Genomic DNA, 144,179 nt, shown 5'->3' on the forward strand with positions numbered 1-144,179 from the left:
GTTTTTGGAACATATTCCACCACGCTGTTCCAATGCGGGTTGGTGGAATACACATGTGGCAGAATTTCTATGAAATTTGTCACATGCAGGTTTCCTCACGATGTTTTCCTTCACCGCTGAGCACGAGATGAATTATAAAGACAAATTAAGCACATGAATCAGCGGTGCTTGCCTGGGTTTGAACTCGCAATCATCGGTTGAGATGCACGCGTTCTAACCACTGGGCCATCTCGACTCCTAACAGTGTAAAAAAATATCATCGAATTATTAGTTACGAAGATTACATACAAACAAACCAATTCTACGTCTTTATTTATGTTATAGATAAAGGAACGCGTTTCAGAAAAGGTTTAAGCGTATTATATTATAATAGAGCTACATCCGCTTTAAATTAACGAGACAAGCGTGAAGCTCCGGTTCTAGTAACTACACAATCACAATATGACTTTATATTGAAAAACAATAACGTAGTTTCTCATTGCGAATTCGTCATGTCATTTCCAGCTCTACGCTATTGTTCTAAGGTACATTTTACTTTTAAGTAATTTAACGCATACGTTCAGTTATTTACGCTGAATTATCGTTGAAGCTCCTTTACATTTCTCGAAATGGCTATTTCTCGTTAGTATATTCACATAAAGATTTTAAGATGTAAATCGACGTGTCTGGTTGCAATGATTATGTTTATTCATAAAGTTTAAATTTAGGACATCAAAAAGGATCTGAAGCGATTCAATTGGATTTTGATTTTATTGCATACATTTTAATAGTTTATGTTCCTATGTATAAATGGGTAATTGTAAGGATCGTTTATAATAAATCTAGTTAGATAGTAAGCTGATAAATTATAAGCAGTAGTGTACTCATTTGTTTTTATACAAACCACGATTTGAGTCATATAAGCTAATATAACCTAAAAGATTACAAGCTGTCGAAATCAGTTCATTTAATCGTCCTATAAACAGTCCCGCCCCGTAAGAGCTGTATTTTTTTAAAACTCGCTGGCACGATTTCTCTCACGCATTACCTCCACACAATGCAGGGCGATATTTGAGACTTGCCAGTGACAAAAACGCTTGGTGCTACCGAACACATCGGATTACCGACCGGTGCCCAGACATTTCTTGGTTGGGCATAACTAGATCGCTTGCGCTACTACAAGTAAGTTCAAAGGATATTCCACCACTATTTCGCAGTGCGGGTCGGATTCAGATGTGGCCGAATTCGGTATTCTAAATAATCTCCTCAGCGGGAAGAATGAGCCTTTGCCCGGTTGCGGGGCGTAAACAGTTACTTTAATTTACATTTAAATACTTGACACAGTTTAATTGCTTTAAAACTGCGATAAATCTTGATATTTTTTTTTTGCACTTCTGTAGGTTGGCTTATTTCTTCACAACACGGTCCTATTTAACCGATGAATCGAAATTTCATTTAAAAATTAATTATTTTATTTCATCGTACATTATACTCAAGAAAATATAGTTTGTTCATATACGATTATGCTAAAAGTTTTGAAATGAGAGGTAAATAATTATCTGTAATGCCTCTTAACTATAATGGTGGCATTTTTGTACAAGAAACGCATCTTTTGTAAAGATCAAATTCGCTCTTGAAACTGTGTCAAATTAGTAGAAATAACAACTCTGTTTTGATAGACATTACAATTATTGCATATATAAGCTGTAATTAGTTAGTGATGCTTAGTATAATTTACAATAATAATAATGTAATAATATTATTATTTTCCTTATTTGTTTTGTTTATTAAATATTGTAATAACGATGAATTAAAATGTACCACGACAGAGTAAAGTAGGCAGAATATTTGTTTGACAAATATATTTCTTATTTACCAAAGTCATTTACGTTACTTATGCAATGACTTTATATTTATTCTTTTGATTTACACATGTTTTTTCGTTTACAGAAATTCTTCAATGCTTAAAATAAGTTTGGTTGGTAGTAAAATTGTTGTATCTATGTTATCATACTTATTTGCATTGCTCTGTACATATTTTCAGTGCTATATCATCGCTCATTATATATATGTATACTAGCAACCCACCTGGCTTCGCACAGATGCAATGCTGATACTAAATATAATACAGAATTTCTAACACCGTTTAAAGCTTTTTTGTCATTAGACAATACAAACCAAATTACAACATTTTTTCTTCATCTATATAATATATCGTAGGGTTCAGCCAGCGTTTAGCAAAGCCAACAATGTGTATTTACATCAATTTAGTAACCTCTAAAATAATCACTATATCTCTACTTTATCGAGTTTTATTTATTATACATATAAACCTTCCTCTTGAATCTAACTATATATTAAATAAACCGCATCAAAATCCAATGTCTTATTTTAAAGGCAAGCCTACATAGGGACAGACAGCGGTAAGCATTGACTTATACTGTGTAGAGATATATGTATAACAAACAACTAACTCAAAAAGTAAATGCCATAGTCACATGTTATTCTGCGAAAAAAATATATGTAGACTACTATCTAAGGCAATTAACACGGAATGTACTTCAAAAAACTGGTTAAGATGTTATTCCTGGAAAAAAACGTCACAATATAGAATTTTAAAACCAACAGTTATTAATTTGATATTGTATTACTTGATGGTAATGATGGTAATGATGATAATGATTATAGAAATATTCGATGAATTCGTAAAATGTTTTAAGTAATATATTTTTTTTATTCACCTTTCATCTGGATGTTTATCTTTGTTTTACGGCTTTGTCTGGTGTAATCGATATTTGTTACTATGCTTTTTTAATCTATGGACGGTGGTGACCACAAATCGTTAGGTGACTCATTTCCCCGTCCACTAATGAAAAACCTATTTAAAAAGAGCAACTATGCGAGTTTCTTGCCGTTTCTTCTCGCTAGAAGCTGCTTTCCGAAACGGTGGTAGTATTTAATTGTTTGAAATTGATTTGATTTGTTTTATATACATTCTAGCAGTCGCCGGCAGCTCCGCCCGCGTTTTAGTTTTTTCTTGGAGTTGATATTTGCTTCATACTAAAATTTTATGAAATTTATGAAGAGCGACAGCCAGGCAGAGTTACTTTCACATTTATAATATTAATAAAGATTATTCATTTATCTCAAAATATTTTAATTTCTTAACATGTATTATAGTGAAACTGTACAGCATAATGCTATATTATGTAATTATTTAAATGATACCTTTGCACGGCATTTGCATAATCTAAATGCTCGTTTATCACCAAACTCCACAAAACAAACTCTATACTTGTTCAGCAAACTTCTCATAAATTTTAATCGAACATGGTATAAATAAAACGATAAAATATTTTCTTATATTTTATTTAAAATAAGTTCGTTTATTCAATATTTTTTGATAAACATAGACATTCATGTAAATAATATATTTAGAAAGCTAAAAATATGTACAATACAATTGGCTCATTTATTTATAGCTGTAGTGTGTTTTCAATTTACATAATAGTTTGTGACATAAATAGGAAACATAATTAAACTTTGTTGTTTTTAAAAATTTCAACTAACATCGAGATATGTTTTATTTAAATATTTATACAATCGCGATTTTCTATTTTTCGTGTCGTGTTTTGTTTATCGAGTAAATTTCATTCGATAACCTTTTTTTGTTGAACTTGCACTGAATAATTCTATTTCGTAATCATACTTTATTTCAATACGAATTTACAATTTGGTACTGGACATAATCTGGCCTCAATTATTCAAAATTTATAATTCTTTTTTTGATATTAAAATTTAAAAAATATAATAAATATTAAATTGTATGGACACGTAAACAGGGAAACATATGCTTGTGCTGTTTGCGCAGTTAAATAGGTAATATAAGTTACATTGGTGGACATGAAACGTGTCCATTATGGGATTCGAGTAAAATATATTTGCTTTATTGTACGCAAGGTGGGAGACAGGAGCTGAATTTGAGTAGCCGAAGAAAGACCATAGTGGCGTGCACATGGAGAGGTCTATGTCCAGCAGTGGACTAAAACCGGCTGATGAAGATGATATATGATTTGAGAGCATTGCTTAAGAGACGAAGCTGCTCAGAAGATAGAAAGCCAAAGATCGAGAATTTCAATACCACGTGGCCTACTTAGTTTACATGGGCTATTTTTTTATATAATTATTGTTCAAAAACATCATGAGCAAACCCGAGACTGATTGATTGCCTGTAAGTCCACAAACCAAGTTCATCAGAGTACTGATATAAGTTAGAAACTTCCTCCGTAATATATTTGCTCAATTATAAGATGTTTGTTGCTTTATTTTTACATACATAAAATATTTAGTTAAGAATGTTAAATGAATTAATGAACGGTTCGTTCCAAAAACAAGTTCAGAATGTGTGAGCTACTTTACTCTGCACAATATGCTTTTAACTGCGCTAACAGCTACGTACTGAAATCACGATCACTATTGCAGGAGTAACCGTGTGATAAACTTTAAAAATGATGTTTTTTTTATTTGAAATTATTAAAAATAATACGATTTATTAATAAACATGAGAAATATACAGGGTTTTGTCTTTATCAAATAATTGATAGATCGTAATTGATTAAATAATAATACAGGAAATGTATATTATAAAAGAGAAATTTATTCCTTTTGTTTTGAATGTATTTTGTAGGATTATAGCTGTGTTTCATCCCTGTAATTGACGTCAACGACCCTTTATAGTCGATGGGTACACAAAGATTCTTTCAAAGTATTCAAACTCCGACATCCTCAGCGGGAAGTTCTTTAAAGATTTCAATGATCCGATTGTTGATGTCGAAATATTTTCAAAGAAATTTCAGAGTTGTAAGCTTCCTACATTGATTGTCACTTGTTACTTTAAAACGTAAAGTATAAGAATAATTTATAGACGTTGCCCAATAAAAAAATAGTTAAAGAACGCTTGTGTGCGAAAGGTTATACATACGTTCAATGAGTTTATAGCAAAGTACTTATACAATATAATTGAAAATAGAACGATCGCCTCTTTGCCATATCTTTTAGTGTTTAATTTAATAATTAATATATAAGTGTAATCCTTCTATATTGAATAACGGAATTTTATTTGATTTGATTAGATAATAACTTATGTAAAAATAAAAATAAATACTATTGACTCTTATAGGTAGATTTATTTAATTGGAACGGTATATATACATGAGAAATTATTCAGTATTACGACAGTCAAGTTTATATGTATAATAAAGGAGTTTGATCGTAATAGCTCAAAAAATACAATTTATATTTTATTTATATTGTAAACATTGTATAAACAATTAGGTATATATTCATAGTTTATTCGTGTCCAATTATTTCTATTTATTTAGTAATGTTTCCATATCGCGCATTAAACAAGCAAGGAGCGGTTTCAATATATCACTTAAAATTACACATACACAAATTTACAATTAAATATATTAATGTCTTTGACGTAATATATATTAATATTTACAAATGATTTCATCTTTGATTATAACTAGAGTACATTTAATATAACGTAAATCAATTATTTTACATCCATAACTTAACACTAGATGTCTTTTTATTTGAAATAAATAAATTGTAATATTTTCTTTTTCTTGTCATATTATCTTGAAGAACAGTCAGAGTAAAAAAAACATTCGTCAGTTTTCAAATTAATTCCTTTGTCAAGTCTTAAACTCTTAGTACCTTTTGAAGCTAAACATCGAATCATTGCGACACAATATGTCATTCGCGATCGGTAAAGCAGATTATCGCTCATACTGAGCACACGAAAATAGATCTTAAGGTGACGAACCTTTTCTCACCCCGACTGTACAAAAAGACTTATAATATTTGATACAATAATATGACGCTTTTTGATATCTTATCTATATTTAGATTTATCTATCTATGCATTTCTCGTTGACATCCGTGAGGAAATCACTGGAGTCCCTGACGGTCATGATCGTGACACCATCCGTGCTGTTCCTGGATATGATGTTATTCTTTTTCTTCGAGCTGCCGTAGTCGTAGTTCGATATAACGACACTTTCCGTCGGATTCCTGTTAAGATAATTATTTGTTTGTTAACTCAAGAACTAAACTCAAAAGTAGTTACTTCCTACTTACATTAAAGGAAATGCTAAGTTGCAAATTGAATTTAGACAACTTCTCCGTCCGTATTTATCTCTTGGAAATGTTTATTTGATAATTAGATTTTTTCTCTTACCTTTATGTATTGTGGTTGCTGTATTTGTTATCTATTTGTCATATGATTGATGAAATTTATATTTTTTTCAATTGTTAAGGAATCCTTCGTACCTATTACAGCAGTGCCGCTGTGGTTCTTCGATCGATGTCTCAAAAACAGCCTTTCTCGCCAGCCTAAAACTTGATGTTTCGAGAACGTCCTTCTCACAGCAGAGATAACGCAGAAAGTACTTCTTGTAGACGTCACTCATGGAGTACAAGGCGACCGGGTTGAAGCAGGAGTTCATAAATCTGGTAGAGATATAAAGATAATCAATTCATACCTATTACATCGATGGCGTTGAGTGCTTCTAAATGACGTCTCGCATATAGCCGTTCTGGACAATCTAGAACTGCAAGTTGGATGGAGGGCGCCTCGACGACAGCAGAGATATCGGTTGAAGTGCTGTCTGAAGACGCCACTCACGCAGTATAAGGCGACCGGATTAACGCAGGAGTTGAGAAAACTGTTTGTTTATAAAACAATGTTAATTTATTTTCCTTATTCATATAGTATATTGCAAAATTTGGACAAAATGTTGGCTTAAAGTAACATGTTGATTTTACCAGGTATAGTCAAAATGTAAACGACGAAAGGCATTTCAACGGGCTAACCGCAATACCATGACAGATAGACGAGACCACGATGAGGTCACCGTTAAGTGAATCGATTATTTTGTCTACGTTATCGATTGGAGAATGGCCATAAAGATTACAAATGTTTATAGGATTTTAATGAAAATATTTATTTATATTTTAAAGGATATACGGCTCATTTTCCCGTGCCAACTGATAACGATTATTTTTAATCAGAGTTTAATTAATAGCCTGATTATGTCGACCCGACTGATTTCAGCTATGGTGACCAATCAAGGTGCACAAGTATGTGCACAAAAACAAGAGCACTCTCAATTTCCTAACTCTCTTCATCCGTTGGGTCTAAATTCGATACAAATGAAAAAGTTAAAGGGCGGGACTAACGCCACCTGATATTTTAACGAGGCACAGGAGTTTACATCCTTCCAAATTTCAGACACAGGTCTGTAACTGGGATTTCAGTTCCAGAAATATCAAATAGTATCAAATATATCAGTCGGTTATGGGATTTGAACCCATAACATTCAGATTTGCAACACTATGCCTAGCTGCTAGACTAACGAGGCCTAAAGATTACTTTGAATCAAAGTTCCATAAATTAAGAGCATAGAAATAACAGGAAAACGGAAAACGTAAAATGTGACTTTAAATTTACTTATAGACTATATCCATGACCTACTTAAATCAGCATAGTTGAGGAAATAACATGTTACATGCTTATTTATATAAACAAGTACATTTCCAAAGAATATGAAGCGATATGATAAAACAAATGAAACGACCCATCCCTATTTTCTTAGATGATAATCGATTACTCGTATGATAATTATTCGTCTATCCCATTTTACAACGCTAGCTGATTTCGGCTCAGCGATTGATGCGAGTTTCCCAGCTATATGCGATGCAAATTACTCATAAAATTTTACCCTCATCTTTTTCAATCGTCAGCATAGTAGGAGACATCTATTTTACGAACCTCAGACAGAAAGCGATTATCCGGAGAGCGTGGGTCCAGTCATTATAGTCGCTCTGGGCTGTCGGCGACATGTAGAACCATACTTCCAGGGCGTGATACGGTAAGAAGCAAATGAAAAATACTGAAACAAAAACGGCTTTATAGTAAAATATATCTATTTGTTTTTTAAGCTGTGTGTTGAATATTTATTAATATGATGCATATTTTGATTAATTTGGAATTATGACATACATATTTTTTTTATCTAAATTTTCAATTGATTTATTAGTTCATGTAGTTTTACGAATGTTTATATGTATCTGTGTGTATTGTTGTAAATTATGTTAGTAGTGCGATAAACAAGTAAAGTTTACAGTAAAATTAAAGCTTCGATGTGTCCGCTATTGGACAAAGACCTTTTCTACGTTAAGAGTAGTTTAATGCAGCGTATTCCACCATGCTGTACTGGTTACTATGACTGTGATTATATGGCATATCTGGTGAATAGATAATATAACGTCATGTGACAGATGCAGGTTTCCACACAATGTTTTTCTTAAACCACCGTTTATGACATAATAAAGGAGAATGAAACAAAACTTTATTGTTTTTGCTTGTTTTAGAAAAGTCTATTATGGTTTCCTGTTTTTGAACTTGCATCTTTGTTACGAATTACTTACATTTATCTTAATTAGCCATCTCAATTGCTTTTATTATTTGATAATAATTATGCGCAGCAATATATTGATCGAATTTTCTACGAAACAAAGTGTTGAAAATTTAAAATTGAATTTGACAACAGTATAATGTAACAAAAAACTCGAATCTCACCGTAGAACACAATCGTGAAAAGAGCGTCAGAATGTGATATTTGACATATTATACACGATACAAGTATAAAAATAGGGTATTTCAGTAAGCCGTTTATCAAAATTTCAGTGAGAAGTGAATTGATGAATAAAAAATAAAAGAGATTATTTTGTAATGTAATCTTCTGTGTTATACTAACGAGGTAGGAACATTTCGGTGAAACGATCTTATTTTTTACATAATGATGATCTTACATTTTAAATTTTGCTAAGCTATCCATGTCGGTCGTAAGCTTTCAATATTGTAAGGCGGGTGAAAATCAGTGTTGAAAGTCGAGGGCCCGTCGATAGAGGCTTTTAGGCTACCGACTTAAGTGGCTCGAATATTTGTGACGGCGCATGACTATATACTTCATCTTTTTATGTTATATGTAACTTGTTTTGAAATTCAGACGTATATGTTCAAATGCAGAGTTATTTTATATAAACAGACAACTCACTTCTCACTGAATACTCACAGTGCCAATTAGATTTCTAAGAAATAATAGATTGTTTTCATTTATGATAAAAGTACGCGGTCTATTTATTGGAACCACTGCATTATTTAAATTTATACTTTTATTTAATATTCGAAAAATATTTCTTATCTGTATTACTGGATTTTCGGAAGAGTTGAAAATTACAACTCAAATTTCTAACCAAAAATATAATCTACAATTTCATCTTGTAAAAATATAATTACAAATATAATGTATTAAAAACGTCGTTTCAAGACGCGCAACCCCGCTGTGACTCGGGCGGGATTATAGCTTGGAAACTCAACTCAATTCTATAACCTTTGTAAATTATCATTTCTATTACGTTAGCATCTATTTATTTATAGAGGTATAGCACAGAGCTAAGATGGCACAGTGGTTAGAACGCGGGCATCTTAACCGATGATTTTGGGTTCAAATCCAGGCAAGCACCTCTATATTTATATAGCCTTAATTCGTTTCATACTCGGCGGTGAAGGAAAATCGTGAGGAAACCTACATGTGTATAATTTCATCAAAATTCTGCCACATGTGCATTCCACCAACCCGTATTGAATCAGTCACCAACTCTCCTTAATGCAAGAGGTGGCCTTAGCCCAGCAGTGGGAAATTTACAGGATGTTACTGTACTGTATGTATTTATAGTATCATTAAAGCATTAGGCATTTTTGCCCCAAATATAATAAGGTAAATTACTTCGCTACGTAAACGATATTATTTGATAATTTGACCAAAGAAATATAACAATAGCGTTTATTTCTCAAAAGGCTTCTTTCTCATATAATGTTACACTGAACAGTAATTGGCTATACCATTTTTGTTAACAATAGCAAAGTAATACTGATAATTCGTATTAAATGCGTCTTTTCAGCTATTTTTTTCTTTCATACTAATTTGGTATTACATAAAATTGAAATAAATTGATCTATAATAACATTATTCTCAAAATATAATAACCATAGAAATTTTCATATTAGGAATTCTCTAACTCTAATAAAAAAATCGTCTTGTAAAAAAATTATTTACTAAATATATTTCTTTGAAGTAAGAATAAAAGAAAACAGCCTCTGAATATACCAGAGCTAGAGTAAGGCCTTTTTTCCTCATGAGGATTTCTAGTTCCACCAGCTCCAATTTGGATTATTCTGAGACACTTATCTGAGCGGTACCTTATCTATCTTATATTCATTTAAATAAACGCACAAATTTAACGAAGCCTAAAATTTTATGAAACCAGTCTTGTGTGCTGTCAGTGCTTGTCTGGATTTGAACCCGCAATCTACGGTCAAGAGCCACATTAAACCTGTTTGATTGTAACTATAAGCATAATTCTGATTAAATATAATTTTCTATATTCTTAAATGACATAAAAATAAACCTTGAAAACTACAGTATTTGTAGTCGTTAGTTAAATATTTTTAAACGTAGGCGGTGGGAATCACAAATGCACTCTATATTCCCTTAGTCTCACAATTCCATGTGACGGCAAATCCTACATGAACGAAAAAACCTTTAACAAAAAAGAACAACCGAACAATTCTTCTACAGGCTTTCGATTAATGAAAGTATAGATAGTGCTTATTAGGCAGATAAATGCAAAAAGGTTTTAATAACTCTGTGGAGGTTTGAATTTAGAACTTCATGTTTAACTACCAACTGGTTAGTCATTATACTAAAAAGGTTCAAGTATTAGTTGAAGTATATTTAGTTTAAAAAATCAAAGTTGAAACAAAACCAACACTGCATTATTCAGTCATCGATAAAATAGTGAAGTAGGATTGGAAACGGATAAGATATCTTTGGAAGTGTTCTTCTAAAGCTTTTAAATGGATACCCTACTTATTTTCCATTAAACATTGAATTCCTATTTTAAATTCACAATGGGTGCTTCACATAATGCACTTATGTGAATGGTGTTTCTACATTGCGTTATAAAAACGATATCACTTACGTTAAGTAAATATTTTTGGCAAAAATTGAGGATTATCATCAACAGCCTGTAAATTTCTCACTGCTGGGCTAAAGCCTATTCCACCACACTGCTCCAATGCGAATTAGTGTACACATATATAATTTCCGAACGATGTTCCTTCACCACTGAGCACGAGATGAATTACAAAAACAAATTAGGCACATGATAATTCAGTAGTGCTGGGTTTGAACCCGTAATCATCGGTTAAGATGCACGTGTACCAAAAACTGGGCCATCTCGGCTCTAAAAAAATTAGAAATAAATTGAGAATAATATTAAGAAAATCCACACCACACCATAATACTCATATGCTCTACTAATAAACTATACATATATATAAGCTTTGATTTTTTAAATACGTTTTTAATTAAAATAACATGTAACTTGTGTCGTATTGTGGAACTCCCGTCACTTTCTCTCGTGGCGTGGTGTGTCGAGCTGGCACTGCCTGGCACGAGAAAAACAAAAGACGGTTGATTTGGAACGTGAAATAAATGGGGAACGGTGTTAGGAGGAGTGTGAAAAATTAGTTAATTAATATATAATAAGCGGATACTTAATATTTGTATCGATTCATAAATTAATATACTGTCATAATTAAATGTTATGTGAGTAGTTTTGTTACATAAGGATCCCATAAAAGTTGTGTGCTATGGATGTTAAAAGCAATAAAAAATAACTAATCCTATTTAGTTTCTTTCGCCATCCGCTTCTACATGTAATAAAACTGTCGATAAAGAAATAAATCTTGCATAGATTAAAATATTCAAAATAACATCTATTCCGTCAAACTGACGTCTCTTTATTTCTTCAGTTAATCAGAATTCGAAGTAAACATCGCCTTAACGAATGTATTAAGCAATAACAACGTACAAACACATTCTGCTAACCAATTTACATTTCGCATGAATATTAAAATTACGCAACGAAATTGTGTGATCACAAAATTGCTCTAAGTGAAGTGGAAAATTCGTTATAATGTTTAAGAATTCTATAATATATGACAAAGAACAAAAGCTTCGTATTGTATCTCATGGAAACCTGTTGTCCTGTAACTAATCATTTTTGTGGGCATAAGTAAGATACGACGACTTTTTTTTTCACTTTTACTCAGCCCTTATTACCAACGAATATTGTAGTTATATTCGTTAGTTATATTAGTTTTGTAACGCTATTATAAATCCGGTGACATCAAAATCAACGACAATCATCAAAATTATCTATTACTATGTACTCTAAAGTAATCTCTAGTCTATTCCAATGGAAGTAGGAAAAAGATAAACTAGCTTTGTCTTTGATTGAAGATTTGCTAATAAATCAGCTATCTTGTGCACTTATTAGAGGTTACGATTAATATTTCTTTGTTTATTTACACAACACAATTACACTTAACAACTTATTTCCAAAATTCCGAAAAAAGTTTCGTTCACGATCAAAACGTCATTTTCTTTTAAATCTGTAGTGAATATCATGGATTAATCAAGCTGTCAACCAATGATACCTCGTCAATTTGTCACAACGCGTCAATTGGCAAATGTTATTTATTTACTTTTTTCCTGTTATTTTATCGTTGGAATAAAGTATAAACGATAATAGTCGTAATCTATTTCCTTAGCACAGAACATATTCTCAAAAAATAATAAAGACAATATGATTAATGGGCTGAGATGGCCCAGTGGTTAGAACGCGTGCACCTTAATCGATGATTGCGGGTTCAAACCCAGGCAAGCACCACTATATATATGTGCTTAATTTGTGTTTATATTCATCTCGTGCTCGGCGGTGAAGGAAAACATCGTGAGGAAACCTGCATGTGTCTACTTTCATCAAAATTCTGCCACATGTGCATTCCACCCACCAATTGGAACAGCGTGGTTGAATATGTTCCAAAATGTTAATGGAAGAGGAGGCCTTATCCCAGCAGTGAGAAATTTACAGGTTGTTACTTTACTTTTACTTTTCTTTGAAGCATAAATTAAAATTCTAATTTTGACTAAAGGTACAACATTTAAGTATAATTGATATATGTGATTGTTTCTTTATCAATATTAGTAAAAGAAGTTCGCGTTAAGTACTCACCAATGACAAATATCAAGACCATACAAGCGACTGACTTTCTCGCTTTGGCCTGAGCCTCGCCTTGTCCGCCGTGTAGCGCACCCGGCATCTCCTTGGTACTCGCCAATAGGCGTTGCGCCATTAAGGAGTAGAAGAATGCAATCACTAGAAGCGGTAAGGCGTAGTAAACGATTGCCTTCGTTAGAGTCATCCATCTAGTAAAATAGAAATAGAAAATTATTTTTTTTTCAACTGATTTAAATATACTTAATACGAAAATGACATTATTAAGGAATTCTAATCTCATATAAAGACATTGATACATAAGGACTATTATATATAGAAGATTAGATTATTGGTAAAAAACGGGTGCTTATATTTGTTGAATCATAGGAAGGATGTATATAAATTGAATTATTTATTGCAATACTCAAAAAATTGAAATGGTGGAAAAGAATAACTACTGAGTATCTTGCTGGTTCTTTTTAGTGGAATTCACCCTTGTATAAAAATATATTAATATTAATTGATTTTTTTTAGAATCAAAAACTTGATTACAATTTTTCTGTATGTATGTACCTACACAGTCGCATATATTTAGTTAATTAAAAGAGGATCCTTATTTCTGTATATATTATTTAAAAACCAGCAAATTAGTTTGATAAATAAAGAAATATGAAAAAGATCGATCGTGAAAATAATAATTGCTTCAATAACACTACGTCTTGGTTGACAATTACGATTCAATTAACTAGACAAACTATTAGACGAGGCAAAATTGCTAATGGTTTTTTAAAGGCATATTGCATTATTGTAACATGTGTACAGAACCCAGTATAGAACATTTTAATTATTCTTAGAGTTCTATTAAGACTCGAATTGTTTATTAACTTGTCCTACTTTCAATAATAAAGTTATTTTCAAATGTTAAAAAAGAGGAACTACTGAGTTTCTTGCTGGTTCTTCTCGGTAGAATATACTTTCCGAACCGGTGGTAGCTAATTGTAAAATGACGATTCAAAAGTGTTTGTAAAAGCCTACTTGAATAAAGTTTATTTTGATTTGATTTGGTTGTATAACACACAACCAACTACATAGAGTCAGTAATTTTCTTGTGAAAAATCAATAATATCCGATTACCTATTTTACGAATACCTTTGTTAATAACTAGTTTCCGCCCGCTACTTCACTCGTATTTAAGGGATTGGTTGTCATTTGGCAAAAAAGTAGCCTATGACCTATGTACTTTCTTTGAGTATGATACATACCAAATTTCATCAAATTCGATTCGTTGGCTTGGTAGTGAAAGAGCGATAGATAGAAACAGAGTTACTTTCACATTTATGATATTAGTATAAACAAAATGAATATTAAAATGAAAAGAAAGGGACGGTAGTCTCAGCTAGATATCGAATAAAGACATTCGAATTTTAAATATTAGAAAAAAAAAAAAAAAAACTCACTTGGAATAATTATGCCAGTCGGCTGGATATGGAGAGCAATAAACAATAGAGACATTGCTGTCGATATCTTCTGTGATTATACTGGAAAAAAGCGCTGCCGGTGCTGCAAATATAAGTGCAGCGGCCCATATAATTGTCGCACACACCAAAGGCAGCTTGCGTAGCTAGAAAAAAAGGTAAAGTTTTATAGAATGAACGAGCGACATTATGAATATTTTATGAGATTTTATTTTAAAAAGAGGCGCACGTGTATTGTATTATATTAGAAAATGTGTATACATTTTATGTTATCTTTAGACAAATACTTTAACCGAGATGGCCCAGTGTTTAGAACGCCTACTTTTAACCAATGCTTGCGGGTTAAAACCCAGGCAAGCACCGCTGAATTTTCATCTGCTTAATTGGTGTTGTAATGCGGCGAAGGAAAACATCGTAAAGAAACCTGCATCCGTCTAATTTTGCCACATATTAATCCAACAACACGCATTGGAGCAGTGTGGTGGTATAGGCACCAAACCTTCTCCTCAAAGACAGAGGAGGCCTTAGCCTGTGATCAATTTACAGGCTGTTGTTGTTTAGACAAGTATTAGAGATATATTTTCAACTAAATTTTGCTACATGTGTATTTACCAATCCACATTCGAGCAGAAAAAGTTTTAGCCCAGCAGTGGAAATTGTACAATCTGTTACTCTTTTTAAATAAGTAAAGAATAGAAATTCAATGATTTTCCCCTTGGATTATAATCTGTGACTTTCAATTAAATTCGACGGATAATATTTAATTTAGTAATAAGGCTTTATTAGTATTGTTGAGTTCCAGTTTAAAGAGCAAATGAGCCAATGTAACCATAGACACAAGGGATATTATATCTTAGTTTAAAAAGTTAGTCACATTCGCGATATAAGCATTAATTAAAAAAAATCAGCGCAATATGTGTAGACACTTACTATGATGTCACTGAATTGGCCGTTGCCTAACCAAATTAAAAAAAAACTGTGACACATTAATAAAAATAATTTTAAGAATCTACTATTCCAATTTTAAAATTCATACTAATTATAACAGCCAGTGTAGAGCTCTTGTCCATTTGGATAAATAACGCGTCTTAATTACCACTAATTTTACCCCAACAATGATTTATATTCCACTGTTTCAGTTGAAATGGTAATAGAGCTAGTGTAATTACAGGTACAAAGGACTTACTAATTTAGATTCCAAGTCTGGTTGAACATTGGTAACAATGATCATATATTATTTACAATGACAATTACTATGAGCGAGAACGGTCAAGCCAAATGATACTAGCTATTAGAATGGACGAGAAGGCCCAGACATTAAATAGCTGAATCTTAACCGAAGATGGCGGGTTCAAATCTTGACTAACAAATGTTCATTTTTATATCCATAATAAGTCTTTTTATAATTCATAATATACGTTTCATTTGCCACATCTGTATCCCTACTCCTATTGGAATATCATGGTGGAATAAAAATATGTTCCAAGCCTTCTCTTAAAAAGTAAAGAAAGCCTGAAACCAGCTACGACACATCTATATGCTGTTACTATAGTATATTTTACATTAACCATTAAATTAATTACACGTTTGAGTTTTTTAATTTTATTTTTAAAAGATACCTTGTAAAATAAGGGGTGGGGGTAAATGAGCAGTCTAGTTTTAAATGTTCACCAACGCTTGAACATTGGTACTGCTATAAATTCACACCTAATGCCATCAATGTCACAACCGTTGTACTAAGATATGTAACTGGTGAGTGTAATTAAACACTGGCCCACTATCTAGGTACTCACGTACTTTTAAAAAGGAAACTGTAATAAACTGTTGATTCGTTGTAGTAACATTTCAAAGAATAAAAAAAATTCTTAGATAAAAAATGACACCAAATAAATAAGCTCATCTGGCCCATCATTGTTGTATTCTTGTTTGAATGATGAGTCAGCCAGTGTAAAATGGACAAAATATCTTTCCATGATTGCCAGTGTATTTTCGAATTAAGGAATAATGGATAAGGAAAGTGGTGATTTTTTGACATTTGCCATTATATCACCAATTTACCCGCCCAGTTACCAATGTTATAAAAAATCATTATATAAATAGGAGAGGTAAAAATATTCCATTGTATTCTAGCCATGTTACCCACATATGTATCTTTAACGTAATAAGCAATTATCCGATACGAGTCTCGCGCCTACTGATCCTTCACACGAGTTCCAACAACTGTCCAATGTCTCGAGCTAATCGCAACGAAGACTTAACAGAGGCAATTAATTAACTATACTTATTCTATTATTGAACGATAACTAAAACGTCATATAATAATTTATTTACTAGAAAATAATCAACAGCATTGCATTTTATTTAAATGTTTAATCATAAAAAGTTATATCATAATAATATCACAGAGTTTACACGTATGTCATTATGATTATAAATTAATCAATAGGCTATGTAGACAAACTAAAAATCTTACAATACATGATGTAAATTAATATGAACTATAATACAATATACTATTTAAAAAATAATGCTAAGTATATTAATGTGTGTGTACTATGAGCGTGTGTCTGTGTGAGGGTTTGTAAACATTACACAAAATTACAATATTATGAAATAGAGAACACATTTACTTATTACTGTTAACTGAAATGATACTTCTCAAAATAACAATGTTACAGTTTAAAGCAAAACGTAACATACTTAATGCTATTCAGTCCTCGACAATAAAGTTTCACTAACGAGCTGGCTGTTCACAACTTCCTAATTAAATGGCCGTTTAGTTTAAGACTAGTTATATAGTAATTAACAATTAAATTAACCGTCCTCTATAACAATGGGGACTCATTAGGAGAACGTGACGTATTATACACACGAGTATGTATTAATATGTCAAGCTGATATTTCTCGTGAATCCGAAGGCGTCATTCTAGAACGCCTACGCCTTCATTAAATATTAATAATTATTTCCTATTTTCAGTAAAACCTTCTTTTTAAAATAAATATTATTTTTTCTGGTAAAACGCTTTACGCGCTTCCCCCACTTGATCGAAACTAGGGGGGGGGGGGAGTAATCCCTGGTTTCCTGGACGCCGAGTGCGCCTAGGTCCACTGGGTTTAACCACTAAAAAACTAGCGGTACCCTCTCCGTCTTTCGGCGGGCGCCACGGGATCGCTTACGCATGCTACCGTGACGCCCTGACGGTCGGCCTACCTATGCGGGCCTCCAACCTGTAGGGGGGATTCCCGGGGTATCTATCCACCAACCTGCATAAGAAGTGTACTGGAAAAACAACTTTCTCCACAAAGGAAAAGTGATCCTAAACTAGCGGTAAAACATTTTATATATGATATCAGTTTAATATTCAATATAGGTTAATAGTTGTGTGTACAGTCTTAAAAGACGGTCCATAAATTTTGAAAAGATTTCTAAAGAAAAAAGTACAGCCATTAAGAACGTCGACGACTTTCAAAAGTTTTCTTTCAAGGTGCCGGGCGAACTAACGAATTTAATGAATAAGTACTAACTTTTTAATTCGTTAAAATTATACACAGTAATATCACGACACGAGAAAATTATAAATTACTGTTATTTAAATTCATTACATGTATGTACGTTTGCTTAAAATTAATCAAAAGTGTTAAATTTCATATATGTGAATCAACTGACCTCGTATTTTCGTTGCGAATGAATAATAAAATTAACAAGATAAGTTACTCAATTAACATACATAATTAATAACGAAAATACAAAGACACATTTTTATATGTGTGAACAGTATACCGAGATCATACGTGTAAGAGTTACAAAGTCTTGGTCACAAGTCTGACTTATAACCATGACACATGCAACTTTGTCAAAATAATAAAGATAAAATTTTAAAAATTATGATCGCGTCTCAATTCAGAATATTTTAAAATGGAAATTTCAAATATTAGAAAACAGTACTATTAAGTTTCTTGACGGTTCTCCTCGGTAAAATCTGCCTACCGAACCAGCTGTAGCTTCACTACATAGTATAAAACTAAGTCGCTTTCTCTATCCCTATATCCCTATGTATGCTTAAAAACTACGCAAAGCATTTTGATGCGGTTTTTTTTAATAGATAGAGTGAATCGAGAAGGTTTTTGCATATAATGCATGGACAGTTTAGTAAAGAAACACTGATCATTTTAGAAGTTTCCGGTGTCATGTCATTGCACCCGTGCTAAGCCTTTGGGGCGCTGGTTACGATTAATACAAAAATGACACTCAATTTTGTTTGTAATCATTTTGATTATTTTATTAAACTATTTCAAAAAAGTGTTACTTATACATGTACTTCGTTAGAGTCATACAAGCAAGCATCACTGATTCATGTGCTTAATTTGTCTTTTTAATTCATCTCGTACTCAGCGGTGAAGGAAAACATCGTGAGGAAACCTGCATGTAACAAATTTCAAAGAAATTCTGCCACATGTGTATTCCACCAACCCGCATTGGAACAGTGTGGTAGAATATGTTCCAAACCTTCTCCTCAAAGGTAGAGGAGGCCTTTAGCCCAGCAGTGGTAATTTACAGGCTGTTGTCGTTGTTGTACTTCGTTATATTAAAAAAGTATAATTTACACGTTAATTTCAAAGTGTACAACCAAGTTCTGTTTTCATAAAATCCATTTACGCGGTTTGACACGAGCTTGGCCCAATTTCATGATTATAGCGTAGGAGTAAAATATTCAACACGTCGGGGCTGAAATCGTATTGAAAATGCGTTAGCCTAACATGAATCTCGCCACATGGGATTATTGTTTCCGGACCAACTTCAAGCCGAAAATACTTTTACTTTACGTTTCCTTATAATACAAAAGAATTATAAATAAGAAGAATATTAACAAAAGAAATATTTAAAAAGATAAATTTTCTTCTTAATATACAATTTTCTATGTGGATATTCAATTAGTTTATTGAGCCGTTATTTTATTTATTTATTCTCATTATATATATGTGGTAATAAAGATAAAAAGATATACTAATATAAACAGTGAAAAATACGAATCTCAGGAAACACAAACATATATATATATATATATATATAAAAGCATTAACTACAGAACCGTTCAGATATAAATAACGCAAGTAACGAGTGTACCACAAATACCCAGACCCAAGACAACATAGAAAACTAATTAACTTTTTCAACATCGACATGGCCGGAAATCGAACCCGGGACCTCAGAGTGGCGTACCCATGAAAACCGGTGTACACACTACTATGGTCGTCAAAAATTATAACAGTATTCCTTGTCTTTAGGTGGTTTTCTGTACAATAAATATAATGGAAATTCCATTTATAAAGGTAATAACCATTAATTACAATATACACTAATGAACTGACTAGTGTATCTTGCATACGAATCTTCGGAGAATTCACTAATTATACCAAACACTGGAACAAACGCACCACATCAAAATACGAGCACGCACGGATTCACACAAATAAACAGTCTCTCGTGTGGGAGACTGTTTATTACACACTCATATTTACACTCAAACATAAACTCACGAGATGGTCCAGTGGTTAGAACGCGCATCTTAAACGAGGATTGCGGGTTCAAACCCTGAATAATCATGTGCTTAATTTGTGTTTATAATTCATCTCGTTCTCGGCGGTGAAGGAAAACATCGTGAGGGAACCTACATGTGTATAATTTCATAAAAAAATTACCATATGCGTATTCCACCAACCCGCATTGGAACAGCGTGGTGGAATATGTTCCAAACCATCTCCACAATGGGAGAGGAGGCCTTAGCCCAGAAGTGGGAAATTTACAGACTGTTGTTGTTGTTGCATAAATTTACAAACACACACAGTGCCTATTCTTAATTCTTATAATCAATAGTCCAACGCAAATTAACTCTACAAATTTTATAATTTAAGCAGTTATATGATAGAACAAATAATTTTGTATCAATTGAATGTTGAAGGCCTGACCTGATACAGGATTTAATTTTTAGGTACCAATCTCCGCCGCAAATAAATAAAACAATACAGGTATATTATATATCCAGAAGTAAATCATCAGTTAGGTAACTGATAAGCTACTTTTGAACTTCATAGAGCAATAAATAAATTTATTCATTTATTCAAAAAACTTTTGTTTAACATTAATTTAATTATAAATAAATCGCAGATGTTTCTTTAATTTAATCCACTCAACTTTTAACTTATTCTTGCCTAAAGAAAACCTAAAAGATTACAAATAATAGAGTTGTAGAGCTCTACAAGTGAATTCTACGAACGTCGTCGAATGCGTTGTGATAAATCTTTATGAATAAATATTTACGCCTGAGCTTGCTGTGTATCACTCAGAGAGATTTAATCTCATGCATACTACATAATGTTCTTACTAGAAAATGTTATCTTATACAATATTTTTTTCTTAATATGTAAGATTAAATTATTGTTAGTTTTATATTCAAATAGACAATCATAATTTTATTTAAGCTGTATTGTTTCTAGTGTCTGAAGTCACATTATTAGTACAAATAGTGGACAGAAAGTATCAAATAATCGTGCAGGCTGCACGAGAACTATTACTATTTACTATTAGTATTATTGTCATTAAAGGTAATGATTGTAATTGTATTACTTTTTGCCTACTGGTATCTTCCTATAAATATCCCATTAGAGGGTTAATTAAGTCTCTTTTACTTGTGAGAAAAAGGCTTTTATATTTTTTTCTCAAGAGGTTCATCACCGTGATTGAACTCATAATATTCGATTAATATTGAATCTAGTATGTTGCATTAGATAGTGTTCTTTTTTTAAATTTATACCGAAGAAAATTTCTTCTTCTAAAGAAAATCTTGCTGAAAATACGAAACTATAACAAAATATTACCTGAAGCTTTCTAAAGGGGTTGACAATGGCACAATATCGCTCCGCCGATAGCGCGGTGAGTGTGAACACAGATACCCCGATACTTATATCCTTCCCTGTCTCCGATATCCTGCAAATGGCTTCTCCCCATGGCCACGATTCAAGTGTATAAATGACGGACACAAAGGGCACGCAGATTAGAATGACGAGTAAATCTGCCAGCGCAAGGGAAAATATGTACCTGAAAACGAAGTATATATTAGTTTTGTCCTCTTTATGACGTCATAAAAACAGTACACATTTGAAAGTGTATCTTGAAACCTAGAATAGTGACATGACTTAAATGATGAGGCATTCTTGCCACCATTCCTCGTGATCAAGATTTATCCAGTGACAATTTTAATTAATATCTGTTATATGTTTAAGCATTTAATGTCATTAATTCTTATATTAATAAAGATGTTTTACTTAAACGATTTGTTCGCGCCTATGATTTTTATTTTAATAATATATATTATGTATACATCTAAATTAATTTAAATTGAATTAACATTTCATCATATATAAAACCTTCTTTTACAATATTTAAAAAGAAAAAAGTAATGTGTAAAATCGAATGTTCTATAACCTTCTTTTGTTTTTTTCTTCACTTATTAACTACTTATAACAACGAAACAATGTTTAATTATATTGCAATAACATTAAGATTAAACTAGTTTTAAATCAATTGAAGTCGGATTATTTGATTTCGGACTCCAGTGTTTAAGTAATATACAATTAAATACACGTTATGTGGTATTCGGTAATTTATTTGCCATTATATATCAAAACAGTATTTGGTTCTATAATTAAAATTACTATCGATGTTTAAATTTTTAATAATCCGCAAGTTTCCTAGTGAAATTGAATTATAAAACCAATAGAAAAAAGTAAAAGAAAAATCTGATTCATCAGCCGGTATGAAGCGAGTGCTCTTTAAAAAGATTTAAACTCTATCTAGTCCAGACAAAAGCCGTATATAGAAATTTGCAATTAAGCGATCTCTATAGACGTCAATTTTTAATTTCTCTTGCATTATATTCAACAAATTTCTAAGTAAGTTTATCCTTTAGAAGGAAATATTAAAGTACACAAGTGTGTGGAAACACAAGCGCACTTATTATTTATACACTGTAATAATGCTGTGGGACTGTCATCTGATGGTTAGAGAAAATTCAAGTGATTTAAGTCCTTTCTGACGTACTGAATTATGATACCTACTAACTTACTATCACAAGTTGCTACTGAGAACTTCTAGCTAAACTCATATGTCGAGATACACCCTTTTGGAACGACATTACTTTCACTATATATTATGTAATAACAATATTTGAAAATTAATTAATGACGGTATTTGTTAAATCAAAATCCGTCTGAATTGAAACAGTAACAAATATATATAAAAGAGAGAATTTTAATAATAGCAAAGGCAAAGAGTAAATGAGAGGAGAAGGCTAGAGGCAAATTAACGATAGGAAAACTTTACGTGACGTTTTTATGCTAGTACACTCTACTACGTTTTGTAGGCCATGTAAAAGAACTGCATGCCACAAAACCCAAAAAGTTTTTATTACCTCACTCAGGGTACAAACCCAGGAGCTCAGAATCTCGCTATTGAACCAATGAATCATTCATTTAATACTATAATACAATGTAATACTCACGTATTCGGTGCATTTCGCATTCCTCTATGCCTAACGTACACCACAACCAGTGTGCCATTACCGAGAACGCCTACGATGAAAATGATAGCAAATATGATCGGAACCAAATAGGTCTCGACGCGCTCTTTGTATGGCGTGTAATCGCTCTCCGACGAGTTGAAGTCTAACATCGACGTGCTTATATTTGACTGCGTATACATTTTGCCATCTGCAACAATGAGAAATAAAAATATTGTAGTCGGTTTATATAAATATGCTCGAACAGATTAGAATAAATAAGTCGTGATGGCCCAGTGGTCAGAACGCGTGCATCTTACCCGATGATTGCGGGTTCAAACCCAGGCAAGCACCGCTGATTCATGTGCTTAATTTGTCTTTATAATTTATCTCGTGCTCAGCGGTGAAGGAAAACATCGTGAGGAAACCTGCATGTGACAAAATTCATAGAAATTCTGCCACATGTGTATTCCACCAACCCGCATTGGAACAGCGTGGTGGAATATGTTCCAAACCTTCTCCTCAAAGGGAGAGGAGGCCTTTAGCCCAGCTGTGGGAATTTACAGGCTGTTGTTGTTGTAAGTCGCAGGGGAGAGGTGCGTTATACTGACATAATCCGTGTAGAAGAGAACCATCGCAGTGTTTTTAGTGGGTAGGAATACCATAATATATAACGTCCATATACCCGTCCTCCCAAATACCCAAGATTTGTAGAAAAAAAGATAAATATGTCGTATGATCCACAAAAATGTAATATATACACGTAATTATTAAATGTTTATAAATATATAAATAAGATATTGGCTTTGAGGTATTTGTGATATTTATGTTTACTAACACTTGTAATGATAATATTTCGATAATAATATAAAATTTAAACCCAGCGTACTTGGGCGCACTCGGCGTCCAGGGCTCCGGGGACTCCCCCCCCCCCCACTTTCCATCACGTGAGGGAAGCGCGTAATTCCTTTTTTCCAGCAAGAAAAAAAAAACGGTCTCAGTATTCCTGATGTCAAAGTTTTCACCGTGACGCTTTATTTTGTGTAAATAAGCCGTTCTTATAGTTACATAATATGTATAAAATAATATGTTGATTAGCATAACCTGCAATTTCAACATCGCGTAATTTATATTTATATTTATTTATGTGCCTTTAGCACACAAGCTGTCACCACAAATTTACCCCATCCCTACCCCATATATAAAAAATCATCAAAATCAGTTCAGTGGTTTAAGAATAAACGTAACAGACAGAATTACTTTTACTCAAACTCAAACTCAAACTCAAATTCCTTTATTCAATATAGAAGCATTACACTTACTTATTGATTGTCAAATAAACACTACCACCGGTTCGGAAAAAGGAACACCCTGACCTGAGAAGAACCGGCGAAAGAAACTCAGCGGGTCTTTTTTTTTATTTTTTATTTTTTTGTCAAATTAATAAAATACATAGTAGTATATGATTAGAAATAGCCAGGAGGCGATCGTTTCATTCCCAAGGTGTGCTATCAAACATAAACTCGCTAATTGTATAGTAACCTTTTGCACACAAGCGTTCCTTAACAATTTTTTTAAATTTGGCAACAGAAGCAATTTGAACGCTTTCTGGGATCCTGTTGTAGAAGCGTATACATTGCCCCACAAAAGAGTTACTGACTCTATGCAGTCGAGTAACAGGAGTAACAAGATTGTGTTTGTTCCTTGTACCAATGTTATGAGAATCACATTTTCTCATAAAAACATTATAATATTGAATAATTGTATTCACAATAAATTTTCATAATTATTTTATACACTACATTTGTATTCATTGATAGAATCAAAATAAAAATAAACTCGGAACGCCAATTTCGCCAATTCCGTATCGTCAGTACCAAAGCGAGGAATTTGATTCTACAATATAAAACCTGGAAACACAACGATTTACTCTAACTACATTTAAAGCTAATTTCAAGCTCCAATAATAGAAGACGTTATACAAGAGAAAGGATCGTGTAGATACGAGCTAGACGTATACATTTATACTCAATATATTTATACTAATATTATAAGTACGAAAGTATATCCATCTGATCATCATCACGCTTTAACGTCTAAATCAGCTATTTATATAATAATAAATGACATGATACCAGCTTGTCCGAGGAATGATTTTTAGCCGACTTCTATGAAAAGAAGGATAACAGCTCGACATGTATGTATGTAACATTGTTCAAATTGAATTATATTTGAGTATGATCGTCCATTTAGGCTTCCAAGCACGTGTGCTTAATTTTGTAAGTGTATGTATATTTGTATTTATGTTTGTCCACGAATTTCTTGAATCTAAAAGTGGTATTGAGATGATCATTTTTAATTTAAGTTAGGTACACTTTAACTTCTTGAATAGTGTAAGTTTCATTAAAATATGTCTAGTAGCTTCATAAATACTATATATTTTTATTTCACTGCCTGTTTCTAAGTTTGAAGTCGGTTTATTTCGTTTTATAAATTGTTTATTATTGACGTCTAAAATCTACCAACATAACAAGCGGTACAACAACTAGTTGTATATATGTGTATATATACATATATGTAGGGAAGCTCATTAATATGGGATTGCAATTGTCAATCAAACACAAGCGTGCAGTTGTTGCGCTTCAGCAATCCATACTTAGCTTAGTCAATGGTATTTTAAAATATATAAAGCATTTTCTAGTGTATTTATTTGGTTAACTTTTGATCACGTGACCTCACTGCATTTTCACAAAGGAGTTCTGGCAAAACCTACTGATGTTCGCGAAATATCGTTAAAATTACGAAAATGAATCTACCACATCAAATTGTGTTATAAGAAATGCGAAAAATGTATTTAGCCATCCACAATTACCACCCACCATTTTGTTGTTTATTAATTAGTTAAACGAAACCAGAATTTTGTTCTCATATATAATCCACATCAAAGATAACAATATGTGTATATGTGATGTGATGTCCTTTTAATAATGATGATGATGTATAATCATTAAAATGATATCACATCACATACACAAAAAGAATCATCAATTGGTTGACGCATTTTAGAGTTTCACCTATTTATCGCGCACATAAAAAAGTAAAAAAAGTAGCATCGCGCACATACATCATGCAAATTTAAGACTTATATCGTTGTCAAATGGATAAAATCATCAGAACTGGACTAAATTAAAATGGGACCACATGATAAGCACTAGCTTTCAAACAAAATCGAAAAAAAATAAAAAAATCATGAGGTAACAAACATAAAAAATACAGACGAATTGATAACTTTTTCCTTTTTGAAGTCGGTTGAAAAGATGATCATTCCGATATATATTTTTGATGTATACAATGAACAAAAAAATAATCAATATATACATTGTAAATACATAAACATATATTTAAAATTACATAATAGTATAACATAACATCTGCGGCATTTGCGTTTTATAAATAAGACCATTTAGAGATGTTGATACGGCTCACTTAGTACATTTCAATTACTTTGACATTATGACATACGGCATTATGTTTTGAAGTACCGACTGCGTTACTCCAAAACGATGTTTACTGTAAATAAAAATGGTAAATTCGTGTAACTTATAACCTAAGAGCTTTAGGCATACATTTAGAGAAATCAAGATATTAAATGTTGCTTCTTAATATATATATCGTAATATTATGTATGTAGGGAAAATATTAATGATTTTCTGAGAAAACTCATAACATGGCTATAAGGAATAAACACAAACTTATTAATCCTGTTATTCGTCTGCTTACAGCTAGTAACTCTATTATGCGGCAATGCTATCGATTTTAAGACGGATCAGAGAAAGCGTTTGCAATGTATCTGTTGCCAAATTAAAAAAAAAATAGTTAGAAATACGACTTCTGCAAAACTTGAGAAGTTGACTCACTCATGCAATTAGTAAGTCAACTTTAATACCCAAATGATATGATGCAATTATCTCCTGGATATTTATTTTTGACTATCAGTGCCCGCGACCTTATGCGCCTTTAAATTAAACAAAAAAAAATATTATTGCAGCCAAAGTTACTCCGTATTATATCAGTTATCTGCCAGTGAAAATCCCGTCAAAATCGGTTCAGCCGTTCCAGAGATTAGCCGGAACAAACAGACAAAAAGACAGACAGACAAAAATTGTAAAAAATGTTATTCTGGTATATTTACCGTGTATCATCAGATACTTCAATTTTATTATATGTATGTATATTAAATTACATATATATTTAAATCACAACTCAATCACAATTCTGCTAAAAACTGCCAAGTAATCGCTGATTCTTTTCGGATAGTTTTTTCCCGGTGGTACTTCAATTTGACATTCAATAAGTCAGATAAATGCTTCTCAATATATATTGTTGAACGAAAATCAAGTGACGTCACCGGACATACGACGAAGTGTGACTGAAGATATCTGACAGTCGGGCGGACAACGGCCATATTATTTGAGAGAGGAGCAACGATTGATTTATCAGTTGTGTGATGATTTTAATTATGTTATTCTGATTAAGAGATGGTAACACTGTTGCTGTCGTGGTTGGCTGGTTAAGAAAGCCGACATTGATCGGCTGACCAATTGGATGTCTGGATAGATTGTGAGGTGACAGGAGAAATAAAAAAATAAAAATAGAAGAGAGCGGTCGATAGTCAGAATCCCGGTTTTAACGGGTTTATCATGAAAATTAAGGGTGATTTATTGTACAACTTGGAATTATGCCGATTGAACCTATTATGATAAATAAATGTATTTATATCTAATAGAGCTGAGTTTTGTTTTATAAAAGTTGCATATTTTATGTGTTGCTTAATGTTCTTGTTTTTTTTTTCTTAAAATCACTAGAACTATGTTTGTGAATAGTTTTTCAGTATTTTGGTAAATTATAATATAAATAAGGGAATTGGTTTGAAAAATATATTACTAACGTAACAATGATTTTAAACACTAAAATAACAATATATTATGTATTCAAGTCGGCTTACCTTAACATTTTTTAAATTACAGTTAAAAATATTACGATCCCAAAAAAACGTAATGGAATAAGGTAATCTTGATTCCATTTCATTTCCATAAAAACATGAATAATTTAATACGAAGCAATTACACACATTTAAATGGAGGATTTTAAAATGTAATTTGGATTTCTCTGAAAAACCTCTTATAGTTATATAAGTTTTTTTTATGGTATAGTTCAGGAATAAGTATAGGTACGGCCAAGTGGTCGAGTAGGACAACCTCCGACGTCGAATAGTGTTTACACGGGTTTTCAGGGGCATGCCACTCCGAGGTCCCGGGTTCGATTCCCAGCCGAGTTGATAAACAAAAAGTTCATTAGTTTTCCACGTTGGCTAGGGTCTGGGTTTTTTGTGGTACCGTCGTTACTTTTGCTTTTCCATAACACAAATGCTTTAGCTATTTACAATGGAATCAGAGTAATGTATGTGAAGTTGTTCAATATTTAGGTATATACAAAAAATGTGCCAGCTACTTCAGGTATTAAGATTTTTGATCACTTATATTATATATAGTGTTAGACTAGCCACCCGCCCCGGCTTCGGACGGGTGTAATGCAGATCCTAAATACACTATAGATTTTTTCTTGTTTCTTTAATATATATAAAAATATCCTCTCAAATTATTCTATCTATTGAAAAAAAACCGCATCAAAGTCCGTTCTGAATTTTAAAGATCTAAGCACACATAGCGACAGACAGGTGTAAGCGACTTTGTTTGAAAATATGTAATGATGATGATCACTCCAGCATTTACGACTATCGACAAAGATAAAAGTTAACAAAGGATCATAATTACATTCTTTCGTCGACGAGACTAAATGGCCTAATGACTTACTGAAAAAAAGATCGCAAGCTTGGATAGTCAATTATTCAAAATTTTGCTCACATAAAAAGTAAAAAATTACTTAATTTCCTTTTGTTACTCTTCTTTATTTGATTTGATTCCGTGCTATTCGAGTTCACTTTAAAACTTCATTTAATAATCTTTATCCTGCTTGTTGAATATTATATAGTCTACATTGTATACTTCCCTAGGCAAACAAGCCCCTGATGGAAGGTACCAGCGCCCATGGACATCTGCAACACCCAGGGGCTTACAGTTGCGTTGCTGGCCTTTAAAGTTTAACTCTTAGTAAAGCATGTTTGATTGATTGATATATTATATTTGTTTGTGTTTTATAATTAATGATTAGAGTAATTGCCAATAATTTTTGATGGCTCATTGCTTGCAAACCTATTTTGCTCAAATAGATTTCCAAATGTCGGCTCAACCACTCAAACCACCTGTATCTTATTCCTCCGACATACATATATAAGTTAATTTTTCTTAAATTTTGACGATTTAACGAAATAACGTAAATCATTAAATATTAACTATACAATATAATTATGTAAATATTTGTATTAAAACTACGGATGAAATAATATTACGTAATTCTTGTCCGGAGTTTTATTAAATTTAAACAGTTTTATGCCCTCACACCAGCGCGCTTGAACGGTCGTTTATTTTCCTCTCAGAGCAGTATATAGTTTGAACCAAACCAGGGGTACGTGCGGTGCATATATTAAACGACTATCGCGTTTCAACTACACTTACTTATGTCGTGGTGTTGGAACTGTCAAATAAATTTTCCATTACATCCTATAGGCGCATACTTCGTTATTAAATTGTGTTTTGTATACAAAATGTACGTTTTTCCAGTTTATTATATGAATGCATCTAAAATTTATGTTGTTTTAATCTATACTAGCGACCCGCCCCGGTTTCGCACGGGTGTAGTGCTGATACTAAATGTAACATAGAATTTTTTGTTTCACGACATCACATTCGAAACTTCTAAAATTATTAGCGTTTATTTAATATTGTATATGTATGACATACAAAAATCTTTCTCTCAAATCATTGTATCTATTAATAAAACCGCATCAAAATCGGTTGCGTAGTTTATAAGGTTTAGGCAATACAAAGGGAGCAATTCAGAGAGAGCGACTTTGTTTTATACTCTCTTGGTGGTAGGGCTTTGTGCTAGCCCGTCTGGGTTGGTACCACCCACTCATTAGTTATTCTTCCGCCAAATAACAGTACTCAGTATTGTTGTGTCCCGTTTTGAAGGATGAGTGAGTCAGTGTAACTACAGGCACAAGGGACATAACATCTTAGTTCCCAAGGTTGGTGGCATATTGACGATGTAAGGAATAGTTAATATTTCTTACAGTGTCATTGTCTATGGGTGACTTTGACCACTTACCATCAGGTGACCTATATGCTCGTCCGCCAAATTATACCAAAAAAAAAGAATACTATGTAGAGACTAGTGATATCGTTTTATTGGGTAGACACCCACTATGGAAGGAATTTTGATAATGGTACTCGTATAATGGTTGGCAGTTTGCTTGTAAGTCCGTTATTTTTTAAGTTCGGAACATGTAAATTTATTTTTGTGATACAGATTAAAAATGAGCAGATACGTATTTAAGCGTATCTGTATATTCTGCCCTAAGGATCGCCCCTTAGGGTAGATATCCCACTCAATAGAAGACCCCACCAGTACGTACCAATATACGTAGTATTTTATGTTAATATGTATGTAAATGCATCCAATTTCCACGCTAGCAAAGTTGCGGGCAACAGCTAGTATTGTACAGGTATATTGTTATTGGTAGTTTAGCGACTGACTGGTATTATTTCGATGTTTGTTTACCAGATTACATGCCATTTTTATCATAAAATTCTTAGCGATATATGGGAGTTTGTCATGAACATACGCTTCTGAACACATATCACGCACGGATAATTTTGTTTCGATTATCAAATATTGCATACCGTCTGTTTAACGGCATTTATGAGTATAGCAATCAGAAGTTTAGAAATAAATTAAAATTAATTAGGATAAAAATAAAATATTGTGTCATTGTTTTTTTTACTATTATTATAGTAGTTAGCAGATAGGCAAATAGCCTGATTCAAAGATTCAACCATTCTTGACATCATCTAGACCCAGTAAAGTAACAGCCTGATAAATTTCCCACGGCTGGGCTAAGGCCTCCTCTCCCATTAAGGGTTTTGGAATATATTCCTGAACGCTGTTCCGATGCTTGTTGGTGGAATGCACATATGGCTGAATTTTGATGAAATTAGACACATGCAGCTTTCGTCACGATGTTTTCCTTCATCGCCGAGCACACATACACATCATATCAGCTCAGCATCAACAACATCTCAGCCCTTCAGACCCAGCCAAACTTGTAAATAAGATATTATATCTCTTATCTAAGCTAAGTAATGTTGATTGATATTTGAATGTGTGATGAACACCAGTACTAAAAGACCCTACCAGACAGGGCCCTACCACCAAGTACATTATAAATATTAAAAAAAAAACCTACCCAACTCTCTAATATTAGATAAAATCACGGAACATATTCCGATTTCAATATCGTAACTGGAAGGAATTTGAAACGAAATGTATCTGACGATAACATTATGTAAATGTCGTGATCGAAAGTCGATCATGCCTTTTACGAAAAGAAATAAAATATTCCAACTTCTGTTACTTCACATGGAACATGTTCTTATTTTAAAAACAGTAGTTTGTCAATGAATTATGTATAGAACGACACAAATTCGATGTAGCATCGACAGAAATCGTTAAACCGATCACAACCGAATTAAGTACGCTTTCCCAAAGTATCAATATTTATTTCATATGTGAATATGATATGTAATACCATATGACCATATATTCGTCAATTTGACACGTTGATTCGTTGATTCACTTGCGAACTGACGCGATAATCTATACCGACGAATAGCGTCAAATGGCGCGATAGGGACCTATTTTCATTGGTTGTGTAAATCGACAGTTATCAGTTTTATTGAATTTTCCGATGCTACATCTAAGTTGTGTCGTACTATATACACATTTATTTAAAAGTGTAGCAAACGCAGGACTATTCCATTTGCCCACAGTAACTTTATTTCATGCCGTAGAGCTATTTGAATGTGGCGTCGCAAAAGAATCGGTACTGATTTTGTAAAGCTGAACTTAGTAATTCCACATATGACGCTTTTAAAAACCAATCGAATTGTAAAGCTACGGCCACACCACATTGTTTTTAATTGCGGCTTAAAACCGCAAATAATTCACATCACATTTCTATCACAGTTATAATATAAAAAATAATTCGTATGGATAAGTACATATATTTATCTTAGTTGATTATAGAAACAAGAATCTTATAAATATTAAGGATCAAATCAGGGCAAGAACTACGAGTGCTTAATGTAGGTTAATGATGCATCTACCGTTTGACTAAGCAGTGGATTTAAAGTATTATATATGGACTTAATCTATATAAATAAAATGCTATTAAGTTTAGGTACTTTAACACATTTAATGCATGCATTTAAACTGCACTTAAGCAAAGACAATATAACGCGTTAAATGGGATCAAAAATACCGTTTTAGTTCTGCATAGCGATGTAATAACAATCCTTTGTTATGGCAAGAGATTAAGTTGTATTTAAAATCTGATGGATCGTATGAACTTAAGTGTCTATTCTTGATTCCTTTGATAATAGTTTGAAGGTCGTGATTTTTTATTTGTTATCATATAAATATTGCCCTTAAAACATTATTGTACATCATTTATTTTTTATAATGAATTAATCTATGATAGTAATATGACTCTTAATTATTAAAAACAATAATATATTATGAGGTATCAAAGAATGTTTGAAAAACATTGTAATCAAATAAAACTAAAATTATTAATTTAAAATTAAACTTCGTAATCTTATAATATAATCTTGTATTGAGTAATAAATACACAGTTTATTTACAAAGGTTTTTTACATAAATAATAAACAATATTTTTTATAGGGTAAATTGAAATCGTTGTGAAATCTTATTATATAAATAAATACCGTACCCGAAACAGGATGTTTTGACTCCGTGAACTTGGAAACTAGATGTTATAAGTTAACCTTTACCCTCGAGTTCCTACAATGATTTTCGCTGTTACTTACTTTTAATATTCTAATCTATTCTATTGTAAACATACATAATACTGTTGTAAACATATTTAAACTAAATAAAAACATTCCGAAGTGAGCCTCGAGCTACAAGATTATAAATAGATCGGGCGGCGCTTTTCGCAGAATTAAAATAGTTTATAAAATATTTATGTAGTGTTATCCTAAAGTATAATGTACATAATATTATAAAAACAACTTCCTACGTATAACACTGCTAAAACTACGTAATATTATTAAAAAAAATACAACTATAACTTAACAGTAATACATTATTTATTACGTACATTTTTTACATCATCTTATATAATTATAATATAATGAATGCCTTTTACAAAGGAAGTTAATTTACATATACCAAAAATAAGAAAGGACCCAAAATTCACCCTTGTGGGACCTTGACTTATTTTTCAGAGGACTTTATTCCATTAATAGACACCTGTTGCGTTATTTGATTTAATTATGTAGCAATTAAATTATGTTAATTTTTTGGCATGTCATGCTTAATCTCTTATTTTTTATGCAATCGGTGGCAAACGAGCAGGAGGCTCACCTGATGGAAAGTGACTACCACCGCCCATGGACATCTGCAACTTAAAGGTTCCCATGTATCGGTGTCGACTTGAAGGTGCTTAGCCGGCATTTTAAAAAAAGTTCCCAAGACATATTGGGTAGGAAAATTGCCGATAACAACTCCTCAGAGTGTTCTACAGAGTGATTGTGCGAGGCCGAAATCGCGATATTGTGAAGTCATTAATTTAAGAAATTAAATATTATGATATTTCTTTACTATTATTTTGAAGTAGAATATTCGCATATATTTTTCACAAATCTCGTTTCGCGTCGACCCAGAAGAATAGAAACATACAAAACTTAAAGCACGCCCACATCGATTCGAATACGAAACATGGCTGCACTAAGCAGAAAATATTGTAAAACTTGAAAGTAACGTTTGTTCTTTGTTAAAAAAGAACGTACTATTTTAATATATTCTTTTATCTTTCAAATATAGAAGCTATTTTATCTCTGCCTATGTTGTAGATGTGTCCTCAAACTAAATTAAAATTATATATAGGTATATTAAAACTTTTAAAAGAAATAATGTATCTGCCAAATTAACACTTAGTATATCTATAACCTGCTCCATGCTAGTAGATGCTAGTACGATTATACATTCCATACATTTTAGGTTTTTTAATTAGCCAATTGACAATTTACGATCAAATTTCGGTCTTCCTAAATTTATAAGAGACTTTAATTGATTTAAAGGATATAATATAATTTTACGTAAGATACATAAGACAACTTTAAATAATGTAAAGCATATTCACTTGGTAAGATTTTATGCAAAACTGTATCGATAAGTACCTATTATTCACTCACCACATACTATATTCTCCGCCAACTAGCAGTATTTAATACTTATGATCCAGTTTAAGGGATAAGTGAGCCGTTCTAACAATAGGCATAAGGTACATAAGATTTACGGAATAGTTGTTTCTATTGACTGTGACCACTAACCACTACGTGGTTTACTTGCGAGGCTATCATCTTACATCCTTATTCATAAATAAAAAATAATATTTGTATTTTACACTCTATGTGCTCCTTTTATATATTTTTTATTTTATGGTATAGGTTGGCGGACGAGCATATGGACCACCTTATAGTTAGTGTTCACCATCACTCATAGGCAATGATTCAACAACAATTCCTAACATCGTCAATGCCACCAACCTTGGAAACTAAGATGTTATCTCCCTTGTGCCTGTAGTTACACTGGCTCACTCACCCTCAAACCGGAACAGGACAATATTGAGTACTGTCATTTGGCGGTAGAATAACTGATGAGTGGGGTCTACCTAACCAGACAGGCTTGCGCAAAGCCCTACCACCAAGTATTAGCTCCTAAGCTAATCTTTCGATTATGATGAAACTTTGGTCAGATGCTAATGTAAATTATTTACTTATATATATATATATATATATATATATATATATATATATATATATATATATATATATATATATATATATATATATATATATATATATATATATATATATATATATATATAACAACCTTGAGGTCCATGGACGAGTATTAAATTAAAAACTCAACTTTCGAGCTGTGACCAAATATATAACGGCAAATACGATTACCGCATACATTTAATAGTATGTCAAAGCCAGTGGAATAGGTAACGAATATTTAACATGAATTTATCGCGGGTGAGTGCACACGTCAAAGGCATAATCAACAGAACCTTGCTTTTGATAAGTATGATCGATTAAAAAGGCCACTTGTTATTAAATATTTACTAACTCTTTTCTAACTATTCAATTTAACTTTGTTATTGTCGTTGATTCAAGATTCTGGGATCATATCCAGGGTAGAGCCAATAAAAATCTATTGATTATTTTTGTTGAATCAGTCTCAGTATCAACCTAGAAATTGGAATTCAGCAAAACATCATATTATTTTTATTAGATGGACATATATTTTCAGTCTAGATGTAGATCTCATTGGGTGCAAAAGAAAAGCCAGAAAAATAGATATAGCAAGGCTTAGAGAAGCCTACGCTGAAGAATAACAAAAATATATCACATATATATATCAAATTAAATGATTTTATTATATGTATAGTATAAAGCAATTCATTGAATAGAATTTCTGTTATATCAAAGTCATAATTTCTATTAAATATAGTTTCTAGTTAACTTCACCCATGTGTAAGGACGGGGATGGTATTAGATGGTTTCTATAGGTGGTAATAATAGTTAGTTGAGGTACGTCCTTTATTTTCAGTACATTTAACAACCTTTATGCAAATTTTTGACAAACAGTTACGTAGTTAAGTAGTGAAAGGCTTACAATAAAATTAAATATATATTAGAATGTTAGTTAGGATAAAAATTGTCGTATTTAAAAATGTTGTACTTTTTTAATATTTATAAATAAAGTAGGTATCAGAAATATATCAGAAAATCTATAAAAATCATAATTCATTTCATTCATTCGTATTCATATGCAATAAACGTATAAAATCTACTGGCGATGACCAAAAACTTGATATCGAAGATGGGGCTGAGCCAAAGAATGAAAATGTAATTTTAGGCGGACGTTTTAATATTTTCCGATCAAAATAACGTGACGGTACACCGTCAAATACGAAGCCGAATATCGAGGTGAATTGATTTTAGTCCAGAGACATAAAAAGGGAAAAATATATCTAAGTTTAGACTAGACTTAGTTGATATATTACTGACCACCTAGAGATGGTCCTCTGAATAGATGATTACAGGTTCAAACTCATAAAATCTCCATTGAATTTGTTTTTATTATTTTGCAACCAAAATGTGTTGAATTTGATTAAAATTCTGCCACATGATCAGCATGGTAAAATAAGCTCTACGATTTTCTCTCAATGGGAGAAAATGTCCAGTTGTGTGATGTTTACAGCTTGGTACTGTATAGCGTAAGCGTTGTATAGCTTCTTTAAATTTCTGAGAACGAAAACTTTGAAACAGCAACGGTAGGTTCCTTTTACAGAATATTTCTATTGTACGTTTTACGAAACCTTTATTATAGTAATTCAATATTAATCCCGTCTTGCTCTAATTATCAATTCCAATCCCTACATCGACTGTAAACAACTTTTTATAGACTCATCGAACACTAGAAAAATCTTCTTTTTTAAAACATCTTTTTCTGTTATGAGTCGAGATGGCCCAGTGGTTAGAACGCATGCATCTTAACCGACGATTACGGGTTCTAACCCAAGTACCGCTGACTCATGTGCTTAATTTGCCGTTATAATTCATCTCGTGCTCAACGGTGAAGGAAAACATCGTGAGGAAACCTGCATGTGACAAATTTCATAGAAATTTTGCCACATGTGTATTCCACCAACCCGCATTGGAACAGCGTGGTGGAATATGTTCCGAACCTTCTCCTCAAAGGGAGAGAAGGCCTTTAGCCCAGCAGTGGGAAAATACAGGCTGTTGTTGTTGTTGTTGTTTTTCTGTTAAGAATAAAAATAAAACTTTTTATTTTCGTTATTTGGTCCTCTCAATACACTTGTATCACGCTTTTTCAAATAAAAAGACAGTATCAATTATGATGATAAACAAAATAGTTTATCAATCATCTGCTCAGAGATATTGACATTCATTACAAAATCAACTGTAACTTATTCGGCTTAATTATTTCTTCGCCCAATAAAATGTACAAACAGTTAAAAAAAACGATTAAAACTGATATGATATCTCAGAGCTACACCGAACTTATGAAATCACCAAAATCTTTTCAATCAACTAAAACGTTTCACGAACGAATTTGAATTTATATTCACACTTTAACTTCCGTCTCACTCGAGAATAATTAGTAAACAAATAATTGAAGTACTTCGTTCAATTTACATTTTGAAAAGTTACACGGCATCTTCGACAACCCAGTTAACCCAGTTTTGCAAGCTGCAAGTAATGAAAGTGAATAATACAAATTAGGAAAATCTAAGGACAACAATCTGTGTGTAAAATATACAATATAATTTGACGCCTATCTCTTTCTATCATCAGCTAAATACCATTGGAAATAAGAAGACAAAACATCATGTAGATTGCTTTATAGTAAGATTATACCTGAAATTATTCTCTAAAATATCATATTCACATAATGTAGCGTAGTATTATAAAAATGAACACATCTCTAATGTAAAATTGGGCTACATCCTAATTAAATTTTTCTAAGAACAAATTAAAATTATTACATAATTAAAAATTACCAAGAACATAAATGCTACTTCATAAAATGTAGTAACATTTATATTGAACATCAAAAAAGAAATTAGAATTTTTCCTCGTTTTTAGCTGGAACGTAGTAAGAACGATCAAAATTCCAAAGATATTTTACTGTAATATTAATTTCTTGTGGATTGTTTTAAATGCTTGGATACAAATTAACTCAATATTGTAAGTGTATGTTGAATTCAATTTAAAAAATGGGCACCTAAGTAAACAAATTTTTTTAATGTTGAAAAAGAGTAACTACTGAGTTTCTTGCCGGTTCTTATCGGTAGAATTTACTAGATGATAAAAAAGCGTGGAGTTAATACCTGTTGACTTCCAAGCAGGATACATTAATTGAAATAATTGTATTTAATTAACATGACGTGGTATTTTTTAAATGTTAAAAAAGAGTAACTACTGAGTTTCTTGCCGGTTCTTCTCGGTAGAATCTACTTTCCGAACCGGTGGTAGCTTCACGTAATTGTAAAATGACGATTCAAAGTGCTTGTAAAAGCCTACTTGAATAAAATTGATTTTGATTTGATTTGAATACCACGATGTCTATCAACGATGTCTATCTAAAAGGTAACCCAATACTTTCGATCGATTAACAAACATTCTGGGCTATCTTAGCTCAAAATTTGTAATATGTAGAAATGACCAATTGCATATGTTACATACATATGTACATAAAATATGTATATCAATGCAATTGGTCAATTCTTGATATATAAAAATTCAAATAAAGAATGTCTGATTCTACTTTTTATTATTCTGATATCATGAAATAAATTAGCTCGCTATATGAATTAATCACGAGTTTTGACATGTCTTGTTATAATTTAATGCTTTAATTACCTATCAAAAATAGTAAGCAAATTTGGCAATATCCATCAATATTTTTAATTAGTTTTTTATCTATACGCTAGCGAATCGAGTGATATAATAATAAATAATATAAAAAAAATAGCCGTCAACATACACCTAGCAGATGTTAGTATAGAAATTGGTAGTTGAAATTTATAATAAAATAATAGAATACCAATAAATACATATTTTGAAAAAAAAAAAACAATTTTACTTAATAATTTATTAACAACAATATAGTATACGAGTCACACATACTCGTGAAATTAGAGATGGAGAAAGACTAGATCGGAGAGAATAAAGAGTCAAAAGAGAACAATATCATTGTTTACCGTCACGGTTTATGAGTCGGTTTCATCCGCAATGGCTGCCAAAAGCAACATGTCATGCAATCCGCCAATGAGCACCCATATTGTGGATGTTTTATGGAAAACTTCGTAAACATACTGGTATGAAAGCTCTTTTTTATATATGAACACTAATACAAATAATTTTCGATACAATTATAAAGTGTTAAATGTTTCATTACAATATCATTACAGAATTTGTATTTTTTTTGTACAAATATTAAGTTATGAAAACTTCATTAATTATATGTATTGATTATGTAATCAATTAAAATGTCTATTTTTTTGCTCTTGGTAGGCTGGCTACCTGGCTATAAGTGGTGGCGTGAATGCTTTCGTATTTTAGTTACGCTGGCTAACTCACCCTCCCAAATAGAACACAAACATAATTATTTCTGCTTTGTGTTAGAATATATAATGAGTGGTACCTACCCATATGGCCTCGCATAAAAGCCTACCACCAAGAGTTTTTTCATCTAGTTAAATTGTATTGACTGGGTTTGCATTTACATAACTCGTACCTGTTAACATTGGGAATACGTATTGATTGCTGTCACGAATAACAAAGCAACTACTTTTATCCTGATTTGTTTTTAAAATTTGATGATTTAGATAGTCTGGAGTTGTTGAAATTCTAACTTTTACTAATTTATTATTCGTTATTATATCATATATTTCAGAATCAGAGGCAGCCGTTGTTTTCTCAAGTGGCATATCTGATTTGGAACTTAATTCTTCGTTATTATCTGCAGATATTCCGTGACATTTTTCATTTCTAGTATTTTCATTCTTTATGATATCATATAATTCTAATTCAGAGACACACGTTCTTTCATCTGGGTTGTCAAATTTTGAGTCTGATTCTTCGTTCTTATCTTTAAATAATCTGTTACATTCTTTATTACTAATATCGTCGTTCTTATTAGTGATTTTGTTTTTCTCCAAAACAGCAACACATATCTTTTGCATTATATCAGGTGGTATGAAAACAGTTGCATCTCGATTATTTCTATTTATCATGTCAATTGCACGATTACTTTTCTTTAGATTTTCTTTACATTTAACTTCTGCACTATTTTTAATATTCATATTTTCATTTATACCTTCAGATTCAATTGTATAATTTATTTTGTTTTCAGATTCTTGAAATTCATTGTTCATTTTATTTAAATGACTAATAAATAATACTTCATTATCATCGATATGATTTTGATTGATATTTTGCTCGTTTTCATTTTCGAAAGTATTGTATACTCGACGATTTTTGCAAGATTTTTTAAAAATCAAATATATCACCAATGCAATCAAAATGAAGTACCCAGCTCCTATTATATGGAGACAATAAATTGGTAAGGTCACATTATTCTCTTCCACATCTGACATAGTATCTGCAACAAAATCCGCAACAAAAATATATTTATTAAAACAAACGCGATTTCAAACATTTATTAACTTATTATCTTCAACAAAGCATCATCTAAAAACTATGATTTTAGATTTATTGTAGACACTGTGAACTAACAAGCATATCGCATCTTATCAGGAATTTATGGAACAAAAATGAGGTAGACAAAGGACTTTTCCTCTGTTAGGGACTTATTCACGAGCTGTTTTTCGTGAAATGGCTATTCTCATTCAATATTTCCTTTAAAAGCTCAAAACGATCGAAGTAAGATATGTATGTTAAAGCTCAATAGTGTTACGCCCAAGGTTGAAATCATTCAATTAGTTAGAGATCAAATATCTTTTTCTGAATTAAACGTATGATCTGAGTTATTAAATAATTGTATAAATATTATTAAATCGAAATCGAAGAATTAACGATCATTTTTTGTTAATACAAATTATTATTATCCCAATTAGAAATAACTATTTCATTAAAGAATTTGTTTTTATTGAAATATCATTGTAACCTTACCTTTTTGATAATTTTCACAACAATAATAGTTTTCTTATTTACACAAAAAATGATACAAGTAAACAAAAGACACAGAAATCAACTGTCCACTGTCATATTTAAAATTTCTTCAAACATTAGACGACACTGTATGGCAAACGTAAATCCACTATTATTACAGTTTCCTTGAGGATAAATAGCAATGACGACATTTAGAGTCATGATTTGTAGTATTATTAATACGAATAATATCCTTGCTCGATACATATATGAACTATATCCCATATAGGTACGATATATCGCAATAATAATTTATTTATTTTAAATGGCTTATGACACTTATGTCAATAGTTGGAAACTCCGAGCAATTTCCAAGTTACGTATGTAGACATGTCCCTTAGGTATTACTTGATAGCATAATTTTGTCGTAGTACTACCATTACAAAGTTTGTGCCATAATATTTTTTCTTGTTGTACACGAGTGTGACTATAGTTTTAAGATGTTTGCTATAGCCATATCTTGAGACTTAATTTGGATAATAAAAAGTAATCGTTGTGAGACGGAGAATATTGGTGTTTAATAAAACTAAAATTCATAATTCTATGAATTAGTATTTCTTAATTAATACTTCACTTCTGATTCACAATTCTCTTCTCGGTCAGTCAAATCTCATTACAACCGAGGTTGCCTATGTGAGATTGCTATTAGTGATGAGGCATTTGCACTCAATTTTGTTTTAATTTCACAAATATATTTTTAAATTTTATTAAGTATTCAGTCATAATAACTTAAGATTTCATTCATCTATTTTATAAGCATAAAGAGTGGATTTAGCATGACATTCCTCCCTTCCATTCTTCCAAATTATTATCACGACGTTTCCGACTATCTATCAGTATGCCATATATCAAGTACACATAGGTCACGAAGAATACTAGAAAACTATTCAACCCTAAAACGAGTGCTTCACCACGAAATTGCTCATATTAGTTTTGCATAATAATGCATTTCTTGTGTGGTAAAAGTGTAACACCTCGCCTTATTGCCTGCACTGGTTTTCGTTTTGTTGTCCAGACGTTCGGTATTGCGATTCAACAAGGAGATGCTCCTAGTATTCTTGGGACCACTGCACGCAGTCAAGATTTTATCTGTATTTCATTTAAATTTTTATGAAAATAAAAAATATATTAATTTTGAATAAAATTAAATGATATTGCTTAAATTTTGTATATTTTGATAGTGTGTGTGTAAGTGTTTATATGTGTGTAACAAGTTTAAAAAAAATGTACATATTGTATATCATGATCATTAGTCTAGTCAATCATCAACTTAAATTTTATGATAAGTTTGTTTTCAAATAAGCTTGAAGTGTTCTTTGAAGTAAAACTACTGTGAAATTGTAATTCGAAACTTCGAGACAAAACGAAGCCGCAAGACAATAAGACAAACAAAATACATTTAATTACTTATTTAGTTTCACTAATAAATTAATTTAAATTAAAGCTTCTACAAGTCTCTATTTACATCAAAAACGTGAAATTGTAATTTTTTAAATCAGTGAAGAAAATAAGGCTGTATTTCATGAGGCCAATGTTTCAAAATTGTTGTTATATAAGATGAAACGCTGATGATTATAATAATGTGCACTAAATATCAAAACCAGCAAGTGCATTATAATAAAATGAAATAGTAGATAATTGTTCATTTAAAAACAGCTGATTACTTATATAATTAGTTATATAACCTCATCAGTGCAACCGTCGACTATATGTATGTATTAAGAGCTTGTTTCATTTTTGCAACCAAAAAATATTCAAAAACGATACCTTAACATCAATAACAGTATTTAATGTTTTAGGTTTTCCAAAAAGTTTTATAAAATGAAGAGAAATACTTATCATAATATTTTTAAGTTTTATTTACCAACTTATAAGGAGACCACGACAGAACCGTTGCCTAAGTAATTATTTATTATTTACGTTTTTGCTTCACGCTGAAGTTTTCGCATAGTTTATAGTAATAGAATATCTTAAAGCATATTCTTTTTAATTCGGATGTATTATAATAAATCGTTTGTTTTAAGGTAGTCTGGTTATACATGGATTTATACGAATTGAAAACTTAAAAATATGATATTTTTTAATTTAATATTATTTTTTATTTAATGTTATAAAACTGTTTGGCAAACTTAAAATATCGAATAATGTACAAAATATTTTACGCTATAATCAATAATCAGAGCAATGATTTGGCAGCAGTTAACAATTTTAACTGACGTCATACGTCATAGTAGATTCCTGAAAACTAAAACTAGTGGTAGATAGACAGACAGATGCGACAGTGATCGAGATGATTGAGGGCTTATTGCTTCCCATGTTACAAAGGCTAAAAAAAATGAATAAAAACCTCTTTTGATTAAAAAAAAAAATTATAGCTAGCTCGTATGTGTTGTACTATTTTAACATTTTGATTTGTCATTGAAATTTAGTGGTTATAGGCCTGTCACCACTAAGGTTCAATGACCACTGATGACATCATTTACAGGAGAATAACTCTTCAATAGCTTTAATATTATTTATGGTTTTGCTAAAAAGCTGTTGTATATGGACTTTACTATATGAATATAGATGAATTTTATTTATTTTATTAGCTGGTGCCACGTTCTTGGTTTTACCCTATAAAACCCACAATGAGTAATTTCACTGATAACAGATAAATCAGTTTTAAAGTGTCATAAAAAACTTACAAATAGGTATCGACGAAAATTATTGGCACGGTTGAATGGTGTATTGCATCACAGGTCCATTAGTTTCATTTGCTGTTAGGGCTTTATGCAAGTCAACTCACTCATTACAGTTGGGGAACCTAACCTAACGATACCTATTCTGTTGTCTTAAATTTTCGCGATTATTACACATTTAAATAAAACTAATTATAACGGATTTGAATCGCGTATTAATTATTTTTTAACATCCCGACGTTTCGAGCACTTTGCAGTGTTCGTGGTCACGGGTAGACTAAGATGACATTTGTCTATTTGAAGAACAAAGGAAATATTATTATTTATCTTACATAGGCCAAACAAAGAGAAGTATCGGTACCAGGGTCAAGGAACATATAGGAGATGTCAAAAATAGGCGTTCTTCAAAGTCTGCAGTCTGTGAACATGCTCTGGATAAACCTAACCATTTTATCCGATTTGATAAACCACAGATCCTCGCTAGAGAACACAGATTCATCCCTAGAATGATACGCGAGGCTATTGAAATAATTAATATACGCGATTCAAATTAGTTTTATTTAGATACCTATTCTTATTGTGTTCTGAGTGAGACAGTATGAGCCAGACTGTCAGCACATAACCGAATATAGAAAATTAATTCTTATGGCAATAAGTGGTCCATTTGGCAGTCTGCCCATGCTTATCTATCTATACATATAATAAAATTGGAGTGTCTATTTGTAATATTAAAATAGCCCTTTTTACTCAGTGTATTTATACACGGTATATATGGTATACCAAAATAACATTTTTTACAATTTTTGTCGGTCTGTCTCTCTGTCTGTTTGTTTCGGAACGGCTGGATCGATTCTAACGGAATTTTCACTGGCAGATAACTGATATAATAGGGAGTAACTTAGGCTACAATTTTTTTTGTTAAGTTAAAAAGCGTACAAGGGCGCTGGCACAGCTAGTTTTAAATAAAAACTACCAACGAAAGCAATTCAAATTCTGTCAAACACAGAAGATAATTTCATCGCCATGTTAAGGTAAATTTTATAATTATACTGACTAATTAATTAAGTAAATTGATATTGATATATTTCTTTGAGGTTTTAATTTTCATTTAAGTCAAGCACAGCTGGTATGTTTCGTCATTATATTAAATTTAATATTTTTATTTAAATGATTAGTACGCAAAATAGAGTATTGAGTTGCGTTGTTTAATGTCATATAAATAAAATTTTAACAAAAAGAAAAACCGACTTCAAACAAAACACTTTTTTAAAACAAATGAATATGCACGAAAAAGTAATACAAATAATTGCGTATTCAACATATTTTTTAGAGTCTTCCTAAGTTAAATGAAATGAAAAATATTAGACTACTTAAAAGTCGATTAACGATTATATCATGTAGTTATAGTTATTGGTATATTTGGAGCCGGTGTCAGCCACGGTGCCCTTGCCCCAACAATCAAAAGAAAAAAGCGATACGAGCCCCTTGATTGATCCAGTATATTATTGTGTAAAAGGTAATTTGTAAAAAACATATTTGTTAAAGTATTCTCGTATTGTTTTTTCATAGATATACTGTAGGGTTTTATTGGCTGACACCGACTCCAAATATAACAATAATTATAACTACATGATATAATCGTTAATCGACTTTTAAGTAGTCTAATATTTTTCATTTCATTTAACTTAGGAAGACTCTAAAAAATATGTTGAATACGCAATTATTTTTATTACTTTTTCGTGCATATTCATTTGTTTTAAAATAGTGTTTTGTTTGAAGTCGGTTTTTCTTTTTGTTAAAATTTTTATTTATTTTTTGATTTTAAGTGAAGCTGATGTTGACTAACTAATTTTTTTTTAATATGGATAGATTAAGCGTTCCGTTTATATGAGTCAGAAACTACTTCGAGGACAATTTCAAAGGAAACTTGCGAATAAAGCAAAAATAGACTTTCGAAAATGCGGATTTAATACGTCACGCGGCGTAAACTACAAGGATCCCTCGAAAGAGCTGTAATCGAACTCAGCAAAAAAACTTTGAAAAAGACCAACTATATTTCGTACATCATATGACATCACATCACATACACAAAATTTGATTAAAGATAGTAAGAAATTCTGCCCCATATCGCACCCTAACTGCGAGCCGTATAGGAGCTCCATCACTACATAGTATAAAACAAAGTCGCTTTCTCTGTCCCTATATCTTTAAATCTACGCAACGGATATTGATGCGGTTTTTTTTAAAAGATAGTGTGATTCAAGGGGAAGGTTTGTGTATATAATACATGAACAATATAGTAAAGAAACACTGATAATTTTAGAAGTTTGCGATGTGATGTCGTAAATAAACAAATTCTGTAGTATATTTAGTATCAGTATTGCACCCGTGCGAAGCCGGGGTGGGTAGCTAGTTGATTATAATATTCGACTATGATAATTACATAAACATAACCACATTACGGAAGGTGACTCAAATATCCAAATAACCTATAAATAAAAGATTCGACCGAGTATCGCTAACGTGCTCCTCAGAATTGTTCCGTTCCCTTCCGTTCCGTTACTTTGTCATGGATCCTTTGCTCAGAACCTTACCAAACTTTCACCAAAATACCCTTGAAGTATATATTTTATAATAAAAAAAGAATTATCAAAATTGGTTAACGTGATTTTCAGTTATTCACCTATTTGTCGCGCATATACATAATGCAAATTTAAGACTTATGTCGTTTTCACATGGATACCATCATCGGAAAAAAAAATAAAAAAAATGGGACCCCACGGGAAGCACTACCTTTCAAACAAAAAAAAAAATTATCAAAATCGGTCCACCCAGTAAAAAGTTATGAGGTAACAAACATAAAAAAAAAAAAAAAAAAAAAAAAAAAAATACAGACGAATTGATAACCTCCTCCTTTTGGAAGTCGGTTGAAAATAGTGTTTTGTTTGAAGTCGGTTTTTCTTTTTGTTAAAATTTTTATTTATTGAAGCGACACCCCATTAGATGCGACAAGTATATAATTTCAAGATCGAATTTGATTGCGGGAAAAACATTTCTAAGGAAAAAATAAATGTTATACTAACTTTGGATTTTATTATATAGCTAGCAACCCGCTCAGGCTTCGCTTGGCTTCGTAAGGCTGGTACTAAACTTTAAAGACTTTATTTATTTACGACATCACATTAGAAACTGTTTGTGTTTCTTTACTAAATTGTCCATGACAAAAACCTTCCTCTCGAATTACAATATCTATTAAAAATACTAATACTACTAATAAAACCGCATCGAAATCCGTTGCGTTGTTTTAAAGATTTAAGCACAAGAATATAGGAACAGAGAAAGCGACTTTGTTTTATACTATGTAGTGATAATTATGGAAATCACAGTAGTAAATAAAGGTAATGCTTTCATCTATTTCTTGCCTGACTTACGACGTTAATCAAATATTGTGATGATGAATAAAATAGTTTTACATAAGTTTTTGAAATTACCGTAACACTTTAAATTAGTTTGAACTAAATATTTCCGTACGTATGAGTTAATTTAGCCAATCAATGAACAAACTGTAATTTCACGTAGTAATTAGTTTGATGAGCAAAAATATAGTTAAATTTAGTTCATCCTAGATACTGAAAATTAGACGATTTATATGTTCATATCGTGTAATTAATTGGCGTCCGGTGAGCTAGTGAAATAATTCGAGGCTATTTTCATTATTTGGACGAATTTGAAGTGGTCTCTCATTATCCGAGTAGAGTGATCGTCATAGCCAGAGGAAAGTAATCACCTTGTAAACAAAATAATAAAGTTTTTTTTACATAATTATTTTTCATAAGAGAGCTGAGATGGCCCAGTGGTTAGAAGGCGTGCATCTTAACCGTTGATTTTGGGTTCAAGCCCAGGCAAGCACCTCTATATATATATATATATATATATATATATATATATTTATATGTGTATATAATTTCATCGAAATTATGCCACATGCGTATTACACCAACCCGCATTGAAACAGTCACCAACTCTCCTTAATGCAAGAGGAGGCCTTACCCCAGCAGTGGGAAATTTGGAGGCTGTTGCTTTACTTTTTCATAAGCACAGATTCATAATTTTAAAAAGAATGTGTAACTTGTTTTGCTATTTACCTTCTTCAACTACTTTTCTACTTAATGCACGAAACTCTTTGACTTGAAAAGGGCTGAATTATTATAGTTTCTAATAAACGCCTTAATATTTTTTTTATTTAATTAATTTTTAATCGTTTATCAGTTTAAAATCTAAACATACTTCATTCGCGGCTTATAGCCTTTTTAGTGTTGTGATATTAATTTTAATAGACTTATGATCTTATATATTTAAAAATATTTTCAAAGTAATTACCGGTACGTATTATAGCGCTATATTAAATATTTCAGTGCTAGTGACAAGGGTGGGTGAGGCAGTTTAATTACAAGCTACATAACTTGGATACCTTAGTCGTCTTCGACTTAGTCAATTCTATACCTACGCCCGCGTGTACTCTCAATAAAAAAGATTAACTTGCTAGTTAACCTAATTAATCACAGCACAAATATTTTTATATTTATTTACCCATACATCCATATTATATAAGAAAGGAATAACAGGAATATTTATCTGTATAAAACTTGTTATTATTTATGTGTCCATGAATGCGATCTCCTTGCATCGGCTTTGCGATACGAATCCATTTCGGGTAATATCGCGAACTTTTCCGAAAACAATCGTGTAACTTCAACGCGGATGTAACCGTACCATGATTGATAATGATGATAAACTCATGGACCCCGAAGTTCTGGATTGAAATTGCAAACTGAACTATTGGGTTTTTCTGTCGAAAAATTCTCACTAACAAACCAGAACCAAAACAATGTAAGTGTATACTCCGTTCAACGGAAATTATGACAAAAATATTTGCCCGATATATATACAAATATATTGATGACTTCATTTAAGAAGGGTTTGGAGTAATTCCACATTATTATAATTCCTATAAAATAACTGTTATAAATTATATTAAAACAAATATCACTATTATTTTGACATTAAGGTATTAATTGTAGATTTTATAGACTGTCTTTCTTAAAAGTTATAAATTATTTAGACGTCAAGGTCCTTCCCTATTAAGCTGGATTTGTCACGATGAAATTAGATTTTTCTTAAAGATTACGCAAAGATCTAATATTGTCTCATGAAATATTTTATTTAGCCTAAATTCTGTTTTGTGAATTGTGTTTATTCGTAGTTTAATTTGAAAGGCCTCTAAATTTGCTGACACTGAAAATTATATTGGAGCTATAATTGATGTTTTTTAACCTTTAAAAACATTGTATTAACATGTTGTATTCCTGTGCTAAAGACTAAAAGATTTGTAATTATTTAAACACACGAATGGGGATGACAGTAAATGTATAGAATCTGGATAAAATCAATGTAAATAAATTATACGTCATTAAAGATGGTTCCACAGAGTTATGTGGGGCAGAAGAGAAAAGAAAATTTAAAAATTCAGGAGCCGGGATTAATCCACAATTCCTCAGAGCAATTTATGTGAAAAATACGGTAGAAGATGCAGATTGATCCCACATCTCTACGAAAAGCCTAATGATCAAGCAGGTCGGAATAGGTTTGTTTCTTGATAATTCGCGGTGCTCCAGGTGAAGCTGATACTGAAGAGTACTCGCCCAAAGGTGAGAACAGCAGTCCATTACACCAGGTAAGGAATTTGTGTTTTCTATAGTTTTGAAAAATCAAACATTTTACCTTTAATAGGTACTTTTCTCAAAATAAACCTTACTAATTTACATAATATAATATTACCCGAATACCAGAATTAATTTACTACATTATTAGACGACTATCACTTAACTATGTATTCGCAAACACACCGCAGTCAAATTCTTGATGAAATGTTTCTTGTTTAAAGGTATCGTGGTATCTATATTGAAGGATATGGAATTCCTACATAATTAATAATTTATCATGTCAATAAATGATTTTGAACTATATTATATTTTATGAGATGCAACGTATTTGCCTTTAGCAATAGAGTTGGATAATTTTGGACCCAAATGCATAGAATTACGATCACAAATAATGCATCAACAATTTTTGTCTGGTATTTAATATATGTATTTATTATTATATATTTATTATACTCGCGTGGCCCTCGGAGTAGTGGTGCAAAAAGCTTTTTCAAAAGTATAAAATCTCGCCTCATTACCTCCACTTTTGACAGGAGGGCTGGTTCGTTTTTTGCCCAGAGGATCGGAATTGCGATTCAACGGGGAAATGCTGCTAGCATTCTTGCCACCATTCCACGCGATCAAGATTTATACAGTAACTAGTTTTAATTAATATTTGTTCATATTTAAGCATTTAATGTTATTATTACATAAAATAATAATACTCAATGCATTATACTTGTTTATATACATAGTAATCACCTGTAAATTTTCCGCTGCCCGACAAAATTCAGCTTGCCTGTATTTGAACCCACATTCAAACTCAAAACTCAAACTCAAATAACTTTATTCAATATAGAAGCATTACACTTTCTTATTGATGGTCAATTGAAACACTACCACCGGTTCGGAAAGAAAATACCCTGACCTGAGAAGAACCGGCGAAAGAAACTCAGCGGGATAAATTAATCGCTTAAGATGTACGCGCTTTAAAAACTGTTTATTTAAATTAAATTAATTTCTTAATCAGAGTCAATTCTGCAATCACTATTTTTGAATCATTATATTATATGAATGCAGGTATAAAGATGTTTCATCTTGTATTCTGACAAAACAATCTGTTTCAGTTTAACTTTAGGCAGTAATCTAAAATACAGTTTAATAAAGAACTTTTATGATGTAATAAATAACATCTTTTACTACAAAGCGTTTAAATGCGACTCTAAAACAGAACGATCAATTTTAAAGTATAAAGTTTTTTTAAGAGACAGACAGCGTGCAACCTTTTGAATGATTGAATGTTTTTTTTTTGAGTAGTGAGTAAAATTGTTAAAAAAGATAAGCAAATGTTCATATATGTCTCAGATAAAATAAACATAAAATTTATATTTTAGTCAATAATAACATGATTAATTATATAGGTAGTATAATACAAAGTCGCTACCACCGTTTTACATAACGGATTTTGTAGCCATTTTTCTTAGTAGATAGATTGATTCAAAAGGAATATTTGTATGTTTACACTTATATATAATACATGCCCAATATAGTTGCGAATGACTGAAAAACTGTGAAAATTGTAAAACATACTGCAGTCTATTTAGTATTTTTGCAACCGTGTAAAACAAGGGCGGGTCGTTATTAAAAAATGTTTGCTTTGCAACAACATATTTAGCGATTTTCTTAAAGGAATTAAAGCGATACTTGGTAGAAGATTTGAGAAAACCTTTCTGGGGTTTATATTCCACCGCCGAAGTACGTAGTATTATTATCTTCCAGTTTCAAGGCTAAGTAGACGATCATCTTATCCTAAGGTTGGTGCCGCAGCGACGATATAACTGATTGTTGATAATTCTTACAAGGCAAGAGTTATAGGCGAACGTAGCTTACTGGTAGCCGTAGCATTTGTCAGTCATCCTTGTCATTGTAAATAAAAATGTATAAATATGATATGTATATAACATGAACAGCCATTTTTCTCACTGATGCGTCCCAGCTCACCGGAATACACACGGTGCTGTATTCACAACGAGCGGTACCCATTCCGTCTCTTCAAGGGATCTACCGTGGTGAGCTTGTGCCGCCTTAATGTGGCGTCGCCATAATATTCTTTTTGTAAACACTTATCTTGAAATTTCCTTTAAGTCGAATTGACTGAATTAACTAAAGTACTAAATTTGCGCGTAATTACTTACCCTTAAATTAAATTTCGTACACAAAACTTTATATGCTACAAATGCTGTCTTTCGAAATTTAATATTAAGTTTTCGAAGTTCGTTATTGTTTTAAGACACCAAAGTTTTCTGTAGTAAACACATGATATACTTACTTTCATTGTGAAAGATTTTTTTTAAATAACGCGAGAGATAATTTTTTCCTAATTTCAACAAAGTTTTTTTTTCATAGCTTGGAATAATTTTTGGAAAGGTGAAAATTTGTAATCACTACATAGTACAAAACAATGTCGCTTTCTCTGTCCCTCTATTTCTATGCATGCTTAAATCTTTAAAACTACGCAACAGATTTGATGCGTTATTTTAATAGATAGAGTGATTAGAGGGGAAGGGTTTTGTATATAATATATGGATAATATAGTAAAGGAAGACTGATAATTTTAGAAGTTGGTAATGTGATGTCGTAAATATATTTTAATTGCAGCCGTACGAAGCCGGGGCATATAATAATACTTGTACGTTAGGCAACAAATTGTAACATACGAGTAGCTTTGGATTGGATGATATTGTAACCAACAAAAAATTAATGATTTATGCATAAATCCAAATACATTGTAAAACATTTTTGACATTATAATTTTTTATTGGATATCATTATGTATCGCCTTTGTGTGCCATTGCGATATTAGAATTTAATATAAAAAGTTTATAGACGTAATAAAATCGGGAAATGACGCCATTACTCCAGTCTGCTTTTTGCATGAAATGTGACTTTACTTTGATGGTCGAAATTAAAAACGGATTTATTTAAAATCTCACAAAATGACCGTTATAAGAATCTTCAAAACTGTTTAACGAATATGATATGAAATAAATTTTTAAATACTTTCGTTTTTGTACGTGAATAAGTATCGTTATTTAATGTCACTTTAATTATTATATAGTATTATATTATATTAACATATAATGGTTATGAATAATGGAACAGTCTTGATACTTTATTTCAAGAGTATAATTGAATTGGACAGAATTGAATGATACGATCAAAAATTTTATCCGTCGAAGTTAGCTACATCTCGATGTCCGTCTTTTATTACAAACTTGATGGTAAAAGTTTAAGTTAGAGTTGTATTAAAAGTATTTCAAGAAGATTTTATAGGATATTTTCATAAAATCACTATATAAAGACGAGCATAAGCACAGAGCATTAGATCATTTATGAGACGAAGATCTTTAGAGAGATCGAAGTTTAACATCTATATACACTTATGACGTTTTTTTTTTGTTAAAGATCACACGCTCAGTATAAAATAAATAGGCGAGACATTTGTTTGTTGTTACACTGTCAACTTATACAGTCTTAGGGAATTTTAGCATCCTTTTGCACATTGCATAGGAATGGCAATCAATGACCCATACGAAGGAGAAAGCTGATATATTAGGCTGTCTCTTTTTCTCGCTAACTCTCGTTGACCAAGGAAAGTCACTACCAATAGAATATCGGTGATGATATAACGATGCTAGAAGTTAAATTTCGAGCTAGTGCAGTTCATTATGCACCTAGTTCTTTGAATATTCATAAGTTGAGTAGATCCGATGAGATATTGAGAGTATGTGGGACTAACTGAAGCTGGGTATGCTGAAGAATCACAAAAATTAGCAAAACCTACTTCGCGGATACGAACTTCCGTTCTTAGTGGTTTTCTGTGGTACAGAGAGCCCCCTTTAACCTAGAGGAGAAGGTGTGCATCGACTTATCGCTGACCTTCTTTGGTGAATCGAATTAGCATCACGATATGAGTAAAAAAACCATAATGCAACAGAACTAAACATTCAACTGAAATTTACATAACATACAAAGCTTCAATTCATATAGTGATACTTATATTATATATGAATGTGTCGCGTGATAAATTAAATCATAAATGCTAAATTTATCTTAACATTATCATAATTGTAAATAGATGTATCATACATTACCCATATATAAACTTCCACAAAGAGTTTTTTATCCATTATCGAATTATTTACGAAACCATTAAATACCATAATAAATTTATAAATAATTACACATGTTTATATGACTATACACTTAAATTTGCAATTAATTTAGAGAAAACCAAACAAATGATGTTTATATAGCAATAAAAACCGCCTAAAACCCTGTTTACAAGTTGTTTGATGTATTGCACGCATCGAACGATGTTCCAGATTCTCTGTACGTGAGTAAATTTCATCACTTGCATAATTTGGTATACCTTTATTATCAGTACACGAATTATTTTTTACAGATTACAATATAGCTAAAAATAATACTATATTAATAGATTGCAACCTATCTCGTCAGATTGTAATCTAACTAATTTTGTAATTTTACGGTGACATATTACATTAGCTGCCTCGGCTACACAATGGATGAAAATGAGTTTATGTTCAAGGACAAATACGAAGAAAACTTATTGCTTATTTGAGTATGTACATAAAACACCTATCAAAGTTTCATCACAATTGGATAATTAGTTATAAAAACTCATAGTAGACGTATATATATATATTTATTAGTGACCGGTCCTCGAACTAAAGCATATTATAAATAAAGAAAGCATTTATCAAGAAAATATTAATTATTTATTATATAACGTTAATTTTATAAGTTTATAGTAACCTAAAGTATATCATAAATAGACATATGAAAAATATAATATAAAAAATGACTTGAATCGTCATTGTATTGTGAAAAATAGATCAAAAATATTCCATGGCTTAAAACTTGGATAATTAAAAATAGTTAAATTAAAATCGATAAACTCAAACACTACTCTGTTTGAGTTTATCTATTACAAACAATTTTATATTATTAAAACAATAAGTTTCGTCTGTATTATATGAGTACAGAATAAAATACTTTTTAATATTTTTTCCGACAACACTAATCTCCTAACATTAGGCATACTCTGAGATGACTAAATATGCAAGTCAAAATAATATACTTACGAATAGTGCTGTACTATACAGTAAAATTAGTAAACGAAAATGGCTAGATAGTGTATGGTAGTAGCGCACATGGTAGGGCTTTGTGCAAGCCCGTCTGGGTAGGTACCACCTACTCATCAGTTATTTTACCGCCAAACAACAATACTCAGTATTGTAGTGTTTCGGTTTGAAGGGTGAGTGAGCCAGTGTACCTACAGGCACAAGGTTAGTGGTGAATTGACGATTTAAGGAATAGTAAATATTTCTTGCAGCTTCATTGTCTATGGGTAATGGTGACCACTTAAGATCAGGTGGCCCATATGCTCGTCCGTCAACCTATACCATAAAAAGGCTATGGGTAAACTAAAGCGCCGTAAGGTACCCTCTAGCTAAGAGATGCCTCAAAGCTAATGGAAAAAAAGAAAGGACCGGAATGGGATGAAGAATCGGGTACTTTAGCGCATCTCGCAATGAGTCGGATAATAATGTCCTTTGGACTGCGATTTCTTGATTGATGAGGCTGAACTTATACTACAGTATATTATGTTTATTGAAGCGTCACTTATGTCACTACACACACACGCACAAGTATATATAATATCTAAAATGAAGCTTTATTTTATTCTTAATAATGTCAGAACACCAATGTTAATTTGACCAAATGACAAACTAAACTTATTTTGTCTAAGATTCGCAAGACAAAACTGGCGGCCTCACGTTATACGTTTTATACTAAATATATTTTTAAAAAATTAAATAAATTTCCTTATGATTTCGTCTAATAGTAAAGAGAACTCTGTGATTCACTGACAATGTAATTCATGAGAAATAATGCGAGCCAGCGAATGTAATTAGGTGTAGCTTGCATTGCATTGACTGTTTTTTGGCTTCACTCGTGAACGGAAATTAAATAAACGTCCCTCATTAGAGTTGTATAACTTTAAGAACGAACGTTTATATATATTTTTCTGAAATTAAACAAATGAGCATTGACATCTAACACAAGACAAAATAGGTTTTTTTGCTGTTTGTATATTCATCTATTCTCCACAGACTAAACATTCGTGAACTTTTTGAACTAAATTGGTAATTTTTTCTCAGAAATATCTAAGAAATTAAAAATATATTTACATTATTATCATAAGAAGTAACTGTTTGGCAATCCCCGCTCAATAAAGCAGCGACAGGCGGAGTTTTTTTTTCAAATTATATATGACAATTAGCTTGATTGAAACATTATCCTAATAAAAAATAGAAATAATATATAAGAACTCGTATATACGAACTTTATGAGTTAGACCACAATTTACGTTTTCCAAAAAAAAATACCTTAGATTGATTGTATTTATGCGTGAAAAAATGACCAATATACCATTACAGAAAATAGCTTACTCATGTATTTTAAAAGTATAATAATAATGTTGCTACCTGAAAACGCCTAAATAATATTAAAGGTTTTGAGAGGTCCCTATTAATCATAAATTAATAATTTTTAACTTGTAGGTTTCACTACTAATCATACTTTTTTTTAAATAAAAATAAAGTTCGATAAACCCTCATCAATTACTCTACCATATCAATACATTAACGCTGAGTCCGATTTAGAAAGAGATTTAGTCATTGGATATACCTATTAGATCCCGGCGTATTAAATGGCGTATGATGAGAACCGTGATGGCCCAGTGGTAACAACGCGTTCATCTTAACCGATGATAACGAGTTCAAACTCAGGCAAGCATTATTGAAAATTCAAATGCTTAATTTGTCTTTATAATTCATCTCGTGTTTTGGCGGTGAAGAAAAGTCGTAAGGAAACCTGCATGTGTCTAATTTCATATAAATTTTGCCACATGTGTATTCCACCAACAACAGCGTGGTCGAATATGTTCCAACCTTCTTCTCAAAGGGAAGGGGAATTGATGATGATGATGATGATGTATTAAATGAACGCTCATGCATTTGTTAATCTGTTTCTAAAATGTTTAGTATCGTAGTCTGGATTAATATTATTTCTTTCCCCAGTGAATAAGGGATATTTTAAATTTCGAACGTTCACGGAAATTCACATAACAGCTTAAAATAAAAAAAATACCGACGTTTACAAGCTCTGATGTATTGCATAAATACGCCAACGTAGTTCCGGCTTTATGAATCACGAATCTTTTATATAAAATAAATGGAAAGTGGGTTCAAGACTGGTAAACTATTTTGGTGATAAAGCTATATTATAAGAGAGAATATAAAAATTATAAGACTTGAATAATTCGTAAGAATACTCTAGATCATCGATTCCACATAACATGCAACAGAATATATGGTTGATGAATGACAATACTTTTTCTAACTTATCAGTTTAAATTATGCAAAACGGAATCCTTAATCTGTGGACATTTTTTTTAAGTTTTATTTGTCTTTCTAAATTATAAAATACTTCTTAATAAATAAATATACCGGTTTGAAATTTTTATGCCAAGCAAAATCAAAATAAACTTTATTCAAGTGGGTTTTTACAAGCACTTTTGAATCGTCATTTAACAATTAAGTGAAGCTACCACCGGTTAGGAAAGTAGATTCTACCGAGCAGAACCGGCAAGAAACATAGTAGTTAATCTTTTTCAACATTTAAAAAAATACAGTCGTGTTAGTTAATACAATTATTTAAATTAATATATCCTGCCTGGAAGTCAAGAGGTTTTCTCATTTTCTTTGTTACCAAATTGTGCACCCGTGCAAGCCAGAGTGGGTTTGTCCTACATTGTATAATAAAGAGAAATCGAAAAAGTTTCACGTGATGGTGATAACATCAAACTATTTAGATTAATTGTTCCAGCACGACGTTAACATCTACATGTATATAAGCGTGCATGCAACCTCATTCACAATAAAATAAATCACCGTATAAATGAAACAAAGAAAAACGTTCAGAAACGTAACACGACTCGTTAGAATTTACGTTTAGTAACAAATAAAATGAAAGCATTAAATAAAATAAAACTAGCGTCACACGCGACTGAGGCGACCTTTATTGCAATGTAAACACTGAATTGATTATTTTTTTTTCTTTTAGTTCATTCGAAGCGATTACTTCTTGCCCGACAGAATTTTTCCATTAGAAATCCTTACATTTCCTCGGCTTCGTAATATTTCCTCGAGACATGCAAATAATGACTAATAAAACAAGCTTGTTTCAATTTTTAGATACTAAAATTTCTAGACGGCGCGTGAATTTACATTAAATTTTTTTTGTTGGAATATGATACGAATTTTATTTATAAAAACTTATGTAAATGAAAGTAAAATTATTTTAATTTTCATATTCACTATCATAAGAGTTATTTTAGCTTAGTAATTTGAATTAGAAGAAACATCTTATTAATCGTTTTTATATTAAGCACTAGAGGCTCATCCCGACTTCGCATGGGTGGAAATATTATTACCATTTGTTATATATCTTGTTACTCTTTTTCGGTATATTTAACAGTCGTCGTTATGTTTCAATTTATTTACACAAACACACACCTTACTAAATTATATATAAACCTTTCTTATGAATTCTTCTTTCTGTTAGTGAAAACCGCATGAAAATCCATTCTGTAGTTTTAAAGTTTATCGCCAACAGACAGACAAACAGACGTGACTGGGAGACATTGTTTTATAATATGTAGTGATACTTTTTAAAACAGTTTAATCCAAGAATCATTACTGTGATAGTGTGATTGGTGAATCAACGGTCTTAATATATTTATATAATTCATGTTATGTATATATTTTTAATAAACATCCACAGACATGGTGTATGTGCCTTTGATGTGTCTTTTTTATAGTTTTGTTTTTACTTTATCGTCAATTTGCCTCCATGCTTTACTAATGATGCGATCCAAACACTCTCTGTGTTTTACGATCGGCAACTATTTTTATTATAATATTCTTGTTAGTTCACAAAAACAATATTGTCTGCGTGACGTTGTAAAGTAAATCTGTGTGTTTTCCGGCTACTCGCATCCAACTCCTGTCTGCTGTCGTGCGTAAATCGTCACTCCACCGTGCCTGAGGACGTCCTACACTACGTTTGCCGAGACGCGGCCTCCACTCTACTTTAATTTTTTACAAAACCTCAAATCAATTTAAAAGGTTTGCCTGTAAATCAATTGCGAATGTCATTTATGTACCTTTATGAAATCCAACACACCAAGAGTCATACAAAGACACTTTTGCATTTATGAAATTATTGAGACTCTAAGGATTGAAATGCTGCATAGCCCTGGCCCAGAGGTAGAATCTCAAGGAAAGAAAAGGACTTGATCTTGTACCTTGTGTGAAAAAAATCGTAGATCGCCTTCAATTCTTAAAAATATACATTGGGAGAAAGAACTATTCCTATGATGTAAAGTAGGAAGTGAAACGAGTAAAAAAAACAAATGAAAAATTTAAGAAGAGCGTTACATAAATACAACTATGTAGGTTAGTGGGCGGACAAGTGTTAACTTCGTGTAATCGACGTCCGCGAATGAAATGAACTGACAACTATGTTTACCGGCTTTTACGTTCAAGTGCCGGCTTAATTGATTACCGACTCGTCTGATATTATATTTAATGTCATGTGTAACTATAGTCATAAGGAACATGAATCAATTCCTTATGTTGGTTGCATTGGTGACGTAAAAATGGTGAATTACAGGGCCAACTAGTCGATGTCTTAGGGCAATGACCTCATCCCCGATCACTAGTATTCACTTTATGTATTAAGTGTAGTAAATGGGTTTCATTTCGAATAAAATGTAGAAAATTAGTTTATTTATTTTGCTTTAAATGTTGAAATAAAACTTTTAGTGCGTTACAAAAAAAGCTTGTAAAGAGATAAATCTGCATTCCTAGCGTGTTATATATTTATATGTAAAATTCAAGTGTTCTTGTGTTCGTAACAATTCTCTTCATAAAGTGCTTGCATGATTTTGATGGGGATTCGGTAAGCGGTGTCGAAATATATTAAGTAAATGTTTTTTATTTTATTATTCAAATATTTCAAACTAACACCTGTTATTTGTATGCATATTGTATTTTTAAAAACTATTAGATAAATATACTATATTTAATTCAAAATATTGTAGTTAATTTGTCAGAATGTTGTTGATTCACTACTTTGCAGCAGTTTTATGGTTCGTTAATTCGTTCGTTCTCTTTCACGCGATAGAGACCATTAAAGTTTTTTTTATTAAAAAATTGAGTTTTACAAATTACACAAGAAAAACACACGTTCATTTAAAAATATGTTCATTAACTAAAGCCGTTCATGAGAGCACATTTTCAAGCTTTAAAAATGCCTCCGTTAACTCGATTTTATTAGTAATACGTTTAACAAACGTAAAATAATTTTGTTCGAGGTTTTTTTCGTTAAACGTACAAATAAATATTTATTTGCTCCACACTTTAACTAAAAATATATTGCACAAAGTGTTGAATTTTAAAAACGATTATACAGTATTTCATTTATAAGATTTTAAATTAACATGGTTATTTTTATTATTAAAGTTATTAATTACGGGATATTGACCATGTTTTTTTATTTTTGGTCGGTGGGCAGTCAGTGGTCAGTCTCGTGAACATCTTGTAACTATTATTATATATTGCAACCTTAGAAGTTCAAGAAAGTTTGTAGGTTTGCGGAAAAATAAATTAATTTACGAGACTGAAAGTTTACACTTTACTAATAGACAATAATCTATACATATAATAAAATTGGAGGCTCTATTTGTAATATTAAAATAACCGCCTTTTAACAAATTAATATGTATGTATATGTAGTACATAAACTAAAATAAAATATTTTAAACTTATTTCGTCTGTGTTTGTTCCGGCTAATCGCTCGAACGACTGGACCGATTTTGACTGGTCTTATAAGGAGTAGCATAGGCTACTTTTCAAAATGTCCAAATACTGTTTAGTAGCGTAGCGCTTGCGCATGACACCACGCTATCATCACTGCAAGTGCTTCTTACCAACGACTTAATGTCCCAAAAGCTGAATAGTACAGAATTAATAAGTTATACTAAAATCTGCAAACTGAACAATAACTTTTTTGAAATATACTAATGTAATAGATATACAATAAAATTATTTGTTTAATTGAAATACGTCACGCGAAGGATATTTTCTTATATAATATAACAACCGCATGAAAGTCATGCCTGTCATGTTAATATTCTAAATGACAATCGAGTGAACCTTGGAACTTATATAATCTATACTAAAATTATAAATGTGAAAGTTATTCTATCTGTCTGTTTGCCGCTCTTTCACTACTTACCCACTGAACCTGAATTTAATGAAATTTTGTATGAAGCAATCTTAAATTTCAAGGAAGGACATAGACTTATTTTTTTGCTTGACGCATGACAACCAATATCTAAAACGCAATCGAAGCCGAGTGCGACAACCAGTATCATAAGCCCTGAAACGCGGTATATATTTCATGTTCATTTGTTCAGTAGATTTTTCAAATAATCTTAACAAAGACATTTCTAAGTATAATGAACAGATTAAACGATCAGCGGAGTTACACATTAAAATTAATATTTAAAGTTAATGTTCCGTTCTAATGTTCAAAGAAGCTTAATGATTTTAATCGTCTTGAAACGTAAGTAGGTACTTATCAAGGGCGATGAAATTAACATGACAATAGACAGATTATTCGCTTTGTAAAACTCCCGAGCACTGCACATTAAAATTTTACTCGATAGAGCTTTGTGTAAACCGTTCTAGACTGATTTTTTTATACATATTTGTCGTGAGTGTCAAATAAGACAATAATAATAAGAGGCTTATTCAATTCATCACTAGATAGGAGAATGCTAAAACTCCAACTAATTTCCGCATAGAAGAAAATTTAGTCCTCAATTCTAACCAACTTTGTTCTCTTACACAGTAAACTCTATTTGCCTATTCTTCTAAGTTAGTGTCTATTGGAATTCTTTTATCAAATTTAATTGATCCATTTTTTATTGGTTAGACCTGGTGGAAGTTGACTACCATTGACCTTGGATATTAACAACACTGAAAGACTTTCAGATGCGATGCCAGTCTTTAAAGAACCAACAACTACTCGACATTTATTTTAAACAGATCTATAACAACAACAACAGCCTGTTAATTCCGACTGCTGGGCTAAAGGCCTCCTCTCCCTTTTGAGGAGAAGGTTTGGAACATATTCCACCATGCTGTTCCAATGCAACCCGCATTGCAATACACATGTGGCAGAATTTCTATGAAATTTGTCACATGCAGGTTTCCTCTCGATGTTTTCCTTCATCGTTGAGCACGAGATGAATTGTAAGGACAAATTAAGCACATGAATCAGCGGTACTTGCCTGGGTTTGAACCCGCAATCATCGGTTAAGATGCACGTGTTCTAACCACTAGGCCATCTCGACTCGAAACAGATCTATGAATGAATGAAATGAATCATTTAAATCACGTAATGTATAGTTGTATGCTGATTCTAACAGTGTCAATGTCTGTGGATAATGACGCTTATCTATTATTCGCTGAGTGTCCTACCACTACCAAATAAAAAAAAGCTATTGTACTACTAAAAACGGAACTATCGGGACATAAATTTAAGTAAAATTTACATCACCTATAACTTTGGTTTTTAATTAATTAATACTAGTAACTAACTACCACTACTACAGAACTAATAACTTCTATTATACTATGCATGCTTCCTACTCTACCATTTTATTACTCTTTTACATAATCATAATTATATATTTTTCGGCATAACTTGCCGGGAAAATGTGGAAAAGTGATACAGATCACACATTTTTTTAAGTTTGAGTAACATTATATTGGTACCATATTCACTAGAATATTTTAATGTCATGTGAATGAAACGTCTATTAGAGATCGTGTTAAAGTGACTCGTATGCCGCGACGTTGAATGACAAAATGATTCCTTTATGAGCGTGACATAATCAAAAAACCATTTAGTAATATTTGGATTTTACCCTAGGAAATGAGCATGTTTAAAATTTCTAGGTTATTGTTAATTAACTTATATTATATGGTATATACTTGGTGGTAGTGCTTTGTGCAAGCCCGTCTGGGTAGTTACCACCCACTTATCGGTTATTATACCGCCAAACAACAGTACTCAGTATTGTTGTGTTCCGGTTTGAAGGGTGAGTGAGCCAGTGTAACTACAGGCTCAAGGGACATAACATCTTAGTGCCCAAGGTTGGTGGCACATTGACGGTGTAAGGAATAGTTAATATTTCTTACAGCGTCATTGTCTATAGGTATATGCTCGTCAGCCAACCTATACCATAAAAAAATATATATATTAACGGCTCGTTAACTAGGAATATAACTAAAGTGTGGAATAAATATATGACATACAATATAATGACTATATAATTTATAGGTTACACGTGTCAAAATGGCGTATCAGTAGTCAGTTGTCAAGATTTCACGAGTAATATACGAAGTGACTTGTGACAAGATCGCACTTGTGTAAAAAGACCAGCTAGTTTAAATGGTTGGTTATTATAACCAGTAACTATAAAATTAAACTCGTTTGCGTGATTAATAAATAAATTATAAGGTTATAGTTTTATAATAAATCGTCTTTTAGCGTGTGTTGCAGTCGTTATTATTTAATTAATGTCATCATAATATTAAACGCTTTTATATTTTTTAATTAATTTACCTTTTTTATAAGGATTATAAACGCTAACACGTCTAGATATTAATATTATATATTAATATCGTAAGCCATTTTGTCCCAGTGATTATGGGAAGACAGCTGCATATATATAATGAGTTATGATGTCATTTATAAAGAGCTCCAAGGATATGTAGAAAATTAAAAAAGATTCTTGAGGGACATGCTAGGCAATCCCAAGAAGACAATTATGAATACTCCCTCAACGACACATTTAGCGAAAATTTAAATGTTCGAAGAAGTCATAGATTCCAGAATTCGATTTTGTATATAAATACCATATGTAATATATAATAATAAATTGAGCATGGATGTGGATGGATATAGAGGTAGAGGACGACCAAGGAAACGATGGATGGATTGTGTGAAAGACGATATGGTTAGAACTTAGAAATAATGTTACTTGCGAGATAACGTCTGACAGAGAAGTATGGAAGGAGAAGACATGCTGCGCCGACCCCAAATAAAATCGACGCCTGGTTCAAAAAATATACAGGCACACAATAAAAAAAGCACTATGTATGAAAAACAGTGTTCTGAAATTGAAAAAAAAAAGTGAGACTAAGCGAAACCAATACATCATAAATTTATCACAGTCAAAGAGTGAAAAATAAAAAAAATACAACACGAATGCACGTGAAACTCAGATTAATCACGTGATCAGATGCGTCAAACGCGTCATATACGAACGGTACACCAATTCGACCTTGAACATTACTCTCATCTCGCGAAAGATTTCATTTAAAAAATGAAACATTTGGAAAGTATTTTCGAATTCACCACACATACCACACATTCGGGAATAACTAACGATAATTTTACGCGGCGTTTATTTTAAAGCGGGCGCCACATATTTGCGTTAGACGGTATAATTTCACGATGCGATTTCACCGAAAAATTTACTTGGCAATATTTTCATACGCTCATGTTTCACTCATTGATTTAGTTGAACTATTCTTTAAAACAGAAATGTAAATTATTATAGTGTATCTATATAAAAAATGTAATTGCTAGGTATGTCTTTCAGGGTGCTTATTCCTTAATTTTCGTATTAACAGCAGGAATGTGAATCCTACTTTAAATACAATATTCTAAAATTGTAAATAATACAGAAGAAAAAATACAAAATGCTTTTCAGTGAAACATTTTTTTATTTTTGTATACTGTACAACTTTTGTTTATACTATACAATCGGAGCTTGTTTAAAATTTGTAAAATAATTATAAAAGATTCCTTCACTATGTGTACAAACTTGGCACAGCAAAATATATAATACTATATTCACTTCAGAAAACTAGCAAAATCTATAACCAACTGAATCCATTTGTGTATTTTTAGGACTTTGCACACTACGAGCCTACCTAGGAGCACATCTAAAATAATCAATACTTCATTCTGCACTGTGAAAATGTACGAGTGGTAAGTAAGGAACCTTAGATAGTAATACGAATAATTTTATCTATGGATATAAAACTATAAGGAAAAAAATATTGTCTTGAAATCTATATCCATCAATATGCCTAATGAAATTTTTCCACCAACCCATATTGGAGCAGGGTACCATCCCTAGAGGGGATCCCCCGAGCCCTGAAGGGAATATGTATATAAGTATGAAATATTAGGAAACATAAAATATTTAGAGTGTATTCATTTCTTATATTGTCAATAAGCCACCAATACTGTTATATCCCTTGTAAATGGAGTCATACTCGATTACTTACCCTAAAAATCACACAATTTATTACATTCAATTAGTTAGTTGTATATCCAGTCAGTATATCAAGTATATCAGAGTTTCCACAAAGCTACCATCAAATAAATAAATTTTGTAAACAAATAAAAAAGATTTGTAATTAGTGTTTGAGAGAATATGCAGAACTATATGGAACTACCCACTAAAATAGATAGAGTACCTTAATCGATTCGAACTAATTTATATCAAAAGACTTGCATAAAGCAGAAAATTTATCGAAATATTCCTATCTTGGTAAACTGCAGACCCATTTGCGGCATTAAACGTTAATCTTCTCTCGTCGAGGACATTAATCTGTTTACCCCAGTGTTGCGCATGCATCACAACAGCAAATTATACTCCAAGCTATAGTAACACTTATCGACATAAAAATAAAGATTATTACACTGTAAATTTACTTCAGCATATCGAAACTTTGGGTCGGCATACGTTGAAAGTGCAGTGCTGCATCCGATAATGTATTTCATCCATTACACTGAAGGCGAGCTGTGAATGAACATCTCAGTACACAAACCAAGTGAATGAAGATAAGAATACGGTTTGTTCCAGACAATCTATTTTTCACTTTGAGTTGAGTGAACGGTTTGGTAATAAAATGTTGTTTGATTTTATGAAAATAAATATATACGCTTCGAATGAGATCTAACATTATGAAGTAATCGAAATTTTATTTATTATTGACTCTTATAAGTAATTTTATTTACTATTTCACTTAAAGTGAAACGTAACAAGACGATATAAAAAAGGAATATAAGGATCACGATGGTATGTTTTTGGTGATATCTATATGAATTTGTTATAAAGAGAACTTAAACCAAAAGTACTTAGACTTTTTTAATACTTACAACCAGATGTACAACCCCTTTAACGACCGAAGATGCGAACGATAACTAGTAATACATATACGAATAAAACTCAATACAAAAACCTTCAAAAATATAACTTGGTTAACAAATAATGAAAGATGCTTTTATTAAAGTATTGTTAATGAAAAACATTTCGAAGATGACTTTTCCCAAAAATGAAACACAATATCAGTTAATGCACATATTATTGACGTGTAAAACAAAATCAATAAAAAAATACTTTAAACCATTTTATTTAATGTTATAAAACAATGCTATACGTCAGAGTTGTGTATACAGCTCAGTTGAATAAAGTCTAAATCATTCATGATTAAATAAGGAAGTCGCGCCTCCGCGCTAAAGTTTTGCCGTGCATTAGATTGGGTGAAGCTCGTGCTTACAAGATTGTCGTAGTGTGCGTGAGATGAGTAATGTAAAAATAAAAGCAGCTAAAAAATACAATTATTTTAAATTGGATAATGCCCGCAGAAAATTTAACGTGGAGGCGCACGTCCTCGTGAAGAAGATTAATACCCGTTTTTAAAGAATCAAAGTAATTTACCAAATTAGAACTTTTCTCACTTTTTCATAATCAAAAAGGATCAAAGAAACTCCGGAAGAAAAATATCTTTGTTTATATCTAAATTTTTGCTTGCTTGCAATCTATCATTACAATTATAAAACAAGATCCCCCCGCGTCTGTCTGTCTGTACGTTCGCGATAATCTTCAAAACTACTCAAGGTATTTTCAAGCGGTCTTCATTAATCATCATCAGTTCAATCATCAGTTATTCTACCGCCAAATAACATTGCTCAGTATTGTTGTGTTCAGGTTTGAAGTGTGAGTTAGCCAGTGTAACTACAGGCACAAGGGACATATCATCTTAGTTCCCAAGGTTGGTGGCACATAGACGATGTAAGGAATAGTTGAGATTTCTGACAGCGTCATTGTCTATGGGTGATGGTAACCACTTTCCATCAGGTGGCCTATATGCTCGTCCGCCAACCTATACCATAAAAAAGGTATATATTTTTAAAGCTTTTGTGTAAATAAGTTGAAATAGAATGACTATTGTTAAGCATGTCGGAAAGAAGCAGCAAATATAAATAAATAAAAGGTAAAAATATAAAAAAAACTTACGTCCAATCGTGTGAAGCCGGGATGAGCTGCTAGTACAGTATACGCAAAATATAAGGGCAATGATGAGAGAACGTACCTAGATTAACATACAGCTTCTTTTTTGAAGCGTGGCATTGTGCCAAAAAGCCTAACAAACGCTTTTGAAATCGAAACCAGCGGAAGGAAACTGACAGCCGTAAGGCCGCCGGATACCTTAAGGAGACGCGTTGAAAGGTCTTTAAGGAAGTTCGGTCATCAATATGCTTTGGATGATAAAGGGAGGCGAGGGTCTGATGCTGTCAACATTTAAGGTGAAATGATTTCTAAGAACCCACTTTCTATTATTACATATTCCTATAATAATACCCCTTTCGAAACGTTTACGTATTCAGAAAGGATACAAATGTTTAGTGAATATCAGAATTACTAATCTTAAACAATATTTCAATAAAATCATGGTGAGCCGAAATCACCAGAACGGCTAGGGGTTAGAACGCGTGCGTCTTAATCGATAAACGCGAGTTTAAAACAACTAATTCTAACACTGAATTTCCTTATGCCTAATATGAGGAAGCTTACATGTGTATAATGCTGAATTGTAACAGTGTGTTTGAATAAATTCCAAAGATGCTTTGCGTGGAAACTTAACCCAGCCGTGAGATATTTGCAGGCTGTAACATTATTTTAAAAGTAAGCATGAAGCATGATTTCATTACCTATTATTATTTAATTTCAAAATCAGGTAATGGCCTAATGACAAAATACTTGACTGTCTAGTCGTGCTATAGTATGAGTTACTAGACTGTAGATCCTGAGATCCAAGAGTTCCTTTTTTTTATGGTATAGGTTGGCAGACGAGCATATGGGCCACCTGATGGTAAGTGGTCACCATCGCCCATAGACAAAGACGCTGTAAGAAATATTAACTATTCCTTACATCGTCAATGTGCCACCAACCTTGGGAACTAAGATGTTATGTCCCTTGTGCCTATAGTTACACTGGCTCACTCACCCTTCAGACCGGAACAAAACAATACTGAGTACTGTTATTTGGCGGTAGAATAACTGATGAGTGGGTGGTACCTACCCAGACGGGCTTGCACAAAGCCCTACCACCGAGTAAAGTTTTTTTAATGTTATAGGGAGCAAACGAGATGGAGGCTCACCTAATGAAAACTGACCACCACCGCCCATGGACATCAGCAAGCCCCCTGGTGTTGCAGGTGCGTTGCTGGCCTTTAAGGAAAGTGTACGCTCTTTCCTTGAAGGTTCCCAAGTCGTATCTGTTCGGAAAACCGCCGGTGAAAGCTGGTTCCACAGAGTGGTTTTACGATTTTCGAACATTCGTTTATTTCCTTTTAGTAAATAAAAAATTACTTGGATGCACGGAGCTGTTGTCGCTCTATTTGTCTGACTCGGGTTGAGTGAAAGTGAGATCCTTTGTCGACGAGGTGTCGCGTACCATTGCCTGATATACGGGACCTCTAGAATAACAACAACAATCTGAGTACATAGTATAAAATATAAACATATTGTAAGTAAGCAACTAAAATACTTTACTAAATATTTATCTGGCTTGATGATAAATCTTTCACCGAATTATTTTTATTCTAAAGCAAAAAAAAAGTTCGGAATAGGACAAATCGCTATGTAGCGATAAGGTCGCCGAAATTGTACGCCTGTTGTATCAAGGCCAATCTTTGTTACATTTATTGTCATTTCACGGTGTGGTGTACAATAAAGAATAAACTAAACTAAGTTTTTAAAATCTAATTGTTTGCATTTTTCGATTGCGCAAAGATTTTTGGATCGATTTCCTGAAAAGCATTTTAGACTAAACCTAAAAAATCAGAAGACCATTAAAAGATTTAGAAAAAAAAATCACATGCCGTAAGTGTGAAACCAAGCGCGCGCCTACGCCTCTGAGTGCTGCTTATATTATTTCTCAATACAAAAACGCGATAATGAAAGCGAGCCGACCGTTCTAAGAATAAGAAGCTTTCGAGTTTTTCTGTCGAAGAATTCTCGATAACATTTCAAAGTGTAATAAAATATAATAATCATGAAACATTCCTAATTTAATATTTTAATTATAAATCATTTGTATTTTTTGTTAAGGTTGAATAAATAATATTAAACTTTCAAAAGTTATATTTCCTCTATTTTAAAATTCAAACAATGTGGTATGAATGCTAAGAGTTGTTGTTTAAGATTATTTTGCTATGCGACCTACTTAAACCAGTAGTTTACATCAATGCAACATATTAACTAATTTTTCAAGCAAAGCCACCGTTTTTAATATAAAATTCTAACTAATTTTCGGCGTGCTTTGCATTGCAAATCCTGCGCTTTGAATTGTTTGTAAGCTATTGTCCAATGTGACTATTAATTTAGCGCAACTAATATATTATCCGCGCTCGCATTTTAATGATTTATACATTGAAAAATATACTTGGAAAATCGTTTTAATAAAATATATATAAAATTAATATAAATTCTTTCGTATGAAATGAAACTATAACAAAAAATATGGTTTAATAACATTGTATAAAAAATACATAATAGAAAAAGACAGTGAGAAAAGGAAAGAGAGAGAATGATCGCCTGGCATAATTTCGTGCAGATTTTTGACAGTTTACTCTACAGTAAGGCGCGTAAAAGGAAATTCATACCAAAAAAAATTGTTCATAAAACAATAATAGTTATCCATCAAATGGTATCACAGTCAAAAAAATAGATAGGTGGACAAGCAAATAGGCCAGCAATAAGCGGTCACCATCGCCAATAGATAAAGCCACTGTAAGAAATGTTAATCATTCCAGCATATACGCAAACTAAACATAGAACTCGATGTGGTATTTTTTGGTGACTTGGTGAATATTTGCTAAAAGGCAATTATCTTTTAAGGAATAGAAGTTGTCCTATTTTAAGACGTCAATAAGTAGCCTATTTACCTCTCTATTTTAAAGCTGATGCTGAATAAGGATGGCAATACATACGAGGCGTGAAAAGTCACAGGTTCGACCTGCTGACTTTTTACATCCTGTAAATCATTGCTCTATTGTATCCAAAGCTTATCCTTATATTATTTATCGGTACCGTTGGGTGTGTTTTGTTTTTGCTTCAACTAAATCTTTTTTTCAGATTTACATTTTATGTACATAACTTATGACTAACCTTCTTTCTTTTTGCTTTATATGAGATCAAATATGTGAAAAGATCGTCTTTGAAGTCGAGATTATTGTTAACGGTTTTATATTGGGAATTCCGTTCACTGTGCCTATTCTTTTAACTTATTTATACTGATATTATAAAAACAACTACAGCCTGAAAACTTCCCACTGCTGGGTTAAGGCCTCTTCTCAATTTTTAAGGAGAAGGTTTGGAACATATTCCACCACGGTGTTCCATTGCAGGTTGGTGGAATACACGTGTGGCAAAATTTCTTTTTTTGTTGGAAAGAATACAAATTTAATTTACACAAATTTATTTTCATATATTATAGTCATTAAAATTATATGCAAATATTGACCTAGTCATATATTATGTCTAGTTTTAATATTGTAGGAATATTGGCCTAAGTGTAACTGTCCGGTACATTCCACTGATTACACAATGCCTTTAATATAACGCATTTCGTTATGTGATAGCTATCACGTCCCTCGTGTCAACAATCATGTGGAACAATCATATAGATTCGACGTCCAATCATGGATCCTATTATGAAATTGTCCTCAAATAGCAACGCATTTTGGGCATCACGTTCTGTGGTTTGAAACCAATTTTAATTTCTTTGGTTATCCTAAAATTTATTAATATGGTTATATGTTTTTGTCCATAATTTATATCTATTTTAATATTATAATAAAAAAATTAACTAAAAACTTTTTTACAGTAATTACGATTCGTACTAAGTTTTATTTCATTCATTCTCATTTATGACTAGCCGCGTCCGCGGTCTTGTACGTATTTGAATTTAACATAAAAAAAAAATATTGTAGCCTAAGTTACTCCTTATTATATCAGTTATCAGCCAGTGAAAGACCCATCAAAATCGGTCTAGCCGTTCCAGAGATTAGCCGGAACAAACAGACAGACAAAAATTGTAAAATATGTTATTTTGTTATATGTACCGTGTAGCATATACATTGAGAAAAGAGGTATTTCAATATTACAAACAGACATTCCAATTTAATTACAGTTAATGATAATTATAAACGAATAAATACACATGGTGATATATATGTAACAACTTGATACTTTATTTACTAAGAATTTTTAAATAAAGAAAATATGTACATATTTGAAACCGCGCGAGTCTTTTTTTTTTGTTTAGAGTCGATAAATTGACGCACTCAAGTGTACTAGGCATTAGCCAACTTATTTAAAAGATCATCTATTTTTATAAATGATTCTAGCCACTGAATTTTTATCACCATTCAACTAATTGAGCTGAAATTTAGCAACAATTTTAATGCTGGCAACAAGTCGCGTTAAATTATGGGCGTGCATTAGTGTGAGTGATATAGTCTTACAAGATGTCTTAGTGTGCTTGAAATGACAAAAGTAACAATAAAGACAGCCAAGAAAATCGAATGAGATTATATTTGTTAATCCACATCGATAATTTAATATGGAAGCGCCCGCCTTTGTGAGTGAACCGATACTTTTAATACTAAAATTAATAGGGCTCTCGGCGAAATGTTAAATCAAGTAGAAAATTTAATTAACTTTAATATAAATTATCTATAAAATGAATTTTAATATTTAAGAAGCAAGCCCTACTTGAATGCATCATCTTTGATGTTAACTTTTTAATTTCCTATTAAATTAATGCATAAGATTCCAAAAAGGTTTCATTACAATTTAAAAAAAAATCTCGCAATATCGCAATAGATTAAATCACCAAACTTAGTTTTAATTGTTTAGTTATTTCTCCATTTTGTAGTCATATAGAAATAATAATACAAAATGGAAAACTAATCTGGTGCGATCTGTCCTCACTATAACACTACAAAGTCCTTTTGTACGTCGTTACAAAAAATATTGTATCTTCTCTTTAATTTTTATTAACATTAAAGTTGTAAGGAAATGCTAGCTTAACTTTCTTGATCCTTCAGAAATATTATTATTTGTGCGTAAAATAACAATAAAAAGAACCTAACGCGCGTATCAGACGGCCCGTTGCGCATGCGCTTGTCATGAGCATGTCTGCGACAAAACACATACAACGGATACTATTTTGGAATAATAGTGGACACGGGCAGTTCTAAATTTGAATTTCATGTATAATAATTTAGATTTAAAACTCTGAACCAATATTATATGTAATATTTAACATGAAAAGCTAATAACGCTTAAGATATTCAAGGTTTCGTTTTAATTACACAGTTTAAATGAAAGCCTATGAACAAATCCTACACGCGTTTTGAAATAATTATTTCTACGCGCGACTTCTATTTAAAATTATATCAGCGATTAGATATATTGTTATTTTTGAATATCATGCAGATTAAACAATATTTATTTATACTAATAAACAAAGGACATATAAATAAATATGAGACAACATCACATACATTACTCTGATCCCAATGTAAGTAGCTAAAGCACTTGTGTTATGGAAAATCATAAGTAACGACGGTACCACAAACACCCAGACCCAAGACAACATAGAAAACTAATGATAATCTACATTCAATCGAATCCAGGACCTCGGAGTGGCGTAACCATGAAAATAGGTGTACACACCACTCAACTACGGATGTCGTCATTATATAAATAAAATAAGAAACATAATACGTCAGAAATATTAATGAACAGTACGCGATACTGTAGCAAACTGTTATTACATAAATATTTGATACAGCCTTTATAAAATGTAATAAAAAATACAATGTCTGAAATAAAAATCTTTAACTTTAAACACATATTAGAATACAATATCTTTATTACCTAAAGTAATATAATTAAACTCCTGACATTTTACATATGTATTTCAATCTAATCGGTTGAAAGTTAAGATGTAAGATTGGATTTTTTATTAACCATAGGTAGACAGACTGACATAGAGCCACCAGTAAGCTAACATGTAGTTATGTGGTCGTTTACAATATTAAATAGCTATATATAGACATTACCACAAGCTGATCACTAACATTTCAAACCGGAACATAATGATTCTGAGAATTGCTCTTTGGGGAAGTTTATGGCATGACTGGGTGGTTCCTAAAAAGCCAAGCCTGCACGAAGCCTTACCACCAAGTGACTATAGTTTTCATAGTATTCATTTGATGGTATCTGGAATAATTAGATATAACATGCTACATTACGTTAGTTAACAATGTTATATTCAGTGGCGGATTTACAAATCTGCCGCTAGTAGGCTAGTAGGCTATTCAATTTTTGCCGCCCCTACTTTTTATTGCAACATTTATAATTTTTGTTCTATCGTCCCCATTACATCGGTTTTTTCCCGTTATTGGTATGGTTATAAACTAGGTGATATTTTGTCAGTTACTAGATTACTTTTCTAACCCGCTATGTAGTGACGAGTATATGGATTACGGACGTTATGTGTACAAATCTAAGATAATAACACATTTGGCCGACTTAGCCTATTGGTAAATCCGCCACTGGCTATATTCGAAAAAAAATATTAATTGGTATTACGAAACTAAATTGAGCAGAAATACTAAATTCACTCTCAAAGAGGAGCACGTAGTAAGTTGAGAGGTTGTTTGGAAAACACCCAAGTCGGTCAGGAATTAAGACTTGAAAAAGAAGTCGATATTGTTGTACTGTAGATACTTAGATATATCATAGCGTGTTAAAATTGATATTTTATATCATGATATTTTGCGAGAAATTGATATTTTATATCATGATATATTGCGCTCAAATGTCATGAACCCTCTTTGCTGCCACTATTTACTCCCTTTTAAGTTACACTCACACACACGCAATAACTTTTTTTTTTATGGCATAGGTGGCAAACGAGCAGGAGGCTCACCTGATGGAAAGTGACTACCACCGCCCATGGACGTCTACAACACCAGGGGGCTTGCAGGTGCGTTGCCGGCCTTTAAAGTATATAAAGATACATAAACAAAATTGTTACCACTATATAATAATATTAGATACACATTAGTAACATTCTTGTTTATTCCGATTAATAAATTTAAATTATTTCTAAAAAATAATTGGTAAAAGCCTTCTTGCCGTTACTTCTGGGTAGAATCTGCACTGGTACCATTCGTTTAATATAATTTGTTTAATGAAGACTTATAACTGTTCGTATAAAGTATATTTGGATTTGATATTTATTGATCATCTTTACAAAGTTATTTAACCACCACAAATTCTGTTGTTTATCAACTACCATTAGGCTTATCGTGAGGATCACTTATAATACAATCAGTATCGAACCCAACCAGAACTGGATGCTAATACATTCACCTGACGTCACACTTATTTATTATCATGCGTCAATTTAATCATCCTATTACTAGTTTCCGCCCACGGCTTTGACGTGTGAGAGCGAGATAGGTGATAGATACTATATATCCCTTTCTGTTTTTCTGATAATGATGATTATGGCCAAACCCGTTTCGAAGGAATGGAGTGTATACCGCTGATTTTTATCAGGTTTCATAGCTGGTCTAGGGCGCACTATGAGTTTCATCAGGGCGTCACGGTAGCATACGTAAGCGATCCCGTGGTGCCAGCCGAAAGACGGAGAGGGTGGGTACCTCTGGTTTTTTAGTGGGTAAACTCGGCGCCAAGGGAACCGGGGAGTCCCACACCACCCCCACCACTTTCCATCACGTGGGGCAAGCGCGTAACGCGTTTTTCCAGCGAGAAAAAAAAGTGCGCATCATGAGTTAGTGGATGGATGTATTGGTTGTACGACCGCGCGCCATATTGAGTAGAATAGTATCACTTATGAAATACCAACGTTTCGGTATGAAGAATGAGTGAGTAAGTGAATCTAGAAACACACAACATTTTAGTTCACTCTTGTAGTGCCGACTTAAGGGATATTTTATAGTTGCATTGCCAATTTGGTGGCCCATTTGCCTGACCGCCAACACATAACATATAAAGTCTCCAAAAAGTGATTAATTAAATTAGTTGATCATAAGACCTTTCGATCCATTGACATATTTGTTTTTGTAAAAAGAATAGAAATATATAACTATATCGTGTACAAATAATTCGTGATACCTAAAATGAATTTGAGAGCGACCGAAAATACAATAGTCGAATATAAATTCAATTTGAATTTAGCTTCGCAACCGAAAACTGTTGTAAATTCATTGATCGAATATGTTTATACCTGAAACTATATTTAAATTTAGTTTCAAATTGTCTCTTTAATTAATAAGTGAGTGCTTAGAACGAAATGTAATTGGTCATTGATTGATATTTACTGATTTTTAGTAAAATAAATATCCCGCTGTGATGTGGGTAACTGTCCCAATTCTGGGCTAAAACCTCCTCTCCCTTTTGAAGAGCAGGTTTGGAGTTTATTCCACCACGCTCCAATATGTGTTTGTGTTGTTGGATACACTTGGCAAAATTGCTTAATGATATTTTCCTTTAATTATAAGCACGAGATAAATTACAAACAAAAATTAAACACATGTAAATTCAGTGGTTCTTGTCGGGTTTGAACGCAAATACATTGTTGAGTATGTGTTCTAACCACTGGACTTGCTTTTTTTTAATTTGTACTAATAATTGCTACCAATTAAAAAAAAAGCATTCTATCACTTTTTTAAATAATTTTGAAAAAACAATTTTGATTAATACACTGAATAACAAAGAAAAAAAAGTATTTGCATTCTCATATTGCTATTGGACAGGTAATGTGACATTTCCAGAAATAATTCAGGTGTAAGATTACCGATGTTCATTGCCAAATTTTGATCTAACTAAAAATGAAAATATATTTTCAATATTCTTAGAATTTATTATTTATTTATTTTAAAGGTTGCATTGATAAGGAATCTGATGGTAAGTGGTCACCACTCACAGCAATTTCCTTAAAATTTTGTAACTATTCCTTAAATAATCAAATATTATATCCCTTGTATTTTTAACTACTCTTATTCTTCAAATTGAAACATAATTATACTAAAAATTACTGTTTGAACCATCAATGGGTACCGTCCAGTCATTACATAATCTACCAAGATTATGTGATGACTGGACGCTACCCAGGTGGGCTTGTACAACACCACCAAGTGTAAATACTTACAATCAAGTCATATATAATTGAACGAATGATAGTGACTAATCTAGAGTAGAATAGTAATTACTAAGAACATACTTATAAATTACTTTTAAATTTATTTTGTAAATTTCTTTAAAGTACAAGATGCGATTCGTGCCATCAGCACATTTATCTTTCACGCTGTACACATTACCGATTTGCGATATATGCTTCGCTCGCAAGCCAAGTTCTGCTAAATTGAGTTCGTAAGACAAATATATTAAAACACATTATGCGGCTCGAAAGAATCATAAAATAAATTAAACTCTGTAAACATCCGATAGGAAATAGAATTACCGAAAGTTTTTCCAATTTCGAATGATACATTCCGACAGAGTTAATGAAATAAATCGGCTTTTGTTTGACAAATATAAATTCCACGGGAGTGAGCAATTCTTCCGAATCTTCACCAACTTCTTGAAGATATCTTCACTTGTAGTAGGCTCGGATTTATCGGAAGATCTTTTGAGACACAATCGTTGAAGCAAAAATTACGTTTTCCTTTTAGAGATTTTGTCCTTTTATTTCACAATTTCCGTATTTATCGTCGAATCGGAGCGTAATTGATCTATCTTGTATCAGACACAATACGATGTATACAACATAAAACAAAACATTTTTAGTTTTTATTTTTGTCATTGTCAAAGTCATCGACATTGACCTTTCGTTACATTTATTATTTTTAAATTCCATTTCTTTTAAACACATTTTGGTAGAAAATTTAGTGATGGGATGCATTCAACCCTAAACACCTATCACACCATATATATATGGGGTGCTCTTCGGAATACTTACGGGCAATGGAGCGAGCGAGCATTGGTATGGTGTCTAGGTATTTGATTATCAGAGTGGATCACGTAAGATTTGGCGCATTCGAAAGAAATCGCATTATTCTGAATGCGGGAAAATCACTTCACTATTTCGTGAAGACGATCCCATATTCCCTCAGATTTCCGAACAGGATGATCACTACAGATCGGAAAGAATCCCATAATACCTTTTCAAGCAGTTAGATAAATTTGGAAGATTGTTAAAAAAAAAACAAATAGTTTTAATTCAATGGCTAAAGCTTCCTGAGCAATTGACGTATTAGTAAAAACCGACTATTTTTCCAAAAGTTTTATTACAAAAAAATGTTCACACCAAGTGTAAAAAAGCAAAGTAAGAGACTTCATTGTACAATGGTTTTGTAATCTATGTTGGCATCAATTTAAACTATACAGAAATCTAATCACATTATAACATGAAGACTTCACCCAAGGTTTATTGTCGAATAACTATTTAAGTTTTCCAATTTTAAACAAAGCAAACATTACTTAGCTAACAAGACATTGTAAAGACAAACTAAATAATTAAACTAAAATCGTTATGAGAATCAAGATTGAAAGTGCCAGTAACATTAGTAACATAAAATAAAGAGTTAAAAGAAAAAGTAATAAAAATATACGAAGGCTTTTTTTAAAACAAAAAAGATCTGAATCCAAGATTGCACCATAACTGCGACTTCTTGTCTTTGTTGTATTTATTCCGTGATTTTATTTTAATGAAAACTCCTTGGTACGTCAATTGGCAAATTTTATATACATTGGCATTGTTTTTAATTCCCTATTTAATCACAATCCTATATAACTGGATACCTTACGAATAAGCATAGTTATAATAATGTCTTGGAGGTTGGGCTTTGTGCAAGCCCGCCTGGGTAGGTACCACCCACTCATCAGATATTCTACCGCTAAACAACAGTACTCAGTATAGCTATGTTCCGATTTGAAGTGTGAGTGAGCCAGTGGAACTACAGGCACAGAGGATATAGCATCTTAGTTCCCAAGGTTGGTGCCAAATTGACGATGCAAAGAATAGTAATAAACTGAATATTTCTTACAGCGTCTATGGGTGATGGTGACCACTTACCATCAGGCAACCCATACGCTCGTCCGCCAACCTATTCCATAAAAAAATAAGCATAAAACAGATATTTAACCTTTTTCTCTATAGTTTAATGTCTTTCAGTTAAAAGGTCAAGAACAACTACGTCTTTGTCGTTGCGAAATGGGACTTTTTGCTGAAACATTGCTCTTAAACTACTGTCAAGACTCAAGACTATTTTACATAAGTAGCAAAACGAAATGAAAACAATCCTAAACTGTTTTGATGTTCTTTTTTTTTTTGTAGCAGTAATCAACCTTCGGGATTAATTATTATGATTTATTTTTATATAAATTGGAATTTGTATCCTTTTTAAACCAATACACTAATAGGTATTAATATATTTATTTAAACACTATTATAGTGCGAGACATTATTGATACTTGCTAACCAATTTTTAAAACTTGACTTTGACAAATATAACATTATCATAGATCGTATTTTACTTATCTCAAAATAAAATACACAAAAAAATATTGATAAAAAATAAAGTGTTCATTTATTATTAGCACGCTTATTTCAGAAATACAAATAACATACCCACATTTATTTATTTACATAAGAATTATTGTAATAAGGGGCTTACATATATTAAAAAATAAGCATGAATGCTGGCAAATATTGCAAGTACTCCCCTGATTAATCACAATTCCGATCCTCTGAGCGAAAAATGAAGCAGCCCTCCAGTTACCAGCGGAAGCAATAAAAGGAGGAGTTATATTATTAATAAAAGATTAATATTTTTTATTAAATTCAAAAAAAGAATATTTGTGACCCATTTACATTCGAACGACTGAACAGATTCTAATCTTATTGGAGCGGATTGAGCCACGAAAGGAGATAAATACGCTTTTGTTTATCGGTATTAATATATAAAGATGTTGTATTTGTTTTCTTATTTAATTGTTACTCTTTGTACAATGGGTATGTATAACCCACTCATTATATTCCAAGGTTTGTGATGACTTGCCGATGAGCTGATGAATAATATTACTTACAAGATCATTGAGTGTTGGGCGATGATGACCAATGACTACCAGATGGGTCAATTGCCTGCCTACCTATTTTAAATAAAAGAAACATAAAAAGCAATCAATGTGAACTACGTCTTATGTTATAAAATAAAAATACCAATTTAAGATTTTCTTGCTAAGTGCACTTTTTTATCATTAAAAATAGCAACGCGCAAAGCCGAAGCAAACCGCTAGTTAAAAATAAATTGTGATTTTCATTCATAGCGACGTAACTTATTTGTATTATGGTAGACCCGAGTCTGATGTTTGCATTTATAATGCTCGCTTTCTTTCAGGTTGTCCTCTAAATATGACATTATTTTCCAACTTTTTTTTTTAGACTACAGTAGCTATTACTTTGTTTTTGTTAGAATTGTTCTGTTTTCATGAGTCATGGCATGTCAAACTAAGGAATATTTAATTAATAACGAAGTATAGAACGCTGTCACCCTACTCACATTATAAATTCTGTAGTGCTATCGCTATAGATAGATAGATAAAAAAAAGAATATTACTGTAACTTATAATATATAAGCCCTTTTGTTATTTAAAAAAAATACTTATGAAAGTAAGAAACTCCTTTGCTAAACTAACAGTCTGTAAATTTCCCATTGCTGAGCTAAGACCTCCTCTTCCTTTAAGGAGAGGGTTTGGAACATATTCCACTACGCTGTTCCAATGCGGGTTGGTAGAATGCACACGTGGCAGAATTTCGATGAAATTAGACACATGCAGGTTTCATCACGATGTTTTCCTTCACACAAATTGAGCACATATATACAGTGGTTCTTGCGTGTGTTTGAACCCGTAATCATCGGTTAAGATGCACGCATTTTAACCACTGGGCCATATCAGCTCTAAAAAATCAGTACATGTAAATGTATGTGGAAATGCATGAATATAACGGTAATAAATAACAGCTCGGCAATAATTATGAATTCAACGAAATTGCAACTTTGCAATCAAGCATTCCACACAGTCCAAACAATATCACATGAAAACTGCACTCACTTATTATACAGGTGTAACAATACAACCTCCCCTTTCATCCAAGAACGCGATGAAATAATGAAAATCATAATATAAAAATATATTTAAAAAACTGTGTTCTTGGAGAAGCTGATGAAAACAAACTGCGATTTTTAATTAAATTTCTGTATGGAATTAACGACTCAATTATAAAGACATAAATGTCTATAGTAGCGTGAATATATAGGTATATACATACGACATAACTCGATATAGTAATGTATTTATATGTATATAAATACGTAAAAATAGATTTAAAAATAAAAAAATTAATTTTAAAATAGACAAAGGTGACTCGAAAGTTAGACATTTTTTTATTTTAATAATTTATTGGTAACGGTCATTAAGAATATTCATTTGCACAAGAGTTCCATCTCATAATATACTTTTTAATATATTTTTTTTTATTTTCGAATAACCTTTAATACACATTAAATTCAGTTTCTTTGTTATTCTAGAAAGCATATAAATAAAGAAACAGCATTTATAGATTTATCAAAGAGTTGTAACTGAATTTATCTAGTACAAATAAATTAAACAGCGCATTAGTGGGAGAGCAAGCTGTTGCCCTACTATTGCAAAATTAAATTTAGAACAGGTTCGATATTTAAAAAAACAACGATTACAATTTTTAATCGCCTATTTTAAGATTTTTTTTTATTATTACAGTACTTGTAAAATTTGTATTAGGATGTAAAGTGCGCAAATTTCACTAACAAATTCGTATATAAAGAAAAACGTATTTCGTCACTAACTGTTAATGTAACATATGTATAATCAAATTATAGTGTATATCAGTAAATAACCGCTTTTGTATGTACCAATACCAAAATATTTTATTATAATTTTTTGTTTTTCTGTTTTTTCGACTAATCTCTGGAACGGCTGCACCGATTTCGATGGGACTTTCACTGTCAACAAGCTAATTTAATAAGAATTAACTTCGGCTAAAACTATAACATTTTTAATAAACAAACGCTCACAAATTAACGGGCTCATATAGTACTTAATATACTTAAAATGAACGCTACAGTTTAATTTAAGGCAAAACGTAACATTCTAGATGCACACACATACATTTTATTGAAGTGTCTTATCTTACAGCGCAGTTAAATTTCTGTAAACACCCACGACGTCCTTAATTTGAATTATAACGAGCTGAGTAAATAGTTTCAGCAAATTTTCGTAACATACCCTTGCACGTAGTTCTTTAGAAACTCTTTCATGCATGTAATATCCGTATAAATGTACATGTTTAAATTTTTCCGGTATGCAAAGATTGCATCTTTACGTTGTAACAGCCTAGTGGATTTTATTTTAAATTCAACCTACATGGATTGGCCAAGATTGCCTAGTGGTTAGAACGCGTGCATCTTAACCGATGATTGCAGGTTCAAAACCAAGCACCACTGAATATTTATGTGCTTAATTTGTGTTAATAATTCATCTCGTGCTCAGCGGCAAAAAAACCCATATGTGTCTAATTTCATAGAAATTCTGCCATGTGCATTCCTCCAATCCGCATTGGAACATCGTGGTGGAATATGTTCCAAACCTTCTCCTCGCCTTTGAGGAGAAGCTTTGAGAGGAGGCATAAGCCCAGAAGTGCGAAATTTACAGGCTGTTGTTTTTATAAATGGATTAACTGAGGCTCATTAAAGATATAACCTTTTTAAAATTTTATAAGAAGATTTATCTCGAGTTTCATAGTCCCTTGTTAACGTCAGATTCAATCATTCGGCTTTAATCTTAACGTTAATTGGTCGCCTATTGTTTCACCGCTAGTCACCGGCCAATAACAATTAAGATTAAACTTAAATTTAAATATCAGATTATGGGGGATTAGAGGATAATTTTAGTATTTGAAGGACGATAACCGATGATAATGAGTTTAAAATAGCACCAAGGATTATTTCTATACTCGCCTCTTGAAGTCTCAATCTCCTCAAATTTTGAGAAGGCCCAGAGCGCAGTGGTGGACATGGATAGGTTATTACTTTACAGCGTTTTACAAACAAGAGACCTAAATACTTCCCTTTCACTGTACAATCATTTTATTGCTAAAATAGGTTAAATATTTTCTACACATTAACAGCTTGTAAATTAGACATTATTTAGTATTATTTAGCGAAACAACTCTCATTACGAGTTTGCCTTTTAAATTATTTTACTTTTGTGAGATTTTTTTTCTGTTTATTCATTTGTTAATATAATCTGTTTTATTTTATACTAGCTTTGCCCGCGACCTTGTACGCGTTTGAATTTAACAAAAAAAAAATTATTATTGTGTGCGTTTTAAAAACAAGATATCTAAATATTTCCCTTTCACTGTACAATCATTTTATCGCTAAAATAGGTTAAATATTTTCTACAGACTAACAGCTTGTAAATTAGACATGTTGGGCTCATGCCTCCTCTTCCATCGAGGAAAAGATTTGAAGCATATTACACCAGACTGCTCCAATGATTGGTAGAAATACGTGTGACTGAATTTTGTTGAAATTAGAGACTTGCCTCACGACCGGACACGAGATGAATTATAAACACAAATGAAGTACATGAAAGTTAAATCGTACTTGCCTAGGTTTGAACCCACAATCGTCAGTTGCAAGATGCACCCGTTTCACCACTGGGTCATCTCAGGTCATATAGGGTAAGTTGTATTTTGCTACTAAGTACTTATTAGTTCATAAATTAAATCATTATAAAGGCCTTATCAGGAACATAATCCATTCAAAAAAAAAACTGTTCATACATTACGGAGTACAGACTACAGAGGTAACAAACTTAAATATACACACAAAGACATATATTTTTAAGTTAGTTTAAAACCGATACAAGTAACACATAATAGTTTATGGTAAAGTTTTGAAGGTTATTCATTTGATTGATTAATTTGCAGACTTGTAATTGGTATGCAGACGGTGCGCTGTGCATATCCATACTAATCAAATATGTGGTCAGTCGCTTGCAAAACTTTTTTTAATTTGCAAATTAAATAAACAATAAAGCAGTTTGAACGGACTGATGGTTACGAATAGGCTATGCATGTATCTCATAATTATTAGGAGACTCGTTTGCGTGGTTTGTTTTATAGTATAGATTGACGGACGGGCAAATATTAACCTTATGGTATGTAGCCATTAAAGTCCATATACATTGTAAGTAAATCAAATCAATTCAAGATATACTTTATGCAAATAGGCTTTTAAAGGGACTTTTGAATCGTCACTTACCGAGAAGAACTGGCAAGAAACTCAGTAGTTACTCTTTTTAAAAATTTTAAAATACGGGCATGTTAGTAATTACAATTATATATGTATATATTAACCATTTATTACATCACCAATGGACTGTACACTATTTTGTAGTATTTAGTGACAGGTATAATACGCAACTATGAAGTTATTCGAAATTCAAAATTACTTTGGAACATTTTAATTTTTTAAACATTTTGCAATTTTAACATCTACAAAATCCCTAATCGAGTGTTCTTTGTAGTTTTTATATTATTTTTTAAATCATTGAAGTTTTTTTATTTTTTCTTCTCGTATCTTTGTACAATTCTACTTTGTTTTAAAAACTTTAACGAGTACATCATTTTTTAATTAATGTTCTATTAATGAATATTATTCTCCTTTTCTTATTCTTGTGTCTTAAATATAAGACAGAACAAAAATTCGAGAAACCTCCTTAGCGAAAACGATTATCGAATATGAACTATTATGTAAATATTCTTGACAAAATAAAGATTATGTTTTTATAACAACAGATTAACAAAAAAACTTAAAAAGCCCTTAAAATAATTTCTATAAAATTTCATTACAATTCTGAGATAATTTTATGCAAGAGTTCTGACTAAACGAAATAATATTGGCAAGTTTGGCTGTTTAGCAAATGAAAAAAAAAGTTAATTACAAATAATGAGGACATTGACCCTGTAATGTTTTGTGTCGAATAGTTGTTACTTTCTGAGACTAAATTTGATTATTCAGGAGAGCTATTCTGTAAGACGAAACTCGAAAGTCGCAGCAGAAATCAAGTGTTCAAATTTGATATGCAACATTGACTATATTATTTACCAGCGACCTGCAACGACTTCGCACGGGTGCAATGCTGTACTAAATATACTACAGACTAACAACAGTCACTGTTTTCAGTCGTTAGACGATACAAACTGCAACGTATTACGACAATTAGAAACCAAATCGTTTCTCTACTATATTGTGTATTATACATATAAACTTTTGTTTTGTATTATATTTAATAAAGCGCATCAAAATTCGTTGGGGATTTTTAAAGATCTAAGTATAAAGGGACAAACAGCGGTAAGCGGTACTTGGTGCTAGGGCTTTGTGCAAGCCCGTCTGGATAGGTAACACCCACTCATCAATTATTCTACCGCCAATTAACAGTACTCAGTATTGTTGTATTCCGGTTTGAAGGGTGAGTTGACCGAGCCAGTGTAACTACAGGCACAAGGGACATAACATCTTATTTCCCAAGGTTTGTAGCACATTGACGATGTAAGGAATAGTTAATATTTCTTACAGCTTCATTGTCTATGTATGGATGATGATGACCACTTACAATTAGGGCGCCCATATGCTCGTTAATCTATACCATAAAAAAACTACTTTGTTTTATACTATGTTATAATAATGATAAAATGTACAGGGTAAAAGTATCAAAATCGTGTAACATCGTATTTCGTCGGTTGTCAACATTTCACGAGTAACATACGAAGTCCATTCTTGCAAGAGCGCAGTGCTGCTTTAAATTTTCTCTAAATAGCTTATTTAACGAAACAACTCTCATTACGAGTTTGCCTTTTAAATTATTTCACTTTTGTGTGATTTTTTTTGGTCATTCATTTGTTTATATAGTCCGTTTTATTTTATGTCATCAGTATTGACATAATATTAGCACAATTCTATTTTTAAATCTCGTTACTTTCTTGTAAATGATATTTGTAAATTGTTACTATATTTTTTATCTATATTTTATTTTAAAGCAAATTATAAATTATCATTAAAAAAGTAACAAACAATGATTTGCATTAATAAAAGCAAATAAGTTAAGTTAAAACGTTTGCTTATAAGAAATAAATTGTGGATATTATCAAATATAAATATTCTTACATTTATCATTATCATCATTACATAGTAAAAAACAGTTTTTTTTAATCGATAGATTGATTCAAGGGGAACGTTTATTTGTATATAAATAATATATTCACAATTTAGTAGAGAATGACTATTAAACTGTGAATATTCTGCAATAAAAGTAGTAAAGTAAAGTAACAGCCTGTAAATTTCCCACTGCTGGGCCAATGGCCTCCTCTTCCATTAAGGAGGGGAGATTCCACCACGCTGTTCCAAAGCGGGTTGGTGGAATGCACATGTGGCGGAATTTCAATGAAATTAGACACATGCAGGTTTCCTCACGATGTTTTCATTCAGCGTCGAGCACGAGATGAATTATAAACACAAATTAAGCACATATACATATATAGTCGTGCTCGCCTGGGTTTGAACCCGCAATCATCGGTTAAGATGCACGCGTTCTAACCACTGGGCCATCTCAGCTGTCATTCGGCAATATTATATTATATTTAATATCAGCATTGCAAACGTACGAATCCGGGGCGAGTCGCTAGTTAAATATAAAATGCTCGAAGTAGCTTTAAACACAAACATTGTTAACGCCAGGCTGTTTCCCTTCGATTGAAGTGATGGGTTCATCAAACCAAGTGCTCGACTCGCGCAGAGAGGGATTTGTTTGAGTATTCTGTATCCGTGGTTTATAAAAGCAAAATATCCCTTTAGTATTCTCGAAAATATTACTAATACAATGCTATTCAAACTTTTATACTCAGTTGTATCATCATCATTATATAGTATAAAACAAAGTCGCTTACCTCTCTCTGTCCCTATGTATTAGACTTTTATAATTACACAACGGATTTTAATGCGGTTTTTTAAATAGATATATTGATTAAAGAGGAAGATGTATGTGTGTATAATAAATGTACAATTAATTTAAAGTGTTCGTAAGTCGTAGCGGTTTGTATTGTCTTAGGATTGAAAATTCTTTAGTATATTTAGTATCAGCAAGGCATCCGTGCGAAGACGGAGCGGGTCGTGAGTTTGAGAGAGAAGCAGGATTGCTGTACCATTATATATATTATTCAGAAATGAGAAGCTTAAAATCAAAAATAAATATAAATAATGTTTTAACAACGAGCTCTCGCACTGGATATGCTACATAATTGACCATTACATTTTATTTTATATGCTTTTTTGCTTCCCAAAATGAACCTCAAAAGTCAAATATCTCATTTGTTTAAGCTATACAACATGATTGGGTCATTACATTGAGTATATCCAGAGGAAGAGGAGGATTATATGATAAGCGAACAAATAGATACGAAAGTGATCGTAAAACTGTACCTTTTTTCATGTAACCCTTCAAATTAGATTATCAATGAAATTGGTTCAGATAATATAAGTTTATTTCAATAAACATGGTTTGAAAATTATAAAAAAGTCTTAATAAAAAAGGTCTTATATAAATAAAAAATCTCAATCAATTTATCTGTAACAGAGTATAGGTTCATTTTAAATTTGAGGAAAAAAATTATATATTTTTAAGTAGACGTGCAAACTTAGCTCGTGAAATGTTTATTTAGATTAATCGTCTGTAAATGTAATATCTATTCGACTTGTGAAATAATATTTCAGACTAATTATAATAGTTTTTAATGTCAAACAAATTTCTAGTCATCATCTTAATTGCTTGCTCACTAAATCACTCAGCATAAGTCTTTCATGGAACTTAAATACAGAAGCATTTATTTTTATTACATAAATAATGTAAATTAATATTTCTATTACACATTTTTTTTGTCTCTTTTCAGCTTCAAAATTAAGTATGTAGTCAAACCTAGGACTATTATTTTGCTAGGCGGTCCAAACACTGAGAATTGAGGTTTTATATTTGACAAAAATATTAACATCGTCATTATCATTTATAGTAGAAAACAAAGTCGCTTTTTCTGTCCCTCTATCAGACTTTTGCGTTTTTTTAATAGATAGAGTGATTCGAGAAGATGGTTTTTATATTAAATTCGTAATGAAAGACTTATAATTTTAGAAGATTCTACTGTGATGTCATATAATTTCACCCGTGCGAAGGCGGGTCGCTAGTATTATACAAAAAAATATCAGTTACAAATACATATGTTGGGTTAAATCGAAATGCCAGGTGCAATGGCGCTAAAATATTCCAGACAAAGGTAAATGTGAATTTGAGTGTCGGCGAGCTATAAACAGCCACCTGATTGACATAAAATCCACAAGGACAAAGGTGACTGTTGGAAATTAGTATCCGTCACTTCTACGTGATGACGTCATTTCGACGATTGCCGTAATATCCCTTAATAACGCATCATCGGCATATTCGCATGAATAGTTTTCTTACGCCCATATGTAATCCCAAGGTTAGATTGATCGCTAGGCTTATTGATGTACTTTCCAAAAGAGTAATAGTATCTTAGACGTGTTCTTTTATATTCGATTTTTTCAGGATCTTAGATATCTAAAAAAAAAGAAAGTAAAGTAATAGCCTGTGAATTTCCCACTGCTGAGATAAGGCCTCCTCTTCCATTAAGGAGAGGGTTTGAAACATATTCCACCACGCTGTTCCAATGCGGGCTGGTGTAATGCATATGTGGTTGCCACTTCGATGAAATTCGACACATGCAGGTTTCCTCACGATGTTTTCCTTCATCGCCTTAGATATCTGCTTAAGCAAATTTTAGCTGACTTTGAATAACTTTGAAAACATCCAATTTCTATTTGAACATATTACAGATAAGCGGCCAGTTTCGATCAAGATCTTCATATTACTGCAAAGTAGAGTTAAGCAACCATTGTGAAGAAGAGATCGCTATGAAACAAGGTCACCAAAATTGTATGCTGCTTTTATTTAGGCTGTGTCTTTTTTTTCTCTCTGTGGTGTACAATAAAGTATAAAGGTAAGCAACTATTGTTTTAGTTTTATGTCGGATCATCTCGGCAGATTTTTCATTTCGAATCAATGGTAGCCTTGTAATATTCAAAGGTGCTTTCATTAGCCTATCTGAATGATAATATTTTGATTTTGATTGGATTTTTCCTTTATATTCCTTTCGATGGGTTTGTTTTATATAACCACTGTAACAATAATAAGTATGTAATAATTAATTTGTCTATTTTCACTAGGTCACTAAGACCGTAAGTATGTTCGTTATTCTTTCTTCAAGTAGAATTAACTTTTATAACATTTTTTTTGTTGTCTGTACATTTTATGCATCGATGTGTTTTAATTTTTTCACTTTTCTCGTCTCGGGATTAATGTTCATATGGGAAATTACAATACTTTATTTTAAAAGAAAAACCTTTTTTGTGAGTTCCAATATTCGTGGAATATGACGACATATTCCACGAATATTGATGAAGAATATGATCAACAATTGCAATAAAATATTATGTAACTTTTTTTTGCTAACAGTACAATTTTATAAACACTGTTAATATTAGTAAAATATCTTTTAAAATAAATTTAGCCTCGTAAGAACATTTTTCTACAGTAAGTGCGGTTAAGTTACCTCCATTTCGGCGATTATTTACATCCTGTACAAGCTGTACATAAAAATGATATACGTTTTAAATGGCATCTAAAACCGCCAAAACCTACATTCTGTATTATATATTACTTAGTGTCGTTGAAGTTAAAATAAAGAATGCATTAAATATTGTAATTTAAGTAAAAAAAGCGTCTTAAAAAATTTGAAAATATTATTTTACAAATGATATTGCCCAGCACAAAATCTTATAGTACATAGAAAGCTACTGTAAAAAAATAAAGCATATTTAAAAAGGATCACCCATCCCTATCATAATAAAACTTATAGATTTGACTTCGACTTATATATTAGTGACTATATATTACGATATACTAAACAAAACGTTTTGCAATAAGATTTCCTGCATACCACTAATTAAGAAAGAGTATAAGAGCACCATAAACCATTTAGACGTCAGACATTACATTACAAATAAGTTAAAAAAGGTCTGAAGTTACACATAACTTAGAAGCAGAAATCGATGAGATTGATACTTATTAAAGTTCATAATTTAATTAATTCGAAATTATGACTCTCATATATAATGAAAAAACATTATAAAAAAAGTATTAATAGCCTTTAATTTTTTCCATTTTGACATAACAATGTGTTTTTAAAGCAACGCTGCCTTTAGGTATAAACTTATATATACATAAAGTAATATGTAACTCTTCTTATTATTAGACATATCTATCAATAAAAAATATGAATATTTATTTTCAAGCTATTAATAGTCTAAATTTACCGGCAAACCAGCGTATGCTAGTGGAAATGACAATATCCCCAGAGGTCTGAATACTGTTTCTCATCATAAAGCTTGTATACCGTTGAGTTACCAAGATGTTGAACTTACCTTATACTACATAATATATACCTATACCAATATGACACCTTATAATATAAGCTTATATATAAAGAGAAAATTATAGAGATGTATTATAACCTCAAATATTTTATTAAATTAAATTGGTTCATAAAGAAAAAATTGTGCTCTTTGCTATAGTTACGACCCTTGCAGCAGACTTGCAAAGCAATTAATTGTGCAAATATTCTATGTGATACTCGTGGCCTACAACATATGGTTTCTTTATACTACATTGTATTGAAAAATATTCATTTATACATATTATTACTATTCCAAATTTAAGATAATTAATCAATATATAATTAAAGCCCGAACAAGACCAATCATCTAATTTTGGTAATATAATATTATATTGATTCTTAATTATATACTCATATATTATAAGATAGTATGTTAGTATCGTTTTGAACATTCGAATGTATTTATAATATAGATCTATTGCAACTAGAATTACATAGATTTGGCAACAGATAGCAATGTGGATTACTAAATTGGGAACGTTTTATTTTTTTATCTGTATTCATTTGGAATTCAGTAACTTCTAAATTTGAACTTTAATAAAAACAAATGAAAGAAGGAAAGCAATAAGTCTTCATTGCACATACATATATAAAAGGAAAGTCAAATATACATTAATTTATTACATTTTGTGTGTACAAAGGCCTTATTGGTTAAAGCAATATCTTACATACAACCTTTATCATAGGAAAAAATCAGTTTGGAATTGAGATAGTGCATTTACCATATACGCAGTAACTACTTAAAATTAAAGATATATTCGTATATAATGATAATCCTATACTAGTACATGAGTACCAATACATTTGTATATAAACAGGTATATTTGTACATATTCTGAGGAGGTATGTGCTTAGTTTTTAGGTCTGAAAAGCCAGAGTCATTTGTGAATTTAAAGCATTGCATGAAGGTCTTAGTTTTACTATTAAGCGATATCATTTTGAAAATATTAAAAATCCTGTTAACTGTAAACAATATAAAAATCGTTTGCTATTACGATTGAAAATTTAGTTTGAAAATTCTATTATAGAATTATTTCAATTCTCTGTCTCGAAAAAGTATTGGTTGCTTTTATGTAATCTAGAGTACTGTCTGTACATTTACATATACGTAAACATATTAATATACTACATATTATGAAAAAAAAAAAAACATATATATAAATTAATACAATTTTTCAATTCTATTAGTTCAATAACAATTAATTACTTTTTAACTACTGGACAATTTTCAGATTACAGGTTAGTGTCCGGAGTTACCGTAAAAAATAGGTAAGTCATTAATATTTACTGATGAATCAGAATCATATCATATTTTTATATCGCTCTATTTACTCCAATAATATGTTAATATTTATTCTTGTCAAAAGGTCGTTTACCTTTAATAAAAATGAACAGGAGTAATGATTTAATATTGTATATGATTTACCAATGAAGAAAGTATTATTTGGGGACGTCAACGCTTATAATTATAAAATTCGTTGATCAACCTTGCGCTTAAAAAAGTCAAGGTCATTGTCCGGCATTATTGCCAAAGCTCGTTGACGGCAAATATACGTGTTAGAATTTATTTTTGATACAATATATCGTAAATAAACATTTGTTCTTTTTTTAAAATTTCGTTTTGTTTTTTTTTTATTTAGAAATGTATTTTAACCTAATTATAAAAAGTATGCACTTCACAAGCTTAACAAGTAATTGTTATTTTGTTTGTGTGTGTGTGCTTAATTGTTTACATTTTACAACATTAAACAAAAAATAAAGTACATCAATGTGCTATTTAAAAAAGCATATTAATTAATTAGGACTTAATTCTAATAAATCGTCTACTTACCGAAAAGTGACAAATGCAGATTAAAATTTTCCACAGCGTCGCGCCCGCATCGTAAATCATTCAAACTTTACGAACTTATCTTTCTCACCTTCCCAAAATAATTATATTTCATACGTAACAAAGTGATCAGCCAAAATATACATACAGTTCATAAAACTCACTCTATAACAACTGCATCTAAACTTTTCAAACTTTAATACTTTCAAAAATCGTTCGTGTATTTTTTTCTTTTATTATTTTTATAAAATAACTTTATTATCCATTATTAAATGTTGAATGAATATTTTAAAATTAGAACCGTTCAAACCGTTGCGAATCGTTCAAAGTTGCTCGCATTCCCGCGCGTTCTTTGAAGCGACTACTCTCCGGAGTCTCACAAAATAGACTGGAGGCGATCGCTCCCGTGGCTACGGGAGCTATGCGCATGGTAAGGACTCTAAGGGGCTAAACCTCAACTGCAAAGGCTTTAAATGCATTGTATTATTACACTTCGAACCAAAGAATATACGTGCACTTTTGCCATAAACTTTAATGGAACCTTTGAGATCGTATTTCATATGTTATGTCATATGTGATATGAATTCGCGTTATAAAACACACGTATCTGTGCTTTATTGAGAAAAACTTCTTCGTTCACAACTCAAGTCGTGATAGGGTTATGAAAAAGTGTAATTTAAAAGTATCAGAGGAACGTTTTCCTTTCAACTAATAATATATTAACAAACGTTAAGCCTGTTAATTTCCCACAGCTGGGCTGGCCTTTTTTCCCTTTGAGGAGAAGGCTTGAAGCAAATTCAAGGTGGATAACCATGTGGCAGAATTTCTTTGAAATTAGTCACATGCAGGTTTCCTTACGATGTTTACCGTCGAGCACAAGATGAATAATTATTAACACAAATTAAGCACATGAAAATCCAGTGATGCTTGCCTGGGTTTGAACCCGCCATTACCGGTTATGATGCATGCGATCTAATGGTCCGTCTCGACTAAAATACTAATAATAAATATATGATGTCATAGTTGCATGACAGTTAAAAGTGGTGAGTGTACCTGGCCTGGGTATGGGCTTCGAGGATTTCCCACTTTCCCGGGCTTCTCGCCGACTACAGCTTCAATCTTTTAGGCCTGAAAGACTATGGTCAAATGTTAACCAATCAATGTCTAGTTTGAGTGTTAATTGTTTTTTTTTTTTATGGTATAGGTTGGCGGACGAGAGACTGGTCGCTATTGAATGTCTTGCCGATTTTTCTCAGGTAAAATATATATTGGTACCGGTAGCTTTGAACGAAGTATATTGTTTTGTGACATTTCGAAGGTTCTTGTTACTACCCATTTTTTTTTATCTTCTGGTTATACATTGACTTTTCAGATCGACACAAATCATCCGTACGCTTGATTAATAATGATTTTACTTATGACTTTATGTATTGTACTTATTTAATATATTTGATTTTTATATAACACTATTTACTTATTATATGTGCAATTAATATAAATAAAAATTTTAACATAACTCAGCACACTTAAACTCTAAACCTTTTTAAGAAAGAAGTGAAACCTTCTCCTCGAAGGGAGAGGAGGCCTTAGCCAAGCAGTGGGAAATATACAGACAGTTGTTGTTGTTGTAGAGCAATGTTTAATATGGATCGCTATTTTGGAATTGTGATCCATAATCTCCGATGAGATTGTAATCCAAAATCAATACTAAAATTGCTACCATACAAATCAAGAGCTCGTGTAATATGGTTATTTAGTGGTTGTTTAGTGTTTGTTGCATTTGGCATTTATTTGGTGTTAGCGGCGTTTTCAATTTGAATTACTATTGCAATCCTCAGGGCGTGAAATAAACCGGCTCTCATCTCTAGAGGCAATAAAGCGGATTTAATAATCTCTTTCTTTTTCCAAACCGATACCACTTGGAACCTTCAAGAAAATAGCGTTACCATTCCTTATAGCAATGCACCTGTAAAATGGTGTTGTAGGTGTCTAAGAGCGGTTTCTATGGGCGGTCGAAAATTCTGCAGACATTTTTAACTTTGCAGTTTCGTAAATTCAAATCGTTTGTAAAATAAATGATAAAAAATCATGGAGTTAATACGTGTTGACTTCCAGGCAGGATACATTACATACATATAACTAATATGATTGTATTTTTTAAATGTTGAAAAAGAGTAACTACTGAATTTCTTGTCGGTTCTTCTGGGTAGAATCTACTTTCCGAACCGGTGGTAGCTTCATATATTGTAAAATGACGATTCATAAGTGCTGTGAAAGCCTACTTGAATAAAGTTTATTTTGATTTTGATTACCACCACTTTACATCAGGTGATCCGCCTGCTTATTTGCCACCTATAATAATTAAAAAACATATATAGTATTTTTTCACCATAATTTCAAGGCGCTACTGCAATCAGCTTAAAGAATAAACGTATAATTTTGAACTAGAGGATAATATCATGCTGTTTCGGCATTTGCTATCCATAACGCTGTTTCATTAACACGAGAAGTCCCTAATGCGAGGGACGTGTGTCAAATCAAATCAATCAATCAAATGTCATACGAATTGATTAATTCCTGGTGACTTAGTAACATTGATGACGTCAAGAACTCATTGATTGAAATCAAACCTTTACCCCAAAGAACAGTGATGTTCCTGCAATTCTTATAGACTTTAATTATCTTAATAGTCTTCGAATTTTGAATTGCTATAATATTATTTCTTAAAATAAATCGAGAAATCGAGGTGACAAAGTGCACCGCAAAGCGCTCATTTTTCAAAATAAAAATAATAAAAATGCATTGTGAAATGCGATGGCACAAAACTTTCTGTCAAAGATATCCCGGCTTAAGTATTGAAAACGATTTACTTTAGAAGCAGAAATTCACTAAAATTATTGATAATATTTCGTAGTATTCGATATCCTTTTTAATAAATAAATGTATTTACTTTTCTATTTATTTTTAATTAACAAGTATAAGAGGATACTTATTCCATTGGAACTAGAAAAGGACTCGTAAACTTCCCGGTATTTCGAATATCTATGGGCGATGGTAGTCTCTTTTGATCAGATGACACCATAGCTCGTATGCCAATTATTGTATTAAAAATATTATTATTAGATTATTGATTTTGCAAAAAACATACGTCTAAATGGAGAAAGTTAGGAAAAATAAGCACTTGTAATTCTTACCGTACCTATACTAATACTGAAAACAATCATTTTAAGTTATTTAAGGTTTGTGACAATTCAAATTATTTTAAAATATCACCTTAAAACATAAATTATTGCTTATAATGCACCAAAAATTTATATAAGTAGATTTTTTATGAAAACACTTGTATCTTGAAAGTAATAATTTTATTAGGCGATTACTTACTTTCAAGATTAATAGGAAGTTTGTATATAGTATCAAGGCTTATATACGATCAAAACTCACTATTTATATTGAATGAAGGTATATAGGAATGGTATAGGTGTTATTTCATCCTTTTGTAATTAATATCAACAAGATTTGCGACAGCTCTCTTTGATCGTCTATTATTAAACATATCTTAACAGCCGATTTCAAAATGAAATTAACCTCATGAGATAAATGAATAATAATTAAATATTAATAGTTGAATATTTAAGTTACAACAAAACTAAGCAATTTATATAAAAATAAATTGTAAAGATATTTGTATTTTGGCTGATAAAATTTCAAATACTTCAGAGACATAACATATTTATGAAAGATTGCATACGAAAAACGGCGTGGGACGTTCGGTAGGTGTTTATATGAATAGCAAGCATCTTAGACTCTTTTCCACCCCTTAGAGTAATACAAAATTGTATTATTTGTTCATATAAGGATGGATTTAAAGAATCAATCAATTGCGGATTAATGGATGTATATTGTACAGTGAGAGTAAGAAAACCTTCGTCAGTTTTCAAATTAATTCCTTTATCAAGTCTTAAACTCTTAATATCTTTTGAATCTGAACATCAAATCATTGAGACTAAATATATCATTTTCAATCGGTAAAGCAGATTATCGCTCATACTGAGCACACGAGAATAGGTCTTAAGGTGACGAACCTTTTCTTACCCCGACTGTACATACAGAAGCGATTCATATTGCTTTCCTCATTTCCAAATTATATCTTAGTAGCATCAAGACATTCGGCGGAGGGCTGTTTAAATTTTCGTTCAAAACATCGTATTTTCAACGGGACTTCCAATTTATTTTCAATGTACACTGCGACATATTTAAGTCTCCTCATGCTAAAGAACAAATTCTAGATTTTTTTTATACCCTCCAATCAAGCTGATGTTAAGTGAAAGTGGAGTCCAAAGGCGAAGACGCCCAGTACAGTCAGTAAGAATGTGTTGCTTGCACCTGTCACCCTCGCCATGTCCGAAAGAAGCATCTCCATGCCTCGTTTGAAGGCACCCAGGTTTTAAGAGCAGGGGAGGACGACTTGTGAACATATTGTGAGGAAGGCCCTGAGCATGGATATAAAGGTAGAGGACGATCAAGAAAACGATGGATGGACTGTGTGAAAGCCGATATGTTTAGAAAGAATGTTACTTGTGAGATGACCTCTGACAGAGAAGTATGGAAGGAGAAGACATGCTGCGCCGACCCCAAATAATATTGGGAAAAGGGCTGGAGGATAATGATGATGATGATGGGATGATGACTTGTGCTGGTAGAGAGTTCCGACAAAGAAAGAAAGAGTTGAGAAAGGGCCATTATTCTCTTTTATATTATATAAATGATATTACTGATAGATCACGCATGTAACATACGACTAACAATTCATACACATTTATCGGGATGAGCAATAAGATGGAATAACAGACATCAGTTTACATAACGTAGTTAAAATTTATCACACGACCTTTTTATACGTTATGTGTGTCCCATTATCAAAGTGAGGCAACGTGACAAGGCTCCGAAAATACCTGCGAGCGTTAAACAAATTGACGCCTATAACATTTATTGAAATACATTTCTTATAGAAGACACTACATTTATGGTTGTAGTTTATTTGTACAGGCATGGAAAATATATAATGCTCAATTCTTTATCCGTCCCAGTCTGCAGATCGTGACTTCATGATAGGACCAATCAGTCAATCATCAACAGCCTGTGAATTTCTCACTGCTGGGTTAGCCTCCTGTCCCGTTAAGGAGAAGGTTTGGAGCATATTCCAGCACGCTGCTCCTATGCGGTTTAGTGGATACACATGTGGCAGAATTTCGTTGCAATACCAACTTGCAGATGCATTGCCGGCCTTTAATTAATGGGTAGATTATTTTCTTAAATAAAATAATCATAATTCAATAAAAACCTCATAAAAGTTATTAAAAATAACGTGTCATTAAAAGAAGGAATTAAAATAAGTAACAGCGCTTTACGCTTTTTTTGCTTTAAATATAAGTACAGACGTGATAATCGTATACTCTTATACTCTAGTCTAAAGAGTTTTTCATTAGTATTGATCCACGTTAACTAACATGTAAAACCAATTTATAATATAAATTGCATGCAAATCCGATAATGCTTAGGGAGCTTAATATTAATGCTGGTAAAATTGATGCTAAGCATGTTATCATTTTATACATATATACTTACGTAGCACGCACACAGACTCATTCGAAAGGATCGATTGATTAAATTTGATGTGTTAACTAGTTAAGTAGACCTACAACAGTTTCATATTTCAAATCACCAAAAGCAGCTGTGTGAACGGTTAATTGAATTATGGTCAAAATATATGTTAAAGCACCAAAGATCAAATCAAATCAAATCAACATAGACTTTATTCAAGTAGGCTTTTACCAGCACTTTTGAATCGTCATTTTACAATTAAGTGAAGCTACCACCGGTTCAGAAAGTAGATTCTACCGAGAGGAACCGGCAAGAAACTCAGTAGTTACTCCTTTTTAACATTTAAAAAATACAAAGTCATGTTAGTTAAATACAATTATTTAAATTAATATATCCTGCTTGGAAGTCTAGAGTTTAGTTAGTATTCTTTTATTTTATTTTTTTTTACATGCTGGCAACCTTAGTATGACGTGAAAGAACTCGTGATAGCCGAGTGTCATAGTTAATGTGACTATCGAAAATATATTACAAGCGTGAACGACTAGACTTACATTTTCGAATATCATCGTGTCCGATAAGGCATTGACACCTAACCCGTCGTCCTACTGATATTATAAATGGTATACGTTTATAGTACGACACAAATTAGATGTAGCATCGGAAAATGCAATGGAATGAAAATAAAACCGATCGCTGCCGTTTTACACAACCAATAGAAATAGCTCCCTATCGCGCCATTCGACGCTATTCGTCGCTATAGATTCACGCGTCAAAGAAAGCAAGTGCATGTAAATCGACGCGTCAAATTGACGAATATATCAGGTCATATGATATTACAAGTTATTACGTTTGTGCAAAGATCATATTCGCATGAGAAATAAATATTGATAATGTGGGATCGCGTACTCAATTCGGATGTGATCGGTTTTACGAATTTTGCCGATGCGACATCTAAGTTGTGTCGTACTATACGTTTGTTACTTATTCACGAAAAAACTACTAAATGGATTTGTATGTAATTTTACAGTAATATAGGTTTTACATAACAATAACATATAGGCTAAAATTTATAAAGATTTTATGTATTTTGGTTATAACATATCTGTATAGCACGTGGACCATCAATACTTCTGAATGTAAAGTCATCCGTAAATCCGACATAATAACTCAAGCTAAACTTCATAAAAATTTTAATGGTTTTGGTAAGCGGTAAGTAAATAATAATGGTACAGAACCCATAAGAATTATATATTTTGCCTTTAACTATCACACTTTTCTTTATAAGCATATGCGAATAATCAATTCGATTCAATTATTTACATATTTTCTCTTTTGTATACTAAATACAATACTAAATAGTATTATGGTTTGTATTGAAATTAAAAATATATATTTATTTTATTTTAAAAGATTACTTAGACAAAACAATTTCCACCTCTCCGAGAAAGTTCTCGATGTTTCTTTGAAAACTTTTCAAATTTATTTCGAAATAAATGTCGAGAAAGAATCTATCAGTTCAAATAAATCAAAGAAGCACTTTAAAGTAAGACGCGTTTTGTGGCTTCAGTTCCAGGGAAATAAATGGCGTCATATAGCATCAATCGCAATTTTTTATTATTATGCCATTGAACGTTTTTATTTTAACGTGTGTTCCGTACAATAGATGTTGAATGAATGAATATAAAAGAGAAACGTTAAAACTGAATGACAATAATAAACACTGCCGCAAGAATATGATTTTAAAAGACATTGGTATCTGAATGTACAGTCGGGGTAAGAATAGGTTCGTCACCTTAAGATCTTTTTTCGTGTGCTCAGTATGAGCGATAATCTGCTTTACCGATCGAGAATGACATATTACGTCGCAATAATACAGTGTTTAAATTCAAAAGGTACTAAGAGCTTAAGACTTGATAAAGGAATGAGTTTGAAAAGTGACGAAGGTTTTCTTACTCTGACTGTATATCAGTTCAAACTAAATTATAGACTTGAGATTATACTATTAATAATTAAAATTTTATTTTATTTTTTAAGTAACAATGACTGAATATGCAAAACATTGACATTTGCGGTATTAAAATATAAATTAAAAATCCTAACTTTATTTACTTATTTCATTGAATTTGAATGTAAATAACATGTATTTATAATGAAAAAATAAAATTTTATAAGATTGAAAAATAATGCCATATATTCAATAGAATACGTAAATATTAATAAATGATTGTCATTTCAAACTCTAGCACATTACAGCATAGCAACACTTAATTTTCATTATTTATTATTAGGTTATGGAAAACATCATTGCGACATGCCATAAATATGAAAATCAGATTCACAAACCCGCTATGGAGCGGGGTAACAGAATAAAATTCCAAAATTTTCTCGGGTAGTGAATATTTCCTATTGCTGATAGAAATATTTAAGAAGTGAATCTCCTACGGGTTACCTTAGTGTAATATAAAATGTGATCATTTATTTAATAATAATAATGAATTTATTTCAGACTTACATCCATAGTAATTGTTAGTAACATTTATACCTTAACAACTATTGTTAGTATGTAAAAAAACATTAGAAAATACAACATTTATTAATTGAAACTAAAATAACAATTTAATTGATATGTATTTAAGTACAATTCAATAAAATAGTCTTAACATCTTATTTTTTATACATATTTTTTATTATTGTACTTATCATATTGATTAACGATAACATTAATAATACCATACCGAACCATTTAATCATAAAGGAACAGTCGGTTCTGTCCACTGGTTGGCTAAGCTGTCTTTGGCGAGATGTACTTCAGAGACATAACATATTTATGAAAGATTGCATACGAAAAACGGCGTGGGACGTTCGGTAGGTGTTTATATGAATAGCAAGCATCTTAGACTCTTTTCCACCCCTTAGAGTAATACAAAATTGTATTATTTGTTCATATAAGGATGGATTTAAAGAATCAATCAATTGCGGATTAATGGATGTATATTGTACAGTGAGAGTAAGAAAACCTTCGTCAGTTTTCAAATTAATTCCTTTATCAAGTCTTAAACTCTTAATATCTTTTGAATCTGAACATCAAATCATTGAGACTAAATATATCATTTTCAATCGGTAAAGCAGATTATCGCTCATACTGAGCACACGAGAATAGGTCTTAAGGTGACGAACCTTTTCTTACCCCGACTGTACATACAGAAGCGATTCATATTGCTTTCCTCATTTCCAAATTATATCTTAGTAGCATCAAGACATTCGGCGGAGGGCTGTTTAAATTTTCGTTCAAAACATCGTATTTTCAACGGGACTTCCAATTTATTTTCAATGTACACTGCGACATATTTAAGTCTCCTCATGCTAAAGAACAAATTCTAGATTTTTTTTATACCCTCCAATCAAGCTGATGTTAAGTGAAAGTGGAGTCCAAAGGCGAAGACGCCCAGTACAGTCAGTAAGAATGTGTTGCTTGCACCTGTCACCCTCGCCATGTCCGAAAGAAGCATCTCCATGCCTCGTTTGAAGGCACCCAGGTTTTAAGAGCAGGGGAGGACGACTTGTGAACATATTGTGAGGAAGGCCCTGAGCATGGATATAAAGGTAGAGGACGATCAAGAAAACGATGGATGGACTGTGTGAAAGCCGATATGTTTAGAAAGAATGTTACTTGTGAGATGACCTCTGACAGAGAAGTATGGAAGGAGAAGACATGCTGCGCCGACCCCAAATAATATTGGGAAAAGGGCTGGAGGATAATGATGATGATGATGGGATGATGACTTGTGCTGGTAGAGAGTTCCGACAAAGAAAGAAAGAGTTGAGAAAGGGCCATTATTCTCTTTTATATTATATAAATGATATTACTGATAGATCACGCATGTAACATACGACTAACAATTCATACACATTTATCGGGATGAGCAATAAGATGGAATAACAGACATCAGTTTACATAACGTAGTTAAAATTTATCACACGACCTTTTTATACGTTATGTGTGTCCCATTATCAAAGTGAGGCAACGTGACAAGGCTCCGAAAATACCTGCGAGCGTTAAACAAATTGACGCCTATAACATTTATTGAAATACATTTCTTATAGAAGACACTACATTTATGGTTGTAGTTTATTTGTACAGGCATGGAAAATATATAATGCTCAATTCTTTATCCGTCCCAGTCTGCAGATCGTGACTTCATGATAGGACCAATCAGTCAATCATCAACAGCCTGTGAATTTCTCACTGCTGGGTTAGCCTCCTGTCCCGTTAAGGAGAAGGTTTGGAGCATATTCCAGCACGCTGCTCCTATGCGGTTTAGTGGATACACATGTGGCAGAATTTCGTTGCAATACCAACTTGCAGATGCATTGCCGGCCTTTAATTAATGGGTAGATTATTTTCTTAAATAAAATAATCATAATTCAATAAAAACCTCATAAAAGTTATTAAAAATAACGTGTCATTAAAAGAAGGAATTAAAATAAGTAACAGCGCTTTACGCTTTTTTTGCTTTAAATATAAGTACAGACGTGATAATCGTATACTCTTATACTCTAGTCTAAAGAGTTTTTCATTAGTATTGATCCACGTTAACTAACATGTAAAACCAATTTATAATATAAATTGCATGCAAATCCGATAATGCTTAGGGAGCTTAATATTAATGCTGGTAAAATTGATGCTAAGCATGTTATCATTTTATACATATATACTTACGTAGCACGCACACAGACTCATTCGAAAGGATCGATTGATTAAATTTGATGTGTTAACTAGTTAAGTAGACCTACAACAGTTTCATATTTCAAATCACCAAAAGCAGCTGTGTGAACGGTTAATTGAATTATGGTCAAAATATATGTTAAAGCACCAAAGATCAAATCAAATCAAATCAACATAGACTTTATTCAAGTAGGCTTTTACCAGCACTTTTGAATCGTCATTTTACAATTAAGTGAAGCTACCACCGGTTCAGAAAGTAGATTCTACCGAGAGGAACCGGCAAGAAACTCAGTAGTTACTCCTTTTTAACATTTAAAAAATACAAAGTCATGTTAGTTAAATACAATTATTTAAATTAATATATCCTGCTTGGAAGTCTAGAGTTTAGTTAGTATTCTTTTATTTTATTTTTTTTTACATGCTGGCAACCTTAGTATGACGTGAAAGAACTCGTGATAGCCGAGTGTCATAGTTAATGTGACTATCGAAAATATATTACAAGCGTGAACGACTAGACTTACATTTTCGAATATCATCGTGTCCGATAAGGCATTGACACCTAACCCGTCGTCCTACTGATATTATAAATGGTATACGTTTATAGTACGACACAAATTAGATGTAGCATCGGAAAATGCAATGGAATGAAAATAAAACCGATCGCTGCCGTTTTACACAACCAATAGAAATAGCTCCCTATCGCGCCATTCGACGCTATTCGTCGCTATAGATTCACGCGTCAAAGAAAGCAAGTGCATGTAAATCGACGCGTCAAATTGACGAATATATCAGGTCATATGATATTACAAGTTATTACGTTTGTGCAAAGATCATATTCGCATGAGAAATAAATATTGATAATGTGGGATCGCGTACTCAATTCGGATGTGATCGGTTTTACGAATTTTGCCGATGCGACATCTAAGTTGTGTCGTACTATACGTTTGTTACTTATTCACGAAAAAACTACTAAATGGATTTGTATGTAATTTTACAGTAATATAGGTTTTACATAACAATAACATATAGGCTAAAATTTATAAAGATTTTATGTATTTTGGTTATAACATATCTGTATAGCACGTGGACCATCAATACTTCTGAATGTAAAGTCATCCGTAAATCCGACATAATAACTCAAGCTAAACTTCATAAAAATTTTAATGGTTTTGGTAAGCGGTAAGTAAATAATAATGGTACAGAACCCATAAGAATTATATATTTTGCCTTTAACTATCACACTTTTCTTTATAAGCATATGCGAATAATCAATTCGATTCAATTATTTACATATTTTCTCTTTTGTATACTAAATACAATACTAAATAGTATTATGGTTTGTATTGAAATTAAAAATATATATTTATTTTATTTTAAAAGATTACTTAGACAAAACAATTTCCACCTCTCCGAGAAAGTTCTCGATGTTTCTTTGAAAACTTTTCAAATTTATTTCGAAATAAATGTCGAGAAAGAATCTATCAGTTCAAATAAATCAAAGAAGCACTTTAAAGTAAGACGCGTTTTGTGGCTTCAGTTCCAGGGAAATAAATGGCGTCATATAGCATCAATCGCAATTTTTTATTATTATGCCATTGAACGTTTTTATTTTAACGTGTGTTCCGTACAATAGATGTTGAATGAATGAATATAAAAGAGAAACGTTAAAACTGAATGACAATAATAAACACTGCCGCAAGAATATGATTTTAAAAGACATTGGTATCTGAATGTACAGTCGGGGTAAGAATAGGTTCGTCACCTTAAGATCTTTTTTCGTGTGCTCAGTATGAGCGATAATCTGCTTTACCGATCGAGAATGACATATTACGTCGCAATAATACAGTGTTTAAATTCAAAAGGTACTAAGAGCTTAAGACTTGATAAAGGAATGAGTTTGAAAAGTGACGAAGGTTTTCTTACTCTGACTGTATATCAGTTCAAACTAAATTATAGACTTGAGATTATACTATTAATAATTAAAATTTTATTTTATTTTTTAAGTAACAATGACTGAATATGCAAAACATTGACATTTGCGGTATTAAAATATAAATTAAAAATCCTAACTTTATTTACTTATTTCATTGAATTTGAATGTAAATAACATGTATTTATAATGAAAAAATAAAATTTTATAAGATTGAAAAATAATGCCATATATTCAATAGAATACGTAAATATTAATAAATGATTGTCATTTCAAACTCTAGCACATTACAGCATAGCAACACTTAATTTTCATTATTTATTATTAGGTTATGGAAAACATCATTGCGACATGCCATAAATATGAAAATCAGATTCACAAACCCGCTATGGAGCGGGGTAACAGAATAAAATTCCAAAATTTTCTCGGGTAGTGAATATTTCCTATTGCTGATAGAAATATTTAAGAAGTGAATCTCCTACGGGTTACCTTAGTGTAATATAAAATGTGATCATTTATTTAATAATAATAATGAATTTATTTCAGACTTACATCCATAGTAATTGTTAGTAACATTTATACCTTAACAACTATTGTTAGTATGTAAAAAAACATTAGAAAATACAACATTTATTAATTGAAACTAAAATAACAATTTAATTGATATGTATTTAAGTACAATTCAATAAAATAGTCTTAACATCTTATTTTTTATACATATTTTTTATTATTGTACTTATCATATTGATTAACGATAACATTAATAATACCATACCGAACCATTTAATCATAAAGGAACAGTCGGTTCTGTCCACTGGTTGGCTAAGCTGTCTTTGGCGAGATGTTTTGGCTTTAATTTCATCGCTGCACCAACGCGACTTGATTAACCAATACATGAGACAGAATCCCATATAATCAAAACACACGCAGATCCATTATCACTAGTTTTCTTGAACCACTTAACATGAGATTAATTATAAACATAACCTTATTTTCAAAGTCATTTAATACGCTAACCGCAAGAATTTTACGGCCCTTACGAAATTCACCCTCGTAATATAGCAACGTAAGTCGCTACATCGAGCTATTGTTCCTTTCAAGAGATTAATACAAACTTCTCGAACAAAAGGCGCCGTACTCGAGATACGTTGTCATTTTCCAACGCAATGATTCAGCGATTTCCGTAACAGGAAATAACAACGTAGATCCGCAGGCTGACCCCTGATTTAGCTCGTGAATACGTGGAATCCATTATTTTCTATCCATGCAAATTTATCATATTTTCAAGTAAATATTCAATATACTATATATATGAGCCGAAATGGCCCAGTGGTTAGAACGCGTGCATCTTAACTGATGATTGCGGGTTCAAATCCAGTTCCTGTATATTTGTATGCTTTCTTTGTGTACATAATTCATCTCGTGCTCGGCGTTGGAGGAAAACATCGTGAGGAAACCTACATGTAACTAATTTAAACGAAATTCTGCCACATGTGTATTCTACCAACATGCATTGGAATAGCGTTGTGCAATATATTCCAAACCTTAGTCCAGTAGTGGGAAATATACAGGCTGTTATTGTTATTGTTTGTTGCTTGTTATTCAATATACATCTATGAATCAATTGCACTACAATGTCGGACTATCGGATAATTAATTCAAATACTCGAACACGCTACGCGAACTGAAGTACCGTAATTACGAGTAGACATTAAACACTCTGTATGTGCCATCGACGCGGAAAACAGTGATGTTAGCTATGGCTATTCGGTAAATAAATAATAACCGACGAAAAATGTAGGTGATATGTTATCATTTTATATGTACATCTGTACATGTTTTAAAATAAGTCGCTTAACTGTATTCCTTTGAACATAGCACGGCAAATATAATATAATGTTAATATCATCAAATCAAATTAAAATATATTTTATTAAAGTAGGCTATTACAAGCACTTTTGAATTGTCATTTAACAATTATTTTAAGTGAAGCTGTCACCGGTTCGGAAAGTAGATTCTACCGAGAAGAACCGGCAAAAAACTCAATAGTTACTCTTTTTCAACATTTACAAAATACTAATAAATAAAATTAGTTAATTACTATAATATTATATATGTACGTTATTTTGAACGTAGCATTGCAAATGTAATAATAGGTTGGGGAAAAAGTTTCTTCGTATTTTATATGAAAATTCAAAAAGTTTTTTTTATAGTTTATTTACATGGACAGGACTATACGGCGGGTGCATTAATACCTCCCAGCCAAACTCTCGTAATTTTTGTTGAGTGGCTAAAGATGTGTGAGGTCTAGCGTTGTCATGGTGAAAAACCACACCCCTTCTGTTGATCAATTCTGGCCGCTTTCTCTCAATTTCTTGCTTCAATCTCATCAATTGTTCGCAATACAGTTCTGAATCGATGGTCCTGCTGGGCGGTAACAGCTCATAATGAATGATGCCCTTTCAATCCCACCATACACACAGCATTACCTTGTTGCGAGTTAATCCGGGTTTTGCCACAGTCTGTGAAGCTTGACCGGCCTTTGACCACGATCTTTTTCGCACGTTCTTGTCGTATGTGATCCACTTTTCATCACCAGTTATCAGCTTCTTCAAAAATGGTTCGGTTTCATTACGTCGTAATAAAGAATCACAAATGAGTACACGGTTCATTAGGTTTCTTTCAGTGAGTTCATGAGGCACCCATATATCGAGCTTTTTTGTGTACCCAGCTTTATTCAAATTAGTCAAAACCGTTTTGTGGTCAATTGCCAGTTCTTCAGCTACATCGTAACTACTAATATGCCGATCTTGCTCCACTTTTTCAAAAATGGCATTAATTTTGTCCGTAACAGGGCGACCAGCGCGAGATGCATCTTTGATATCAAAATATCCGGCTTGAAAACGCTTAAACCAAACTTGCGCTACTCTCACAGATACTGCATTAGGTCCATAAACATCACAAATTTTTTTCGCGGCTTGAGTTGCATTTTTACCTTTTTTATAGTAAAATTTTAAAATGTATCGAATTTCTTCTTAAGATTCACTCATTTTAACAACAACAAAAACAAAAATGAAAATCACACAAATTCCTAATTTGAATTTGGAAGTGCCTTCTTTAAAATTAAAACTTTTTAATAATACCAAAACCAGCCAGATAAAAATGGTATAGCCAAAGAGATTTTATTACAAGTTCATACATAATATATGCGAAAAGACTTTTTCCCCAACCTAATATAAAACTTATATCTACAGCCTACAGATAACTTTAAATACATACGGTATGTTGGTGTTAAGAAAAAATATAAATATATAATTATGCAAACAATAATCATATCTGTTGATACAGAAATAAGGTCTTTTACTTATTGCATTTAAATCAAAACTACCTCATTGATCTTATACGGATCATAAAGTCCTATATTCGATTCCGGGGTCATTTCTATAAAATTGATTGCCCTCCAATTGAAGGTATAAAATCGAGGACATATTATTAAGTGTGTTGTACAAGATAATATAGCTTGCGTAGTACCAAAGTACATTTGAGACTGGTCACCCTGAATTTATACTAACAATACTAGCTGTGCCCGTGACCTTGTACCCGTTTGACTTTAACAAAAAAAATATTATTGTAGCCTTAGTTACTCCTGATTATATCATTTATCTGTCAGTGAAAGTCCCGTCAAAATCGGTCCAGCCGTTTCAGAGCTTAGCCGTAACAGACTTACAAAAATAGTAAAAAATGTTATTTTGCTGTATATATGTACCGTGTGTGCATACATATGCATTGAGTAAGAAAGAGCTGTTTTAATATTACAAACAATTTTATTATATGTATAGATTACCGAAACGAATATTTCAATGAACATCAGACATCGGATAATTTTCTAAAACATTTCAAGAATAGAATATTTTATCAATTTTTCGTTCACAATTCTATTTCATCGTTGAATAAAGAATTCAATGCTATTCAATAAATCAGTTGAACTAATGAATACAATTTCCTTCACAAATTGTAGCGAGACCCACCAGTCTTGGAGTTCTATCATCTAATTCCACCTTCAGCGAGCTAAACGGATTATAGGAACGTGTTTCTTGCTTGTTTTTCGAGTTAGAAACACGAACCGCCCTCAGTGAGTTGAATTAAAACGGTCTAAAGTTAGCAAGACACTAATGATATGTGAAAATACACCAAGGGCGTGACATTTTTAAATTAACGGATTAATTTGATATTCTGTTCTTTGACATTTCTATTTTTGAAATTTGCTTCACCGGTTTTTTCTTAGATAATAAAGTTGGCAAAGATACTTTTTAAAATTGCAATTGCATATGTTTTTAATCTTCGTTTGCGTAGATAGATTAGTAAAATATTGCATGGTATAATACGATCTATACGGACACAATATATGTAGATTAAGCGTCGAGATGGCCCAGTGGAAGAGTCGAGATGGCCCAGTGGTTAGAACGCGTGCATCTTAACCGATGATTGCGGGTTCAAACCTAGACAAGTACCGCTGATTCATGTGCTTAATTTGTCTTTACAATTCATCTTGTGCTCAGCGGTGAAGGAAAATATCGTGAGGAAACCTGCATGTGACAAATTTCATAGAAATTCTGTCACATGTGTATTCCACCAGCCCGCACTGGAACAGCATGGTGGAATATGTTCCAAACCTTCTCCTCAAAGGGAGAGGGGGCCTTTAGCCCAGCAGTGGGAATTTACAGGCTGTTGTTGTTGTTATTGTAAGAAATGTTTATTCAGATAGATGCCTTTGCTACTGGTTTTAAAGCACCACAATTTTGGCTTACCCTCACAAGTTTTTTGTTATAATATATAAAGAATTATCTTTACAGATGCGTATATTAAGGTATTCCGTATTATTATTTAAGTTTAAAAAAATTATATTTATAGTTAAAATAATTAATTACTGTTAATATTTAACATTATTTTATATGAAAAATGTAGGTTGAAAGTAAAATTATACAGTGTCATAAAACGAACGATTTCAGAGTTGTATGTACGTTCTCGAAAACATTTCTGTGTAAAGCCAATCAAGCTTTTCACTTAGTTATAAAACTCTTCCTCACACATGAGTGTATCTCCATGATATTTATAAACAAAATAAAACCTTATCAAAATATAACGAAAATAAGCCAAAACACATTAACGCTTCAGTAAACCCTAGAGAATGGGCCTCAATTACGTATACAATACAACGTTAGTGTCGATAGACATTGAATGAAATATATTCAATAAATGAATTATTAAATTACGCCATTATTATTTTATAAAAATGATAGATTTTATGCGTAGCAATGTTTTATTCTACACTTATTTAAGTTATATATTATATCTTATACTTAATATCTTTGGTACTTATTCTAAAATATACAAAATTAGTATACATTAATTTGAAATTTTGATGATGTTACCCACGAACGTTAATAATAAAATCGTTTGTGAAATATAATGTAAAAAAAAAATGTTTCCAACCAATTGTTCCAGCGTGTTTATAAAAAAATTCTTAAACTGACTGATTATAAAATCGAGATTTTTTCACAGGCAATGGACTGACAAATAGACCGCCTGATGGTAAGTTTTATTTCATTTTATTCACCATTTCATAATTGATCATATATCATTTCACCAATGCGAACTTGGGTACTGTGCATTTGGTTACATTAGTTCACACAACCATACTGAATATAGATATTTCGCAGTTTAATATAGGATGAGTTTGTGATTCCTTTCCCTATCACTGTCCTAAAGTAAAAACGTCTCATCATGTTTATTTTATTTTACTCCTATGTCATCTTTGAAACATTTTAGTGATGGTAGAACTATTAGCAGTAGAAACTCAGCTCAGATATATAACATTGGATAATATTATCTTATAAGTGTCATCTCATCACTGATTCTACAGAATAAATTAATTACTTGGCAATACAATATCTAACACACATTGGCGTCTTTTATAGAAAGACCCCGCCAAAGGCCTAAACCTAATACGATGTAATCACCCAACTAGGTCACGCTAACATTGCTTTCAAAACGACCAATCACAGTATCTCTATTTTACATTTACAAGTTAGGAAGCCGTGTAAGAAATACAGTATATTCAGACTATTTTGGTCAGTGCATATAATACTGATTATTAATCTGCTGAGTTCTAATTCTGACTTTTAATAATAACATTGACGACCAAATAATGCATTTCTTTTAAATTAAATAACTTTTTGCAAGATTTTTAAATAATATTTTATTCAACTTCCACACTCCGAACATTTCAGTAACCGTCCCGTCAGTAACTGAGTATCTCTCGATCGAAAACCCCATAACTTTTTATCAGTATGATCTGGGCTTTGAACCCAGAACATGGGCCTTATATTTAACAACCAGACCAGCGAGGTAGTCTATCATAATCATGATTAGAGAATAAATATTCTTGTCGAAACTTAATGAGAAAACATAATAGGATGAAAGCCAGTGATATCTCCCTTTTAAATTGTATGCGTTCGTGACTTTCTCAAATATTACTATTAACGTTTATTGTAATTTAAATACACTATTTATATGTGTGTATAATTCTGTTGAAATTATGTTCCCATTTGTGGAAATTTGAAGGCATGTGTAATAATCATCTATTATTATTTTTAAATTGTTTATGTTAACGTAAAATATTTCTTATCAATATAAATAGATATTAATAAATACCTCTCTCTTAAATTCTAGGTGGCATTGATGAATTCTTATTTTGTAAATTGGCATTATTGGCATCTGCCAACATGTGGTCATGTGTGCTAAGTCATAAATTCTCATTTTATTAAAACTAAAAAATATGGGAATGTTAGCAAAGTATAAACCAAAAAGAGTGTGAGTGATTCAATCTATTCGAAATTATCTTATACTAAGAAATAATAATTTAATATTTGTTGGAATGTATTTCAATACATTTATAACATATTTTAAAAGAATCATTTGAATAAGAATAATTTTCATAATTTAATAAAATTTATTATTCCTATTGCCAAAGAAATATGTAATAGACGTCATGGTTATGGAATATTGAATGGCTATGTTAATATATTTATCAGGCGACGTATGGCATGTCCCTAATTAATGCGACTGATACTTTCACACAAATATGATAGAGATTATCCCGTTGGCTCAATCGAATTATTTACTTGCTATCAACTTGGGCTGATCTTTTGAGCTTTGTGCACGCACGACTAGGTTTTCCTACAAACAGTAATACTTTGTATTGTTATTTAGTTTCAAGCATGACCCAGTGTTACAGGCGAAGATTACTTGCCAGTTGTAGTAAACATCATCGTATCAAAGATATATAATGTAACACTTAACACAAATTTTATTTAAATCATCAAAATTACGTCCAAAAAAAATATCCCGCTAAATTACTTTCGTCGATACATGTTAAGTCTGTATCGTTTCTTTCCGAACCGGAGGTAAACTTTTCAGTTATACACATTAAATATCATTTGATGATACATCACTTTGAAACTTACAACCCTTGGCGCCGTTCAACCGATTTCTAAGACATTTGACATACACTTGAGAATATTGCGCAGCATTGGATAATAGTTTAGAAACAAATGCAATCTAGTAATGCCGGTTATATATAATAACGTATGCCCGGTTAAATATTAGCTGTATTTAATTTATCCACTCACTAATTACTTAAACAACAACCAAACATGTACACTCAATGGAAAATAAATAGCCATGGAATTGACGTAAAGTCAAAAAAAAATGTTAGTAGTAGAGTCTTACAGACAGTTTCCTACTCAGTTAATACCAATCGGAAATTGCCACATCCTATTTTTGTTACTCTTCTTTGACAGTAAATTAGCCTGTACACGTAATCAAGGCTCATCCATAGGGTGAATGAACTGCGGTTAACTTCAGTATCCTAAAATTATAATCAATGCTTTATATGTAAGAATTCTATGTATACGTCTTTGAATTCTTCTTAAGGCTTGAACCAGAGAATGTGTTAAACAATGATTTCATTTTCCAAATGCTTTCATCGAAATCTTGTAACAAAAATTAGTATAAATTTAAAGTGATTTTGAAATCGAAAATCAAAATATACTTTATTCAAGTAAGCTTATACAAGCACATTTGCGTCGTCATTTAACAACTATATTAAGTGAGGCTACCACCGATGCGGAAAGTAGATTCTACTGAGAAAAATCGGCAAGAAACTCAGTGATTACTCTTTTTTACCTTTATCCAAATTGCGTTGGAATAAGAGAAGTTTCTTTGAAGCAGTATATATTTTTATTTTTGAGTAAATTTAACGTATCATCTTTTAAACCTAAATTGCCTTAATTAAATGTTTTAAACAAATCTATCGAATAATTGATGTAATTTTTGTCGTTAATTTAGGTGATTTTTTCGTTTCAAGTAGGCCCGTTTTGTTCAGTCAAATAGATTTATTAAAACGTTTTACAAAAACGTTTGCATTGGCTAACGATTTATAATTCAATTATTTGCATATCAAATTATTTTATTATATTATAATAAAGCTTTGTAATCAGACGTAATTAATAACAACAAATTTTTTTATACAATCAAACGATGGCAAATGATTACAGACTGTATTTTATACTATAAAACTTATTTTTAGTAGGTCTTATGATACTTTTATAAAAGGACAGGTCAATTTTCACTATCATGATCATCTCTGGTACAAATCTATGTATTAGTCTGAATTTATAAATCATATAAGTGAAGTTTCCTGACTTGAAAATTTACAAATCTAATAGGTCACAATTATATTTCAAAGTCTTCGAGATCTATTTCGTATATTGTTCTTTCTCACTTGAATTATTATCGAGAAGTGTTTTTTTTTTTTATATATTAAAGATCATCTCGTAATTGGTCATATAATGAACGTTATATTCTGAAACGACCTTGGTGATTGGAATAAATAATTATATTTATATAAGTTTTAAACTTATTCCATTTATATATGTTCGAGTATAATTAACATGCGCTATCTTCAGCCTTCAGGTAGGCTTCCTAGATCTTTCATCATTATATAACATAGATTAACATCTACATCAACATAGCGGACGTAGCTTCTAGGCCTCCAGCGTTTGGCTCAACCGCAGATTCCGTTCTTGCAGTAATTAGGTCTCAAGGCGTCATAAATCAAGTATAGACAGGCCGTAGACTAACTTAAGCTTTACATTACCTTGATTAAAACGCATGTTATATACATAGCAATTATACTTCATGATATTACGAACATATAGTAAAGTAAAATAAAGTAACAGCCTGTAAATTACCCACTGCTGGGCTAAGGCCTCCTCTTCCATTAAGAAGAGGGTTTGGAACATATTCCAACACGCTGTTCCAATGCGGGTTGGTGGAATGCACATGTGGCAGAATTTCGATGAAATTAGACACGTGCAGGTTTCCTCACGATGTTTTCCTTCACCGCTGAGCACGAAATTAATTGTAAACATAAATTAAGCACATGTGTATAGTGGTGCTTGCCTGGGTTTGAACCCGAAATCATCGATTAAGATGCACGCGTTCTAATCACTGGGCCATCTTAGCTCTAAACATATAGTAAAGTAAAGCATGTTAATGTTCAACTACTTGGCAAAGACTCCATCATGCTTTCCCAATACGGGTAAGACAGGTGTGGAAGATTTTCATACGCCATGGTTCTTCTTAAACACCGTACACAAGAAGTATCAAAGACTTAGGACATCCCAGCTATACGAAATTATAAATAAATCATTTTACAAAACTCTTAATGGAACTTGCATTATAGATTATCCCTTGACTTAGAGACAAGAAACTTAGTAATGCGAAATTAGATTTTTCAGCGATTTAAAACATACGTATTTAAATATAACGTATCCATTTCTTTATATGCTGCTTATATCTTCATTAAGGAAATATACCATATTTTACAAGAAATAATAAATTATATTTGTGATTTTTTCCTTAAAATAATTTGAAATGAAAATGTAATTTACATTTCGTAAATTCTGAAAATTACTCAAGATATTTACATAATTTTGCGTGATTGTTTTAATGTCTAAATCAGATAATTTCGACAACGTAGAATTAGATTGGTGACGAAAATCAAATAGAATCTGCATGTTCAATAATTATTATCTTCTTCTTGAAATAAAATGAATTATTACTTAAAATCGTTGACAAAAATATGTAAGTACATAAAGGTACGTAAATTTGAAGTTGTTATAACTTTTGATATATTCAATTCTTGGTGGTAGGGCTTTGTGCAAGCCCGCCTGGGTAGGTACCACCCACTCATCAGTTATTCTACCGCCAAATAACAGTACTCAGTATTTTTGTGTTCCGGTTTGAAGGGTGAGTGACCCAGCGTAACTACAGGCACAAGGGACATGACATCTTAGTTCCCAAGATTGGTGGCACATTAATGATGTAAGGAATTGTAAATGGGTGATGGTGACCACTTACCATCAGGGGGCCCATATGCTCGTCCTTCAAACTATATCATTAAAAAAATTACCGTTTGGTTCCTTAGTTTGGTTCATATTCCATATAATGAAGGTTTAACAATTTGACGATTAATGTGAAGAAAAAGACAGGCAATGACACGTATGTTTCAATTCTGGTAACTCAAAGGCAGACGAACTTAAAAACACTTTTATTTATTTGTATAGATGGACTCATTCTCGGGATGTCAAAAGAAGGGTCTAGTTAAGTGCACGTTAATGTTTGACAATAAATAACAGTAGAAAAATAATCACATCGGTGACGTGAATAATACGCTTTTGCAGGAAACACGTCTCCTTTGATAGTATCCCTTTAATCACCAGCAACCATTTCTACTTAACAGGATGTTAATTGCTTACTAATACGTGGAAAATCGATAATTTACTCTTACAAGTGGTAAATAATAAATTATATAGAGAAAAATTTTTGTTTGTTATTCTTGAGACAAATAAACATTGAATATTTAATGGGTAATATGCCTTTTTCCAAAATTTCCGAAAGTGCATAGTTGTTTAATTGTTTCGATAATTAAAATCGTTTTCATTTTGATTTATTCGGCAATTTAAATAAAAATTCAAAATCAAAAAATCAAAAAAGTTTTGCTTTATAAAAATAAATAATTTTGCTTTTATTATTTTTTTCTGGTCGTTAACTTCTATAGTATGACCATTTTTGTCTCCGTCTGAAGTCCTCTCTAATATTGTTCGATGAGATCTTATCTCTCCTTATGAAGTGCTCAGTGAGAGGCGTTAATTGTTGGTATAAATCGTTCCATATAAGCACAATAGTGTCATCACACTTTAGATACTTTAGGAACGGGACATTTAGAGCAAGTTACATTTTGTGCCTAGAAGTCAATTTTGGCTGTGAAGGAAACATCGTGACGAATTCTATAGATGTCTAATTTTAGTATATTTCTGCTATATGTATTGGTCTTATTACATTAAAACTGTGCTTTAACAGGCTGTTATAGTTATTATAGATATATATATATATACATAGATCTGTTCACTCAAAAAAGCGCACGCCTCCAAGATAAATTATCGTCATGGATTAACAAATATATAAATTTCACGCGGTCACGATATGTACAATAACTATTTTTGTTTTTTATTTGTATATCATTAAGACCTTAATATCAGTAATTCTTATATCTATACGTATAATAAAATTGGAGTGTCTGTTTGTAATATTAAAATAGCCCTTTTTTACTCAATCCATATGTATGTGCACACGGTACATACTCGTATACCAAAATAACATTTTTTACAACTTTTGTCTGTCTGTTTGTTGCGGCTAATCACTGGAATGGCTGGACCGATTCTAACGGGACTTGTAGATAACTGATATAATAAGGAGTAACTTAGGCTACAAAAATATTTTCATTTGTTAAATTCAAACGCGTACAAGGTTGCGGGCACAGCTTGTATTCTCATAAAAATAAACATATTGTTCAACTATCCTTAAGCGAGTGCCACGAAATGCAATACAACGTTATTTGAAAATGGAAGAAGGAAACATCGACTTACAAACTGGCATATTATTTAGACTACAAATATTTCCAACGTCGAAAATATCTTGGAATGTTTCCAGTTCGGGGCATGAATTTCATTCTTAACATAAAAATAAGCTTTATATTATTTACTAGTTGTGCTGACACTTTGTGCGCGATTTAATTTAACAAAAAAAAGGAATTACTTAAGTCGCTGATTTAATAATAGCGTATTAATTACGTATTAGGCAGCTTTTGTGGTATTAAGTCGTGTGGAACTCCCGACTTGAAGGCGGAGTGGTGGTATGTTGATGGCTGCGCGTGGTACTGGACAGTATTTGGACATTGCAAAGTGATTTATTTGTTATTTTATATGTAAAACAGAAAATACACATCATACAGTATATTTATTTTACACAACATATTTAAACATTATTATATTTTAATTTAATACAATGAAAATTACAATGAATACAATAATCTTACCTTAACTTATTTTCGCCATCAAAACCCCAAACGAACTGAGAGTAAATCTATTCACACAGTGCTTTTAAAATCTTTAGCCCTTCTTACATTTACAATTTATTTGATTATTTGATAAAATCAGCAAGGCGGGTGCCTTGCTGATTTTATTTACATTTTAATAAAAATAGTCAAATCATAATCATATTTATGTACAGTACATATTATTTTTAAATAGCTTACATATATATAGTTTTAAAATAAAACTAACCTAATGTTACTCCTTATTACATCAGCTACATATCAGTGAGAGTCCCGTCAATGTCCCGGAACAGACAGACTTACAGACAGACAGAAGTTGTAAAAGTCTATACATATTTGTTTAGTAAAAACCGGTTATTTTTATATTACAAACAGACACTCAAATTTGATTATATATATTATATATTACATAAAACCCCGGTCTGATACAAATGATTGTTATATAACTGTTACTTTTTAGTATTCATAAGAAGGCTTAGTCACAGTTGGACTAGACTAGCTCTTCAACCATCTTAACAACAAAACTGTAGGTTATTAGGTAACTTACCTTTTTCTGACATTCATGATATATATTAAACTAACTAATATTTTAACCTACCAAATGACAACTTATTACCAAAGAACTCTGTGAAAGAAGAATAAACTACAATTACACAAATCTTCTGATACAAATATTGTGAAGGAGTAAAATTTGTTTGTCCGTATGTTCTCCAAAACTAATGATCCATTTCCACTGATAGAAAGACAATAGGTACAAATTATTTAGATATAATATTTTTTGTACTAATAAAAAGCCCTTGAAGCCGGGAGAGGCTTCTGGTGAAACTCAAAATAAAACAAAGCAGACGATTAAACAAAAACCAATTTTCACCTAAAAAATCACAATTATTGTATTAACACTAATTAAAGCGTCTCGTTAAATCACTAAACAAAGACAATCTACGGTACAATTTGTGGCACAAATTAATCCGTCGTTAAGGAAAAGGGACAAATTGAAGTACTTTTTCATCGTTCCTATTAAAAGAATGAGATCTGAAATTGGCACGATCAAGAAAATACATTTCAATTCCAGCCTTAACGTACGACGTAATTAAGTAACTCGTATAAGTTCCTTTTCTATTTTATAAAAAATGCTTGAAGTAATACTAGAAAATCCTTTTTTTAATTTTTATTTCAAGCGTATTATTACTTGTTTCAAATTGGCGACTTAATGCTAAGAAGTCTACTAACGTCGAATGGTTAGTTCTCTGTTAGTAATCTTACTCGTAAATAAAGTACCTATATGTATAAGTATGTATTAATATTTTAAAAAAAAAGTTCGCGTTGGGGGACCTCTCCTAATTAATTAGTGTCACATGCTTACCTATATCATCTTTTATCTAACACTCATTATTATTTTGTACAATAGCGCTCGGTCCCCCAACGCGAAGTTTTTTTTTTAAATATTAATACATACTTATACGTATAGGTACTTTAGGATTAATTTTCTTTTATTATTTTTTACTTTTTAAAGGTAGCTTATGTTTTTTGTGGCGGGGGTTTCTGAAATTTTTAATTTAATTTTTTATTTTATACTTTTTAAAGGTAAACATCCTTATAATATCTCTGTTTAAGTTGTAAATACGTAGGTTCTTGTCTATTTAAAACATATAAGTTAAGATTACATTTTAAGGTCAATCTTGTTCTTTTTTATTTTACTTACTAATTAATATTTTTGTTTCATAATTATTATTTTTTTTCTAATAATTTTATTTAATTACTAATGTTTTTGTTATGTACAAGTCATAACCTTTCATTTGATACCCCACTTGAGCATATTTGCAGACATTCGGTTTTTCTTCCCCAATTTAAACCCCCATAACTTTTAAACGGCTAAACCGATTTTCGTCAAACATATCTAAGAACACTCGCCCGTGAAACACCTATAATACAAAAAAAACTAAATTGAAATCGGTTCATTCGTTTGGGAGCTATGATGCCACAGACAGACAGACACACAGACAGACACGTCAAACTTATAACACCCCTCTTTTTGCGTCGGGGGATAAATATGCTAATACCACCTTTATATATCTATCTGTTAGGGATAACAGACAATAATAAAATGCCCTAGAATTCAGTGATGTCGAATATTTGCTTCAAATTATAAAAAATATTATTGTTATCATCATAGGTATAATTAATTGCAATCACAAAATGCCAGGATCTGTAACAATAGTCAGCATCATCTTGAAAAAATAATTTATTTTAGCGTACGATACGGCGTGCGTGTAGTTTATCTTAAAAGTCACATTACACACAGCTTGCTTTGATTAATTTTTCGTAATGGTCGTTAAAGATAAAAATATTACTTGAATATAAATTTGCTATTAAATCATAGAAAAGGTGAGAAGACTAAGAATAAAGTAATGGGTAATCTATTAAGTACATTGTATTGTATTATAACTTGTATTGGGTTATAGTATACATTCGTATTTTGATTTCTGGTAAAAAATTAATCAATGTAAAATTCTATCTGGTAATTAAGTAATGTAAATTATACTCTACGGGAGTTTCTATCGGAAAAATCTCAGATTTCATCGAACTTTTCCCTGATATTAAAATGGAACGATAAGTTGCTCCGTTAATGATATAAAGTAATACGTTGAAGTAAATGTGTACGATAATCTTTTGTTTTTTATGAGGAACATCTATTCGTGCCCTTTGGGGGTAAGGTTGTTTGGAACGCCGTTACGGCATATTATGTCATGAATTTCCAAATATCATAAATACCTAACTTAAATAATTAGGCTCAAATATTGAGCCTAATTTATCAACTGAATTTACAAAAAAAAAACCATTGAGCTGTATTAATTAATTATTATCGATGTATGTAATTTAGCATAATTATTCGTATGGAATATATTGGAATAAATTTTAGCATGGTGATAATTTTTTTTAATGACATGATTATTGCCGTCAGTAGCACTTTTTTGTTTAACGATTAGATAATTAATAACAATATTATTCTATATTATAATAATTACTTGGTGGTAGGGCTTTGTGCAAGCCCGTCTGGGTAGGTGCCACCCACTCATCAGTTATTGTACCGCCAAATAACAGTACTCAGTATTGTTGTGTTCCGGTTTGAAGGGTGAGTGAATCAGTGTAACTAAAGGCACAAAGGACATAACATCTTAGTTCCCAAGGTTGGTGGCACGTTGACGGTGTAAGGAATAGTTAATATTTCTTACAGCTTCATTGTCTATGGGTGATGGTGACCACTTACCACCAGGTGGCCCATATGCTCGTCCACCAACCTATACCATAAAAAAACCAAAAACTATAGTTTCTGCATGTGGTATTATTGTTTACACTAAGATGTCAGGATTTTCAGGACAGAGTTATTTTTTTTGCACTGCAACAGTGAACTTGCAGAAATTATAAAGGAAAAAGCGTTATGAACGACAGTGACATATGCTTTGTACTTCCAATGGATATACAGTGTACATAAAATACCCCTGTTATGATTCAATAAATCATAATAGGAACATCGTCATAGGTAGGGTAGGAAAGAAAAATGATATCAACAGGAGAAGATATCTATTCTCAGTGCTAAAGAGCAAGGTCAGCTTTACCATATCATGGTGTAAGTGAACGGCGTTTGGAGTCAGCCCCCATATCATGCAGGAGTCTATAGCGAGGGTAAAAGAGGTTGCTTTATAATGTCTGCTCCGATTTTAACAGACAATGACGACTGCAATATTGAAAATAAATTCTAAGGGAAACCTACAAGTGTCTAACTCCACTAAAATCTGCCACATCCAAACCGCACTGCAGCAGTTTTATAATATAATCTCCAAACTTTCTCCTTAAATGGAGAGTAGGCCTTAGCCCAGCCCCTGAATATGTTCAGGCTGTAACTTATTTTTATTTTTATAGAATGGGTTAAAATGGGTTAACTTGACAATATACGAAATTTCGGATTTTGATGTAATACAGTTTACCTTGCGAATTCCTATTAACTATTCAAAGACAGTTTTACATATTCTCTTTATTATTTCTAAGGATTAAAATTTAATATTTCTTTGTAGAGTCGAGATGGCCCAGTGGTTAGAACGCGTGCATCTTAACCGATGATTACGACTTCAAACCCAGGAGAGCACCGCTGATTTTTCATGTGCTTAATTTGTGTTTATAATTCATCTCGTGCTCGGCGGTAAAGAAAAACATCGTGAGGAAACCTGCATGTGTCTAATTTCATAGAAGTTATATCACTTGTGCATTCCACCAACTCGCATTGGAACAGCGTGGTGGAATATGTTCCAAACCTTCCCCTCAAAGGGAGAGGAGGCCTTAGCCCAGCAAGGAAATTTACAGGCTGTTGTTGTTGTTGTTTGTTTGTCATTTTTTTTTGTTACTCAAAATATCAACTGTTTGATCAAACGTTGGTTCATTTTTGTAACACGCCAATTCCAATAATTTACAAAATTATTTATTCATGTCAAGAGCTTAACTAAGATTCAAATTAAAAATTGTTTCTCTAGAAATAATGAAAGCGTAGAATAGTAGTCATAGTGCTTGCAGCATTTCCCCGGTGAATCGCAATTCCGATTCTCTAGGCGAAAAATGAACTACCTCTGTCGCCGGTGGAGACAATTTCAAATTTCAAATTCGAAGACAAATTCTTTATTGCGAACTTGGGTAACAACAGAGGTTCTAATAATAATAAAAATATATAACCAAATATATTACCTCCTTTAAGCGTGCTATTTTTATTCTGTGGAATAATGTAATTTCGTTTTAAGTAAATTCTTTTCCATTTTTGACTTTTTAATTGTAAAGTTAAGTTAGATTTTCTGAAATATATACTTGTGTTAATAGACTGGAACCTTAACATTTTGTACGAAGTACTAAAATTATTTGAAAATGATTTTCAATGACCACTATTGAAATAGCTTGAAAAATATTTATCAGTCTGTACTTATCTCGCTACTCAAAGCGTACGTGTCCTTTTAAGGAGCTTATTTCCGGCTACTTTAATACAGAAGGGTGGATGCTTTCCTTCACCATCGACTGTGTTTAGTAGCGTAAACATTAACTAAGCTTATCAAAAATAATCGGTGCTTACTATGTAAGGAAGTTTGGAAGCCAGACAAAACCATGAGAATAAACTAGTTTTATAGCTGTCATCTTGTCAAGAATGCTTTGTTTATTACATGCAATAATATTAAATGCAGCCTAATGAGAATACTCACGAAACTACTATGTCTCGTCTTTGTGATGATACTGTACACAATTATTACACATTATATACGCTCGTTGGTTCTATATAATTATGTCAAATTATATTATAGTCCGACACAACTTAGATGAAGCATCGCCAAAGTTCGTAAAACCGATCACACCCGAATTAAGTACTCTATCGCAAATTATCAATATTTATTTCTTATGTGAATATGATCTTTACACAAACATAAGAACTGAAATATCATATGACCTGATATATTCGTCAATTTAACAAGTCGATTTACATGCACTTGCTTTCTCGGGTTGCACTACCGCAAGACTCTAAAGCGACGAATAGCGTCGGATGGCGCGATAGGGATATATTTCTATTGGTTATATAAATCAGCAGTAATCAGTTTTATTGAATCTGTCAATGCTACATCTAAGTTAAGTTGTGTCGTACTATACAATATATACAAATGATAATAATAATTTAATTAACGTTTCGACTGTATTTACAATTTGGATTCTGATTGATATCGAGTCTGCCTTCAATTAATTTAATTGATTTTAATTTAATTAAAAACCAAAACGGCCCAGTGGTTAGAATATTTAATCATAATCGAATACTACGGGCTCAAAGCCAGATAAACAAGATTGAATATTTGAGACTTTATTTGCGTTTATTATTTAAAGTAAAAAAAAGTAAACTAAAAAGTAAAGTTTCTATATGTTACAGGTGACAAACAAGCAGGAGGCTCATCTGATAGAAAGTGATTACCACCGCCCATGGACATCTGCAACACCGGGGAGCTTGTAGGTGCGTTGCCGGCCTTTAAGGAAGGATTAAGAATTAAGATTAAGGTTCCCGAATCGTATAATTAATCATATATTTAAATGAAAAAAGAAACCAATAATAAATAATTTATTTATGTGTTTCTATCTGAATCTGCGGCTTTACCAGCGCAAAATTTATAAAACAATGGTTGAATATGCTTTGTCCAGCAGTTGGAAATTTACAGGCTGTTACTATATATACTATTAAGATCAAATTATTTATATGATAGACGAATATCACGTAAGGTACAATTACTATTACGTATATGGACTGAGTTATTTAAAGATAAAAGCTAGCTCGTAAAATATTAAACGTTACGAAACCCTATTGTTGTATTGCTTTCTTTTTCATAAAATATTTACAGCGTTGTAAATAAACGGGAATCGTGACACTTCATTGAGCAACCGGCTCAGTCGTTCTGAGTATTATTTCTTACACTTTGTCAAACATTATTGTAACTATTACATATCTATCTATTTATATTATGGGTATTGCTTGTAACAAATTGACTATGAATATGTTGGAGACACATTTTTGAAATTGTATCGAACGATCAAAAATTTAATGGAACCAGAAGAATTATTTTTCTACGCTTAGTTGGCACGAAGATGTTTTCTATACATTATGTATGAAATTTCAGACACGAGGAAATATTATTTTCGTTAAAAAATCCATGTAAAACAAAAACAATATTTTTTTTTATTAAATAAAAAGATTGAGATGAAAGGATCGGTTGAAGGGATATAAAGCCTTTTTATTACGTGACTATTTCTGCCAGCTACTGTAATCCGCATAGAAGAATGTCATTTCAATAAATAAAAACATAGTTACAATAGTATAAACCGCCTAAAATAACTTTGTTCCAAAAATGGTTGATAGAGATATAGGTATTCATTTCTTATTATATTTGATCACCTTGCTAGTTATAATTAGTACAGTTGAGCGTTGTAGTTAAACAAACTCCTAATCCTTATCCTCAAATCATTATATAGGTATAGAAGATTTAAATGTAGTTCATTGTCGAACGAATGTAAAAATAGTTTAATACAAATTATAAAGACGTACAATAGCGTTAGTAATTTTCCTTCCAAGCTAAAGTCGAGAAATGCATGCATCACAGTCATTCACAAAGCGACTTCAAAATTTCCATAATATTCTGTTACTTTGAATGTCATTTACAAATAATGTACATGCAAGAGAAATTCTGTTCATTTAATGTGGATAAAATACATTTTTTTATAAACGTACACAGTTAAATAATATTCGAACGCTTAAATAATATAGAAAAATACGACAGATGTGAGCATGTATGTTTATATGTGTGCGTGCGTCAAAAACATTGTCTAAAAGAATCCTCATTTAAAAGCTTTTTTAAAAAATGCCTATTCTATTACCGCTTTACACATTGACAATTGCTTTATCTCCACTCGTAAAAACTAAGAGAGATAACGACTATGAAGACTTTTTACAATTAATATATTACCCTACTACTCTTACATTTTTAGACAGCAATAGTAAGGATTTGACTAATTATATTATTATTTATTATATAAATAAACTTGTCTCATATATGAAGTGTTCGATCTAAGTGGTATCCTTACCATAACCCGCTAAAAGTAACCAATAATATGCAATGATTCGTAAGTGTTGTTTGAACGACGCTAGCACTCAATATAGTGTCACCAACTTGCCTCGACCGCTCTAGACTCCGTCGAAGCGTTTTGTTGTCAAATTAAATTCCATATTGTAGAGATCATCGACAAATAAATATACTTCAGTTAGAATATGTGCGGAATAGGTTCCTAACATGACGGGTTTGCACAAAACCCTACCACGAACCCCCATGAGTTTCATTTGCTGGTCATGGTTCTGAGAAGTCAGGTCAGATTATTCTATTTTCGGAACTAGTATTGTTTAATTTTACAATATGTGGTATGAATGCTTCTATATTGAATGAAGGACTTTGGTTTTATTTGATTTGATATGCGAAGTTACACGTAAAGATTTTTTTTAAATGTTGTTTTAACTTCTTGACAGTAACAACCGCCAATTGCACCGAATGTGGTGTAATTGAAGATATCTACCATATTTTACTGGAATGTGTTCGGAGTGAGTCACTTAGACATGATATTTATTCGAATTTTAAAAGCAGACTAAATATTGTGGATTGTATAAGTTTTTTGGCATTTCCTGGGAGCAAAGAAGCAAAATTATTATACAAATTATGTAACAAATGTTTAAGTTTAAGGAAATAAAAAAGTAAAAAATTGTAATATAACTAACAGAGCGACATAGTCACAAATGGTGACTAAGCTCTTAAAATAAAAAAAAAAAAAAAAAAAAAAACTTCTTGACAGATGTGCTATACATGTCATTATAATATATTTATGTGCCCGAAGCTGGCATGGTTTTATTTCGAGGCAGTATAACATTTTAATTTTTTTGAATTGTGAAATATGTTAAAACATTTTGTAAAAACGAGTACTAATTTTTTTTCTTTAAAAAAAACACCGACAATTATAATACTATAATATACCTACATTACTGGGAATATTTGGACACATGATAAAAAATAGTTAACAATTTTCTAAATATAGAGTTTCAAATTTATTTTTCAATCAAGTCTCTCAATTATTTTACCAAAATAATCAACGCGTAAATGTTTTAGTCAGCGAATATATTTTCTATTTAATTTCCAACGCAACGTACTCCTATTGTCGTATCCATATATGTCTAGCGCAATCCTGTTTTAGTAAATATAGGGACAGCTTAATAGCTTTTTTTTTCATTACTGCACATACTCGGCTAGAACAACATGGCGTATCTGTGCAAATTTTCTATTGTATTTTGTTTATTATTAATCTGTATAATACCTGGATCTGAATCAAACAAAGGTAATTATTATCTTTTGTTATATACTTGTTCTTTTTTTACTTATAATATATGAACATATAAGAACGTTTTTCTAATCCGTGTCGAGGATGAAAGACGTAGGCGTTTTATTAACCACATAACCCAACTGACCCCAGTTACACGAGCGGTTAACGAATATATGTCTAATGTCATGAAACAGTGGGTCAGAAAATGCAAATAACACGTTTTTCTGTGAAGAAATTTTCGTTAGCAGTAGATTTTGTGCCTAAGCCAACAAAAGGTCATTGATCCTAAGCGTGGTGTTGAGCAGTAATTGGCTAACATCAAGTCGTTTTCAAAAGATTGTTTTTTTACGCTGTGAGTCATTCATGGGCTTTTATTTAGCATTAATATTTTTAGTTAAATTTTAGTTACAATATTACATTGTAGTAATATGTGGAAAAACGCAATTTTCTATGTATTTTACTTAGTTTAGCATTCTTTATGTTCTTAGTTCTAATTAAACACGTCCCATATCAACGAAAAAGATATAATTTCTCATGAACTCTGCTTCCCCGTAATTACACAGAGAATCACTTCAATTCTAATGAATATAATGTGACTATTTCTAGGAACTCTTATAACGGTGTACTTTTGTAATTTTATCAGAAGTTAGAATTTTTTATGTCATTCATCTTCGATACATATAATAAAAATGAATTGGTGTCTGTTTGTGATATTAAAATATTTTTTTTTACTTAATGCATATATATGTATACAGGGGTATAATACCATAATAACATTTTTTAGAATTTTTATGTGTCTCTCTGTCTGTCTACTCCGATTAATCTCTGGAAAGAAGAAGTAACTAAAGCTTGTTTTTAATTCTAGCTATGTGTATAGTGTGTGCGTTCAGTATAAAATATAATTGGCGACATTACAGTTGTGTAAACTTACCATAGGATAGAATAGGTTACATTCAATGACCAGTTTTGTGCCTGTAATGACAGGCTCTATGAACATTTATTTATGGTCACTGTCAGGTAGGTCATCTTGACTACCCTTTCTACAGATGTGTCTAATTTTCAAAAAGTTTTACTAATAAATGTTTGGATAGAAGAATGTTGGCACAAAATCTCACCAAAAGAGCCGAACAAATTTGAATGAAAATTGGCACAAAGATAGACTTATAGTCTGGGATAGCACACCGTCATCTACACACTTCTCTATTATTATTTTTTATGGTATAGGTTGGTGGACGAGCATATGGGCCACCTGAGGAAAGTGGTCACTATCACCCATAGACAATGACGCTGTAAGAAATATTAACTATTCCTTACATCGTCAATATGCCAACAACCTTGGAAACTAAGATGTTATGTCCCTTGTGCCTGTAGTTACACTTACTACATTATCTACTATATCCCCATACAGGCGAGTGATTTTCATACTTGACTGTTAATTAATGTAATTTTCTTTCAGATACCAAAATTGCCTTTCCAATTTTCGACGTAACCAGATTGTGTTCCGAGAGGTTCGTTTTCGCTAGAAGTAGGAAGGTAATATTTTTATGTTTCTCAAGAAATTTAATGTAGAAGTATAAATAACTATTGAAAACCGGCTTCACACGTACAAATACGTCTTATCTAACGTTACTTAAAGCATACCTTTTTCATAAATATTGTGATTATTCAACATATATGTGTAACAAAACCTGTAAACGTCAAACATGGCCGCCCTTTAAACTGTCATGTCATTGAATTTTATGGAGTTATTTTGAAATGTCTCGATTATATAAATTTTGCATATAATATGTTGTCGATTAAAAAATCGCAATTTTTTAAAGATCTAATTTATTGGATTGATTTCGACCGAGTCTATCGTAAAACTGAACGATATTTTTAATAGAGATAATGATACAAAGATTGTAACTTATGAACGCATGCCTCTCTCTTAGGACTCGATCGATGACATTTCATTCTTCAAAAATTAACCTTTAATAAACAAATATAGATAAATAATTCTACAAAGTAGTAGTAATAACAAAAAAAGCCTCATTTAGTGCAGGAGTTTCAAGTCACAATGCCATTACTTTCAGGCCCGCGGGATTTGTAAACTTTTTTTACGACATTTTAGTGACCCTCGCGTCCTTTCCAAAAGATCGTTAATGTTTTACTTCACACGTTTTATTTGTACAGGACCCATAAAAAAAAACTGTAGACTAAAAGGCGTTGAAAATTAATGCTAATGTTTAAAGGGTTCGTATCATTTCTTCTTCCTTATTATATTCTTGTTTAACTTCAAATAAATTTAGTTTAAAACTAGCGACCCGCCCCGGCCTCGGTCGGGTGCAAAGCTGATACTAAATGTAATGTTGTCTTAGATTTTCGCGATTATTACACATTCGTTCGTGGTCATGGGCAGTCTACCCGTGACCACGAACGCTGTAAAGTGCTCGAAACGTCGGGATGATAAAAATAATTAATATACGCGATTTTAATCCGTTAAAACTAGTTTCATTTCAATGATACTAAATGTACTACAAAATTTGTTTATGACATCACATTAGAAACTTCTAAAATTATCAATTTACTAAATATTATATACACAAACCTTCTTCTCGAATTACTCTATCTATTAAAAAAACCGTATCAATATTCGTTACGTCGTTTTAAAGATTTAAGCATACATAGGGATATAGGGATAGAGAAAGCGACTTTGTTTTATACAATGTAGTGATAAAATTAGATATTTAAAATCTTGATTTACGTTATTTAAACCAAATACAGAATTAAAAATATTAATGTTTCGCTTGTTTTAAAAGCCAATAGCTCAATTTTCTACTCAAAGAAATTCTGGCACGTTAATCTACATTCTTACTTACACGAAGCATATTAATTATTTGCAAACAAGGCTTAGTAAAAATTAATAAATATATATAACCTTTTTGTCCTCAGATAATATGCTTGCTATGCAAAGGATTCGACCCATCATGCCTTCAAAATTCAACCTCAAGTCCAACTTCAAGTACCACTCCAACTACTACAACCAATACGACAACAGCTACTCCCAAAATAAGTCCAACAACTACTGAAGCTACACCTGCTCCAGAGTGAAATCATCATTCTACTATTGTTGCTTTATATTCCTTTTTTTTTATTAACACTATGTCAAAATATATGTAATCACCCATCTAGAACTGTTTCTTTTTTTCTATGTACTAGCTTAAAGCGGTTCACGCGTCTTTCTATCTCGTAGTTTTCTTACACAGCCATATTATGAGTTTAAAAATGGTTATTTATTATCGAAACTTGAAAATAATACTTAATTTATTTAAAAATCAATAAATAAAAATGCATTTTTTCAAACGTTTGTCACGTGACACAAAACGCTCCTGATTGGCCGGGCTTATGATGAAGTCACTTTCTTGTAAACCTTGCTTTTCTACTATATGTACCACAGATAAAAATACAGCAAAGACGTCACCGATCCCATTGCAGCGCTATATTGTCCAATTGTATAGTGAATTTTAAATATGATATTTTTCGGCAAATATGTCCTAGAAATAAAAAAAAACAACTTTTACTGGGTTCCTTAACCACTACTAAATAAAATAAAATGAATTTTAAAAACCAGTCAAATAGCCTATTAAAATGAAAGCGAAGCCTCGGACTAGAACTATTAATAAAACATTTTATTAAATTATATGTACAGAATTACTTACGCCAGTACGCTATTATTTTGAGCAGTTCTAGTTACCTCAAACTAAATTTCATATTATCTCAGACTTAAAAAAACCGGTGAACGAAAATCATCAAAAAACTGATACAATAATGTCCATTACGTTACATTCCTCAATCATTAGCCCATTTACAACTGTGTACAAGGTATTTAACAGCTCATATTAAACTTGCCGTGTCAATAACTCGTGGTACAAATTGTGTGGTCTAGACGTGCGACGCAATTCTCATGCGGGGCGTGATAGGACGGGAGATTATGATGAACTTGATGAGTTTCCAGCGATGCGTGTGCATCACGTGCTTACAGTGATCTATTGTTCTCAAGTTTGTATATTAACTAGAATCTAAAGAGGACAAATTTAGCTTCAATGTATCCGTCTATCTTAGTTAATTATATCCCTTATGTCCTTATGTAGCTACTGCATTGCTATTTGGGGATTGATTTTTATTTTTTGATCTTTCTGAATCGTCACGTTGAAAAGCGAAAACGTGTATATCTCTCCATGCGACCGGTACATCTCCCTTTTCTGTTTAATCTTAGTATTATTATAATATTAATCAATTTGAGTATTTTTTATTATTCTTCTTGTAATTTTAAAGATGAAAGCAAAACCGGACACACAGAGAGAAGCTACCTTTTTATTATTACTTGATTAAGATGTATTCGTATTATTCCAAAAAATATTTATTTTCTCATATATTTTTACACTAAAAATAAGGCAACAACTGAAACTTGCAATTCGTGTTTAATTTTAAAACTGTGGTAATTTAATCCATGTTTAGGTTCTGACGTTGATATGCAAAGATTAAACGTCATAATATGTACTGCTTTGCTATCGGATACCAATAGATGGCGTTGATCTAATTAATCACATTCCTGAAACGCGCTGGCTAGATATTCTTTCTGGACATCTACGATCTACATTTATAAAGAGTAGTTATATCACAGATAACATTCTTAACAGGATTGTTACCTTTTAGGAGACACACTCGGTATGAACGCTACTCCGATTCCTAATGAGGTAAAACGTCTATCAAGGTCGAGTCTAAAGCTAGCCCAAAAATATATAAAGTAGGACAACAATTTTGAGGCGACATCGGTACTTGTATTTTATTTTTTTAATTTCTGTAACTGATTAACAGAAAAGAAAAACCACTCATATTCTTTCCGTACCTTAACGGTAGAATCTACATTTCAAGCTCTACTAATAATTTTGTAAAACGACGATACAATTGTTCTCATATGAGTCTACTTGAATAAAGGATATTTTATTTCATTTGATTTGACAACAGGGTTATTCGATAAGAAAAAACTTAAACAAGATTTGGCGCTGTTTATTTAAATTAAATCATAATACATTCAAATAAATCATTATTTTTATTTAATGTTTGCGGGCGCGACGGTGCGGGCCTCCGTGGTGGCGGGTTGGTTGCTAAAATTAAATAATTTATAATTAAAACCTTTTTACACATAATCAAATTTATACAGATTTTCTTTTTTTAAATTTCTAGTGCAGCTGGTCTTGCTTTTTCATTGTCGTTGCTTAAAACGTAAGAATGCTTTTATTTCTAGGCATCGTTTTAATCTAAATTTAAATAATACTGATAACTTTTTTAATTCTTCCATCTGAATTCAAGAGTGGTTATAAAATAACCGAGTTATTTTAAAAGGATAGACTCTCAACGAGCAACGGGGGCGCAGTCGTTACGCTTATTGCTGATAAAACTGCTCGGAGGAGTTAGATAATTCGTATTTTATACGATTGAGCATATATTGTATCAATTGAGATTTGAAAGCCTTTTTATGTGCGTGATCTACCTTTTTCAGGCACCAGTATCCACGTATACAACATTGTACTAAGCTTTAAAACGTACTTCTGTACTACATAAATGAATGAATTTATTCTCTTCTGTGAAGAGAATAAATTCATTCATTTATATCTAAATATCTATTAACATATCAAAAACCGAACCATCAACCAAGAAGTAAACAAAAATCTGTATTATAATGCATCAGAATGACCAATATTGAATTTCTTATAATGCAGTTCAAAAAATCTTTCTCACAGTATCAAGATATTGTATAGAAACGACTTCTTTTCATGTACGTACTGTAATAATATATTATTATTAATGCAAAAAATTTTGGACCCAAAAGTTTGAGTTTCGATACTAAATTTAAATGATGTATCACTACAATATAGATACTTATCTATTTCAAATCGCATCCCATTTTTTCAAAAATGTCATTATGGCTTTGTCTACTTTCAAGATATTATTAATGGAATATATTATTTCACCAAAAAAATTGCATAATGTTAATGATTAATGTAATCAAACTTTAAGGGCCCAACATTACTAGGCAGTCTAATCTTGGGCTATTGCCTCTATTTTAGAATCTCGAAATTTGTAAAATATCGCAAAACTTACGTCAGCATTATCACCGTTATCACCCGCTTCTCCTGCCTGGGTAAACACCTCAGGTACATCGAAGTTGTGAATTTCTTGTGGCTTAGGAAAGTCAACAGCCGCATCTTCCCCTCCTTCCGGATTGCGTACTGGGGCTTTGGATCTTCGGTTATGATGACCTTGAAAAATGAGATTAGTACATTAATATAATTTGATTATTTTCGGTATTGCCGGTTCTTCCGTGAAGAATCTACATTCCAAAACGGTGTTAGATATTAATGACAGTCAGAGATAATTTCGAAAATTTTATAATTGATTTCATAAATTTTATGCTGTATATTGCATTAGACAAGAAACGGATTAGCGCTGTCCGCTCTCCAATAAATCGAAAGTATATTTTCTGAACCGTTGAACTATTATCGCGTTAATGGGATTTGTCATCTCTTATATCTTGTATTACTGATTCGAAGTTCAATTGGAATCGAAAATTATTAACTCAAGGAAATTTTTAGATTAAATAGAAATGTTACAAACAACTAAAATCTAGATCTATTAATAATAATCAAAAACATTTCAAAAACAATTAAAAACTTCGATATAAATATCCCACCGAATCCCAGAACTTATATCCTTTGACCCTGGATTACTAACATTTCTAGCTTCTTTCTGTTTTGCAGTACTACTAAATAACTATTATTTTTCCAAAATGTTCAAATTATTCTACACTAAAATTGGAGAGTTTGTTCTACGTTCGACCATCAAAATTTAATTTAAAGATTACTCATTCCTATAATGTACCACCTGATTGTCAATGGTCACCACTACAAATAGACTGGTACTGGAAGAAATTGTGATGCTACTATCATTTGTGCCAGTTATTACAATGTTCCTCTCACCCTTCGTATATCACAACAATACTTGGTGAATTAGTTGATAGAATGAATGGTACCAAACCAAATGTGCCACAAAGCCCTCCACCAAGTAAATTATATATATTGCAGGGATAAGATTATTATTACCAAAATATTATACAGTATTATTACCAAAAGTTAATTTACATTTGAACTTTAATTTTCTAATATATAATGCTCCAACGTGATCTGAAATGTTATTGAAGCAATTTCTCTGGTGCTTTAGTGATGTACATCATAAATACGAGAGACGTTTAATACTCAATATCGAAGCGGTCTCTTTGATATATTACGATGTAGCGCTCTTAATACGAATATGTACACGACGCTTCGAGTATTCGAGTGTATTTCCACTTTAATGTCATAAATTGTCCTTCTAATGGCAAACATTAATCAAAATATATTTATGTGGTTGCCATTTCATCTGTCATCAACTTATTTTAAAGCCATTGGATCAAAATTCATTAGCTCTTATGGAGTTCCCTTGTCATGTTCTTTCATTCTACCGTCAAACAGTAGAACTGTGTATTATTGTATATCATGTTGAATGGTATTATATGGAATACAACCGTCAAAAGAGTCATTTGATGATGAATGATCATCATCACATATTTATATACGTTGGCCATATAAGAAATATTAACCAACATTTACATCGCCAACATTTTAACAATGTTAGAAAATAAGACGATTTGGTATTTGTAGTTACATTGGATCACTCATCAAACCGGATTCCAATATAATAATACAGAATATTACTGTTTGTCGAAATATTTGATTAATTGTTGGAACCTATTTATAGATTTGCACAAACCTTGGCCGCCAACATTGTATTATATGTCAATAGATTGTAAAACATGAAATTAATGTAAACGCCGGCTGTGTTCCTCTGAAACATTATTCAAGATGGCATTTTACTAAATTAAAGATTTTAAATGACAACTCCAGCAGACTGTAAGACTTAGAGATATTCTTATCGGATGCTGTTTGCGTCGGAATCGTTACTCAAGCCAACCTGGGACCCGCTCACAGTAATTGCGAATAACGTTTTGATACCCGATAAAATATTTTGACCTTGGTGCGCTTCGACTATTTGTATTAACAAGTTTTCATTTTGTAGACCATACCATTGATTGAAATTTAGGAAAACATTAATCCATTTTTATTTCAAATTTCTTTTTTGATATTATGCTATAGCTGCAAAACAAATAATGATATCGTTTGAAAAATAAGGGAAGAAAAAGTACTAAGTCATTTTGTCTTTCCCTATTTATCTATATATAATATGCACATAATATATAAGCTACATGAAGACAGAGGTTCCAAATTGCCTACCTAGTAGATATGAGGTCACAAAGACAATAACACTGTAAGAAATATTAACCATATGCACCATCTTTGGAAACATTAATGTATTATGTCCCTTCCGTGGTAGATATATGATAAGTTGGTACCTACCCAAACGAACTTGCACATATCTCAAATATTAGCCATGATTGGCCAACAACAACAACAATAACAACAGCCTGTAAATTCCCACTGCTGGGCTAAAGGCTTTCTCTCCCTTTGAGGAGAGGGTTTGGAACATATTCCACCACGCTGTTCCAATGCGGATTGGTGGAATACACAGGTGGCAGAATTTCAATGAAATTTGTCACATGCAGGTTTTCTCACGATGTTTTCCTTCACCGCTGAGGTCGAGATGAATTATAAAGACAAATTAAGCACATAAATTTTTCTTTAACAATGTAAAGATTAGAATAATATTTAACAAAAGGACAGATAAATATAACATTCTACTTATAATAGAGAATTTTTAGTTCTATCTATGACAGCAGAAACGAAAAATAGCGCTTTTGTGAATACACATTTGTTATAAACGGGTCTTCGTATATCCATTAACCCGCAATGAAGCAGAATATTGAAATGAGCTGAGCCGTCTTGCAGTCACCTTTAGAGGATATGTGGCTTTGTCTTGTGGAACATTTACAGGCTGTTACACTTTCGAAGATATATGCATAACGTATCTTTATACTAAACTATGATCCTCCTCAAATGTCGGTATTTTATATTGTAGTGTAATAAATCTTCAAGAAACCAACTATTTCACAAATATTACAATTATATTTATATTTACAATTATGAATAAATCGAATATCTGCCATAATCGAATAGCTAGCCATCAAATATTATGGCCAATTTTTGATCACACCACCACCCTGATTGTCACCCTGATTGCAGTTGTCATGGCAACGCGAGCCTTCATTCCTTTAAACAAGTTACTCGGATGTTATGGTTTCTTGCAAACCCATTTGCTCTTAATCGAGATTAATTATGCCCTCATCCTCATACCCATCTGTTCGGCTTCCTGCTTCTCCGACATATGTTTATTGTTATACATATTCTAGCGCATAAATCCAACGAGAAACAGTATAATTAAAACCATAATCAATCAAAGTGATCTTCCGACTTCATTTTGGATACAATGTTCTATGTAAAGAGCATTCTTAAAGTATTTGGAGATATTTTAGCGATTGTATAGTGCTCTAACTAGTATTAAAGTTGCCAACACACCAAATCGAAAAGTGACTGAATTAACCAAAAAAGAAATAAAAGAGTGCCAACAGACCAATTGGATAAATAAATGTAGATGTAGCCGAATTAAAGTGAAAGAGACTTAAGAAAATATCTTACCGCGTCCGATCGTAAAACCGGGATCAAGAGACCCGGATAAATTGAAACTTCCAGCATCTGGAAGTATTCCGTGTGTACTTTAACTACTATTACATAGTAGTACGATACTAAATACCTACATATTTTTTAATACCTATTTCATTGCCAAAAGGGTATATATATAACAATAATAAAATAATAACAGCTTTTAAAATCTCAACAGTTGAACCAAGATCTCATCTCCCCTTTAGAGGAAAGTTGGAGGATAATTATCAAACGCTGCGTTTTTGGCCACTCATGGGACAGATCACTCATCGAATTTCATCCTACTGATGCAGATTTACTTAAAACATTTTTCTTCAAATGAAAAAAAACTTCGAAAATAAGGGAACATTTTTAGCCGAATTTATAAATTTACCCAAAGACTTTTATAATGTTACAAAATATTCCGTTCTTTGTGTTTGTAGTTACATTAAATCACTTATCCTTAACATAGGAATTTAGTATGCAAATACAAAATATTAATGTTTGGCGGGAGAATATTTGATAAATAACCCAAACTTGTTGGACAAAATCAACACTAATATTATGAAAAAAAATTTTAAGTTCAACTATAAATATAGATTAAAAATACATTAACGTAATGATTTGCTGAGTTGACTGACTGACTTATCACTTTTATTAAACAAGGGTCTAATAAACACGTCAATTTTTAAGATATCAAAGTGTCCTTTGATTAATTAACTACGAAACGTTAAGCTATCACCGACTGAAATATAGATTCCATCGACAAAACAAACAGGCAGGAAATGCAATAGTTTCCATTTTTTATATATTCACATAAATATTGATAATTTGGGATATCTATAAATAATATATCATATCATATGACCTAATATAATCGTCAATTTGATTCGGTTGAACTGACGAGAGAATCTATAGCGACGAATAGCGTTGAATTGTACGATATGGAACTATTTCTATTGGTTTTATAAATCGGCAGTAATCGGTTTTATTGAATTTGCCGATGCTATATCGTACTTTAAATTTTTATAAATCTGTTAGCTGTCTGATTTATATAATATTTGGTACGGAGATAGTTTCAGTTCTGTGAAAGGAAATAGACAACTTTTTAAATCACCCCTTGAGGGGGTCAAACTTGGGTGAACAATTTACATAATATGGGTATTTTTTTAATAATGCAACTTACCAGCCTCAACAGTGAAAGCCATCAACACGAAGAATAAAAGGAAAGCGGTTGTCAAAGCCTTCATTATGTTGAGTCTCAGTCTTCAGTAGATACTGAATAGTTCATTTCGTTGAATATATATACTTCTTACGAGTTATTATAATAACGATATCGCTATCGATAATTTGAAAGCAATTATAAAAATTGCAGTGACTTAGCACATTGCTTCTAATCTATTGGAAACCGCAGTTATATATAATATAAAGGAAGCATTCTGAAAATAACTCGAGTGTTCCGTCGGAATATGGGATTTTATTTAATATATTTTTAATTTCCGTTTCTACTAAGAAGAGCCACACTTTGGAGATTTGATTTAATAATACATACAATATTACTTTTTTCCAATCGTGTTTCAAAAGATTTCCTTAATATCCATATTATAAGTTATAATTTTGTTTAACTAGCTGAATCCGCCTCACTTATATACAACTTTGTATCCCCAACACTACCCTCTCAAGGGGTGATAAAATAACCTACGTACGTTCTTAGCGCTCCAGCATGATATCTACATAATATTTATCATAATCGATTCAGAGATTTTACGTTTAAAGCATAACAAACAGACAGAGTCGAGATGGCCCAGTGGTTAGAACGCGTGCATCTTAACCGATGATTGCGGGTTCAAACCCAGGCAAGCACCGCTGATTTATGTGCTTAATTTGTCTTTATAATTCATCTCGTGCTCAGCGGTGAAGGAAAACATCGTGAGGAAACCTGCATGTGACAAATTTCATAGAAATTCTGCCACATGTGTATTCCACCAACCCGCATTGGAACAGCGTGGTGGAATATGTTCCAAACCTTCTCATCATCTGCTGTTGTTGTTGTTGTTGAAACAGACAGACAAAGAAAGTAACCGTCGTCTTTTATAATGTATATATATATATATATTTATTATTTCTCTTTTCTTCAGCTCATGTTTTGTTATACAATTAATAAGTTTTAAGAAAATTTTAACTCATTTATATTTTTATTTGATAATCATTTTCTCCCGCATGTATAATAAAGTAAAAATTAATTAGGTCGGTAGTGATTTTAGGTATAAAAAAGTAGCCTTTATACTTGAGTAAGCACCTAGGGCTACTTTTTTACAACTTCGTTCAAATTTCATTACTTTCGTTTAAGTGGTTTAGCCGTGGAAATGTAAAATATATGCAGAGGTTTATATCTATATAGTATAGACAAAAAGTAAACCATTTATATTTTCCAAAATAATAGATACAAAGTCACTTTTCGGTATAAATTGATAGTCGATGTAGAAAGTTAACGTATTCATTTTAATATTCTATGAAAAAATGCCTTTGATATTTTTAAATTCGGGTCAGTATTTAGATGATATCACAAGCTATTTTAATAAACACATAAAAAGGCGAGGGTGTGGGGCTTTATACTGATTTTGTCATTTGTGCCCCCTTTTTAACCATCTTGCGCGGATAAATCTTATATTACACTCGCATTATCGAAGTTTTTAACGAGAAGAATTGAGAGAATAGACAGCAAGCTAAAATTGACACATAATTAATCAAGAAATCAAAATAAACTTTATTAAAGTTCCTTTACAAGCACTTTTAAATCGTCGTTTAACAAACTATATTCAGTGAAGCTACCACCGATACGGATGCAGATTGGAATGCACATTCTACCTAGAAAAACCGGGAGGAAATTCAGTAGTTACTCATTTTACAAAATTTAAAAATACAGAGTCATGTTAGTCAAATACAAATAAATGTATGTATAATCCTGCCTGGAAATCAACAAGTATTAGCTGCACACTTTTCTATCATCAATATATCCTTGTTTTGAATAATATGCCTTCTGTACCAAAGTATTTTTTACAAACGATTTAAATTATGAATCGGCAAAGTTAGCTTCTATTGAATCAAAAAAACATTCATTGTTTACATTAATTATACGACCAATATCGAACATTGAATTTATTTCGTTGTCATAGCAAAAAACCATTAACACCTCTTTGGACATTTCTTTTTTTTTATACCGGCCAGTTTTTACCAACAATGCTTCGAAAATTAATGCGTTATAAATATATGTACGAACGCATCTTTATTGGATAATGCTAATATTTACTTTATTATAATTCATATTACACATTCATAACATATATTCAATTATTCGAGTATTGTTTTCGAATATTTCTTAATTATATATTGTTAATACTCGTAATGATGTAACGTTAATACGTTATGCATAATTTTATTAATTTGTAGCTGTGCTTACCTCGTGTTTCGTAAACACGTAAAATTTAATTTTACATGATCATGATTGAATGATCGTTTATGCCTAGTATTCCTCTTCACAATTTTTGTGTAAAGTAATGAAATTTATGACATTTATTTCATTAAATTTTAAAATTACTCACTGACAGAGGTATGTAAGTACACGCAGACACGCATCCCTGCAAACATTGGTTGTCAAGCAGATAAATACAAACATTTTTCAAAGAAAGTACTGTAAGGGTTTGTAATGAAAGTAAACGGAAAGCTTCAGTAAACAATGGCAAAGGTTTTTTTGGTTATTAAATATCCACTTCATGGGTAAAAAATATATTACAGCCATTTTAAAAATTCATTCCAAATAGAATTGGGGTTAAAATTACTAGTATATAGAGACTCGTACGTCAGTTTTAAAATTCCAAATACAAAAATTGATGGATAGGCAACACAATGGTTAAAAATCCTAAAAGAGTCCAAAATACTACTAGCACTGTGAATAAGAGTGAGAGAGGATGAGCCTGAACACCGTTACCGTATGTGTAAGAAAGAGACGCTAAACAGACTGGCTCAGTAACGCGTTGCGTGTAACGGACAATTCCATCAAAAACTTAAATGTAAAATGCAAGCCAAGTACAATATTAAGATATAAGCCTCATTTGTTGACTCCAACGACAAAAGAAGTGAGATCTAAATGTGTGCCAAGTACAATGGCCAGTCCTGAATGTATTTATAACTACATAAAACATCATTTATTTCCATATCTTAGGATAATATATTGTAGCCTAAGGTCTGACTCGGCTAGTTCTCATATACGAATTATTACTTGCGATGAATAGTTTCCACGGGCAAGCAAAATTTTGACAAGTTACAGGTTTAGAACGTGCGAAGGCTACAATATAATTACCTACCTGTATTCGAAATTTGAGCTTTCTAGGTAACCCGGAAGTGGGAAATAGTTTTGATCTATAGGTCAGTCAGTGATAAAAATGACTATTTTCAACCGACTTCCAAAAGGAGGAGGTTATCAATTCGTCTGTATTTATTTTTTTTTTTTTTTTTTTATGTTTGTTACCTCATATCTTTTCACTGGGTGGACCGATTTTGATAATTTTTTTTTTGTTTGAAAGGTAGTGCTTCCCGTGGGGTCCCATTTTTTTTTAATTTTTTTCCGATGATGGTATCCATATGAAAACGACATAAGTCTTAAATTTGCATTATCTATATGCGCGACAAATCGGTGAATAACTGAAAATCACGTTAACCAATTTTGATAATTCTTTTTTTATTATAAAATATATACTTCAAGGGTAATTTGGTGAATGTTTTGTAAGGTTCTGAGCACAGAATCCATGACAAAGTAACGGAACGGAAGGGAACGGAACAATTCTGAGGAGCACGTTAGCGATACTCCGTCGAATTTATTATTTATAGGTTATTTGGATATTTGAGTCACCTTCCGTAATGTGGTTATGTTTATGTAATTATCATAGTCGAATATTATAATCAACTAGCTACTTAACCCGGCTTCGCACGGGTGCAATACTGATACTAAATATACTACAGAATTTGTTTATTTACGACATCACATCGCAAACTTCTAAAATTATTAGTGTTTCTTTACTATATTATTCATGTATTATATACAAAAACCTTCCCCTTGAATCACACTATCTTTTAAAAAAAACCGCATCAAAATCCGTTGCGTAGATTTAAAGATATAGGGACAGAGAAAGCGACTTTGTTTTATACTATGTAGTGATGGAACTCCTATACGGCTCGCAGTTAGGGTGCGATATGGGGCAGAATTTCTTACTATCTTTAATCAAATTTTGTGTATGTGATGTGATGTCATATGATGTACGAAATATAGTTGGTCTTTTTCAAAGATTTTTTGCTGAGTTCGATTACAGCTCTTTCGAGGGATCCTTGTAGTTTACGCCGCGTGACGTATTAAATCCGCATTTTCGAAAGTCTATTTTTGCTTTATTCGCAAGTTTCCTTTGAAATTGTCCTCGAAGTAGTTTCTGACTCATATAAACGGAACGCTTAATCTATCCATATTAAAAAAAATTAGTTAGTCAACATCAGCTTCACTTAAAATCAAAAAATAAATAAAAATTTTAACAAAAAGAAAAACCGACTTCAAACAAAACACTATTTTAAAACAAATGAATATGCACGAAAAAGTAATAAAAATAATTGCGTATTCAACATATTTTTTAGAGTCTTCCTAAGTTAAATGAAATGAAAAATATTAGACTACTTAAAAGTCGATTAACGATTATATCATGTAGTTATAATTATTGTTATATTTGGAGTCGGTGTCAGCCAATAAAACCCTACAGTATATCTATCAAAAAACAATACGAGAATACTTTAACAAATATGTTTTTTACAAATTACCTTTTACACAATAATATACTGGATCAATCAAGGGGCTCGTATCGCTTCTTTCTTTTGATTGTTGGGGCAAGGGCACCGTGGCTGACACCGGCTCCAAATATAACAATAATTATAACTACATGATATAATCGTTAATCGACTTTTAAGTAGTCTAATATTTTTCATTTCATTTAACTTAGGAAGACTCTAAAAAATATGTTGAATACGCAATTATTTTTATTACTTTTTCGTGCATATTCATTTGTTTTAAAATAGTGTTTTGTTTGAAGTCGGTTTTTCTTTTTGTTAAAATTTTTATTTATTGGATATTAATATCTATATAACCGTTTAAGATATGTATTACATATGTATCTCGCCAGTCTCAATATATGAGCCGATTTTTACAAATTTATGTCAAATAGTTTTTGAGTTATGAGGGGGCCAAAAGTGGCTCCAAATGGTTCGGGCAATATCACACACGGTGCTGCACGCCAGTACTGTTACTAGTACTTGGCTTTGACACGCTGCCGCGTGTCTAGATTTACCCTCCCTAAAGAAGTTATCGCTTCAAAACTCTAATACTGAGAAAATTATTTAGGTTTATATGAAATGTTTGTGTGCAACAAGTTATTTAATAAACTAATGATCTAACACTAAATAATTCAATCAAATAGACATATTTTGACGACTTTCATGGTTGAGTGGTGTGTACACCGGTTTTCATGGCTACGCCACTCTGAGGTCCCGGGTTCTATACCCGGCCGAGTCGATGTAGATTATCATTAGTTTTCTATGTTGTCTTGGGTCTGGGTGTTTGTGGTACCGTCGTTACTTCTAATTTCCATAACACAAGTGCTTCAGCTACTTACATTGGGATCAGAGTAATGTATGTGATGTTGTCTCATATTTATTTATTTATTAAAAATGTAGTTGGTCTCACAAACCAGGGCTCAGGGCAACCTGATATTAAGTGGTCCTACGTCCATAGACATTTGTAATGTCAGTTATATTAACGATTCCATACATCGCCAATGCGTCACCAACCTGGGAAATAAAGTGTTACATGCCAATCCCTTGGGCCTATGGCAACAATAGCAGTACTCATCCTTCAAACGACAACACAATCAAATCGAAGTGTAGTTGATTGTATTGTATACCTCGTATACCTCAAAAATTGGTGGTACATACAAACGGTTTAACACTAAGCCCTACCGTATTAGTATTTTCTAAAATAAACGAATACAAAGATAACATAATCTCCCGGCTTTAGGTGTTTCTTTTATAAATGATGCTTTGAAACTTCCTTTCCACAGATGCAAGAAAACCACTAAGCATCCTTTACGTTATAAGTTGAGAGACATTTTCTCAAGCTGCAACGTACCTAGCAGTACCCGTGTACGCAATTTCCTACCTCATTCAGGTTCCTCCTTGAGTTGAGTCATTTTGCTTTGTTTTTCTTGTTACAACAAATATATAATTTAATATTGCATATTGTGTTTTTTATCATATTTTTTTTTTATTAATTTACAATACACTTTTTCATGTAATCCTAAAAGGCATTATATCTGTATACCTTTGGGTATTAGGTCCAAATAAAAAAAAATCGAACTTACAAGGGACGAACGAAATTCAACGCGAATATTTTCACAATATACACAAAATAGAATGTCCTCGTCAATAGATAGCTATTTGCACACCTCTCTCTGAGACAGCATAACCCTTGAACTAACGATGTACTCACACTCAGGATTCGGTGACAGGATTTTGTGCGTAATTGACATGACATTGTGTATAAATTGTCAATCTGTATACATTTACTATGTACTCGTGGTATAAAAAATCGTCCTCACATCTTAGATCTAGTGACCAGTGAAGATGAACTGTTACGTGTGAAATAATCTGTAGTAAGATATATATTATTTAATAAAACCTCAAATCTATCAGCCTCTCTTATGAGAGATGCAATGATCCTCTGTGCTTTATCTATATTAATATTATAAATGTGAAAGTAATTCTGTCTGTTTGTGCGTCTCTGTTTCACGACCAAACCGCTGAACCGAATTTGATGAAATTTAGTATGACGCAAACTTGAACTCCAAGAAAGGACATGGGCTACTGTTTTTGCCTAACACATGACAACCAACAGTAACCTGCTAACCAAGTCGCGGGCAACTACTAGAGGATATATGAGAGGCATAATTACATTCGACCATCATTTCACATATTATTCAGATAGTATTATATATATATATATATATATATATATATATATATATATATATACCTAATGACACTTTTATTAACATAAGAATTAACAACATTAAATGCTTAAATATATATATACAAATATGAACTAAAACTAGTTACTGTATAAATCTTGACCGCGTGGAATGGTGGCAAGAATGCTAGCAGCATTTCCCCGTTGAATCGCAATTCCGATCCTCTGGGCAAAAAACGAACCAGCCCTCCTGTCACCAGTGGAGGCAATGAGGCGAGGTGTTATACTTTTGATGAAGCTTTTTGCACCACTACTCCAAGGGCCAAGCGTTTCGACAGCAAATATATATATATATATATATATATATATATATATATATATATATATATATATAGTACAAGCCAGGATTGAAACATTCGAGTAAAATATTCGTTTGATCTACTAAACCTCGGCTCCCAATCCCTTCCTGCTTATAAATCTTGCGGTGTTAAATAAAACACGCTTAGTATCCTAAAACGACATTAAACACTTTTCGTTCCAATCCACTTAAAATGCGATTAAAGGAAGTAAATAGCATTAAGCGTTCCATTACTTTTCGTACAAATAAAATTCACATCATGATCTTTGTTGGTCCCTCTTCCTTTACAAACAGGATTCACCCTCTCATTGTTGAAGGTTGTAAATACATCTAACTTGCGTTTATTTTTCATACATTTTAATCATAGAGGAAAATACTTAATATTTTTAAGTTTTTTATTTTATCCCATCCCGTCTTCTACAACTTAAATGAAACGTCTGTCCTGGTCCTGCCTATCACTGGCTTATGCGTAAAATAAATGGATAGAAAATTTTT

General features: G+C 31.8%; 1 protein-coding gene across 2 annotated transcripts; it reads right to left on the reverse strand.

Annotated features, from left to right (window-relative positions):
• Nucleotides 1–5,776: 5,776 nt before the first annotated feature.
• On the reverse strand, nt 5,777–92,211 carry LOC124537095 (neuropeptide CCHamide-2 receptor-like). Of its 2 annotated transcripts, none has more exons than XM_047113813.1 (8): nt 91,841–92,211; nt 23,213–23,420; nt 21,531–21,750; nt 14,637–14,800; nt 13,195–13,388; nt 7,820–7,940; nt 6,319–6,498; nt 5,777–6,060 (listed from the first exon to the last, which is right to left on the reverse strand). In XM_047113813.1, exons 2-8 carry the CDS (start codon nt 23,410–23,412, stop codon nt 5,898–5,900), a joined length of 1,242 nt encoding a protein of 413 aa, XP_046969769.1. In that variant the 5' UTR covers nt 23,413–23,420; nt 91,841–92,211; the 3' UTR covers nt 5,777–5,897. The 2 variants fall into 2 exon arrangements, with proteins under 2 accessions (XP_046969769.1, XP_046969768.1); XM_047113812.1 differs by lacking the exon at nt 6,319–6,498 and adding an exon at nt 6,531–6,713.
• Nucleotides 92,212–144,179: the final 51,968 nt, after the last annotated feature.

Source organism: Vanessa cardui, chromosome 17 (assembly GCF_905220365.1).
Source record: "Vanessa cardui chromosome 17, ilVanCard2.1, whole genome shotgun sequence".
In the NCBI taxonomy this organism is placed as follows: Eukaryota; Metazoa; Arthropoda; class Insecta; order Lepidoptera; family Nymphalidae; genus Vanessa; species Vanessa cardui.

What these genes read in the sequence shown, in the direction of transcription:
- LOC124537095 (XM_047113812.1), bottom strand. Translation starts at nt 23,412, where the DNA reads ATGTATACGCAGTCAAATATAAGCACGTCGATGTTAGACTTCAACTCG. An exon ending in ACCCCTTTAGAAAGCTTCAG is followed by an intron (nt 14,801 to 21,530) that starts GTAATATTTTGT and finishes CTTTTTTTCTAG; the next exon opens with CTACGCAAGCTGCCTTTGGT. An exon ending in GACTGGCATAATTATTCCAA is followed by an intron (nt 13,389 to 14,636) that starts GTGAGTTTTTTT and finishes CTATTTTACTAG; the next exon opens with ATGGATGACTCTAACGAAGG.